The following is a 113,384-nucleotide window of genomic DNA, read 5'->3' on the forward strand; positions in this document are numbered from 1 at the left end:
AATTTTACATTTCAGACGGGCTTCACATGATAGGATGAGGAATTTCTTTTAATTCTGATGATTGCCTTGTAATGTTCACCAAGGGTATTCTGACAGGTCAAGCAAACTGTAGCAATCTACATACATAGAAATGTTATACATTTGTTATCAAAATATAATCAACCTGAAACATCTGTAGGACATAAAGGTCCCTATCTTAATATGAAATCAGAACTGGATGGGACTGGTTGGTATAAGACGGAATGGGACAGTACAGGACAAGGGTTGCCACGTACTAGTAACACTATTAACCCCTATCACTAAATGTTATAGTAGAGTGTATAAATAGACACAGTCCAATTTTCATCAAAAGAATCACAATCTTATAAGTGACATAGATAGTCATATTTTTACATTAGATTAATTAACATCCTACTAACAGCCAGGGTCAAGTTAGGATGGCCTGTGTGAAGTGCATGTTTTGGGAGACTGCAGTATGTTCGTGTTGTGTTTTCTTGTATAGTGATACTCTTGTTCTTTTTATAGTGCTATACTTTTGAAGCATGACACCAAGAAACACAGCCTTGCAGTTAGGGAATAAGAATTGTACCTGAATGATCGTAAAGGGCGAATAATTTTAGGATCTTATCTTTTCTCTTCTTCTTAAATGACTTTATTCTTTCTAACATCTCCCTGGATATTGTTGTGTCTATAATTAGCATCAGAGTACAGGGATATTGTTATGTGTGTCTATAATTAGCATTAGAATACAGGAATATAGTTTTGTGTCTATAATTAGCATTAGAATACAGGGATATAGTTTTGTGTCTATAATTAGCAATATAGTTTTGTGTCTATAATTAGCATTAGAATACAGGATATAGGTTATGTGTCTATAATTAGCATTAGAATACAGGGATATAGTTTTGTGTCTATAATTAGCAATATTAGAATACAGAATACAGGATATTGTTATGTGTCTATAATTAGCATTAGAATACAGGGATATTGTTATTGTGTCTTATAATTAGCATTAGAATACAGGGATATTGTTATGTGTCTATAATTAGCATTAGAATACAGGAATAAGGTTATTGTTATAGTGTATAATTAGCATTAGAATACAGGGATATAGTTTTGTGTCTATAATTAGCATTAGAATACAGCAATATAGTTTTGTGTCTATAATTAGCATTAGAATACAGGATATTGTTATGTGTCTATAATTAGCATTAGAATACAGGGATATTGTTTAATGTGTCTATAATTAGCATTAGAATACAGGAATATAGTTTTGTGTCTATAATTAGCATTAGAATACAGGTATATTGTTATGTGTCTATAATTAGCATTAGAATACAGGGATATAGTTTTGTGATATAGCATTAGAATACAGGGATATAGTTTTGTGTCTATAATTAGCATTAGAATACAGGGATATTGTTATGTGTCTATAATTAGCATTAGAATACAGGGAATATTGTTATGTGTCTATAATTAGCATTAGAATACAGGGAATAAGGTTATGTGTCTATAATTTAGCATCCAGAATACAGATATTACAGGTATGTGTCTATAATTAGCATTAGAATTGTTATGTGTCTATAATTAGCATTAGAATACAGGGATATAGTTTTGTGTCTATAATTAGCATTAGAATACAGGGATATAGTTTTGTGTCTATAATTAGCATTAGAATACAGGATATAAGGTTATGTGTCTATAATTAGCATCAGAATACAGGAATAAGGTTATGTGTCTATAATTAGCATTAGAATACAGGGAATATTGTTATGTGTCTATAATTAGCATTAGAACAGGTATATTGTTATGTGTCTATAATTAGCATTAGAAACAGGGATATGTTTTGTGTCTTAATTAGCATTAATACAGGTATATGTGTCTATAATTAGCATTAGAAATACAGGAATAAGGTTATGTGTCTATAATTAGCATCAGAATACAGGTATATTGTTATTGTTCTTATAATTAGCATTAGAATACAGGGATATTAGTTATGTGTCTATAATTAGCATTAGAATACAGGTATATTGTTATGTGTCTATAATTAGCATTAGAATACAGGGATATTGTTTTGTGTCTATAATTAGCATTAGAATACAGGGATAAGGTTATGTGTCTACAATTAGCATTAGAATACAGGGATATTGTTATGTTTCTATAATTAGCATTAGAATACAGGGATATAGTTTTGTGTCTATAATTAGCATTAGAATACAGGGATATGGTTTTGTGTCTATAATTAGCATTAGAATACAGGAATAAGGTTATGTGTCTATAATTAGCATCAGAGTACAGGGATATTGTTATGTTTCTACAATTAGCATCAGATTACAGGGATATTGTAATGCGACTTAGCGTAAGGTCAGAGTTGATACAGTTGACCAAGACATCGCAAAAGTTGAAAAATATGGTCGGACATTCGGTACTGTAAAGACTAAGCTGGACCAAACATTAGAGTGAATTTTTTAAGTAAAGATAACTTCCTGCTATTAGTATCAAGGCAGCTGTTTTCATGAATTTCTTATGCAGTTTACGTTTTGCTAGGTTCGGCACCTGCTTTAAACTTCAGAGATACAATTTCTACTGGCTTCCAGTACTCAATAATTGCCGGACGGTCGGTCTGTACCGGATTTTATAATAGGCGGTCCAAGTCAAATTTTGCTGGACATGTCCGTCGGACCAGCCAATTTTGCTGTGTCTGAGTTGACCACAGATTACCACTGGGACGTCCACAGGTGTCAGTGAGATATCTTAGGTATATTAATCCAATTATCCGTGTATGAAGAGCAGGTGTGCTTTGTGATATTAACAATAAACCTGAAACTCACAGTAATAAACTAATGGATAGGAACACCATACAGACAACAGGCCACATATGTCAAAGCTTTTGTTTACTTCAAAATATATATATATTTTTATCTAACCGATAATGACTTCTGTTAAAACCAATGCAATCCAACACTGTTAAAAGCCTTTGCAGACAGATATGGAATCAGAATCAGAAAGCAAGGCAATCAAACAAAACCAAAATATCAACATATAAACTAACCAATGATAAACACCCATCATATCACATTGTGTAATGTATGAAATATTTAAAATATCCATATATTTCATTACATTCCAGCACATCTACATGTGTTACCAACACCACTGTGGAGTTTCATTGAAATTGGTCCAGTAGTTTAGGAAGAGATTTGCAGACGACAGACAGACGTAAAAACAGGATTGTATAGGTAACAGAGACTATACATGAAGACTGTTGTATCTAAATGAGTGAAATGTAAAATCTTCCATCAAACTGAAAGAAAAATGAGAGAAAACACCATGATAAACGTCAATCAAAACAACAAAGTGGCAATAGGACCAAGATGTTCACAATTTTATAGTAGGTAGACATCCCAGAGGGATCTTGGCGCCTACCAAAGACTGATCTATGTCTAACAATTGACAAATGGATCTGTTCTCTACTTTTCAAGCTTCAATATCAAAATTCAAGACGGTGGCCTGTCCAAGGGGAACCTACCAATGAAATTTGAGACAAATCACTGCAGTACTTTCCGAGAAATAGCGGTAACAAACTCCAACTAGCGAAATCCAAGATGGGGCCTGGCGGCCATCTTGTTAACTGATCACTCCCAAGATGTAAAATGTCAGCTATGATATAGCCCCAGGAGAACCTACAAATGAAAAAAAAGTAGTAAAAAAATTTTTTTTATCAAAATCCAAGATTTCAGCCAATTTGTTGTCAGATCGATCCCAAAATGCAATATGCACAACTAGGGCCCAAGGGGCATAATACATTAAGAATTAAAGAACAATCCCTTCAGTTTTTTTCTGAGAATTAGCGGCAACAAACTTCAACTACCAAAATCCAAAATGGCCGCCATCTTGTTGACCGATTGCTCCCCAAAACACAATATGCACAACTTAAGGGCCCTACAGAAACCTACATATGAAATTTGAGAATGATTCCTTCAGTACTTTCTGATAAAAGCGATAACAAACTTTAACTATCAAAATTCAAGATGGCTGCCTAGCGGCCATCTTGTTGACTGATCCGTCCCAAAACGCAATATGCACAACTATATGGCCCTTGGGAAATCTAAATATGTAATTAGAGAATGAAACCTTCAGTACATTCTGAGAAATAGCGATAACAAACTTTAACTATCAAAATCCAAGATGGCTGCCTAACAGCCATCTTGTTGACCGATCACTCCTAAAACGCAATATCCATAACTATGGCCCTAGGGAAACCTACATATGAAATTTGAGAATGATTCCTTCAGTATATTCGGAGAAATAGTCATAACAAACTTTCAGTATCAAAAAATCAAGATGGCTGCCTGATGGCCATCTTGTTGACCGATCGGTCCCAAAACGCAACATGCACAACTATATGGTCCTCGGGAAATCTACATATGAAATTTGATATTGATACCTTCAGTACATTCTGAGAAATAGCGATAACAAGAATTGTTAACTGACAGATGGATGGACAGACAAAAAGCGATTTGAATAGCCCACAATCTGATGATCTTGGGCTGAAAACATAGGAATAAAAATATTCCATTTATGCACCACATGCTTTCCTGTTACCGTGGTATTTTGTCCCTGAATGTGTAAATGATGTGTGATACAGGTATCCAGAATCATGTGGGCTTGACATGCATCACTAAAACCTCCATTACTATCAAACCTCTGGTGGTAATCAAAATATCTAGGACATTTTCCTCGTGAAATGTCAAACCCATGTTAATGTGGAAATTTTCAAACATGTAATGTGGAAATAGATTGCCATGACAGTCACATACTAACCATATTAACATTTGTACAATAAATTAACAAACACAAAACCATCACAAACGCCAACACTATTGACAAATATCCCCATGGCATTACCAACCACTGCAGAACCACCACCACACCACCCCATAATAACCATCACCACTCTATAACAACCACCATCATCACAACATAAACAAACATCACCACCACCATAACACAACCACCATCACCATCACAACCACGCCCGACCCCACCATCACAACCACCCACCCTAACAACCACCAACACCACCGCCACATCAACCACCACACCACCTAAAACAACCACCATCGGCCACCGCCACAACACACCACCATCACCAACCGCCCCCACCACAACCACACCATCACCACCATAACAACAACCACCAATCACACACCTGCCACCAACAACAACCACCCATCACCACCACCATAACCCCACCACCATCCAAACAACCACCACCATCACCACCACCATACAACAACCCTATCACCACCACCATACAACAACCACCATCAACCACCCACCATACAACAACCCCCACCACCCCCACCCCACCAACCACCATCACCACCACCATAACAACAACCACCATCACCACCACCCACAACAACAACCACCATCACCACCACCATATACAACAACCACCATCCCACCACCATAACCCCACCCCCCCACCACCATGACAACCACCACCCTCACCACCACCATATACAACAACCCCCACCACCACCACCCCCACAACAACAACCATCACCACCCCACCATACAACAACCACCATCACCACCACCATACAACAACCACCATCACCACCACCATACACCACACCACCATCACACCACCACCACCAACAACCACCCCCACTAACACCACCACCACCAACAACAACCACCATCACGCACCACCATACACCAACCACCATCCCCCCCCCCAACAACCACCATTCACCACCACCATACAACAACCACCACTCACCACCACCACCATAACAACAACCCCCATAACCACCGCCACCACCAGTCACCACCACCATAACACCACCACCACAATCAACAACCACCATGACACCACCACCAAACCACACCACCACCACCACCAAAACAACAACCACCATCACCACATCACCACCATAACAACAACCCACCATCACCACCACCACAACAACAACCAGGCCATCACCACCCCAAACAACAACCACCATCATCACCACCACCATAAACAACATTGACGTGGACCACCCACCACCACCCACAACAACCACCATCACCACCACCCAACAACAACCTACCAACACCACCACCCACCAACAACCCAACACACCACCACCCACCGAACCACCAACACCTACCACCAACAACAACCACCATCACCACTGGACCATTAACAACCCCCACCAACATCCACCACCATAACCCCCACCACCAACACCCACCACCACTAACCAACAACCACCATGGGCACCACCACCATACCACCCCACCAACCCACCCAACAACCACCAGAGCACCAACCACCACTACAACAACCACCAACACCCCACCACCCACCCCCACCCCCATCCAACAACCCCAACAACAACCCCCACCACCATAACCACAACAACACAAACCAACCCCACCACCTCCCACCCAACAACCCCACCACCCCACCACCGAGCAACCACCAAACCCCCACCCGTTGCACCCAACCCCCACCCACCCCAACCCCACCATAACATCACCCCCACACCACCACCCTCCCCCCAACCCCCACCAAGTAACACCCCCATCACCACCACCATAAAAACCCCACCCAACCACCACCCACCACCAACCCTCCACCATAATATACAACCCCCCACCCCCACCCCAACACCATACCCCCACCACCCCACCCCCCCCCACCCACAACCACCCCCCCACCCCACCAACCACAAACCACCAACCAACCACCCCAAACCCACCCCACCCACCAACCACCACCCCAACCAAACCAAACCCCCCACCCCAAACAAACCACCCCCACCCCCCCCCCCCACCAACCACCAAACCACACCACCACCACCCACCCCACCCCAACCCCCAACACCAACCACCCCCACCCCACCACACACCAAACCCACACCACACCCCCACCCCAACACCCCACACCCCACCCACCCCACCACCCAAACAAACCCCAAACCACCACAACACCCACCACCCAAACAACACACCCCCACCACCACCACACCAACACCAACCCCCCACCCCACCCACCCAACACACACAACCCACCCCCCCACACCCCAACACCCACCAACCCCAACCCAACCCCCACCCCCCCCACCCCCACCCACACCCCCAACATCCCCCACCCCCCAATAACAACCACCAACCCACCACCACCACCACCCCAACCAACCATCCCCCCCACAACAACCACCACCACAACAACCACCCACACCACCACAACACACCACCACTACACCAACCCCCCCATAACGCAACAACCCCATCACCACCACATAACAGCCAACCACCACCCATCAACACACCAGAACAACCACCATCACCACCACCATAACAACACCCATCCACATCACCACCCACCATAACCCAACAACAACCACCCACCACCCACACACACCAACCCCAAACCACCATCACCACCACCTAACAACACCCATCAAACCGACCACCCCAGCCCCATAACAACAACCACCCACACCACCACCCATACCAGAAGCGAGATCAACCATCAACACCACCACCCATAACATCAACCACCACCATCACCACCCACCAACAAACAACAACCACACCACCACCATCAACAAACATCAACCATAACACTCACCACAAAACCATCAACCACACCACCACCATACCACAACCAACAACCAACACCAACCCGACACCCATAACCAACCAACACCACCCACATAAACAACACCACCAACACCACCACCATAACCAACCCCATCACCACCAAATTACCAACACCACCACCAAACATCCAACCATTAACACCATCCATAACAACAGCCACCATCACCACCACCATAACATCAAACCACATCCACCACCACCATAACAACAACCACCAACACCACCACCATAAACAACACCACCATCACCACCTACCGAAACATCAACCACCAACACCACCACCATCACACCAACATATCACCACACCACCATCACACAATATTATTCCACATCAATTATCCACCTCAACCATAACCATAACCACTTCTCCAACAACCTTTACTGCCACACCAATCCACAACTAACAAACATTCTTGAATTTTACCACCATATAAAGGACCAAATTGGTGATTTGAAACAATCCGTTAAAGTGGTGTAACTTTCATCAATCCATCACTCTCACCACCTCTAACTAATTTATATAAATATTTTTAGAAGATTAAAAAAAAACATTCTAAAGTTCATAATCAAGTATTAAAATTAGGAATTTATATCACCTATTTTTGAAAATGGAAAAGAAAGGAATCATCATGATGAAGTCCAACAAGAGGCCCATAGAGCTTGTTTTAGCACACCAGTTTGGTTATTTTTAAATAATCTGTAATTTAGTAATTAGTGATTAAAAAACTAATCCTAACCATATAATGGTGCTATACATACCATACGAATATGCTATCCAATACATAGTTTCAGAGAGGAAGTAATTTGTATGAAAATAGTAGCCTAATTAACCTTTATGGTCCCACGCCTAAGGCCCCAGGGGGTCAGCCCCATCATTTGTACAATTTTGAATCACCACCCTATAAGGATGTTACTATTGCATTATGAGTGCTATCCCATGCTTAGTTTCAGAGAAGAAGTCATTTATATGAAAACAGCCAAATTGATCCCTTTTTGCCCCGCCCATCAGGCCCCCAAGGGGTCAGACCCATCATTTGTACAATTTTGAATCCCCACCCTTAGAGGATGTTACCATTGCATTATGAGTGATCTCCCATGCTTTGTTGATAGAGAAGAAATTGTTTCTATAGAAATAGCCAAATTGACCCTTTTGGCCCCACCCCTCAGGCCCATCATTTGTACAATTTTCAGTTAGTAACCATTAAGGATACTACCATTGCATTATGAAAGCTATCAAAGGCTTAGTTTCACAGAAGAAGTCTTTATATAAAAATAGCCAAAGTGACCCCTTTTGACCCCACCCCTCAGGCCCTGGGGGGGGGGGGGGGGTCAGCCCCATCATTTGTACAATTTTGAATCCCCATCCTATAAGGATGCTTCCATTGCAATATGGGTGCTATCCCATGTTAAGTTTCACAGAAGAAGTCATTTATATGGAAATAGCCAAAGTGACCCCTTTTGACCCCACCTCTCAGGCCCCTGGAGGTCAGCCCGATCATTTGTACAATTTTGAATCCCCATCCTATAGGAATGCTTCCATTGCATTTTAAGTGCTATCCCATGCATAGTTTCAGAGAAGAAGTTGTTTATATGGAAATAGCCAAATTGACCCCTATTGACCCCGCCCCTCAGGCCCCCAGGGTGTAGCCCCATCATTTGTACAATTTTGAATCCCCATCCTATAAGAATGCTTCCATTGCATTATGGGTGCTATTCCATGTTTAATTTCAGAGAAGAAGTCATTTATATGGCAATAGCCAAATTGACCACTTTTGGCCCCGCCCCTCAGGCCCCTGGGGGTAAGCCATATCATTTGTACAATTTTCAGTTAGTAACCCATAAGGATACTACCAGTCAAATTTTGTTGAATTCCAAACAGCTAGCAGTTATGGAGAAGAAGTCGATTGTTTACAGACGGATGGACGGAAGGACGGAAGGACGCCACGGTATGGCATAAGCTCACCTTGGTCCTTCGAACCAGGTGAGCTAAAAATCAGTGACCAGGTAGCTTAATAATCCGGGTAGTGTTCGGAGGTTTTGGCTTTGAACCCTAGTCTGGCTGCTTCAGTTAATATGGAGAACTGAAGCTATCATATGAATGTCTGCTGCTAAGTGTGTGGTTCATGTGATTTATGTAACAAATCTCAGACAGATCACCTTGGTAAGTATATGTATCAAATCAATAGTTCCTCTAACTCCAGCCATCATGTTATGACATATAGTCTACAAATATGGACAAGAAGGTCGAGAAATCACACGGTCAATGTGAAGTATCCAGACCTCTTTGATTAAATGTCTAAAACAGTTATGGGTCTCCATGCCTATAGAGCAAACACTGCGGAATCATCGCTTCCCAACAACCCAAACATTACCTCGGCAGGACTGTTAGGTTTGAAATATCAATATGTCAAGTAATTCAATACCAAACAGTCACATTAAAATCATTATAATTTTAGATCTGAAATCTAAATCTGATCTGATCTAAAATATCAGGTAATTATGACAATTCTAAAATGATTCTTAGTTGACCATAACTACATAATCAAGCATATTGATAAAACTCACAATGCACGACTATCATGGAAACTAAAAAAACTTGAGGTTTTTCAATGTAAAACCAATTTTCATGATGTAATACTTACCATAACTTTAGTATGCAAATACGCTACCTACACCCATCTTTGTAGCCCCAACAAACATAAGATTTGAGAATCCCGTCTCCCTACCGTACCTCATCTCGTACTCGACGAGAGTAACATAGAGTGGTCTCCCTTCCTCAAAAACCCTTTATGGAGCCACAGGGGCAAAATGGCTGAGGAGGAAAGGGGAGGAAACAGAAGGGTGGGACTCCATAAAGTTATGGTAAGTATTACATCATGAAAATTGGTTTTACATTGAAAAACCTCAATTTCATTTCAGTAATACGTTACCATAACTTTAGTATGCGAATTCGTCTTACCGTAGTGGAGAGTCCGAAGCCAGGCAGCCCAATCAAACGTCAAATCCAGGAGACAAGCCCCAGTAGGGAGAATAAAAAGGGGTTCCAGGAACCCCCCGAAGGAAAGGGATAAAAAATGGAATACCTCCCAGAGAAAAGAGGAGTACCATCGTGATGCCTGCCCGCATACAGTTAAAACCAAAAATAAATACCATGTCTAGGGCGGAGGAACAGTCACAGACTGAGCCGCCACAACTGGACCCAAGGAAAACAGTCCCTCAGAATGAGAGGACAGGGACCGGAGGTAAAAGTCAGTGAAAGTAGACTGACCACGCCAAAAGGCAGCAGACATGATGTCCTGGAATGAGGACCCATTAAGGAGAGCCAAAGAAGCTGCAAGGGCTCTAACCTCATGAGCCCTCACCTTACATTTCGCCCGAGATAGATCATTAGATAGCTCATAAGCAATCTTGATCACCTGACATATCCATCTGGAAATGGATTGGGAGGAGATATCCTGCTGACCCTGTTTAATGGGCAAGAATAGACGAGATCGAGTACCTCGCCCCCCCCTAGTTTTATCAAGGTAAAACCTAAGTGCTCGACAGGGGCACAGCAACTGATCATTCTCCTCAGACTCAACAGAGACTGTCAAGGAAGGAATCCTAATGGGATCGGGCGAAAAACCAGGAACCTGATTCTTTGCCAAAAAGGCAGGATCAGTGAGAAGGGTAACGGCAGAGCTATCTCTGGCCCAACGAAGGCACGAAGAGTGAACAGACAAAGCATGGATATCACTCCTCCTACGGCCTGAGGCAAGGGCAAGCAGGAAGACAGTCTTAAAAGTTAAAAACTTTAGGGAGACAGACCCCAAAGGCTCATAAGGAGCCCCCTTCAGTGACTCTAACACAAGAGCTAGGTTCCACTGTGGAGCTAACTGCCGTACCCTAGGCCTGTCCAGACTGAAGCCCCTAATCAAAGCAGACAACGAGGTGGAAGAACCTACCTCTCGCCTATCATGAAAAGACAGTACACTGGCAATAGCCGTGCGGTATCCCGCAATAGTACCAGAGGCGAGATTCCGTTCCCTAAATAAATAGAGAAGGAAATCTGCAATCAGCTGGACAGAAGCCTTGATCGGATCAATCTTCCTGCCGATACACCAATCACAGAAGATCTTCCAGCGTGACTGGTAGACGGCAGAAGAGGAAGACCTAATTGATCGGGCGATGCGGGCTGACACGTCCGAAGAAAAGCCTGCCTGAGCGAGGCCTCCTGAGATAGCTTCCACGCGTGAAGGTGGAGGATCTCGGGACGTGAATGCATCGTCCGTGACCGAGGCTGGCGCAGGAGATTGGATCTGAGTGGAAGAACCAGAGGAACATCCACCAGAAACGACAATAGCTCCGGAAACCATGGTTGTCTCGGCCACAGGGGCGCTATCAGAAGGAGGGAGCAATGATGCGTCCGAAACTTCTGTAGAACCCTGCCCACCAGGTTGAATGGAGGGAATGCATAAGCCTGCATCCCCTCCCAATCCAGAGATAGCGCGTCCACAGCCCAAGCCAATTGGTCTGGCACCGGAGAGACAAAGGTTGGCAGCTGATTGTTCAGGGAAGTGGCGAAAAGGTCTATATGAGGCCTGTCCCACACCTGACAAATGCCCTCGAAGATCGAGGGATTTAGTTGCCATTCTGTCAGAACCGGCTGGCGGCGCCTGGAGAGAGTATCCGCCAGAACATTCAACCTGCCTGGAAGATGCTTGACTAGAATAGTCAACTGCATTTCCTGACAGAGAAGAAGAACACGGATAGCGAGGGCACAAAGGACGTGGGACCTTGTCCCCCCCTGTCTCTCCAGATACGCGACAACTGTAGAGTTGTCCGTAGCCACACAAACCACCTTGGAATGCAGAATCTTTCGAAAAGCCTGCAAAGCCAACAGAACAGCCCTCATCTCCAGCACATTGATGTGCTCGGAGAGCTGATCCCCAGACCATTCCCCCGACCGGCAATGGCCATCGAGGTAAGCCCCCCAACCTGTCATGGACGCGTCCGTGAACAAGGTCATGGTGGGAGCTGGCTTGGACAACGGAACCCCCTGTAGAACATTGTCTTTGAGAGTCCACCACCGTGCAAACTCCTTCACGGACTGGTTGAGAGGAAGCCAAGCCTCCCATTCCCTGCTGGCAGGAACCCAGTTCGCGAGGAGAAAACTGGAGATCTGGAGAGGGGGACTACATCTGCCAGGGAGTTGAGATAACCCAGAAAACTGAGAAACCAACGCACCTGGACGTGTGACCAACTGATGAAGGTCAGAGCAAGATCTCTGGCCTTCTTGAACTTCTCCAAAGGTGGAAGGGCAATGCCCTGAACCGTGTTGAAACGGTTTCCCAGGAAGACAAAGTCTCGAGAAGGGGAGACCTCGGACTTCTCTCTGGAAGGAATGAAGCCGACTTTGAGCAAAAGTTTCAGGACCAGACGGGTGTTCTGCACCAAAGATTCCCGCACTAGGTGGAGCATGAGGGAATCGTCGAAATAGATGTGAACATCTATTCCCCTGGAGTGGAGAAACCCCACGACAACCTGCAGCAGCTTGGTGAAAACCAAAGGAGCTGTCGTGAGCCCGAAAGGCATGGCCCGGAACTGAAAAACCTTCCCGTTGCAAGTGAAACGGAGGAATTTCCGTGCCGACTTCTTGATGGGAATGTGGAAGTAGGCATCCTTCAGATCTACTGAAGTAGCCCACATCCCCTCTCTCACCGAAGCTATGATGCTCCGTGGAGTCTCCATCTTGAAGTGAGGAGAATCTACGTGCCTGTTGAAGGCACTTAGATCTATGATGGGACGCCAAGCTCCGGACTTTTTCCGAACCAGAAACATTCTGGAATAAAAGCCTGGAGTGCATTCCACCATAGGCACCTCCTCGACCGCGCGCCCTTTAAAAGCATGGTCCTTACTTCCTCCTGGATGGCAAGTGCCTTTTCTGGATCCCCCGGAGGAGGGAAGAAGATAGGTCTTGATGCCAAGGGCGGATCCCGCAAGAGGGGAATGCCCAACCCCTCCTTGACCACAGACAAGGCCCATGTGTCCTCTGTGATTTCCTTCCACTCTGGGAGGAAGAAGGACAGACGACCTCCTACAGGAAGATCGGGACGAGGAAGATCGAGACCCTCCCAGGCGGGAGAATCGCTTCCTAACCCGAAACTGAATCCTGCGGGAGAAGGACCGGAATCTAAAACTGGAGGAGCGGAGTCCTCCAGAACAGACCCCTCGTCTGGAATGGCCAAGGAGGGGGAAAAAGTGTCAGGAACTCTTCTTCTTACCCCCAGGAGGGTTCTTGCCCTTCTTACCCTTCCCCTTGTTGCCCTTGAAGTAAGGCTTCGACTTCGGCTGTGCAGTAGACTGAGGAGCTGAAGTTCTAGCCTTCTTCTTGGGAGGCACGGACCCCTGCGAGGTACTGGCCTTCACGGTCTGCAATCTCTTCAAAAGAAGGGCAGAAGCGACCGAGTCCTCCTTCAAATCCTTCTGAACAGAAGGAAGAGTCCCTCCAAAAAGAGTGGACCCAGAGAAGGGGGCAGTCAACAATCGGGACCGGTAAGGTTCTTCGACCGGGCGGTTTTTCAACACAGAAAAACGCCTAGCCAACAAGACATTGGCGAGCAATGACACCTGTAAAGACGCCAAGGCTCTCAATGCCCTGTTCAGGGCAGAGGTAACTCTGTCCTGAATGTCGGCCTGCTCTGTCTCAGATATCCGACTCTCAGGCACATCGGATACCCTATATAGACTAACCGTCAGAAAGTCTATATAAGACAGAATTTGAATGGAAAGGGCGCAGCAGCCTCTCCATCTTGTGGTGCTCCTTGGAGCCGAACACCACCTGGTCCACTGACTTGCCGGGCCAAGCTGCCAATTCTCTAGACTCCAGCTTAGCTGGCTGAGAGGACAGCAGTCCATCGTGAATGGCATAATCAGAGGCCTGAACCTCTGATAAATCACCAACACTGAGCTGCAACCCGGCAAACCCAGGCGTGCGAGATGAAGAAGAATTCTTCTCCATAACTCGAGACTGGGCAGTGGCCAAAGCTGAAGACACAATAGTGCCTTCTGGCAGTGAGCGATCTGACTGAGCAGATGCCCGTGGAGCCACCAAAGAACCCAAAAGGGTGGTGGACTCCGGGATGGATGATGCGGAAGGTGGTGGGCAAACCTCCGCCCCGAGAATCCGAGATACATCGGCCCTAAGGGCCCGCATCCCAGACAAAACCTGCTGGGCATCCACCTCAGCAGCCTCGAGGTCACCCTCCTCCTGGAAATCTTCAACCTGAGGATCTGCATCCGACAAACTAGATTGGTCAATATCGGAGCAGCCAGGGGAGAGATGAACAACATCATCATCCTCTGCCGAACCCACGACCTCACAGTCCATATCCTCCTCGTTGCCTGGACCCGAGGTCCCAACGGGGAGAAAAGGGCCAGCAAAAGAGACAGACTCAGGAAAACTCTCCTGAGCAGGCTCCAACAAGTGGCGTTTAGGAGCCGAACTCCTAACCACAGAAGCTGAGGGCTTCGACCTAACGGTCGAAGCTCGACCCTTGGACTCGGAGACAAACGGGACTGCACGAGAAGCAGAAGTCCTAAAGGTCCGGCGAACCTTTCTAGGACCGGCACCCGAAGCAGCAGTAGGTTGGGGGGGAGCAACCGAACCGCTGACAGGTCTCCGCGAGGGAGAGACCAAACCCCAAGGGTTCCAAGAAGGAATAGCCATGGGGTTAAAACCGTATCCCTGAAAATACGGAAAAGGTCCCGTGGGTTGGGAGTGACCCCAGAACTGGCCAAACTGGCCTGCCTGAGACTGGGGCTGGCCAACCTGACCAAAGGACGAGGTTGGACCACCACTCCCTCCAAGTGGAAACCCGGACATGTATGGGCTAGGCCCATGACTGCCGGGATGCTGCTGAAACCCAAAACCATCCGCAGGCTGGTTTGGGGGGCCCAAGGATGGTTGCCCGCAGGCACCCGTATACCCTAAGCCAGGGGGAAAAGGAGGCCGAAAATCGGACACCTGACCAACAAACCCAGGACCCTGAGGATGACCCCCTGGGAAAACCGAGCCAGCACACTCAGGAGCGGACCTAATAGGACCGGGACCAGGTAACTGGACGGGAGGGAAAGTTGGACCAGAATTGATGCCGGGATTAGAGAGCTGCGCATCACTAATCCCAGTGGAAACGGACAAACCAGAAAGGAAGTCTGTAGTCCCTGAACCCAAACTCGGACGAATAGGTCCGGCATCAAGACCGCCCCCAACAGCAACACCACCTGGAATGCCGGAGCCGCTGACAACGTCAGAGACCGGCGGCTGGTAGTCCCTACCCGAAGGCAAGCATGGAAGCTTACGAGCATTCCCAGCCAATTCGACCCTAGACCGAGAAACGTCAGGGTCAGGCTGCCCCTCCCCTACTCCAGGAACATCCTGGACAGGAGGGACCACCCCCTGATCTCGAGAAGAACCTGTAGAGACAGGAACTACCGAGACAGGAACAGAAACAGAACTAGAAGCCTGCTTCCTTCTCCTCCCGTAAGATGAGGACGAATCCCTCTTATGGGAGGACGAAGATCGCCTTGGTGTAATGCCGGCCTGGCCAAGAGCCTCTCCAACTGGACAAAGTTCACAAGGAGAGGACTCATGACAAGGGCGACATAGGGGACATGCATCATGTGGGTCCCGTTCCTCATAGAAATGGGAACACCCATGAGCAGACCCCTGACGCTGACCCGGCATACCAGGCATTACAACGACAATTACGTAAACAAGGTAAGAAAATTACGTCAAAAACGTAAAATATAAGCAACACACGCTAAACACGTAAAAAACAGTGTTAGGTGACACAAATCTTACCTAATAACAACGGCAACGAAGCCTCAGCGACACGAAAAACCGAACAAAAAATAAACGTAAACAAACCGGAAACAGCGAGACGTCACCAGTAATGACGGATCGCACGGAACACCGGCAAGCACGTGGAACAGTCAAAAAACGACCGAAAAAGGCACAAAAAACAAATGACAGTACAAAAAGAAAACAACACAGGGCAGATGGGTAAACACACAACTGAATGTGTGAAAAAATTTGACTAAAACGTCAAATAAATGGACCTAACAGCGAAACGAAATAGACACAATGCAATTGCCGTCCGAGCTGTGTAGCGCCATAAAGGAAAGAGGAAGGGAGACCACTCTATGTTACTCTCGTCGAGTACGAGATGAGGTACGGTAGGGAGACGGGATTCTCAAATCTTATGTTTGTTGGGGCTACAAAGATGGGTGTAGGTAGCGTATTTGCATACTAAAGTTATGGTAACGTATTACTGAAATGAAAAATTATTAAATATCAGTGATTTTTCAGGGTATTTTGGGAAAAATGTTTTTGCAACAAATTAGGAATTTTTAATCGCAAAAAAGAGCAGTTATGGGAAACAGTTACAAATTACAGAACATGGAAACCACAGTTTCAGAGTAGTTTTTTTTTAGATTGAATGAGAGGAAAGATTTCTGGGATTTATTTGGTTTTCAGCAATTTGATTTGGGAATTTTTCATTGTAATTGGGAAAAAAATAGGGGGGTTTGGCATTGGTAATGGGGTCGTTTACCGACCCCAGTTATATAAGGAGAAAAATCACTAATTATTATAATGAATCCTTTGAACAGGCTGGCAGGAAATATTTGAATGTGTTCATAAGAGGTTACAAACAATGGCCATAAGTAAAAAGTATACTTACATTGACATATAGCAGCATGTTGCATGTACGTCTTACTATAGACACAGTCCAAATGGTTGTCCTGTAGCCGGCAGAGAACCACCTGAAAACCACACACATCAATCAGTCTCTCTAGCCACAGGCATCCATCTATCCAGCTGTGGTCACAGGCACCTGTACCCAGTTAGCTGACGGAGGTAACACATTGGCACCCATCATACTGTACCCAGCTAGCTGAAGAGTGAGGTTACATTGGCACCCAGCTAGCTGACGGAGGTAACACATTGGCACACATCATACTGTACCCAGCTAGCTGAAGACGGAGGTAACACAAGGTAGGCACACATCATACTGTACCCAGCTAGCTGAAGAGTGAGGTTACATTGGCACCCATCATACTGTACCCAGCTAGCACACATCATACTGTACCCAGCTAGCTGAGGTAACACACATTGGCAACCCATCATACTGTACCCAGCTAGCTGAAGAGTGAGGTAACACATTGGCACACCCATCATCACTGTAGCAGCTAGCTGAAGAGTGATAACACATTGGCACATTGGGACACACATCATACTGTACCCAGCTAGCTGAAGACGGAGGGTAACACATTGGCACCCATCATACTGTACCCAGCTAGCTGAAGAGTGAGGTTACATTGGCACACATCATACTGTACCCAGCTAGCTGAAGACGGAGGTAACACATTGGCACCCATCATACTGTACCCAGCTAGCTGACGGAGGTAACACATTGGCACCCATCATACTGTACCCAGCTAGCTGACGGAGGTAACACATTGGCACCCATCATACTGTACCCAGCTAGCTGAAGACGGAGGTAACACATTGGCACACATCATACTGTACCCAGCTAGCTGACGGAGGTAACACATTGGCACACATCATACTGTACCCAGTTAGCTGACAGAGGTAACACATTGGCACCATCATACTGTACCCAGCTAGCTGACCGGAGGGTAACACATAGGCACCCATCATACTGTACCCAGCTAGCTGACGGAGGTAACACATTGGCACACATCATACTGTACCCAGCTAGCTGAACGGAGGTAACACATTGGCACACATCATACTGTACCCAGCTAGCTGACGGAGGTAACACATTGGCACACATCATACTGTACCCAGCTACCCACCTTTAGCTGACGGAGGTAACACATAGGCACCCATCATACTGTACCCAGCTAGCTGAAGACGGAGGTTACAATTTGGCACACATTCATACTGTACCCAGCTAGCTGAAGACAGAAATAACACATTGGCACACATCATGCTGTACCCAGCTAGCTGAAGAGAGTGAGGTTACAATGGCACCTCACCCCAGCAGCTGACGGAGGTAACACATTGGCACACACCATGCTCTTACCCAGCTAGCTGAAGAGACGGAGGTTACACATTGGCACAATCATACTGTACCCAGCTAGCTGAAGACAGAGGTAACACATTGGCACACATCATGCTGTACCCAGCTAGCTGAAGAGTGAGGTTTATAATGGCACCCAGCTAGCTGACGGAGGTAAACACATTGGCACACATCATACTGTACCCAGCTAGCTGAAGAGTGAGGTTACAATTGGCACCCATCATAGCTGACGGAGCTAGCTGAAACAGGTAACACATTGGCACCCATTCATACTGTACCCAGCTAGCTGAAGAGTGAGGTTATAATGGCACCCAGCTAGCTGACGGAGGTAACACATTGGCACACATCATACTGTACCCAGCTAGCTGAAGAGTGAGGTTACAATGGCACCCAGCTAGCTGACGGAGGTAACACATTGGCACCCATTGGCACATTCAGTGTACCCAAAGACATAGGTTACATACCCAGCTAGCTGGTAAGAGCTGAAGACGGGGTTACATTGGCACACATCATACTGTACCCAGCTAGCTGAAGACGGAGGTTACATTGGCACCCATCATACTGTACCCAGCTAGCTGACGGAGGTAACACATAGGCACCCATCATACTGTACCCAGCTAGCTGAAGACGGAGGTTTACATTGGCACACATCATACTGTACCCAGCTAGCTGAAGACGGAGGTTATACATTGGCACACATCATACTGTACCCAGCTAGCTGAAGACGGAGGTTACATTGGCACACATCATGCTGTACCCAGCTAGCTGAAGAGTGAGGTTATAATGGCACCCAGTTAGCTGACGGAGGTAACACATTGGCACACATCATGCTGTACCCAGCTAGCTGAAGACAGGTAACACATTGGCACACATCATACTGTACCCAGCTAGCTGAAGAGTGAGGTTACACATGGCACCCAGCTAGCTGACAGAGGTAACACATATGGCAGCAGATGACATAAACACTTTGCTGTAATCCATGCTGTACCCAGCTAGCTGAAGAGTGAGGTTACAATGGCACCCAGCTAGCTGACGGAGATAACACATTGGCACACATCATACTGTACCCAGCTAGCTGAAGAGTGAGGTTACAATGGCACCCAGCTAGCTAGCTGACGGAGGTAACACATTGGCACACATCATACTGTACCCAGCTAGCTGAAGAGTGAGGTTACAATGGCACCCATCATCACGGACTAACACATACCCAGCTACTAGCTGACGGAGGTTAACACATTGGCACCCATCATACTGTACCCAGCTAACTGAGAACATATTGGCACCCATCATACTACAGCTAACTGTAGACATTACATTGTAACATCCCATACTGTTCCCAGCTAGCTGGAGACGGAGGTTACATTGGCACCCATCATACTGTACCCAGCTAGCTGAAGACAGGTAACACATTCACACATCATACCATCTTTCCTTTAAGGCCAAAGCTACTAATTCCCTCCCCAATATGTAGTGTCGGTAGAGTAAGAAGTAGGGTTTCATTACAACAAGAGCCCCAGAGGGTCTGTTCAACTCAACTGGATATTACATTGATTACAGAAAAACACTTAACTTCAACGTTGAAAGATATGTTTCAAATAATTTGCTTTTTTTTACACTAGGGTCATAAAGACCAACTTTTCAGGCTAGTTGAGTCCATATTATTCTCAATCAACATTTGATACAATATTGACTCCTCTTTATTCAAGGATAGCAAAGTAAAAGAACAAACGCTATTCTCAGATTGAGCCCTGTACCTCCTGCCCTTCAGACCATGGAAGTAAAACATTCTAAAATATATATATTCAAAGCACTGAGGGAATAGCAATATAGGAGATTTGATAGTTCTAGGTAGATTCCTTACAAGGTCGATGGTTCATGGTGTAACTAAAGACGAGCTCGGCAATGCAAGTGTGGTAAGGAATGATACTGAGACTGTTATACAATATATACAATATTTATTTTACAAAATATACATGATTATTTTTGGGTTCTTCCTAAGTAAAGCTAGATACACTTATTGCACAAATTACACATATGATACATTATTATACAGAAGTACCTATGAAAGCTAATTACATATAATACTCATGGAGTCTCTAAGATACGATCACTGGAGTTGCCGTGGTCTGTAATCCACAGTCTGGCTACCAGCTGCTATCTTGTGGTTCCGTCGATGCAACCTGGATGCAGCAACATAGTTACGGATCAAAGTCAAAAATCAAAGTTCATGACACGTCGCATCAGTATGAAATGTATGTATAAGTGTTCACATAGAACAAAGGCTAACACTCGGCTCACACAGAACCTACAGACGTCGCCTACACAGGACCGCTAATAAAAGCCTCGATGCAATCCTTGATGAAAACTGTACAACCATATACTCTTGGCTGAAGTGGTAGTAGTGCCATAACATATCCACCATCGTCAGGGTTTTAAGCTAAAATATACGTATGTCAGATTTACTATTTATACCTCTATATTGGATAATAAAATTAATAAAATATACTATTTAGCAATCTATACCTAACACCAAGTTACAAAATGACTGTGCATTCGGTCTTTATGGTTGGCGCAGGTGCGGTTCACTCAACCGTGACGGCTACACGATTATATATAGTGGCATTGTAAACGTTCAATAGTAGTAAAAAATTGACTAACTTACATTATAAATATTACTATTATAAAATAGTTTGCTATTTTACATCAATTTAATAGTTTAAATGTTCCCACGAAACTGATATACTATACAGAAATGACACTAGCATGTACATGTGCGCATATGTAAACAACATGCCGCATTATAATACACTACACAGGTGAGTTAATTAGGAGATACCTGGCTAAACTAATCACTTGTTAGATTCACAGATAGTAATACACAGGTATGGACATGATATAATATTGACAAATGGGTAAAAACTCACCACAATCTGTAGTTTGTGCTCTTGTTCACATATCTGCATGTGGAGTATATCATTCACGCATGGCTATCTACCTAGTTACACAGTTATAGCTAATAACAGACCCGAGAGCGGATAACTAAATTCCGTATTTACAATGCGCGAAGCAATAAAAACTGTAAAATGATTAAACTACACCTTTCGGGTTCTTGAGAAGAAGCTGTTTAAAGATTTTAGCCTATTTGAACCTTGTGACCTTCAATTAAGGTCAAGGTCATTCATTTGAACAAACTTAGTGGCCCTATATGCGAACACTGAGCCTTTCCGTTCTTGAAAAGAAGTCGTTGAAAGATTTTAATCTATATGACCCCTGTGACCTTAAATGAAGATCAAGGTAATTTTTTTTTTTAAATATGGTAGTCCTTCATCCTAGCATGTCACAGGCCCAATATCAGGTCTCTAGGCCTCTAAGTTAATCAAAAAAGATATTTCAAAATTTTAGCCTTTTTGACCCCTGTGACCTTGAATGAAGGTCAAGGTCATTCATTTGAACAAACATGGTAGCTCTTCATTCCAGCATGTCACAGGCCCAATATCAGGTCTGTAGGCCTCCTAGTTATTCTCAAGAAGTCGTTTAAGGATTTTAACCAATTTGACCCCTGTGACCCAATATCAGGTCATAACAAACTTAGTGGCCCTATATTCCGTCAAAAGAAGTCGTTGAAAGATTTTAATCGTGTTTAAATGAAGATTAATTAACCAATGTCACAGGCCCAATGACCCTCTGTGACAAAAAAGATATTTCAAAATTTTAGCCTTTGACAGTCAAGGTCATTCATTTGAACAAACATGGTAGCTCTTCATTTGTCACAGGCCCAATACAAATTGGTAGGCCTCTTTATTCTCAAGAAGTCCAAGCATTTGCTGTGGACCTTGAGACAGTCAAGGTCCAAACTTGGTAGCCCTTCATCCATGCTGGGCCAAATATCTTTTCGGTTCTTGAGAAGAAATTGTTTAAAGATTTAAGCCTATTTGACCCCTATGACATTGAATGAAGGTCAAGGTCATTCATTTGAACAAACTTGGTAGCCCTTCATCCCAGCATGTGGCAGGCACAATATGAGAACCCTGAGCCTTTCGGTTCTTGAAAAGAAGTAATTTAAAGATTTAGGCTTATTTAACCCCTGTGACCTTGAATGAAGGTCAAAGTCATTCATTTGAACAGACTTGGTAGCCCTTCATCCCAGCATGCTACATGCCTAATGCCAGTACACTGGGCCTTCTGGTCCTTGAGCAGAAGTTGTTTAAAGATTTTAGCTTTTTGACCCCTGTGACCTTGAATGAAGATAAAGGTCATTCATTTGAACAAACTTGATAGCTCTTTATCCCAGCATGCTACAGGCCCAATATCAGTACCCTGGGCCATCTGCTTCTTGAGAAGAAGCTGTTTAAAAATTTTAGCCTATTTGAACCCTGTGACCTTGAATGAAAATCAAGGTCATTCATTTAAACAAACTTTGTAGCCCTTCATCCTAGTATATTGCAGGCCTATATGAGAACCCTGAGCCTTTCCATTCTTGAAAATAAGTCGTTGAAATATTTTAGCCTTTTTGACCCCTGTGACCTTGAATGACGATCAAGGTCATTCATTTGAACAAACTTAATAGCCCTTCATCCCAGCATGACAGGGGTCCAATATCAGGTTTCTAGGCCTCTTAGTTATTCAAAAGAAGTTGTTTAAAGGATTTTAGCCTATTTGACCCCTGTGACCTTGAATGAAGGTCTAAGGTCATTCATTTGAACAATCATGGGTTATGCCCTTTCATCCAGAGCATGCTGAGCCAGCCCCATATCAATTACCCCTGCGCCTTCTGGGTGTCTTGATATGAAGTCTTTAAAATATGTTAGCCTATTTTTGAAGCCCCTGTGACTTGAATGATAGGTCTAAGTCCATTTATTTGAACAGACTTGGAAGCCCTTCATCACACATGCTACATATGCCAATACGCAGACAATCGGCCTCGGCCTGGAGCATAAGTTGTTAAAGATTTATTAGCTTTTTGACCCCTTGTCAGGACGAAAAATGATCTAGATAAATACCTAGAATGGGCCGGAGACGAAACAAACAGACGACGTCCATACAAGACGATTGCCGCTCACCTTATCCCTAGACTAATTTTTATTTTGGGATCTTTCGTTAGGTATATTGGACGATATTTGTTAGCATCTGACTATGAAATGACGACAGAGACCGTTGAGATACATTTAACATTTAATTAGATACTTATAACGAAACAATAGGGGTGTCGCGATGTTTTACACAATAACACTATAATTATACCAACAGGTCTATTGCCCGCCCGCGCTGTGACCCAATTTTTCCACACGGTGTGCACACAGCCGTCACGAAAGTTTCCACATGTATCTACAAACCGACATCACAGTTGATACACACGTTCATGACGTTAGGCAATCTCCTTGAGTTCATTTTTGAAGACACGTATCATACATACAGATTCATCGTTTACACCGCTCCTTGAGCCGTTGTCTCCGACGCGCGTTCACTGTCACTTTCCAACTAACGCTGCCCTCCTTCTGCAGCGTCAGCGCGTTCTTCTTTCATCTTTCACATCCGGTGAAGGGCGATAACTCCCGGTGCGGACACAATATAGGGACCTAGCACAACACCATCTTATATATGTCCATAGTGAGTGTATAGAAAAAATCACTAAAATTTATTCTGACAAACCCCTATTTCTGAAAATACTTAGCTTATATGTATTTTCATAAACACTTAGAATAAATGTATAGCATACAGGAAAATCCTATCTTAAACTCTAACATATCTCTAACAACATATAGTTTAGTAGGGAACAGAATGACAAAACAGAATATTGCCTACTGAGATAATCTGCTTTTGCTACATTTTCTGACGCCCCTTAATTGCCTTAATGCGAAACTTGTAGTTCTGTAAGAACAGGAGCCCATCGCATAAACTCTACTACTTCTATTTTGACTCTTTTGGATAAACACCATGGCCCTATATGATCTGTATAAAGTAATGAATTCGCGACCGTACAAGTACATTTTGGAACTTTCTTAATGGCGAACACAATAGCAAGACACTCTCGCTCAATTACTGAATAGTTTCGTTCCCTATCAAGTAGTTTTCTTACTTGCGTAGCGCGTCTGGATAAAAAATATACCATCAGTGTGTTCTTGTAGCAAGTAAAACACAACCTAAAACCAGTATCTGAGGCATCTGATTGCACGATGGAAAGTTTTGAAAGCGGGGGGGGAAGATAGGAAAAGATGGCAGCCTTAGAATCGGGGCCTCTGGTAGGTAAGGGAGGTCCTTGAGACACCCTGAAAGCCTCTAGACCTCTTGTGGTCCCCAATTCCACTTGATTCGGTCGGCCCTTTTTGGTGAGGGTCTGATAGAGGATTGTCGCGACATCGGCAAAATTTGGCACAAATTTCCGGGTAATACCCGGCGAGTCCTGAGGAAAGCTCGACATGCTTTTTCGTCTTTTTGGCTGTTTGAGCGTCTGCGGAGATCTTTTCGCAACTTATCATCCTCCATGGCGATTGTCCCCCTTCGCCCACAGTAGGTTTGTCCTACAAATCCTAATGTCCTGTAGCCGATCATACACTTGAAGGGCCTAACTGACTTAGATGACGCATCCCGAATCCTTGTAAAGAGATCCCGTAGATCCTCAATGTGTTCCTTCCAGGTTGTGGTTTGTGACCAAGTATTGTCATCTACGTAGTGGATCGGTGTTCTTGCTGCCGCGTCCAACATCTCTTCTCATCATACGGTTGATTTTGAATGTGGCTCCTTGAGTTTAACAAGACCAAATGGTAATCTTTCCGAAAATTGGTAACATCCTTTCCGAGGTCGAGAAGGCAGTCATGTGCCTCGAATTCTCCTCCACTGTATAGTCTGCCAGTAACCCTTGATCAAGTCAAATTTTGAGAAGTAATTGTCCTTGTTGGAGTCTTGTCATTATATCCTCAATGTCTCCCATTGGCTCAGGATCAAATCGCGTAATGGCGTTCAACATATGAAAGTCAATACAAACCCTGTTGGTTTGGTCCTTCTTCTTAACAATACAATCGGTGCAGTTGTAACGCCGACGTCGATGGTTCGACTATATACCCATTTCCACCATTTTCCTTACTTCTTCTTGACTTCTTTCCGCTTAGCATTAGGAAATGGGATACGGTTTGACTCTTATCGGATCATCACAGGTTGTCCTCGATCCGGTGTTCCTGTAAATGTGTCGATTTCCAGGTTATATCGTGAAAAAATATCCTGAAATTCCTCTAGAAGTGCAATCGCTTGTGATCGCTGCATCCTCCGTTAAGTCCTCACTTATCTGGACATCTTTGAAATTCTCTTTTCCGGAGAAGTTTCCCAAGCTCTAACAGATTTTTTTCGTCACCACTCTACTGCTCCGCAATCAACTGCACCTTCCTCCGGCCTCAATAAACAGCTATACATGACTGTGCTGCTGCTATCAACTCCTGCCTCGACCCTGCTTCATTATTTGTCTCACTCTTGTTCTTTGCTGTCCTTTCTTTCAACATAATGCTTTAGCAAGAGTCTCACATGGTACACTTCGAAATTTCCCCTTATACAAACACCGTGTGCCTCATAACTTTATAGTTCATTGTGACTATCACACAACTTCCACTATGTTTATGAATGGGCCCCTTCCACTGAAGCAAAAAGTTTGTTTGTTGTCAGTAGGTAGTAACACCAGTACATTCCTGTCCGACTCGACTTCAAGTTGCCCGATATCCTACTTTCTTTCTTGAACGTAGTGGTGTTTGTACTGATCCTTGTCTGATTGGCGTAAGCTCTCACGAGCTATCTTGCAGGTTTCCTTCTAACCTGTCTACTAATGTGGGTTGAGCAAACATATCTGTGAAAGTATTCCTCGTTTCAGACTTCTCGGTTAGCCTCATCTGTCCCAGATTCATTTTAACGCCTTGCATGGGCCCGCGAACTGTTTCTCTCCCATACAAAAGTTCGACTACTGTGAGAAATCCGGTACTCGCTTTGTGGACTTCCCGGTATGCGAGACAATACTGCAGGAATATATCGGCTCCCAATCCTTTGGTCGTTTCTTGACACATCTTCTTTAACATGTTCTTCAGAACTCCGGTCATACCTCTCACACCAGCCCATTACATTTGGGATTGTAAGGCGTTGTGAATAATTGTTTGACTGACACCAGTCTACACAACCTCCTCCCATGAGTTCCTGAGGTGAACTGCGTCCTCTGTGTCACTAAGTATCACTCCTCTTCGGTAAACCACAACTCATGCAAAATAATTTCCAGGAGCGCTTCTGCTATCCTCTCTGAGTCTCAATCATTCTTGGTAATGCCGTAGCCTCTAGAGTACTAGTGGCATATCCTCTACTGTAAGGTATGTAACGGTTTTTAGTCTCCGATGCCGGAAAATCGGACCAATCAAATCCACCGCTACCCGTTGGAATGGTTCCTCAATTAATGCGGCATTTCTAACTAACGTACAGGGGTAGTCCCTCCAAATTGGTCAAAACCTGCACTTCGGAGTCGTCGTTTGGCCATATAATCGCAAGATCGACAGTAGCGTGTTAACATCGCTGGGTCATAACCCGGCCAGTAGAAGACTTGTTGAAATCCTGTCGATAGTTCTTCTGTACATCCTAAATCTCCTCCGACACAATTGACTCATGGTGCGAAGTGACATGACTTGCTCTCTATATGTCTGTGGAACAAGCAATCTGTCATATCTCCCCAATCAGTTTTCCTCGCTCTCTTCTGTTTGTGGGGGACACCGATACAATATGTTGTTCTTTATCTCCATTCGGTACTTATTACCAGAGTTTTGTATCCCCTTGGTTTTCGCTATACTCTCGCCACCTGGTTTCAGTGGACTTGCCTCCCATCTGCCTTTTGCAGGGTGGCTTTCATCTATGGATCCTTCAAGTCCGACAAGCTTCAAATCTCCTTCACTTGGAACGTTATTCAATACGGCCTTATAGCTTGTTTCTCCTTCTTTGCTTCAGCCCTGGTCACTACAGCAGCTGACTTGCATTCCTCTGAATTTGCGTGCGGGCCTCCAATCAACATCCGCTGTAAAACTTTGGCCTCGTGCCACGTTAACGATCACGAGATCGTAGATTGGATCATTCATACACATTACTTCCAACTCTCCCTACATAGAAAGGGGGATATCACATCAAATCTTAGCCAGTCTGAAACTTCCGCTCTGTTCCATCAATCAGTATACATGTGAGAGTTCGCCATCAGTCATCTGGTCAGGCTTCACGAGTGCTTCCCTAAACAGCTGCGCTGCTACAAACCTGTGTTCCCTTAAAAACCTTCACCGGGTATCTCCCACGTATCCAAGCTGAACAGGCATTCCACTGTCCTTCCAGTCGTATATTGTCCCATTATCACTGTGCTTGAAATCTTTCTTACTGTGAATCTCACTCCTAATACAATCATCTGTTTACTGCCCTCTCCTTCTGTGTAGATTTACAAAGTGCTGCCTTGTTGGTGTCCTTACTCTGACCACCGTTTGTTAGGCCTTGATCCTATCTTGCCTCCATCTGCATGATCTCTCGCGATATGACCTTCACCTCCACAAATGAAACAGAGTCTGTCCTCTGACCTTTCACATTCTGTTGTCTTGTCATTCGCTTTCTGTTGCTGGGGAGTTATTATTACGTACTTGTTGGTTCGGCTTACTCGAGCTGTATGTGGCCTTGCTAGACATTCGCAAGATTTCCTCCATGGGTTCCTCCTCCATATATTGTTCAGCGAGTCGTGTTTGCTCCTGAGCATCCTTAGGTGCTCTCCCTCCTTGAGGAGAAGTGCCATGTCTGACGAACACGCTTGGATAAACTGCTCTCTTATTAGCAGTTCTGTTAATCCCTCAAACGATTTCGCAATCTCTGACATTTGAGTCCATCTCGTCAGATATCGAGTTAATCTCGCCACAAACTGAAACGCAGTTTCATCCTTTCTCAGGTTTTCCTTCTCTAAACTTCACACGGAATCCTTCCTCTGTTAGCTCATACCTTCTGAGGAGTGCCTTCTTCAACTCGTCATAATCGTTGATTCTTGTGTCGATGGCATGCTTGAATAGACTTGAAGTCCCTTTCGGTAAGTCAGAGGGCTAAGGCTCACAGCCCAGATGTACATTACTCCAATTCTGTGCCATAGCAAACTTCTCAAAAACGTTCAAGAAAAAGCATCCATGTCATCCTTTTGTTCGTCAAGCTTTGGTAGCTTGGGTCGCAATAACATTGATCTTGACTCCTCTGTATGTGACCTTGACCACTCTCTTTCCTTTCCTGTTCTGCCGTAAGTCTAGCCGTCTCTACCTCATTCTCCATTCTAAGCTTTTCGAGCTGAAAACTGTATCTCTCTCGGCTTCCTCAAGTTTCACGCTTGCGTAACTCCTCCTCCTTTTGTTTCTTCTCATTTTCACGTCTCCTTGCTCTTTCCTCCCGTTCTAAGTACTCCCTTTCCTTGGCTGCCACAAACTGCTGTAATTCAGCTTCTTTATAACCAAGCCTCTCCCCAATACTTAACCACTTTTCGTAAATCCATGGTATATTTCCAGTCGCTTACACCATGTAAGTATGGACAATAAACCACAAATAATCACCGTTATGATGATTCTACTCAAAAATATCCAAATTTCACAAATTCTGGAAATTTTGAACTCTAATAACGACAAACACTTTTGTGGCGCTAATCCTAATATGTCTAAAATATCTGTGGTTTATCACCCGACCTATTTCTACCTGTCTAGAATAACAGTAAATCCACAGTATTTTCTATAAATAGACATGTGTACTATGTACCCTGTCCAGTATGATAGCTTACAATAGCAACCAACCTACACTCAAGTGCAAAATAACAATAGAATAATAATATGCCCAACCTATCCTGACTCTCAGAATAATAGCATAATAAATATTTATACAATCCGACCTATTTTGACACTCTGTAATGGTTCTCTAATGCTATCAGCTAGTCTACAGCTACTACTGAGGGTTCATGTCTAACTTCTCGTAGAGAGGTGACATGATACGCCGACTATCTTACACCTACACAAATATATCACACTACATATTCTAATGCCATAGGTATATAAACATACAACACCTGTAGTCACTTTCATAGTCCAACAATTTACCCATGAAAAATACTCCGGAACGAGCCCCCAAGTTGTCAGGAGAAAAATGATCTAGATAAATACCTAGAATGGGGCGGAGACAAAAACAGGACAACGTCCAAAGATGATTCCGCTCACCTTATCCCTAGACTAATTTATTTTGGGATCTTTCGTTAGGTATATTGGACGATATTTGTTAGCTGGGGACTATGAAATGACGACAGAGACGTTGAGATACATTTAACATTTAATTAGACATAATAACGAAACAATAGGGGGTGTCGAGTTTACACAATAACACTATAGATTATACCAACAGTCTATTGCCGCCCGCGCTGTGACCCAATTTCCACACGGTGCACACACAGCCGTCACCACAGTTCAACACGTATTACACCGACATCACAGTTTGATACACACGTTCATGACGTTAACTAGGCAAACCTCCTTCAGTTCATTCGAAGACACGTATCATACATATAGTTCATGGTTTACACCGCTCCTTGAGCCGTTGTCTCCGACGCGCGTTTCTGTCACTCTCCAACTATAACACTGTCCTCCTTCTGAGTTCAGCGCTTCTCATTTCATCTTCCACATCCGGTGAAGGGCGATAAATCCCGGCGGACACAATTATAGGAGCATTGAAGATCTTATAAGTCCATAGTAGTGTATAGGACACAGAACTTGTTTATTTTGAACAAACTTAGTATCCCTTCATCCCAGCATCTAACAGCCTAATATCAGGTCTACTAGGCTTACTTAGTTTATCCACAAGAAGTTTGTTTAAAAAGAATTTAGCCTTTTATTTGACCCCTGTGACCGTTGGATGAAAGTACATGTCATTGTATTTGAACACAATTTGGTAGCCATCCATCTCGAGCATCCTACGTGGGCCCAATAGCAGGTACCCTGGCCTTCTGGTTTCTTGAGAGAAAGTCGTTTAAAGAATTTAAGTCCTTTTTTGACTCCCGTGACCTTGAATGAAACAAGGTCATGCATTTGGAACATACATTGGTATTATCCAATAATCATCCAGCATGCTGCAGGCCCAAAAATTAGAAATCCTAGGGTCACCACTGGTTTCCCGATGGAGAAAATTCGTTTAAAATTTTTTAGCCTATTTGAACCCCTTGACCATTGAAATGAAAAATCAAGGTCATTTCATATTGAACAAATATTGGTAGCCCTTCATCCCAGCATGTCACATTGCCCTATATAAACGTACCCTAGTCCATCTTAGTTTTCTTACAAGAAGTCGATTAAAAGATTTTAGCCTTTTTGACCCCGTTGACCTTGTATGAGGATCACTGATCATTCATCTTGAACAAACTTGGTAGGCCCCTTCATCCCCAAGCATGCTGCTCTCACAGGCCCAATATGACGTATCCTTGTGCCATCTTATTTCTTCAATAAGAAGTTCTTTGAAAGGATTTTTAGGACCTATTCACACCCTGTGACCTGAATGAAAGATCAAGGGTCATTCATTTGAACAAACTTACCATAGCCTTTCATCCCAGCATGAGTCAGGGGGTCCCAATATCAGGTTTCTAGGCCTCTTTAGTTATTCAACAAGAAGTTGTTTTAAAAGATTTTAGCCTATTTGACCCCCCTGTGACCTTGAATGAAGGTCTAAGGTCATTCATTTGAACAAAACTTGGTAGCCCTTCATCACCCAGCATGCTAAACAGGCCCAATATCAATTACCCTGCGGCCCTTCTGGTTCTTGAGAAGAAAGTTGTTTAAATATTTTAGCCTTTTTGACCCCTGTGACCTTGAATGAAGGTCAAGGGTCATTTATTTGAAACAAACTTCGGTAGCCCTCTCATCTTCCAAGCCATGCTACATGCCTAATATCAGTACACCTGGGCCTACTTTTGGTATCTTGAAAAGAAGTCGCGTTTAAAAAGATTTTAGCCTTTTTTGACCCCTGAGGACCTTGAATGAAGATCAAGGTCATTCATTTGAAATAATCTTGAATAGCCCTGTCCAAATACCCAGCACATGTACAAGTGCCTAATATCAGCTCTCTAGGCCTTCATTAGTTATTCACAAGAAATTGTTTTTTAACAGGGATTTTAGCCTATGTTTGAACCCCTGCGAACCTAATGAACATCAAGGTCCATTCATTTGAACAAAACGTGGTAGCCCATCATCCCGAAGCGATGCTACAGAGCGCCGAATAATCATTACCCTGGGCCAACTGGATTCTTGAGAATTGTTTAAACATTTTTAGCCTATTTGAACCCCCCCCAGACCTTGAATGAAAGTCATAGGTATTATGAACAACTATGGTAGCCCGTGCATACCCAGCAATATTGCAACAGGCCCTGATATGAGAAGCAGCTGAGCGCTTTCCGTTACTTGAAAAAAATTACGTATGGAACAGATTTTTAGCCATTATAGTAGACCCCCTGTGACATTGCCTTGAATTCAAGGATCATTTCAATACACTATGAACAAAAACTTGATGCGCACGTTCATCCCAAGCATAGTCAGACCTGTAACTGACCGCAATAATTAGATTTCTAGGCCTCCTAAGTAAGTTGCAGAATGATGTTGTTAAACGATTTTTAGCCTATTTGGACCACCGAGGTGACCTTTTTCATTGAAGTATCATGTGTACATTTATTTGAACAAACTTGAGTGAGGCCCTTCAAGACAAGCTGCCTACAGGCCCAAAATCATAAACTCTCAGTCCTTCATGTTCTTGAGAGAGAAGTCGTTGTACATATTTTAAGCCATTTTATGACCCCTTTACCTGAATAAGGTCCAAGGTCATTCATTTTGAACAAAACTTGGTAGCCACCTTCATCCCCTGACATGCTACAGGCACCAATTATATCTGGGCCTTTTGGTTAACGAGAAGAAGTTTGTTTGAATGAAAAGTTTATGCACGCTGACGGCGCAAGGCGCGCACAGCGCACAGCGCACGAAGATGTGCATGATGACAATAGGTCATCTGACCCTTCGGTCAGATGACCTAACATAACGGTGATATCTAGAAACAAACTTGTGGGTTCCTTTTTGTCATTAAAAATTAACGTTAATTTTACGTAAAACACATGTTTTACATGAATTTTATTCACCACAACTTGCGACACCTACCTGTTAAACAATAACATAAGGTGTACCCATATTGTTATTGATTTCACTGTGTACGCTTCACACACGGTCGTAACGTACACACGGCCATAGTGTGTGTAGCTGTTTACCTGTTCATTCGGCAGTCGAGCACTTTACGAAAACATGTGTCCCTATTAACAGAATTTGGCGATATTAACGAGGTCATTAGTGTTATTTTACTCATTTGTTCCACGAATGTGATGGCGGATGGCGGTAGGCGGGTTTGGCGGTATAACGGGTGCATTTGTATGGAGGGAAATCTGTTCTGAATAAATTCATGGCGATAAGCGGGTTTGGCGGTAAAACGGGTGGCGATGATGTGGAGTTTTAACTGTACAGTCGAACTTGGTTGATACGAACTCGGATAATACGACAACCCGGCTTAATACGAAGTACTTGGCCGGTCCCGGCCAAATTCCCTCTTTATCTATGTTAAAAAAACTCGGAAAATTCGAATTCGGAAAACTCGAAAAACTCGCTTGATACGAAGTATATGTTTGGTCCGAATGACAAAAATCCTACATAAAATGTTCGTATAATACGAAGTGAGATTTTTTTGTGAGTAAAAGATTGCCGAAAATGCCGATTTAAAAAAACGACAATTAAAAAAGCCGTTTTCAACTACGTAAACACGGAGATAACTGTTAAATGTTTAGCAATATCGTTAATTCTTTGTATCAACAATAATCAGTGATCATCAAATTTAAAATTGGGCCACATGTACGCTGCACTTACGTAAACATTATCCCGACTGGTACAGCGATATGATACAAAACATGTGGTCCCGGCCGCCTGTCACTAGTGTGATCACTCAAGCAGAACTAAGCTCTACCACCTGGCACCGTGTTAAAATCACAACCTGGAGCCGGTACACGCTTACTGTTTTTACAGGTGTATACGTTAGTTATTATCGTGTCAGAGTCGGAAAATATGAAAGACGCAATGGTGTAATTAGTCCCGAGGTACTCATTAAGAGTAGCTCAGTAACTGAGGAGGTGTCATGTACGTGTATAATAAATTCACTGCAGTTTCACAGCAAATATCATACCCGTTTCGGAAATGTCGAAGTCAACTGAGCAATCCAACGAAGGACCCGGTACAACTCAGACAAAGATAGCAGACTATTTCAGTGACTTTGTGTGTGAACGCGAGACAGATGTTTAAAATTTTACTCAAAGACTTTATTCTTGTGAAACCGAATAGTGCGATTACAATTGTATCAATGTTAGTGCTTTGAACGTGTTACTCAGCAAAATAGACTTTGCGCTGTTCACCATCCACCATAGTGATAAAACACTGATATGTTAAGCTGACATGCGTAGATTTACTTCCTGTACATTGTAACTTCCTGTCAACACATGTGTCTCGGTAAACGTAAGTTTTCTGCTATTTATATGATTCTGTTACATTCTTTTTGTATGTTTGAATAATTTGTTGTGATTTCATTAAAAAATATTAAGATATATTTCTGTTTTATAGTTATAACTTTGCGACCCAGTGGAACCCACTTATATTGAAATCGATTACCGGTGAATTCAATATTGAAATACTGTTTATTCCATATTCACAATATTCCATCGTCTTTGGTTTATATTGAAATCTCAATAATTTTGAAAATATTCCCCATTCCCCAAGGACTTCAATATTAGCGGTTTCCACTGTACATATAAGATTTTGACACCGTCCTTGCTTACGACGTGAGACTAGTACATGTGTGTATACTTAGTGAAGAGATTGACAGTTTGACTTGAGAACTCGCTTAATTCGAACACTCGGATAACTCGAAGTTTTTCGATATAATGGGGTTTTACTGTATATAGTAAAACACGGTTATTACAAACCTGTTGTGACCAACAGAATCACTTTGTTACAAGCATACTTCGCTATAAACACATTACAATGTATAGGAACCTTAATGGGGAATGAGTTTTATGTAAGTGTGTTTTTACTGTACGGTACTTACCCTATCTTCATATCCATTGTTGGTAACAGTAACAGGAGGCTTGCCTGGACTCTCATAGATCAAGAAATCCTTCCTTGATTTAAAATCATGAAACACAAATATATTAAAACAAGTGGAATATCCATCCCCCGCTTTCAGGACATATTGTAGGTAAACATTATTGAGGATAGGTTTAACCTTGGTTGAAACATAAAAAAATAAACTGAAGTATTATTCGGAAATAAGATGTGTAAAATAATGTCCGCTGAAATTTACTATTAAACTTGAGCTCTTAAGGCATTAACTTTGATACTAACTTTTAAGAAAATCGGTTTACTTTTGTTACAATTATTGCTCAGGGAATGGCAGAAAATGACGTTTTTAGTACATCAAAGGGCCATAACTCTACTACATAATGTCGGCCAAAAGTAGCAATCGAACTTGGCCAAGCCCTTATGGCATTTGACCTTGTTACCAAGTTTGAAGAAAATCAATATTTATTAGAGTTATTGCAGGGAAATGGCAGAAAATGACTTTTTTAATTAAATTAAAGGGACATAACTCTGATAAATAACATCCGCTGAAAGAGTTGATCGAACCTGGCAAGGCACTTAAGGCATTCAACCTTGTTATTAAGTTTGTAATACATATCAGTAATGCTGTACATATAACAGTACTGCTGTAAATAACAGTACTGCTGTACATAACAGTACTGCTGAACATATCAGTACTGTAGTACATAACAGTACTGCTGTACATAACTACTATTCGTTAACCAAGGACAAGATAGTTTTTGGGCTCTAGGTACATGTATGGTGATAAAATTGTCAAAGTTGATTTATTCCTCAACATACATTGTACCACAAAACTTTTAACATTGGCTACACTCTGTTTCATTCAAAACTTCTGACAGTTACTTCACAACTTCCAACTGCTTTGGACCATTTTTCAATGTTTTTCACAGTTATGACAAGCAAACATGCTCTGATAGCATTTAGATTGCACTAAATCACAGTGTATCACATTCTTCTATGGTCTTGTATATGGTATTTATAGTAGAGGAGAACAAATATTAAAGCAGAAGCCTGGTGGGAGCTGTGTGGCAATTATTCCTCGAAAGGTTATTAGGCCAATACCAATATGGCACAAAGCGAAGAAGACAATATGTAATCACAACTGTACTTTGCAAACAACAATGTTCTTGGTACTCACTTGTGTAAAGATCAATTCATGTGTAATTATACACATGGTAAGTAAAGAATTATACTTTAAACAATATTGTCTTAAAACTGATTAAAATGTGTATATCAATACATTTTTTAATAATATTTCTAAGACTAAACATTGTTTAAAGTATAATTCTCAAAATGTTGTCATGCTTTCCCTCTATACTTTTCTTCCAGTAAATTAACTATATAGTATCACTATTCAGTGAAACATACCATAGCAACCACCTCTATATAAAGATCACCTCTGTATAAAGACCATCTCTGTAAAAAGACCACCTTTTTAATAAGATCACTCTAATAGGGGGTCCAAATGAACAATTTCAACACAATTTGATCAATTTGATAACATTGCCATCAAGACCACATTTCCTTGTCTTCGGAAGGTCCATCTTTTTCTTTGTCCCTTGGGAGGTCCATCTTTTTCTTTGTCCTTGGAAGACCTATCTTTTCTTTGTCCTTGGGAGGTCCATCTTTTCTTTGTCCCTTGAGAGGTCCATCTTTTCTTTGTTCTTGGGAGGTCCATCTTTTCTTTGTCCTTGGGAGGCCTATCTTCTCTTTGTCCTTGGGAGGTCCATATTTTTGTTGTCCCTTGGGAGGTCCATCTTTTCTTAATCCTTTGAGAGGTCCATCTTTTCTTTGCCCTTTGAGAGGTCCATCTTTTTGTTGTCCTAGGGAGGCCTATCTTTTCTTTGTCCCTTCAGAGGTCCATCTTTTCTTTGTCATTCAGAGGACCATGTTTTCTTTGTCCCTTGGGAGGTCCATCTTTTCTTTGTTCTTGGAAGGTATATGTTGTTTTTTTGTCCCTTGGGAGGTCCATGATTTCTTTGCTCTTGGAAGGTACATCTTTTCTTTGTCCTTTGGGAGGCCTATCTTCTCTTTGTCCTTGAGAGGTCCATCTTTTCTTTGTCCCTTGAGAGGTCCACCTTTTTTTGTCCCGTTGGAGGTCCATCTTTTCTTTCCAGTTGGAGGTTCATCTTATTTTTGTCCCTTGAGAGGTCCATCTTTTCTTTGTCCCTTGAGAGGTCCATCTTTTCTTTGTCCCTTGAGGGGTCTCTCTTTTATTTGTCCCTTGACAGGCCCATTATTTTGTTCTCCCTTGTGTGGTCTTCATATAGAAAGGTTTCTCCATGATATATCTTTTAGTATTACCGTCCACAATGTCCTTTAACTTATTACAACAAGAGGCCCATGGGCCTTAACGGTCATCTGACTCATTGCACAAAACAACAAAGTCACAGTATAAAGTATTGTTTAACGATTAATATAAACAATACAAGGAACTCCTTAGTTGAATATGTAAGTTTCTGAAATAAATAAATGTCATTCGTTGAACAAACTTGGTAGCCCTTCATCCATATATGGTTGTAACCCATTTACGGATTCTAAAGCCAAATTTCAGCAAAGCTTCCAATTTGGACATCCGCCATACTATCCCCATGGGTCTTAGCTCGGTCCTTTATAAAATATGATTGTCCTCACCTAAAGTTCCCCTTCAGAATCAATTAAAACCCCTATAGACCAATTTTCCTTGAGATTGGAGACCGAAATCTGAAAACAGGAAGTGGGCCAGCTAAATTTAAGAAAATTTGCCCTTTTGGGGCCCCACACCTCAGCCCCTAGGGGTCGGACCAGGCTCATTTATATAAAATACGATTGTCCTTCCCCAATGATGTTTCACACCAAATATGGATGAAATCCATCAAAGGATGAAGGACTAGTAGCATTTTAAAGCTTAAATTAAGAAAATTTCCCCTTTTTAGGCCCCGTCCCTCTGCTCCTAGGGGTCGGACCGGGCTCATTTATATAAAATATGATTGTCCTTCCCCAATGATGTTTCACACCAAATATGGATGAAATCCATCCAAGGATGAAGGAGGAGTAGGATCTAGCTTAAATTAAGAAAATTTGACCTTTTGGAGCCCCGTCCCTCTGCCCATAGTGGTCGATCTATTTCATTTATATAAAATATGATTGTCCTTCCCCACTGATATTTCACACCAAATGTGGATGAAATCCATTCAAGGATGAAGGAGGAGTAGGATTTTAAAGCTTAAATTAAGAAAATTTCCCCTTTTGGAGCCCCGCCCCTCTGCCCCTAGGGGTCGGACCAGGCTCATTTATATAAAATATGATTGTCCTTCCCCAATGATGTTACACACCAAATATGGATGAAATCCATTCAAGGATGAAGGAGAAGTAGGATTTTAAAGCTTAAATTAAGAAAATTTCCTCTTTTGGAGCCCCGCCCCTCTGCCCCTAGGGGTCACCAGGCTCATTTATATAAAATATGATTGTCCTTCCCCAACGATGTTTCACACCAAATATGGATGAAATCCATCCAAGGATGAAGGAGAAGTAGGATTTTAAAGCTAAAATTAAGAAAATTTGCCTTTTCGGGGCCCCACCCCTCAGCCCCTAGGGTTCGGACCAGGCTCATTTATATAAAATATGAATGTTCTTCCCTAATGATATTTCACACCAAATATGGATGAAATCCATCCAAGGATGAAAGAGGAGTAGGATTTTAAAGCTTAAATTAAGAAAATTTGCCCTTTTGGGGCCCCACCCCTCAGCCTCTAGGGGTCGGACAAGGCTCATTTATATAAAATATGATTGTCCATCCCCAATGATGTTACACACCAAATATGGATGAAATCCATCCAAGGATGAAGGAGGAGTAGGATTTTAAAGCTAAAATTAAGAAAATTTGCCCTTTTGGGGCCCCACCCCTCAGCCCCAAGGGGTCGGACCAGGCTCATTTATATAAAATATGATTGTCCTTCCCCAACGATGTTTTACACCAAATATAGATGAAATCCATTCAAGGATGAAGGAGGAGTAGGATTTTAAAGCTTAAATTAAGAAAATTTGCCCTTTTTTGGGCCCCATCCCTCAGCCCCTAGGGGTCGGACCAGACTCATTTATATAAAATATGAATGTCCTTCCCCAATGATGTTTCACACCAAATATGGATGAAATCCATCCAAGGATGAAAGAGGAGTAGGATTTTAAAGCTTAAATTAAGAAAATTTGCTCTTTTGGGGCCCCACCCCTCAGCCCCTAGGGGTCGGACAAGGCTCATTTATATAAAATATGATTGTCCATCCCCAATGATGTTTCACACCAAATATGGATGAAATCCATTTAAGGATGAAGGAGGAGTAGGATTTTAAAGCTAAAATTAAGAAAATTTGCCCTTTTGGGGCCCCACCCCTCAGCCCCAAGGGGTTGGACCAGGCTCATTTATATAAAAAATGATTGTCCTTCCCCAATGATGTTTCACACCAAATATGGATGTAATCCGCTTAAGGGTTAAGGAGGAGTAGGCTTTTGTATAAATAGTCTTACGCACGACGCACGGCGCACGGCGCACGGCGCACGGCGGACGGCGGACGGCAGACGGCGCACGGCGCACGACGACGGACGAAACATGATGACAATAGGTCATCCTGACCTTCGGTCAGATGACCTAAAAGAGGCCCAGAGGGCCTGTATCGCTCACCTGGTTTGTAATGCCAGGTAATGTTCTGAATACAGGTTCATTGTTTCTTTTCTGAAGGAATTTGAATATTTACCTTTATTTTCCCTATTGGGCCCCACTCTTTCTGCTCCAGGGAGTCACAGCCAAAATTTATACGAATTCTGTTAACCCCAGGTTAAGCGATTTATAGGATTTACCGCTATATCCCATATTGGGCCCTGCCCCTCCTACCCCAAGGTGTCAGAGCCAAAATTTATACAAACTCTATTCCCCTTCCCCCAAGGATGTTTCTGGCCAAATTTGGTTACAATCCATGCAGAACTCTAGGACAAGTAGCAATTTTAGGATTATCTCGATTTCCCTTATTGAGCCCGCCCCTCCTGCCCCTATGGGGTCAGACCCCCCCAAGGATGTTTCTGGCCAAATTTGGTTACAATCCATGCAGAACTCTGGGACAAGTAGCAATTTGTAGGATTTACCTCTACTTCCCCTATTGGACCCTGCCCCTCCTGCCGCTCGGGGTTCAGAGCCAAAAGTTATACAAGTTCTGTTCCCCTTCCCCCCAAGATGTTTCTGGCCAAATTTGGTTAAAATCCATGCAGAACTCTATGAAAAGTAGCGATTTAAAGGAAATGTTGATGGACGGACGACGGAGGCTTGACGACGGACGACAGATCCCACGCCATGTCATAGGCTCACTGGCCCTTTAGGCCAGGTGAGTTAAAAAAAACAAAAACAAAAAAAAACAAGAGGCACAAGTGCCTTAACGGTCATCTGACTTCCGTGGCAAAAGTAATAAAGAACAAGAGCTGTTGGAGAACAGCAAAGCTCGCCTATTCAGAAGAAATTAATGTTCAAGATTTCACTATTTAAACATGGAAATATGATAAATTAACAGACTCAAAACAAGAGGCCCAGAGGGCCTGTATTGCTCACCTGGTTTGTAATGCCAAGTAATTTTCTGAATACAGGTTCATTGTTTCTTTTCTGAAGGAATCTTAATATTAACCTCTAAATCCCCTATTGGGCCCCACCCCTCCTGCCCCCAGGGGGTCAGAGCCAAAATTTATACAAGTTCTGTTCCCCTTCCCCCAAGGATGTTTATGGCCAAATTTGGTCACAATCCAAGCAAAACTCTAGGACAAGTAGCGATTTATAGGATTTACCTCTATTTCCCCTATTGGGCCCCACCCGTTCTGCCCCGAGGGGCCAGAGCCGAAATTTATACAAGTTCTGTTCCCCTTCCCCCAAGGATATTTGTGGCCAAATTTGGTTACAATCCATGTAGAACTCTATGACTAGTAGCGATTTAAATGATTTACCTCTATTTCCCCTATAGGGCCCTGCCCCTCCTGCCCCCGGGGGGTCAGAGCCAAAATTTATACAAGTTCTGTTCCCCTTCCAAAAAAGATGTTTGTGGCCAAATTTGGTTACATACCATGCCGAACTCTAGGACAAGTACCGATTTATAGGAATTACCTATAATTCCCCTATTGGGCCCCGCCCCTCCTACCCCCCCGGAACCAGAGCCAAAATTTATACAAACACAGTTCTTATTCTCCCAAGGATGTTTCTGGCCAAATTTGGTTACATTCCATGCAGAAATCTAAGACTAGTAGCGATTTAAAGGATTTACCTCTATTTCCACTATTGGGCCCCACCCCTCCAGCCCCGAGGGGCCAGAGCCAAAATTTATACAAGTTCTGTTCCCCTTCCAAAAAAGATGTTTGTGGCCAAATTTGGTTACATTCCATGCCGAACTCTAGGACAAGTACCGATTTATAGGAATTACCTATAATTCCCCTATTGGGCCCCGCCCCTCCTACCCCCCCCGGAACCAGAGCCAAAATTTATACAAACACAGTTTTTATTCTCCCAAGGATGTTTCTGGCCAAATTTGGTTACATTCCATGCAGAACTCTAAGACTAGTAGCATTTTAAAGGATTCACCTCTATTCTATTTGGCACCCTCCCCCCCCACCTCTCCTGCCCCCGGAGGGTCAGAGCCAAAATTTATACAAGTTCTGTTCTCCTACCCCAAAGGATGTTTCTGACCAAATTTGGTTACAATCCATGCAGAACTCTAGGACAAGTACCGATTTATAGGAATTACCTATAATTCCCCTATTGGGCCCCACCCCTCCTGCCCCCTGGAACCAGAGCCAAACTTTATACAAACACAGTTCTTATACCCCAAGGATGTTTCTGGCCAAATTTGGTTACATTCCATGCAGAACTCTAAGACTAATAGCGATTTAAAGGATTTACCTCTATTTCCACTATTGGGCACCACCCCTCCAGCCCCCGAGGGGCCAGAGCCGAAATTAATACAAGTTCTGTTCCCCTTCCCCCAAGGATATTTGTGGCCAAATTTGGTTACAATCCATGTAGAACTCTATGACAAGTAGCGATTTAAATGATTTACCTCTATTTCCCCTATAGGGCCCTGCCCCTCCTGCCCCCGGGGGGTCAGAGCCAAAATTTATACAAGTTCTGTTCCCCTTCCCACAAGGATGTTTGTGGCCAAATTTAGTTACAATCCATGCAGAACTCTAGGACAAGTACCGATTTATAGGAATTACCTATAATTCCCCTATTGGGCCCCACCCCTCCTGCCCCCTGGAACCAGAGCCAAAATTTATACAAACACAGTTCTTATACCCCAAGGATGTTTCTGGCCCATTTTTGGTTACATTCCATGCAGAACTCTAAGACTAATAGCGATTTAAAGGATTTACCTCTATTTCCACTATTGGGCACCACCCCTCCAGCCCCCGAGGGGCCAGAGCCGAAATTTATACAAATTCTGTTCCCCTTCCCCCAAGGATATTTGTGGCCAAATTTGGTTACAATCCATGTAGAACTCTATGACTAGTAGCGATTTAAATGATTTACCTCTATTTCCCCTATAGGGCCCTCCCCTCCTGCCCCCGGGGGGTCAGAGCCAAAATTTATACAAGTTCTGTTCCCCTTCCCACAAGGATGTTTGTGGCCAAATTTGGTTACATTCCATTCAAAACTCTATGACTAGTAGCGATTTAAAGGATTTATCTCTATTTCCCCTATTGGGCCCCGCCCCTCTTGCCCCTGGGGGATCAGAGCCAAAATTTATACAAGTTCTGTTCCCCTTCCCCAAAGGATGTTTGTGGCTAATTTTGGTTACAATCCATGCAGAACTCTAGGACAAGTAGTGTTTTAAAGGATTTACCTCTATTTCCCCTATTGGGCCCCGCCCCTCCTACCCCCAGGAGGTCAGAGCCAAAATTTATACAAGTTCTGTTCCCCCTCCCCCAAGGATGCTTGTGGCCAAATTTGGTTACAATCCATGCAGAACTCTAGGACAAGTAGCGATTTATAGGATTTACCTCTATTTCCCCTATTGGGCCCCGCCCCTCCTGCCCCCTGGGGGTCAGAGCCAAAATTTATACAAGTTCTGTTCCCCCTCCCCCAAGGATGCTTGTGGCCAAATTTGGTTACAATCCATGCAGAACTCTACGACTAGTAGCATTTTAAAGGATTGACCTCTATTTCCCCTATTGGGCCCCGCCCCTCCTACCCCCAGGGGGTCAGAGCCAAAATTTATACAAGTTCTGTTCCCCTTCCCCCAAGGATGCTTGTGGCCAAATTTGGTTACAATCCATGCAGAACTCTAGGACAAGTAGCGATTTATAGGATTTACCTCTATTTCCCCTATTGGGCCCCGCCCCTCCTGCCCCCTGGGGGTCAGAGCCAAAATTTATACAAGTTCTGTTCCCCCTCCCCCAAGGATGCTTGTGGCCAAATTTGGTTACAATCCATGCAGAACTCTAGGACAAGTAGCGTTTTAAAGGATTTACCTCTATTTCCCCTATTGGGCCCCGCCCCTCCTACCCCATGGGGTCAGAGCCAAAATTTATACAAGTTCTGTTCCCCTTCCCCAAAGGATGTTTGTGGCTAATTTTGGTTACAATCCATGCAGAACTCTAGGACAAGTACCGATTTATAGGATTTACCTCTATTTCCCCTATTGGGCCCCGCCCCTCCTGCCCCCTGGAGGTCAGAGCCAAAATTTATAAAAGTTCTGTTCCCCCTCCCCCAAGGATGCTTGTGGCCAAATTTGGTTACAATCCATGCAGAACTCTAGGACAAGTAGCGATTTATAGGATTTACCTCTATTTCCCCTATTGGGCCCCGCCCCTCCTGCCCCCAGGAGGTCAGAGCCAAAATTTATACAAGTTCTGTTCCCCTTCCCCCAAGGATGTTTGTGGCCAAATTTGGTTACAATCCATGCAGAACTCTAGGACAAGTAGCGATTTATAGGATTTACCTCTATTTCCCCTATTGGGCCCCGCCCCTCCTGCCCCCGGGGGGTCAGAGCCAAAATTTATACAAGTTCTGTTCCCCCTCCCCCAAGGATGTTTGTGGCCAAATTTGGTTACAATCCATGCAGAACTCTACGACTAGTAGCGATTTAAAGGATTTACCTCTATTTCCCCTATTGGGCCCCGCCCCTCCTGCCCCCAGGGGGTCAGAGCCAAAATTTATACAAGTTCTGTTCCCCTTCCCCCAAGGATGTTTGTGGCCAAATTTGGTTACAATCCATGCAGAACTCTAGGACAAGTAGCGATTTATAGGATTTACCTCTATTTCCCCTATTGGGCCCCGCCCCTCCTGCCCCCGGGGGGTCAGAGCCAAAATTTATACAAGTTCTGTTCCCCTTCCCCCAAGGATGTTTGTGGCCAAATTTGGTTACAATCCATGCAGAACTCTAGGACAAGTAGCGATTTATAGGATTTACCTCTATTTCCCCTATTGGGCCCCGCCCCTCCTGCCCCCAGGGGGTCAGAGCCAAAATTTATACAAGTTCTGTTCCCCTTCCCCCAAGGATGTTTGTGGCCAAATTTGGTTACAATCCATGCAGAACTCTAGGACAAGTACCGATTTATAGGATTTACCTCTATTTCCCCTATTGGGCCCCGCCCCTCCTGCCCCCGGGGGGTCAGAGCCAAAATTTATACAAGTTCTGTTCCCCTTCCCCCAAGGATGTTTGTGGCCAAATTTGGTTACAATCCATGCAGAACTCTAGGACAAGTAGCGATTTATAGGATTTACCTCTATTTCCCCTATTGGGCCCCGCCCCTCCTGCCCCCGGGGGGTCAGAGCCAAAATTTATACAAGTTCTGTTCCCCTTCCCCCAAGGATGTTTGTGGCCAAATTTGGTTACAATCCATGCAGAACTCTAGGACAAGTAGCGATTTATAGGATTTACCTCTATTTCCCCTATTGGGCCCCGCCCCTCCTGCCCCCTGGGGGTCAGAGCCAAAATTTATACAAGTTCTGTTCCCCTTCCCCCAAGGATGCTTGTGGCCAAATTTGGTTACAATCCATGCAGAACTCTAGGACAAGTAGCGATTTATAGGATTTACCTCTATTTCCCCTATTGGGCCCCGCCCCTCCTGCCCCCTGGGGGTCAGAGCCAAAATTTATACAAGTTCTGTTCCCCTTCCCCCAAGGATGCTTGTGGCCAAATTTGGTTACAATCCATGCAGAACTCTAGGACAAGTAGCGATTTATAGGATTTACCTCTATTTCCCCTATTGGGCCCCGCCCCTCCTGCCCCCTGGGGGTCAGAGCCAAAATTTATACAAGTTCTGTTCCCCTTCCCCCAAGGATGCTTGTGGCCAAATTTGGTTACAATCCATGCAGAACTCTATGACTAGTAGCGATTTAAAGGAAATGTTGACGGACAGACGGACGGACGGACGACGGACGGACGACGGACGACGGATGCCGCGCCTTGACATAAGCTCACCGGCCCTTCGGGCCAGGTGAGCTAAAAACCCAAAAGGGCCCCAAATTGGTTGTATTATCACGTTCAGCATCCGTACACATTAGGAAAATAAAATCATAAACATTTATGATGACTTATGCTTAAACAATTGACAAAATAGAAACTTGCTCAAAAACTTTAACATGGAAATATGACAAATTAACAGACTCAAAAAAAACCTAAAGGGCCCCAAATTGGTTGTATTATCACGTTCAGCATCCATACACATTAGGAAAATAAAATCATAAACATTTATGATGACTTAACCTTAAACAATTGACGAAACAGAAACTTGCTCAAAAACTTTAACTTGAAATGGGACGCCAACGCTGACGCCGACGCCGACGCCGACGCCGGGGTGACAACATTAGCTCCCCCTATTCTTCGAATAGGCGAGCTAAAAAATATTAATTAAATATGGTGTCATGGAAGCCGTTTTCAATTTGAGATCATTCACCAACCAGAGATGTAACAACAATTTGTCAAGATCATTTCAGGCAAATTTCAGCAAAAACGCACTGGTATAGTGAAGAAGTTCAAAATGTGTTTTCAAGATAGCGGCTGTGGTGGCCATCATGGATTTCGGATTGACCCGAAAAATAACAATTAACACTTAGTTGGGACCATATCAGGATCATTTCTTGCAATTTTTAGCTAAATTGCACTGCTATGACTTGAGTAGAAGGACAAAACATGATGACTACATGCATTGAAGTTGCAAGCACTGGTATCATAATTTTGGTAAGCAGAATCTGCAAGTGGTTTTCTTATGGTAATAACAATTTCCTGATAAACAGAGAAATCAGTTTACATTACAAGATAGAATTTGCCAAGATACACACAATGTATTGACATGGATTGATCAGCAGTTTTTTTGTTTAAATGAGGAACATTGTATTTTTAACCAACCTGCATCTTTTGTGATGACATGGGCAATATAAAATAACGTAGCATTTTCTGTCACTACTAAAGCTTGTTAATCTGTTGAAGCAATTAACATTGTTGGCTTTGCTTCCATCCCTTTATAATGTGTCCCTTTGGTAATAATAGCTGTCTGTTCAAATTTTCTTTAAGAAATAATAAAAATATTAATTCAACCTAAATATTAAAACACATTTCCGGGCAGAGATCCCAGAGGAATCTTGTCACCCACCAAAGGAGGCATCATTTCCATTTTTCTCTTCTTTTCTCTCTTCCTTTGTTATATTGTATATAGTTTAACATAGCTAGTTTTAAACTTCTCGGCCAAAACACACTTCAAATTCAATATGGTCACTGTATGCCATGTTGTTCTTGGGATTTGCTCCAAGACAAGAGGCCCAGAGGGCCTGTATCGCTCACCTGGTTTTTTGTTAGTAATTATCACAAGAATCTGACAATTAGAAAAATAAGCAAAATTGACTCCCAAAGTTTAATTTTGAATCACAACCATACAATGATGCTATTGATACCATACAAATATGCTATCCAATACATAGGTTCAGAGACAAAGTAATTTATATGAAAATAGTAGCCTAATTGACCTTTTTGACCTCGCATCTATTGCCGTTTAAGGCCCCGGGGTCAGCCCTATCATTTGTACAATTTCAAATCCCAACCCTATAAGGATGCTACCATTGCATTATAAGTGCTCTTCCATTCTTAGTTGCAGAGAAGAAGTCGTTTATATGGAAATAGCTAAATTGACCCCTTTTGACCCCACCCTTCAGGCTCCTGGGGGGGTCAGCCCCATCATTTGCAAAATTTTGAATCCAAACCCTTTAAGGATGTAACCATTGCATTATGAGCGCAATCCCATGTTAAGTTGCAGAGAAAAAGTCATTTATATGGAAATTGACCATTTTTGACCCCGCCCCTCAGGCCCCCGGGGGTCAGCCCTATCATTTGCACAATTTTGAATCCCCACACTATAAGGATGCTACCATTGCATAATGGGTGCTATACCATGCTTAGTTGCAGAGAAGAAGTCATTTATATGGAAATAGCCAAATTGACCCCTTTTGACCCCGCCCCTCAGGCCCCCGGGGGGTCAGCCCTATCATTTGCACAATTTTGAATCCCCACCCTATAAGGATGCTACCATTGCATTATGGGTGCTATACCATACTTAGTTTCAGAGAAGAAGTCGTTTATATGGAAATAGCCAAATTGGCCCCTTTTGACCCCGCCTCTCAGGCCCCCGGGGGGTCAGCCCCATTATTTGTACAATTTTGAATCCCCACCCTATAAGGATGATATCATTGCATTATGGGTGCTATCCCATGCTTGGTTTCAGAGAAGAAGTCGTTTATATGGAAATAGCCAAATTGAGCCCTTTTGACCCCGCCCCTCAGCCCCCCCGGGAGTCAGCCCCATCATTTGTACAATTTTGAATCCCCACCCTATAACGATACTACAATTGCATTATGAGTGCTATCTCATGCTTAGTTTCAGAGAAGAAGTCGTTTATATGGAAATAGCCAAATTGACCCCATTTGACCCCGCCCCTCAGGCCCCCGGGGGGTCAGCCCCATCATTTGTACAATTTTGAATCCCCACCCTATAAGGATGCTACCATTGCATTATGGGTGCTATCCCATGCTTGGTTTCAGAGAAGAAGTCGTTTATATGGAAATAGCCAAATTGACCCCTTTTTGCCCCGCCCCTCAGGCCCCCGGGGGGTCAGCCCCATCATTTGTACAATTTTCAGTTAGTAGCCCATAAGGATGCTACCAGTCAAATTTTATTGAAATCCGACCAGCGGTTATGGAGAAGAAGTCGATTGTTGACGGACGACGGACGACGGACGCCGGACGCTGCGGTATCCCATAAGCTCACCTCGGTCCTTTGGACCAGGTGAGCTAATAAATACCAGGCAGAACTCAGATTACAATGAGCAAAACCTGTTCAGTACTTTTTGAGAAAGTGACAAAATCCAAGATTAAATGTTATTTCCTTTTCATTAAATAGAGACAAAGAAGAATCTATACATACGGAATTCTGAGAGATCCCTTCAGTACTTTCTGCGCAATGCCGCGCAGTAACAAACCTCAACTATCAAAATGCAAGATGGCTGCTTGTTGGCCATCTTGTTGATGGATTGGTCCCAAATGCATTAGTACATCACATAATTATTACTAGGAATACGATTGGATAACAGCCATGGCCTATTTTGCAACAGGTACCTGGTCCTTCTTGACTACGGGAGACAATACAGTATTTGCATATTACAGAGTTATTTACCCTTGCGGGTAGGTATCGATTGCGACGTCACATGTTTGTGAGCGTAACGTCATGTATTTTGGAGAAAACAACGTTAATTGCGCTCACAAAATAATGACGTAACAATCAATACCTACCCATAAGCTGGGCTTACACTAACTTTCCAGTTTGCTTTAAGCAAAAGTTTCGAAAGTTATTTTATCTCTTTAGCAAATAAGAATTTCATTTAGCAAATTATGAAAAACATTAAATTACTAAGGAGCATCAAATAATGTTTTTAATGCATCAAGTGAAAAGAACACACTTACAAAAGATCCTGATCATTCATTAAACCATACTCCGTCGTGCGTATTAATTGTTACTTTACATCCCTTCAACATTAATATATATATGGTACAGTAACTGATTAATTTATCAACTGTTTTAGACTTGCTATGAAAGTAATGTGACTGAAAAAACTATGTTTGAAGCTTGTGTCCGCATGACTGGATATCAGGTGTGTGAAGAAAAACTTTAGCTTTTTTTGCGAATAAGAATGAATTTTTTTTAGCATTTAGACAGATTGATTCGTTATTAACGAAAATGCAAATAGGTAGCGCGAGCCCAGCGTAAGGGAGTTAACTCTGTAATTTGAAAGACAGAATACCTGACTACGGAAACTATACCAAAGTATATTTCCCCGAGAATGAGCACATGACCAAATATATGACCTCATAATGAATGTCATGTGATGTTCTAAATCTATTATGGACCCTTTCCCTCTGGAACAGTTCTCTTATAGTGGTTTCTCGTTGACCTCGCCAGACAACACTATAGGAGAACAGCTCCTTCTGGAAAGGGCCATAACAGAATAATATGTTGTTGACTGATCAGTCCCAAAATGTGCTGTGGACAAGTAGAATCCTAGGGAAACATACATAGGGAATTTGACAAATCCTTGTTTTGTACTATCTGAGTAACAACCAGCGTTATTAAAAGAAATGCCAGATTTTGAAGGTGGCGGAACGTTAACAACTTTCGTAAGATACAATTGTTAACATAAATTTGTGAGAGTTCAGACACAAATTCAAATGTTTTGCCAATAATTGTTTAAAACTTTAAATATAAAACATACCTACTGTCGGTACCCATTTCCCATGTGGTTTTCAAACTCAACTCAGAGGTGAAGCGACCCCTTATAATTACATTAAACAACTCATTAATCTGCTTTCATAATCCTCCCAGTGGATTAAGCCTATTGTTATTTATAAAGCTGAATCATGATAATTTCAGTTATATGTTTGATTGTAGCAAAGCCAACTAAGTTATGTGTAAGCCCTGAGCATATTTATTTAATCAAAGATATTAGTTGGCTCCGTATAAACGGTATAATGACATGGAAAACACCAATATTCTCAGCAGTTAAAGTAAACATCTTTTATCAAAGTGATTTTGATTAATAACAGTTCCTTTGACATAGCAGACAATATAGAACAATAAACCTGCATTAATGCACCGACGCTGCATCGCTTTGATGGGTAAAATTAAACTATAAAACTTTCCAGTTGTAACAATTAGGAATACATTAGCTTTTTATAAAATAAAACTACCACATAATTTGTAGCGACTCCTGTAAAATAAATAAGGTTTATTGAATAAAATGATCCAAGCCTCCATGTAAATAACCAAATAAAAGTGGGATAACCAGCACCACCGTCTTCGCTATGATATAATTTTATGTAAATCTCGGATCAATGAAACAGGAAATCTCCTCTAGGTTTTTGAAGGTGAATTCTATAAAATGACATCCTGGTAGTTATACAGCCTCCATCATCCACATGCTGAACGAGTGTCTGATCACAGGAAATATTGACCAGGGACCGCATTCATCGCTTGTCAACGTGTGTTTACCGAGACAGGAAGTTTAAACGCCAGACAAAATTCAATACACTACTTCTCTTTTCTCTAATGAGATGAGCATTTGCTCTGTAGCATTGAAAATGAGAATCTGCTGATATGGTCTTATTAGTAAAATGAGAAATATCTAAATGATATAAAAGCCTTGTATGCCTCCATCTTATACAGTGTGGGGTTCAAGGCCATGGCAAACAGGCTCCCTTCAGGTTAGAAAATGTGCTGTAACAAACGTTTTACAGAACCGAATGTTTTTGCTATTTGGTCACTGTACCAGGCTAAACATCTGATACATTTCTATATGATGATTTCATTTATGATATAGTATGTGTAGTGTTTGGACTTTGATACCATGGATCAAAGTAGATATATATTTAACTGTATGAATTGTTAATTTTGACACGAAAGTTACACTTCTATATAAGGTATTCACAGAACTGAGGTTGGATAAAAAACAACTCTGTTTTAAAAAACAAACAAATTAATTTGAATATAAAGAATGCTATTGCAAGTATGGTGCACCAAACTAGGAAACAATCAAAACAGCAACACGTTAATTACAACTCATTTTCTTACCTGAAGTGAGTCTGAAATTTACCATGTAGAATATCTTTTAATTTTGATCATATAGCTTCCTCATTATACTGTACATTATTAGAATAGGATGAAATGTGACACGAGACGAATTGGAAGCTGACCTCGATTGACAGGAGTTAGTCTCATGATTTCATGACAGATCAACTTATCTGAAGTTTTGAAAAAAATACATATGTAGACTACCAGTTCCTTCTTGATTTTCTTGATAGTAGGGAGAGTAACAAAATAATAATGCAAAGAAAATGTCTGCCTAGAGTGTATTTGGTTAAATGGATATACAGGATATTAAATAGAAGTTAAAGCCTCTGTATAAAGTATGGGAATGTCTTGCCATTATTTCAAGTATTTCCAATCTTTATGACAGTAGGATCCTATTTCTCCTATAATACCTAAAATTAATGGTCTAAGCTTTTACCTGCCTCGTAAAACTTCTGGTTTTAATGAGCGCTAGACGGGTGGGTTTATCGAGAGCGATCTTTGTACAGTGTTATAGGGGCTAAGGAAACAAGACACGATCAACATTACTCCATTATTTACATGTACTCCCGTCAATATTTATAATTATAACATAAACAAAATGGATCATAAAATATGCATAAACTGTTACAGAGTGTGAAAACAGGGAGGTAACTCATCGTCACTAAGAGAATGCATTGTCATTGTAATGACGCACTGTTTTTTTTAGATAAATCACAAATTCAAGTTTAAATACATCTATTAACAGCGTTACAAAAACTGTAACTCTATTTTTAATCTTATTTTACGAGTCTTATCATAGGGAGACATCACAATTTCCTAAAGGTTTACTTATATCTTACGCTGATGTATCATAGCATTGTACACTTTTTATACGATAGCCATCATTTGTTATCTATAGTTTTTTTGATAGGTGTCATGTCTGACTATAAACAAGTAGACATGAAGACAATGTTTCATGTTTTATGTGAAATTGAATACGAGTGTCTATATCTTGTCATTGGTGAATGTCTGCTTTCTGTTCATCAGCCTGAAGAAACAGTGAAAATTAAGACAATGAATATTTAATGTTGTTGATGTATGGCCCTGTCGAAGGCTGTACGTACATCGATAGACTACCTGTATCATACTCGTAGTGTCCGAAACTTAACTACGTCAAATCATCATGAAAAACAATAAGCGGTGTTGGTCACATGACTTCCATCCATGACCTCTAGCCAAAGTGAAGGTCAAATATAACAACATTACAATGTTTTATAACAAACAATAACAAATATCCCCCTGGGTCACTGATTGGCTTTCTTCTAATGAAATTTAAGACAAACACTTTTGCCCTTTAGCTGTGATCTTGAATCCATATAATTATCATGACATGTAAACACCTGGTTCAGGGTAATTTTATTTGCCATCTATTATGCGATGCTTGGTCTCTTTGATGGATTTTATTTATTTTTAAAATAAATGGTGTCCAGTGTCCCCAAAAAAAACCACTGCACATATATTACTGTACTTTTCAATAAATGCTCAATTTCGACCCTGTTTTGTATTAAAATTTATACTTCTGTTGCACATGCATATTCATATTATCAGCGTATTACGTACAAGTTTAAAAATAATAGGGCTTTTGGTGTTTAGGCGAATGTCTGGATGGAGGGATAGAGTGATTATAGGGCTGTTCTATCTCGGGGTGTTGTAGAGATACGAAGCTCTAATTACTATAACTGAACATAATCAGTTACAATAAAACATACAGTTTTCACTACAACATATGACAATCTGGTTATTTATTAATGCTACTGTCCTAGTTCTGTATGTGATTGTTGTCCAATAGTCAGGGCAAACTCAGCTGATTTATCCACATCTTTGTTATATTACAGGTGTTGTCCTATTAACAGCAATGTGTGATTCCACATTGAGGCCTCATTAAGACAAGAAAACCAGAGTTCCCTGAGAAAGTTCACCGACCTGTGACTAGTACTGGATACTACCCTATGCAGACTAGCATGTTGTGATCGCAAGCAGAAGTGTGAACTGTAGAACATCAGACACCAAAAACCATAGCAGGGAAATGACTCCTTTTATTTCCATAAAAGGGAAATTACTCTGTATCAACATTAAGTAGCCAATAGGACGTTATAATCGACCAACCAACGGAGATGTGTAATACCTTCTCAATCAGGAACAATTCAAAGACATGTATTAAGAGGCAAAGTAAAATTTACCACAAGTTCCACCTTATTCTGGATCAGTTGCCACTTAGGATTTTTGTCCAGAATTTTAAAATTTCATTCATAACTAAAACTTAAATATCATATAAGTTAACGTGCTAGAAAACAAAATTGAGCTAGATCATGCAGAATTGTTTAATAACTTCAGAGTATCAGAGGTCTATTAAATCAGAAATTAAAACCAGTGGAATAAAACAACAGGTTTTAATTGCTTGCTAATGGATTAGCACATAGCAGGTATCCTTGAGTTATATTTATTTATTACCCTGGATCTGTACTGTATATGTAGCTGTTGGTCAGTGTCTGGTCAGATTCTGTCCAGTAACTAGGCCTGGCAGACTCTACTATACCTACTGATGACCGAAGTTCATCTGTACCTATATCTAACATTAGATTGGTCATTTGTAGATGAAGATGACCAGGCTACCTCCTGTGGTCAATCTTAAGGTCAGTCTGGCGGTATGCTTATCCATAATTATAGTATAGTCATTTTACTACACTTAATGCTACAACTACCTGACATTGTAACCTTTCATCGCCACACCTTCCTCAACTTTGACAAATCATAGGGAAATGTCTAAAATCATAGAGAAATGACTAAAATCATAGAGAAATGACTAAAATCATAGAGAAATGACTAAAATCATAGGGAAATGACTAAAATCAAAGGAAAAGGACTCCTATTAAGCAGTAGAAATGAAAATTAAAAACAAGAAAGTTGTAGTCACAAAATATAATTGCAATTGTTGAAGCCAAGTTGTAAAATGACAAGAAAACATAGCCCCTTTGAAGTGTTTAGATAGGTGACCACTCCATTGTGTATGGATGGGTGACCACTCCATTGTGTATGGATGGGTGACCACTCCATTGTGTATAGATGAGTGACCACTCTATTATGTATGGATGGGTGACCACTCCATTGTGTATGGATGGGTGACCACTCCATTGTGTATGGATGGGTGACCACTCCATTGTGTATGGATGGGTGACCACTCCATTGTGTATGGATGGGTGACCACTCCATTATGTTTGGATAGGTGACCACTCCATTGTGTATGGATGGGTGACCACTCCATTGTGTATGGATGGGTGACCACTCCATTGTGTATAGATGGGTGACCACTCCATTGTGTATGGATGGGTGACCACTCCATTATGTTTGGATAGGTGACCACTCCATTGTGTATGGATGGGTGACCACTCCATTGTGTATGGATGGGTGACCACTCCAGTTTGTATGGATGGGTGACCACTCAATTATGTGTTGATGGGTGACCAACCCAGTGTTTTAATCAGGGACCACTATAGTATTCCAGCTGAGTATGAGAAGCATGACATTCCTCTGGAAGCCAGTATTGGTGTCTGCTTGGTAAAGCTACATTAAGAGTGGTCACCTAATTGTTTCTTGTTGACTGTCAGCCTGGTAAAGCTACATTAAGGGTGGTCAATTAATTGTTTCTTGTTGACTGTCAGCTTGGTAAAGCTACATTAAGGGTAGTTAATTAATTGTTTCTTGTTGACTGTCAGCCTGGTAAAGCTACATTAAGGGTGGTCACCTAATTGTTTCTTGTTGGCAGTCAGCCTGGTAAAGCTACATTAAGGGTGGTCACCTAATTGTTTCTTGTTGACTGTCAGCCTGGTAAAGCTACATTAAGGGTGGTCACCTAATTGTTTCTTGTTGGCAGTCAGCCTGGTAAAGCTACATTAAGGGTGGTAACCTTATTGTTTCTTGTTGACTGTCAGCCTGGTAAAGCTACATTAAGGGTGGTCAATTAATTGTTTCTTGTTGACTGTCAGCCTGGTAAAGCTACATTAAGGGTGGTCAATTAATTGTTTCTTGTTGACTGTCAGCCTGGTAAAGCTACATTAAGGGTGGTCAATTAATTGTTTCTTGTTGACTGTCAGCCTGGTAAAGCTACATTAAGGGTGGTCAATTAATTGTTTCTTGTTGACTGTCAGCCTTGTAAAGCTACATTAAGAGTGGTCACCTAATTGTTTCTTGTTGACTGTCAGCCTTGTAAAGCTACATTAAGAGTGGTCACCTAATTGTTTCTTGTTGGCAGTCAGCCTGGTAAAGCTACATTAAGGGTGGTCACCTAATTGTTTCTTGTTGGCAGTCAGCCTTGTAAAGCTACATTAAGGGTAGTCACCTAATTGTTTCTTGTTGGCAGTCAGCCTGGTAAAGCTACATTAAGAGTGGTCACCTAATTGTTTCTTGTTGACTGTCAGCCTTGTAAAGCTACATTAAGGGTGGTAACCTAATTGTTTCTTGTTGACTGTCAGCCTTGTAAAGCTACATTAAGGGTAGTCACCTAATTGTTTCTTGTTGACTGTCAGCCTGGTAAAGCTACATTAAGGGTGGTCACCTAATTGTTTCTTGTTGGCAGTCAGCCTGGTAAAGCTACATTAAGGGTGGTAACCTTATTGTTTCTTGTTGACTGTCAGCCTGGTAAAGCTACATTAAGGGTGGTCAATTAATTGTTTCTTGTTGACTGTCAGCCTGGTAAAGCTACATTAAGGGTGGTCAATTAATTGTTTCTTGTTGACTGTCAGCCTGGTAAAGCTACATTAAGGGTGGTCAATTAATTGTTTCTTGTTGACTGTCAGCCTGGTAAAGCTACATTAAGGGTGGTCAATTAATTGTTTCTTGTTGACTGTCAGCCTTGTAAAGCTACATTAAGGGTGGTCACCTTATTGTTTCTTGTTGGCAGTCAGCCTGGTAAAGCTACATTAAGAGTGGTCACCTAATTGTTTCTTGTTGACTGTCAGCTTGGTAAAGCTACATTAAGGGTGGTCACCTAATTGTTTCTTGTTGGCAGTCAGCCTGGTAAAGCTACATTAAGGGTGGTCACCTAATTGTTTCTTGTTGACTGTCAGCCTGGTAAAGCTACATTAAGAGTGGTCACCTAATTGTTTCTTGTTGACTGTCAGCCTGGTAAAGCTACATTAAGGGTGGTCAATTAATTGTTTCTTGTTGACTGTCAGCCTGGTAAAGCTACATTAAGGGTGGTCACCTAATTGTTTCTTGTTGACTGTCAGCCTGGTAAAGCTACATTAAGGGTGGTCACCTAATTGTTTCTTGTTGGCTGTCAGCCTGGTAAAGCTACATTAAGAGTGGTCACATAATTGTTTCTTGTTGACTGTCAGCCTTGTAAAGCTACATTAAGGGTGGTCACCTAATTGTTTCTTGTTGGCAGTCAGCCTTGTAAAGCTACATTAAGGGTGGTCACCTAATTGTTTCTTGTTGACTGTCAGCCTTGTAAAGCTACATTAAGAGTGGTCACCTTATTGTTTCTTGTTGACTGTCAGCCTGGTAAAGCTACATTAAGGGTGGTCCACCTAATTGTTTCTTGTTGACTGTCAGCCTGGTAAAGCTACATTAAGGGTGGTCACCTAATTGTTTCTTGTTGACTGTCAGCCTTGTAAAGCTACATTAAGAGTGGTCACCTTATTGTTTCTTGTTGACTGTCAGCCTGGTAAAGCTACATTAAGGGTAGTCAATTAATTGTTTCTTGTTGGCAGTCAGCCTGGTAAAGCTACATTAAGGGTAGTCACCTAATTGTTTCTTGTTGGCAGTCAGCCTGGTAAAGCTACATTAAGGGTGGTAACCTTATTGTTTCTTGTTGACTGTCAGCCTGGTAAAGCTACATTAAGGGTGGTCAATTAATTGTTTCTTGTTGACTGTCAGCCTGGTAAAGCTACATTAAGGGTGGTCAATTAATTGTTTCTTGTTGGCAGTCAGCCTGGTAAAGCTACATTAAGGGTGGTCAATTAATTGTTTCTTGTTGACTGTTAGCCTGGTAAAGCTACATTAAGGGTGGTCAATTAATTGTTTCTTGTTGACTGTCAGCCTGGTAAAGCTACATTAAGGGTGGTCAATTAATTGTTTCTTGTTGACTGTCAGCCTGGTAAAGCTACATTAAGGGTGGTCAATTAATTGTTTTCTTGTTGACTGTCAGCTACATTAAGAGTGGTCACCTAATTGTTTCTTGTTGACTGTCAGCCTTGTAAAGCTACATTAAGGGTGGTCACCTAATTGTTTCTTGTTGGCAGTCAGCCTGGTAAAGCTACATTAAGGGTGGTCACCTAATTGTTTCTTGTTGACTGTCAGCCTGGTAAAGCTACATTAAGGGTGGTCACCTAATTGTTTCTTGTTGACTGTCAGCCTGGTAAAGCTACATTAAGGGTGGTCAATTAATTGTTTCGTGTTGACTGTCAGCCTTGTAAAGCTACATTAAGAGTGGTCACCTAATTGTTTCTTGTTGACTGTCAGCCTGGTAAAGCTACATTAAGGGTGGTCAATTAATTGTTTCTTGTTGACTGTCAGCCTGGTAAAGCTACATTAAGAGTGGTCACCTAATTGTTTCTTGTTGACTGTCAGCCTTGTAAAGCTACATTAAGGGTGGTCACCTAATTGTTTCTTGTTGACTGTCAGCTTGGTAAAGCTACATTAAGGGTGGTCACCTAATTGTTTCTTGTTGACTGTCAGCCTGGTAAAGCTACATTAAGGGTGGTTACCTAATTGTTTCTTGTTGGCTGTCAGCCTTGTAAAGCTACATTAAGGGTGGTCACCTAATTGTTTCTTGTTGGCAGTCAGCCTTGTAAAGCTACATTAAGGGTAGTCACCTAATTGTTTCTTGTTGACTGTCAGCCTGGTAAAGCTACATTAAGGGTGGTCACCTAATTGTTTCTTGTTGACTGTCAGCCTTGTAAAGCTACATTAAGGGTGGTCACCTAATTGTTTCTTGTTGGCAGTCAGCCTGGTAAAGCTACATTAAGGGTGGTCACCTAATTGTTTCTTGTTGACTGTCAGCCTTGTAAAGCTACATTAAGGGTGGTCACCTAATTGTTTCTTGTTGGCAGTCAGCCTGGTAAAGCTACATTAAGAGTGGTCACCTAATTGTTTCTTGTTGACTGTCAGCCTGGTAAAGCTACATTAAGGGTGGTCACCTAATTGTTTCTTGTTGGCAGTCAGCCTGGTAAAGCTACATTAAGAGTGGTCACCTAATTGTTTCTTGTTGACTGTCAGCCTTGTAAAGCTACATTAAGGGTAGTCACCTAATTGTTTCTTGTTGACTGTCAGCCTTGTAAAGCTACATTAAGGGTAGTCACCTAATTGTTTCTTGTTGGCTGTCAGCCTTGTAAAGCTACATTAAGGGTAGTCACCTAATTGTTTCTTGTTGACTGTCAGCCTGGTAAAGCTACATTAAGAGTGGTCACCTAATTGTTTCTTGTTGACTGTCAGCCTGGTAAAGCTACATTAAGGGTAGTCAATTAATTGTTTCTTGTTGACAGTCAGCCTGGTAAAGCTACATTAAGGGTAGTCAATTAATTGTTTCTTGTTGACAGTCAGCCTGGTAAAGCTACATTAAGGGTGTTCACCTAATTGTTTCTTGTTGACTGTCAGCCTGGTAAAGCTACATTAAGGGTAGTCAATTAATTGTTTCTTGTTGACAGTCAGCCTGGTAAAGCTACATTAAGGGTAGTCAATTAATTGTTTCTTGTTGACAGTCAGCCTGGTAAAGCTACATTAAGGGTGGTCACCTAATTGTTTCTTGTTGACTGTCAGCCTGGTAAAGCTACATTAAGGGTGGTCACCTAATTGTTTCTTGTTGACTGTCAGCCTTGTAAAGCTACATTAAGAGTGGTCACCTAATTGTTTCTTGTTGACTGTCAGCCTGGTAAAGCTACATTAAGGGTAGTCAATTAATTGTTTCTTGTTGACTGTCTGCCTGGTAAAGCTACATTAAGAGTGGTCACCTAATTGTTTCTTGTTGACTGTCAGCCTTGTAAAGCTACATTAAGGGTGGTCACCTAATTGTTTCTTGTTGACTGTCAGCCTGGTAAAGCTACATTAAGGGTGGTCACCTAATTGTTTTTTGTTGACTGTCAGCCTGGTAAAGCTACATTAAGAGTGGTCACCTAATTGTTTCTTGTTGACTGTCAGCCTGGTAAAGCTACATTAAGGGTGGTCACCTAATTGTTTCTTGTTGACTGTCAGCCTGGTAAAGCTACATTAAGGGTGGTCACCTAATTGTTTCTTGTTGACTGTCAGCCTTGTAAAGCTACATTAAGGGTAGTCACCTAATTGTTTCTTGTTGACTGTCAGCCTGGTAAAGCTACATTAAGGGTGGTCACCTAATTGTTTCTTGTTGACTTTCAGCCTGGTAAAGCTACATTAAGGGTGGTCACCTAATTGTTTCTTGTTGACTGTCAGCCTTGTAAAGCTACATTAAGGGTGGTCACCTAATTGTTTCTTGTTGACTGTCAGCCTTGTAAAGCTACATTAAGGGTGGTCACCTAATTGTTTCTTGTTGGCAGTCAGCCTTGTAAAGCTACATTAAGGGTGGTCACCTAATTGTTTCTTGTTGACTGTCAGCCTGGTAAAGCTACATTTAGGGTAGTCAATTAATTGTTTCTTGTTGACTGTCAGCCTGGTAAAGCTACATTAAGGGTAGTCAATTAATTGTTTCTTGTTGACTGTCAGCTTGGTAAAGCTACATTAAGAGTGGTCACATAATTGTTTCTTGTTGACTGTCAGCCTGGTAAAGCTACATTAAGGGTGGTCACCTAATTGTTTCTTGTTGACTGTCAGCCTTGTAAAGCTACATTAAGGGTAGTCACCTAATTGTTTCTTGTTGACTGTCAGCCTGGTAAAGCTACATTAAGGGTGGTCAACTTATTGTTTCTTGTTGACTGTCAGCCTTGTAAAGCTACATTAAGGGTGGTCACCTAATTGTTTCTTGTTGGCAGTCAGCCTTGTAAAGCTACATTAAGGGTGGTCACCTAATTGTTTCTTGTTGACTGTCAGCTTGGTAAAGCTACATTAAGGGTGTTCACCTAATTGTTTCTTGTTGACTGTCAGCCTGGTAAAGCTACATTAAGGGTAGTCAATTAATTGTTTCTTGTTGACTGTCAGCCTGGTAAAGCTACATTAAGGGTAGTCAATTAATTGTTTCTTGTTGACTGTCAGCTTGGTAAAGCTACATTAAGGGTAGTCACCTAATTGTTTCTTGTTGACTGTCAGCCTGGTAAAGCTACATTAAGGGTGGTCAATTAATTGTTTCTTGTTGACTGTCAGCCTGGTAAAGCTACATTAAGGGTGGTCACCTAATTGTAAGTGACACCTGTTACATTTCCACGTGTATACCAACATAAGGTCAAACTTGTTTGTATCTACACACAAGGTCACAGTTGTTTTTGACAACAATGAGCATCATTAATGGTTTACACTTATCACAAAGTACAATTGTCTGGGATTTTACACCAATCTAGGAATCTGATAGATAGATATACAGGGATGCTTGGTGAGATGGCCAGACTAAAACATGATTGATGTACCACAGAACCAATGGAGCAGCGTCAAGTGTTGATCTGTATGATTTAGACACACATAGATATAGTATAAGACATGTATTGGTTCATAAAACAAGGAGAGATAATTTTAGTGGCCATTAACATGTTTTACTGTGTCTACATGTCGATACCTCTCTTAAACCAATGTCCAACTCCGCCGTCTGTCAGACAGTGGGCACAAAAAACATGAAATGAATAAAGAAATCAACTGCAATCTGGCAGTTTGAAACATCATCAACTCTGTTACATCATCAACTTTGTCCGATACATGCTCATCTTTTTCTGTTACATCATCAACTCTGTCTGTTACATCATTAACTTTGTCCGATACATGCTCATCTTTTTCTGTTACATCATCAACATTGTTACATCATCAACTCTGTTTGTTACATCATCAACCCTGTCTGTTACATCATCAACATTGTCTGTCACATCATCAACATTGTCTGTTACATCATCAACTCTGTCTGTTACATCATCAACATTGTCTGTTACATCATCAACATATCACCAACTCTGTCTGTAACATCATCAATTTTGTCTGTTACATCATCAATTCTGTCTGTTACATCATCAACTCTGTCTGTTACATCATCAATTTTGTCTGTTACATCATCAACCCTGTCTGTTACATCATCAACATTGTCTGTCACATCATCAACATTGTCTGTTACATCATCAACATTGTCTGTTACATCATCAACATATCACCAACTCTGTCTGTAACATCATCAATTTTGTCTGTTACATCATCAATTCTGTCTTTTACATCATCAACTCTGTCTGTTACATCATCAATTTTGTCTGTTACATCATCAATTCTGTCTGTTACATCACCAACTCTGTCTGTTACATCACCAACTTTGTCTGTTACATTACCAACATTGTCTGTTACATCATCTATTCTGTCTGTAACATTACCAACTGTGTCTGTTAAATCATCAACTCTGTCTGTTACATCACCAACTCTGTCTGTTACATCAATAACTCTATCTGTTACATCATCAACTCTGTCTGTTACATCATCAACCCTGTCTGTTACATCATCAACATTGTCTGTTACATCATTAACTCTGTCTGTTACATCATCAACTCTGTCTGTTACATCATCAACTCTGTCTGTTACATCAATAACTCTGTCTGTTACATCAATAACTCTGTCTGTTACATCACCAACTCTGTCTGTTACATCACCAACTTTGTCTGTTACATTACCAACATTGTCTGTTACATCATCTATTCTGTCTGTAACATTACCAACTGTGTCTGTTAAATCATCAACTCTGTCTGTTACATCACCAACTCTGTCTGTTACATCATCAACTCTGTCTGTTACATCATCAACCCTGTCTGTTACATCATCAACATTGTCTGTTACATCATTAACTCTGTCTGTTACATCACCAACTCTGTCTGTTACATCACCAACTTTGTCTGTTACATTACCAACATTGTCTGTTACATCATCTATTCTGTCTGTAACATTACCAACTGTGTCTGTTAAATCATCAACTCTGTCTGTTACATCACCAACTCTGTCTGTTACATCAATAACTCTGTCTGTTACATCATCAACATTGTCTGTTACATCATTAACTCTGTCTGTTACATCATCAACTCTGTCTGTTACATCATCAACTCTGTCTGTTACATCATCAATACTGTCTTTTACATCATCAACGCTGTCTGTTACATCATCAACTCTGTCTGTTACATCATCAATACTGTCTTTTACATCACCAACTTTGTCTTTTACATCATCAATACTGTCTTTTACATCACCAACTCTGTCTGTTACATCATCAATACTGTCTTTTACATCATCAACGCTGTCTGTTACATCATCAACTCTGTCTGTTACATCATCAATACTGTCTTTTACATCACCAACTTTGTCTTTTACATCATCAATACTGTCTTTTACATCACCAACTCTGTCTGTTACATCATCAATACTGTCTTTTACATCATCAACGCTGTCTGTTACATCATCAACTCTGTCTGTTACATCATCAATACTGTCTTTTACATCACCAACTTTGTCTTTTACATCATCAATACTGTCTTTTACATCACCAACTCTGTCTGTTACATCATCAACTCTGTCTGTTACATCATCACTTCTGTTTGTTACACCATCAACACTGTCTACTAAAAAAAGTTTTTTGCTCTACTATAAAACTTAGTTGGTAACATCTATAAAGTTGGCCTTGATATCATTACAACAACTACATAATGACACACAAAGCCTGTGTCATCTTTATCTTTTGACACACAAAGCCTGTGTCATCTTTATCTTTGTCTGAAGTGCTTGTCTTCCATTTTGCTGTGCGATACATGTGACTAATGTACATCCATTACATGTAGAATTTGCATGCACTCTTTATAACTGCAGTCATATCAAAGACAGGCCTTAAGGAAAATCAATGCCAATGAAAAATGCAGTTGCTTAAATCATGAGAAAACCTCTCTTCAATTTAAATTTGAAAGTGGCATGCAGAAAGAACACGAGGCAAGGGAATTCAATTTTACATTTCAGACGGGCTTCACATGATAGGATGAGGAATTTCTTTTAATTCTGATGATTGCCTTGTAATGTTCACCAAGGGTATTCTGACAGGTCAAGCAAACTGAAGCAATCTACATACATAGAAATGTTATACATTTGTATCAAAATATAATCAACCTGAAACATCTGTAGGACATAAAGGTCCCTATCTTAATATGAAATCAGAACTGGATGGGACTGGTTGGTATAAGACGGAATGGGACAGTACAGGACAAGGGTGCCACGTACTAGTAACACTATTAACCCCTATCACTAAATGTTATAGTAGAGTGTATAAATAGACACAGTCCAATTTTCATCAAAAGAATCACAATCTTATAAGTGACATAGATAGTCATATTTTTACATTAGATTAATTAACATCCTACTAACAGCCAGGGTCAAGTTAGGATGGCCTGTGTGAAGTGCATGTTTTGGGAGACTGCAGTATGTTCGTGTTGTGTTTTCTTGTATAGTGATACTCTTGTTCTTTTTATAGTGCTATACTTTTGAAGCATGACACCAAGAAACACAGCCTTGCAGTTAGGGAATAAGAATTGTACCTGAATGATCGTAAAGGGTGAATAATTTTAGGATCTTATCTTTTCTCTTCTTCTTAAATGACTTTATTCTTTCTAACATCTCCCTGGATATTGTTGTGTCTATAATTAGCATATCAGAATAGAGGGATAAGGTTATGTGTCTATAATTAGCATCAGAGTACAGGGATATTGTTATGTTTCTATAATTAGCATCAGAGTACAGGGATATTGTTATGTTTCTATAATTAGCATTAGAATACAGGGATATAGTTTTGTGTCTATAATTAGCATTAGAATACAGGAATAAGGTTATGTGTCTATAATTAGCATCAGATTACAGGGATATTGTAATGCGACTTAGCGTAAGGTCAGAGTTGATACAGTTGACCAAGACATCGCAAAAGTTGAAAAATATGGTCGGACATTCGGTACGGTAAGGACTAAGCTGGACCAAACATTAGAGTGAATTTTTTAAGTAAAGATAACTTCCTGCTATTAGTATCCAGGCAGCTGTTTTCATGAATTTCTTATGCAGTTTACGTTTTGCTTGATTCGGCACCTGCTTTAAACTTCAGAGATACAATTTCTACTGGCTTCCAGTACTCAATAATTGCCGGACGGTCGGTCTGTACCGGATTTTATAATAGGCGGTCCAAGTCAAATTTTGCTGGACATGTCCGTCGGACCAGCCAATTTTGCTGTGTCTGAGTTGACCACAGATTACCACTGGGACGTCCACAGGTGTCAGTGAAATATCTTAGGTATATTAATCCAATTATCCATGTATGAAGAGCAGGTGTGCTTTGTGATATTAACAATAAACCTGAAACTCACAGTAATAAACTAATGGATAGGAACACCATACAGACAACAGGCCACATATGTCAAAGCTTTTGTTTACTTCAAAATATATATATATTTTTATCTAACCGATAATGACTTCTGTTAAAACCAATGCAATCCAACACTGTTAAAAGCCTTTGCAGACAGATATGGAATCAGAATCAGAAAGCAAGGCAATCAAACAAAACCAAATATAAACATATAAACTAACCAATGATAAACACCATCATATCACATTGTGTAATGTATGAAATATTTAAAACATCCATATATTTCATTACATTCCAGCACATCTACATGTGTTACCAACACCACTGTGGAGTTTCATTGAAATTGGTCCAGTAGTTTAGGAAGAGATTTGCAGACGACAGACAGACGTAAAAACAGGATTGTATAGGTAACAGAGACTATACATGAAGACTGTTGTATCTAAATGAGTGAAATGTAAAATCTTCCATCAAACTGAAAGAAAAAATGAGAGAAAACACCATGATAAACGTCAATCAAAACAACAAAGTGGCAATAGGACCAAGATGTTCACAATTTTATAGTAGGTAGACATCCCAGAGGGATCTTGGCGCCTACCAAAGACTGATCTATGTCTAACAATTGACAAATGGATCTGTTCTCTACTTTTCAAGCTTCAATATCAAAATTCAAGACGGTGGCCTGTCCAAGGGGAACCTACCAATGAAATTTGAGACAAATCACTGCAGTACTTTCCGAGAAATAGCGGTAACAAACTCCAACTAGCGAAATCCAAGATGGGGCCTGGCGGCCATCTTGTTAACTGATCACTCCCAAGATGTAAAATGTCAGCTATGATATAGCCCCAGGAGAACCTACAAATGAAAAAAAAGTAGTAAAAAAATTTTTTTTATCAAAATCCAAGATTTCAGCCAATTTGTTGTCAGATCGATCCCAAAATGCAATATGCACAACTAGGGCCCAAGGGGCATAATACATTTAGAATTAAAGAACAATCCCTTCAGTTTTTTTCTGAGAATTAGCGGCAACAAACTTCAACTACCAAAATCCAAAATGGCCGCCATCTTGTTGACCGATTGCTCCCCAAAACACAATATGCACAACTTAAGGGCCCTACAGAAACCTACATATGAAATTTGAGAATGATTCCTTCAGTACTTTCTGATAAAAGCGATAACAAACTTTAACTATCAAAATTCAAGATGGCTGCCTAGCGGCCATCTTGTTGACTGATCCGTCCCAAAACGCAATATGCACAACTATATGGCCCTTGGGAAATCTAAATATGTAATTAGAGAATGAAACCTTCAGTACATTCTGAGAAATAGCGATAACAAACTTTAACTATCAAAATCCAAGATGGCTGCCTAACAGCCATCTTGTTGACCGATCACTCCTAAAACGCAATATCCATAACTATGGCCCTAGGGAAACCTACATATGAAATTTGAGAATGATTCCTTCAGTATATTCGGAGAAATAGTCATAACAAACTTTCAGTATCAAAAAAACAAGATGGCTGCCTGATGGCCATCTTGTTGACCGATCGGTCCCAAAACGCAACATGCACAACTATATGGTCCTCGGGAAATCTACATATGAAATTTGATATTGATACCTTCAGTACATTCTGAGAAATAGCGATAACAAGAATTGTTAACTGACAGATGGATGGACAGACAAAAAGCGATTTGAATAGCCCACAATCTGATGATCTTGGGCTGAAAACATAGGAATAAAAATATTCCATTTATGCACCACATGCTTTCCTGTTACCGTAGTATTTTGTCCCTGAATGTGTAAATGATGTGTGATACAGGTATCCAGAATCATGTGGGCTTGACATGCATCACTAAAACCTCCATTACTATCAAACCTCTGGTGGTAATCAAAATATCTAGGACATTTTCCTCGTGAAATGTCAAACCCATTTTCAAACATGTAATGTGTGGAAATAGATTGATAATGCTTGATGTGTTACACCAGGGATGAGACTTGACTACCATCACCAACTCAAATAACAACCACCACCATCACAACAATAACATCAACATCACCACCACCATAACAACAACCACCATAACAACCATCACCATAACAACCACTGCCATAACAACGACCACCATCACCACCACCATAACATCACCAACCACAAACACCACCACCATAAGACAACAACCACCACCAACAACAATAACATCAACATCACCACCACCATAACAACAACCACCATAACAACCAACAATCACAACCACGCCATAAACAACACCACAACACCACCACCAACAACAACCAACCACCATCACCACCTACCATAACAACAACCACCATCACCACATACCAAAACAACAACCACCACAACCACTACCATAACAACAACCACCATCACCACACCATAACACAACCACCATCACCACCTACCATAACAACAACCACCATCACCACTACCATAACAACAACCACCATCACCACATCACCATAACAACAACCACCATCACCACTACCATAACAACAACCACCATCACCACCTACCATAACAACCAACCACCATACAACACCCACCATCACCACTACCAAACAACCACCATCGCCATACCCTAACAACAACCACCATCACCACCACCATAACAACAACCACCATACAACAACCACCATCACCACCACCATAACAACAACCACAATAACAACACCACCATCACCACATACAAACAACAAAACACCACCACCATAACAACAACCACCCCACCACCACCACCACAACAACCACCCCATTCACCACCACCATAACAACAACCACCATCACACCTACCATAACAACAACCACCACACCACCACCATGAACAACAACCACCATCACCACCAACCAAACAACACCAACCACCATAACAACAACCACCATCACCACCAACCATCAACCAACCACCCCACCACCCATAACAACAACCACCAACACCACCACACCCATAAACATCAACCACCATCACCACCACCCAAAACATCAACCACAACACCACCATAACAACAACCACCACAACACCACCACCATAACAACAACCACCATCACCGACCACCATAACAACAACCAACCATCACCACCACCACAACAACAACCACCATCACCACCACCACAACAACAACCACACAGTTCACCACCACCACAACAACAACCACCATCACCACCACCATAACAACAACCACCATCACCACCACCACTAACTTAACAACTACCACCACCACCACCACAACAACAACCACCAACACCACCCATCACCATAACAACAACCACCATCACCACCACCATAACAACCAACCACCATCACCACCACCATAACAACCACCACCATCACCACCACCATAACAACAACCACCATCACCACCACCATAACAACAACCACCATCACCACCACCATAACACAACCACATCACCACCCACCATAACAACCACCACCATCACCACCACCATAACAACCACCACCATCACCATCCACCATAACAACCACCACCATCACCACCACCATAACACCACCACCATCACCACACCACCATAACAACAACCACCATCACCACCACCATAACACCAACCACCATCACCACCACCATAACAACCACCACCATCACCACCACCATAACAACCACCACCACACCACCACCATAACAACACACCACCATCACCACCACCATAACAACAACCACCATCACCACCACCATAACAACAACCACCATCACCACCACCAACAACCACCATCACCACCACCATACACACCAACCAACATTCACCACCACCAACCCCCCACCATAACAACCAACACCACCACCCATAACAACAACCACCATCACCACCCCCATAACAACAACCACCATCACCACAACCATAACAACAACCACTATCACCACCAATAACAACAACCACCATCACCACCACCATAACAACAACCAACATCGCCACCACCATAACAACAACCACCATCACCACCACCATAACAACAACCACCATCACCACCACCATAACAACAACCACCATCACCACCATAACAACAACCATCCATCACCACCACCATACAACAACCAACATCGCCACCACCATAACAACAACCAGCCATCCCACCACCATCACCACCACCACCACAACAACCACCATGCACCACCCACCACAACAACAACTACCAACACCACCACCACCACAACAACAACCACCATAACCAACACCACCACCACAACAAACAACCACCATCACCACCACCATAACAACAACCCATCACCACCACAACAACCAAAACTACAACCAACATCACCACCACCACAACAACCTACCAACACCACCACCACCAACAACCACCAACACCCCACCAAACACCAACCACACTCACCCACCCCAACCCCCACCACACCACCACCATAACACAACCACATCACCACCCACCCCACCAACAACCACCATCACCCCCACCATAACAACAACCAACAACACCACCACCACAACAACACCACCAACACCACCACCACAACAACAACCACCCACCACCACCTCCCATACCACCACAACCCCCATCACCACCACCATAACAACAACCACCATCACACCACCAACATCACCCCCAACAACAACCACTACATCACCACCCCAACCACCATCACCACCACCATAACAACAACCCACCACCACCACCACCACCAACAACCTCCACCACCAAACAACAACCAACATCACCACCACCATCACCTCCCACCATAACGAACCACTAACACCACCACCACCTAATATCAACCACCATCACCACCACCAGAAACACCAACCATCACCACCATCACACCACCATCACCACACCATAACAACAACCACAACATCACCACCACACATCAACAACCACATCAACCACACAACCAACAACAACCATCACCCCTACCACAACAACCACACACCACCACCATAACAACAACCACCATCACACCACCACCACCAACAACCACCAACCCCCATAACAACAACCACCATCACCACCATAACAACAACCACCATCACCACACCAACAACAACCACTATCACCACCATAACAACCACCATCCACCACCACAACAACCACCTATCACCACCAAACAACATCGACCCACCACCACACCACAACCACAACACCCACCATCACCACCCACACCACCATCACCATCACCAACACACACCCCCCACCCCCCCCCCACCCCCCCCACACAACCACCCCCCACACAACCCCCCCCCCACACCCACAACCCACCACACCCACCCCACCCACCCCAACCCCACCCACCACCCCCCCACCCCCCACCCCAAACCACCACACCCCACAACCCACCCCCACCCCACCACCCACACCCACAACCACCCCAACACCACACCACCACACACCCCCCCCACACCACCACACCACCCCCACCCCCACCCCCACACCCCCCACCACACCCCCCACCCCCAACACCACCCACCCCCCCCCCCACCACCACCACCCACCCACCACCAAACCCACCCCCCCCACCACCCCAAACACAACACAACCACCACACACCCCCACCACCACCCACCCCACCACCCCCCCCACCCACCACCCCCCCCACCCCCACCCCCACCCCACAACCACCATCACCACCACCATAACAACCCAATCAACCACCAACACCACCACCATAACAACCACACCCACCAACACCACCACCATACACAACAACAACCACCATCATCACCACCAACACCACACAACCACTAACACCAACCACCATAACAACCACACACCACCACCATCACAACCAACAAACACACCACCATAACAACACCACCCACCACCATAACCATCACACCACCACCACATCACCACCACCATAACAACAACCATCACCACCACCATAACAACCACCATCACCACCAACCATAACAACAACCACCCAACACCACACACCACCCACCACCACCATCACAACCACCACCACAACCACTACCAACCACCACCACCACCATAACAACAACCACCATCACCACCACCAACCACCACACCACCATCACAACCATCACCACCACCATAACAACAACACCAACACCACCACCATAACATCAACCACCATCACCACCATAACAATTACCAACACCACCACCATAACATCAACCACAACACCACCATAACAACAACCACCAACACCACCACCATAACAACAACCACCATCACCACCACCGTAACATCAACCACCAACATCACCACCATCACAACCACTATCACCACCACCATCACAAATATTTTCCACATCAATTATCACCTCAACCATAACCATTACCACTTCCATCAACCTTTTCTGCCACCATCACAACTAACAAACATTCTTGAATTTACCACATATAAAGGACAAAATGTGATTTGAACAATCCGTTAAAGTGGTGTAACTTCATCAATCATCAGCTCTCACCACCTCTAACTATTTATATAAATATTTTAGAAGAGAAAAAAAACATTCTAAAGTTCATAATCAGTATTAAATTTAGGAATTTATATCACCTATTTTGTAAATGGAAAAGAAAGGAATCATCATGATGAGAGTCAACAAGAGGCCCATAGAGCTTGTTTAGCTCACCTGTTTTGTTATTTTTAAATAAATCTGTAATTTAGTAATTAGTGATTAAAAAATCACAAAGCTAAATTGACCCCACGATTTGTTTAATTTTGAATCCTAACCATATAATGGTGCTATACATACCATACGAATATGCTATCCAATACATAGTTTCAGAGAGGAAGTAATTTGTATGAAAATAGTAGCCTAATTAACCTTTATGGTCCCACGCCTAAGGCCCCAGGGGGTCAGCCCCATCATTTGTACAATTTTGAATCACCACCCTATAAGGATGTTACTATTGCATTATGAGTGCTATCCCATGCTTAGTTTCAGAGAAGAAGTCATTTATATGAAAACAGCCAAATTGATCCCTTTTTGCCCCGCCCATCAGGCCCCCGAGGGGTCAGACCCATCATTTGTACAATTTTGAATCCCCACCCTTAGAGGATGTTACCATTGCATTATGAGTGATCTCCCATGCTCCGTTGTAGAGAAGAAATTGTTTCTATAGAAATAGCCAAATTGACCCTTTTGGCCCCACCCCTCAGGCCCATCATTTGTACAATTTTCAGTTAGTAACCATTAAGGATACTACCATTGCGTTATGAAAGCTATCAAAGGCTTAGTTTCACAGAAGAGTCTTTATATAAAAATAGCCAAAGTGACCCCTTTTGACCCCACCCCTCAGGCCCTTGGGGGGGGGGGGGGGGTCAGCCCCATCATTTGTACAATTTTGAATCCCCATCCTATAAGGATGCTTCCATTGCAATATGGGTGCTATCCCATGTTAAGTTTCACAGAAGAAGTCATTTATATGGAAATAGCCAAAGTGACCCCTTTTGACCCCACCTCTCAGGCCCCTGGAGGTCAGCCCGATCATTAGTACAATTTTGAACCCCCATCCTATAGGAATGCTTCCATTGCATTTTAAGTGCTATCCCATGCATAGTTTCAGAGAAGAAGTTGTTTATATGGAAATAGCCAAATTGACCCCTATTGACCCCGCCCCTCAGGCCCCCGGGGTTTAGCCCCATCATTTGTACAATTTTGAATCCCCATCCTATAAGAATGCTTCCATTGCATTATGGGTGCTATTCCATGTTTAATTTCAGAGAAGAAGTCATTTATATGGCAATAGCCAAATTGACCACTTTTGGCCCCGCCCCTCAGGCCCCTGGGGGTAAGCCATATCATTTGTACAATTTTCAGTTAGTAACCCATAAGGATACTACCAGTCAAATTTTGTTGAATTCCAAACAGCAGTTATGGAGAAGAAGTCTATTGTTTACAGACGGATGGACGGAAGGACGGAAGGACGCCACGGTATGGCATAAGCTCACATTGGTCCTTCGAACCAGGTGAGCTAAAAATCAGTGACCAGGTAGCTTAATAATCCGGGTAGTGTTCGGAGGTTTTGGCTTTGAACCCTAGTCTGGCTGCTTCAGTTAATATGGAGAACTGAAGCTATCATATGAATGTCTGCTGCTTGTGTGGTTCATGTGATTTATGTAACAAATCTCAGACAGATCACCTTGGTAAGTATATGTATCAAATCAATAGTTCCTCTAACTCCAGCCATCATGTTATGACATATAGTCTACAAATATGGACAAGAAGGTCGAGAAATCACACGGTCAATGTGAAGTATCCAGACCTCTTTGATTAAATGTCTAAAACAGTTATGGGTTTCCATGCCTATAGAGCAAATACTGCGGAATCATCGCTTCCCAACAACCCAAACATTACCTCGGCAGGACTATTAGGTTTGAAATATCAATATGTCAAGTAATTCAATACCAAACAGTCACATTAAAATCATTATAATTTTAGATCTGAAATCTAAATCTGATCTGATCTAAAATATCAGGCAATTATGACAATTCTAAAATGATTCTTAGTTGACCATAACTACATAATCAAGCATATTGATAAAACTCACAATGCACGACTATCATGGAAACTTAAAAAACATTTTACTGTGATCATGCAGAATTTACTATTCCATCAGGCCTAGAGGTTACCATACAGTTAAATCAAAACTCAGTGATAAGTGGAGGAGAGTACAAAAGTATACAATATGCTTATCTAGGTCCCTAGGGGAACCTACAAAATTTGAGACAGGTGCTTCAGTACTTTCTGAGAAATAGCCATAACAAACTTTGACTATCAAAATCCAAGATGGCTGCCTGGCGGCCATTTTGTTGACGGATTGGTCCCCAAATGCAATATGCACAACTAGGGCCCTAGGGAAACCTACGTATGATTCAAACTTGAGACTCAAAGGTGGAGGGTTTGTAGTAATATGTCAGGACATCTTACCCACTCAGCCACTGCAGCCCATAGAAAGAGTAAGAGACAACCTCAAAATGCCCGTGCATACAATGTTCAGAGGTCCCAGGTTTAAGTCCCAGTTTGGAAATTATTCTAATAGGGTGAGAGTAGTATGCCACCAGCAAGGCTCGAACCCTGACATACTGGTCCTCGATCCGCTCTACTGACTGAGTCAAAGGTAAATGCCCCCTAGCGCGAAGCTAGAACACCTGTACCACTATTGTAACCCAGGTGAATACTAGCCACAATATACCGCTCGGCTAAAGAGAACTACTCTTTAACTCGATCAGTTGAGCGTCAGACTAGTAACTCAGAGGTCCCGAGTTTGAACCCTGGCAGAGGCAGTGATTTAATTTATCATGAAATCATGTGCTCTGCACTGGCACCCATGTAGGGACTCGAGAAAATACTAAGCATTGCCCACAGGTATCACTGTTAACTCCTGGAAACTCGAGGATGAGTTTTTTCTTGAGATATTATGTAACCCTGGTGAATACTTATGCCACAATATACTGCTCGGCTAGAGAGAACTTCACGTTAGCTCGATCGGTTAAGCATCAGACTAGTAACCCTGAGGTCCCAAGTTGGAAACCTGCTTAACTATATTTTCTCTTCTGTTACATTGTTGGCGAGTTTGCCAACCCATTTCATTTTGAGTACTCTTGGGTGGTTATATGCAAATATGCGTCTTCATGGGCAGACTTGGAGAAAGGAAGGAATAATGTAGAGGAATTGGACTCAGGCTCAATCATCTGTGACCAGGTAGCTCAATCAGTTACTATATGCCATCCAGCTAGTGACAAGTGTTCAGATGTCCCAGGTTCAAGCCCTGGTCTGACCTACATTTTAACCTCTCCCATTAGATGAGCTTTTTAATTGGACTTATTATATAATTTTAAAAGGTTGTTTTTTTTAAATTAAAATATGTGTAATTTTTGCAACGATTGTGAAAGCATTGAACATGTAAGAGTCCAGTAGTGCTAGACTTTATCTAGACAACCAAGTATGGTAATGTCAGCGCCTTGACCTTTCTTTGGTAAATGTCTCTCTCTAGTTTTACTTAAAAGTCCATGACCTGACTTTTATTGTCTCATTTTATCAGTCCCTATATGGCTTAATCCAACCTTACATACACATGTACATGGCTCCTGTACCATCACAATGAAATCTTAGTTTTTGCTTTCTTTAAATGTATCATCTCAAGTACGAGAAATATTGCTTTGGTATATTTTATATTATACAAGATATCTTGACACCATGTTCTATACACACGTATGAAATATCTTTCAAAAGGGTCTGCTCTACCAAAAGGGGTTGTTTTTTTTCATTATAAAGACATAGCAGCATTTGTAAAAAATACTTCAATACTTTTGTAGATAAACTTGAGAAAATATTCTGAACAGATGTTAAAACTGTGGAGTGATTCAACATCAAGTCCTATTGGACGATACATCGCAGATTTCATTATAGCAGACAACCTTTTAACTGATCGTTAAACCAATGAAACATGCTAAAAACAGCATAAAGAACTTGTGAGGTTCATTAGTGATTCTGATCAGCGTTAATCTGTCTCTTCAGTGTACTTATAGCTTTAACCAATCACGAGGAATAAAGTTTACCTTCTTGTGAAGAGATAAAATTATCAAAGTGGTATTTGTATCAGCCAGCCCAGCGTAATGTTTACACCATCCAGCGCACCAGCTGTACCCCACAATTAAATTATACATGTGTCTTTAGGATGTGGAGATCTCAGATTGGGATCAGCCTGGTCCATATATAGACATTTTGTATGTACAAACATTGATTTCTTCTAGGAGTTCTATAACAGATCATGATATAATGATCGGGTGGTATACTCTGATCAGCTGAGTGATGAATCCCCATGATTATATAGATGGTATATAACAGATTGGCCCTGCAGGTAGGGCGTAAGAATTGTACATGCTGCCCCTTTAGCATGATCGTAAGAGGTGACTAAATTTAGGATCTTATCTTTTCTATTCTTCCTAACTTACTTAAGCTTTCCCTTGGCAATGCCTCACTTTTGCCCTTGAGTTGAGCATTCGCCCCTGTAAGGTAGGCTCTGGATTCTGTCCCTTGGCCGAGACCCATCAAAGTCTATAAAAGTGGTAGTTTCTGCTCCTGCTTAGCGCTCAGCATACAGGGAGTTGGATGACTGGTTCGCCCATTGTCAGTATAATGTGACTGGATGGGGTGTGTGGCATGTTTCAGTGATATAGCACTATAACAAGAGATCCCAGAGGGATTTTGGCACCCACCAAAGAATGATCTATGTCTGACAATGAAAAGAGGGACCTTTTTCCTACTTTTCGAACTTTTTTCAAACATAATACATATAAAATTTAAGACAGATCACTTCATTACTTTCTGAAAAACAGCGGTAAAATCTAAGATGACGGTCGGTAATGGCCATCATGTTGACCGATCAGTCCCAAAAAGTACTATGCACAACTATGGCCAATGGGGAATTTATGCATGGAATTTTAGAAATATCCCTTCAGTAATTTCTGACAAAGAGCGATTACTATCAAAATTCAAGATGGCTGCCAGTCAGCCATTTTGTTGACCAACTATAAACAAAATGCAATGTGCACAACTAGGACCCTAGGGACACCTACTTATGGTATTTGAGACAGATCCCTTCAGTACTTTCTGAGAAATAGCAATAACAAACTTTGAATATCAAAATTCAAGATGGCTGCCAGTCAGCCATTTTGTTGACCAACCATAAACAAAATACAATGTGCACAACTAGGACCCTAGGGACACCTACTTATGGTATTTGAGACAGATCCCTTCAATACTTTCTGAGAAATAGCGATAACAAACTTTAACAATCAAAATCCAAGATGGCTGCCTAGATCAGATCATGATATAATGATCGGGTGGTATACTCTGATCAGCTAAGTGATGAATCCCCATCATTATATAGATGGTATATAACAGATCATGATGTAATGATCGGGTGGTATACTCTGATCAGCTGAGTGATGAATCCCCATCATTATATAGATGGTATATAACAGATCATGATGTAATGATCGGGTGGTATACTCTGATCAGCTGAGTGATGAATCCCCATCATTATATAGATGGTATATAACAGATCATGATATAATGATCGGGTGGTATACTCTGATCAGCTGAGTGATGAATCCCCATCATTATATAGATGGTATATATCAGATCATGATGTAATGATCAGGTGGTATACTCTGATCAGCTGAGTGATGAATCCCCATCATTATATAGATGGTATAAAACAGATCATGATATAATGATCGGGTGGTATACTCTGATCAGCTGAGTGATGAATCCCCATCATTATATAGATGGTATATAACAGATCATGATGTAATGATCGGGTGGTATACTCTGATCAGCTAAGTGATGAATCCCCATCATTATATACATGGTATAAAAACAGATCATGATGATAATGAGTGGTATACTCTACTCTGATCAGCTGAGTGATGAATCCCATCATTATATAGATGGTATATAACAGATCATGATGTAATGATCGGGTGGTATACTTGATCAGCTGAGTGATGAATCCCAATCATTATATAGATGGTATATAACAGATCATGATATAATGATGGTGGTATACTCTGATCAGCTGAGTGATGATCCCCATCATTATATAGATGGTATAAAACAGATCATGATATAATGATCGGGTGGTATACTCTGATCAGCTGAGTGATGAATCCCCATCATTATATAATGGTATATAACAGATCATGATGTAATGATCGGGTGGTATACTCTGATCAGCTGAGTGATGAATCCCCATCATTATATAGATGGTATAAAACAGATCATGATATAATGATCGGGTGGTATACTCTGATCAGCTGAGTGATGAATCCCCATCATTATATAGATGGTATATATCAGATCATGATGTAATGATCAGGTGGTATACTCTGATCAGCTGAGTGATGAATCCCCATCATTATATAGATGGTATAAAACAGATCATGATATAATGATCGGGTGGTATACTCTGATCAGCTGAGTGATGAATCCCCATCATTATATAGATGGTATAAAACAGATCATGATATAATGATCGGGTGGTATACTCTGATCAGCTGAGTGATGAATCCCCATCATTATATAGATGGTATAAAACAGATCATGATATAATGATCGGGTGGTATACTCTGATCAGCTGAGTGATGAATCCCCATCATTATATAGATGGTATATAACAGATCATGATATAATGATCGGGTGGTATACTCTGATCAGCTGAGTGATGAATCCCCATCATTATATAGATGGTATATAACAGATCATGATATAATGATGGGTGGTATACTCTGATCAGCTGAGTGATGAATCCCCATCATTATATAGATGGTATAAAACAGATCATGATATAATGATCGGGTGGTATACTCTGATCAGCTGAGTGATGAATCCCCATCATTATATAGATGGTAATATATCAGATCATGATATAATGATCGGGTGGTATACTCTGATCAGCTGAGTGATGAATCCCCATCATTATATAGATGGTATATAACAGATCATGATATAATGATCGGGTGGTATACTCTGATCAGCTGAGTGATGAATCCCCATCATTATATAGATGGTATATAACAGATCATGATATAATGATCGGGTGGTATACTCTGATCAGCTGAGTGATGAATCCCCATCATTATATAGATGGTAAAACAGATCATGATATAATGATCGGGTGGTATACTCTGATCAGCTGAGTGATGAATCCCCCATCATTATATAGATGGTATAAACAGATCATGATATAATGATCGGGTGGTATACTCTGATCAGCTGAGTGATGAATCCCCATCATTATATAGATGGTATAAAACAGATCATGATATAATGATCGGGTGGTATACTCTGATCAGCTGAGTGATGAATCCCCATCATTATATAGATGGTATAAAACAGATCATGATATAATGATCGGGTGGTATACTCTGATCAGCTGAGTGATGAATCCCCATCATTATATAGATGGTATATAACAGATCATGATATAATGATCGGGTGGTATACTCTGATCAGCTGAGTGATGAATCCCCATCATTATATAGATGGTATATAACAGATCATGATATAATGATCGGGTGGTATACTCTGATCAGCTGAGTGATGAATCCCCATCATTATATAGATGGTATAAAACAGATCATGATATAATGATCGGGTGGTATACTCTGATCAGCTGAGTGATGAATCCCCATCATTATATAGATGGTATAAAAAATAGATGTAATGATCAGGTGGTATACTCTGATCAGCTGAGTGATGAATCCCCATCATTATACAGATGGTATACAACAGATCATGATATAATGATCAGGTGGTATACTCTGATCAGCTGAGTGATGAATCCCCATCATTATATAGATGGTATAAAACAGATCATGATATAATGATCGGGTGGTATACTCTGATCAGCTGAGTGATGAATCCCCATCATTATATAGATGGTATATAACAGATCATGATATAATGATCGGGTGGTATACTCTGATCAGCTGAGTGATGAATCCCCATCATTATATAGATGGTATATAACAGATCATGATATAATGATCGGGTGGTATACTCTGATCAGCTGAGTGATGAATCCCCATCATTATATAGATGGTATACAAATAATCAAGATATAATAATGATCAGGTGGTATACTCTGATCAGCTGAGTGATGAATCCCCATCATTATATAGATGGTATATATCAGATCATGATGTAATGATCAGGTGGTATACTCTGATCAGCTGAGTGATGAATCCCCATCATTATATAGATGGTATAACAGATCATGATGTAATGATCGGGTGGTATACTCTGATCAGCTGAGTGATGAATCCCCATCATTATATAGATGGTATATAACAGATCATGATATAATGATCGGGTGGTATACTCTGATCAGCTGAGTGATGAATCCCCATCATTATATAGATGGTATAAAACAGATCATGATATAATGATCGGGTGGTATACTCTGATCAGCTGAGTGATGAATCCCCATCATTATATAGATGGTATGAAAACAGATCATGATGTAATGATCGGGTGGTATACTCTGATCAGCTGAGTGATGAATCCCCATCATTATATAGATGGTATATAACAGATCATGATGTAATGATCGGGTGGTATACTCTGATCAGCTGAGTGATGAATCCCCATCATTATATAGATGGTATATAACAGATCATGATATAATGATCGGGTGGTATACTCTGATCAGCTGAGTGATGAATCCCCATCATTATATAGATGGTATATAACAGATCATGATGTAATGATCGGGTGGTATACTCTGATCAGCTAAGTGATGAATCCCCATCATTATATAGATGGTATATAACAGATCATGATATAATGATCGGGTGGTATACTCTGATCAGCTAAGTGATGAATCCCCATCATTATATAGATGGTATATAACAGATCATGATATAATGATCGGGTGGTATACTCTGATCAGCTGAGTGATGAATCCCCATCATTATATAGATGGTATAAAACAGATCATGATATAATGATCGGGTGGTATACTCTGATCAGCTAAGTGATGAATCCCCATCATTATATAGATGGTATAAAACAGATCATGATGTAATGATCGGGTGGTATACTCTGATCAGCTAAGTGATGAATCCCCATCATTATATAGATGGTATAAAACAGATCATGATATAATGATCGGGTGGTATACTCTGATCAGCTAAGTGATGAATCCCCATCATTATATAGATGGTATATAACAGATCATGATATAATGATCGGGTGGTATACTCTGATCAGCTAAGTGATGAATCCCCATCATTATATAGATGGTATAAAACAGATCATGATATAATGATCGGGTGGTATACTCTGATCAGCTAAGTGATGAATCCCCATCATTATATAGATGGTATATAACAGATCATGATGTAATGATCGGGTGGTATACTCTGATCAGCTAAGTGATGAATCCCCATCATTATATAGATGGTATATAAAACCCATCATTATTTAGATGGTATCGGGTGGTATACTCTGATCAGCTGAGTGATGAATCCCCATCATTATATAGATGGTATATAACAGATCATGATATAAAGATCGGGTGGTATACTCTGATCAGCTGAGTGATGAATCCCCATCATTATATAGATGGTATATAAACAGATCATGATATAATGATCGGGTGGTATACTCTGATCAGCTAAATGATGAATCCCAATCATTTTATAGATGGTATACAAATAATCAAGATATAATAATCCGGTGGTATTCTCTGAAATAACAAGTAACAAGTAAAAATGTTAACAATCTTTGACTATCAAAAGTCAAGATAGCTGCCTGGCAGCCTGGCAGCCATCTTGTTGACTAATCGGTCCCAAAATGCAATATGCAGTACTACTACAAATTGGAGGTGGAGTTAACTGTTAATTTAGAAATAATTAATTATATATATATACATGTACCTGGCATTAAGATTTTTATTACCATTTCTATTAGACAAAAGAGAATGCATAGTTATATAGTTCTTCTCTGCAACATCAGTTACACAACCGAATGATTTTGCTTAATGTTCTATCTTAAAGATTCTCCACCGCTGACAAATGGTGTTTTTTCACTATCAAAAACGGGATCAGACGATTTGATATTTTTCTTCAGTTACAAAAATTACTTACTTTACACCAATACCACCATTGAAAAGATTGAAGTTCTAATTATACTTCAAGTTCAAAATACAAAAAATAATTATTTGCATCCCGAAAAAATTCCATGGCACTATATCCTATATGGAATGAAGTATTGATTGCGCATGCACCAAAGGCAAAAGAAATTATTTGATATTATTTTTTGTGTTAATTAGATATATATACAAGATTAAACACCAATTATTGTTCAAATGAAGAATACCATTTATGCTCTGTCGGCGGTGGAGCATCTTTAAGATAATTATTGTAATTAACAGCTATAGGTAAAGAAACATTTACTATTGATTAAATCTTTATTCATCTACAATATGTCTAGGCATTAGGGTATTTATGGTGATTTTCTCTTACCACAGGATTTATCACTTGTACTCTTAATTTTTACAGCATTTCAAAATATGGCAACATGTTATCTACAAATGTAAAGATGTCTCCTTACTTAGTTTATTAAGACCAATTTTGTTTGCCTTCAGCCATTACACAATGTCCTTATAAACAGACGTCATCACCTCACCATCTTCACATCCTCCATAAAAAACAATCAATCGACTAAATGTTGCAAAGCCAGATTTCCGTTGCTCTTCCTGTCTTAGCTTTAAAGAACAAATGAGGTTATCAGAAAAATGTAGTTTCCTCACTGTGTTACTAGGGAGGAAACTCTAACAGGCGTGTACAGATTTACTCAGCTGTCAGGAAATAATGCCTAGAAAGATGTTAAGTTTTGTATACTTGATCAATTTTGAACATCAGCTATAGAAATTCACCTAATTATTCGGCTGTCATCAAATTAGTGGCTTGCCTGCTGTCAATCAAATCAGCCATGCAGATACTGCGCGTGAATTTGTATTTTGTTTTGTGTAGATCCGAGATGTGCGCTGGTGAGCATTGGTGTGTGACTAGAGAGTATACCAGGGTGTGGCTAGATAGTATACCAGGGTGTGACTAAATAGTATACTAGGGTGTGGCTAGAGAGTATACCAGGGTATGACTAGAGAGTATACCAGGGTGTGGCTAGATAGTATACCAGGGTGTAGGTAGAGAGTATACCAGGGTGTGACTAGAGAGTATACCAGGGTGTGACTAGAGAGTATACCAGGGTGTGGCTAGAGAGTATACCAGGGTGTGACTAGAGAGTATACCAGGGTGTGACTAGATAGTATACCAGGGTGTGACTAGATAGTATACCAGGGTGTGGATAGATAGCTATATAACCAGTGTGTGACTAGAGAGTATACCAGGGTGTGACTAGAGAGTATACCAGGGTGTGTGACTAGAGAGTATACCAGGGTTTGACTAGAGAGTATACCAGGGTGTGACTAAATAGTATACCAGGGTGTGGCTAGATAGTATTAACCAGGGTGTGACTAGAGAGTATACCAGGGTGTGACTAGAGAGTATACCAGGGTGTGGCTAGAGAGTATACCAGGGTGTGACTAGAGAGTATACCAGGGTGTGACTAGATAGTATTAACCAGTGTGTGACTAGAGAGTATACCAGGGTGTGACTAGAGAGTATACCAGGGTGTGACTAGATAGTATACCAGGGTGTGACTAGAGAGTATACCAGGGTGTGACTAGAGAGTATACCAGGGTGTGACTAGATAGTATACCAGGGTGTGGCTAGAGAGTATACCAGGGTATGACTAGAGAGTATACCAGGGTGTGACTAGATAGTATACCAGGGTGTGGCTAGAGAGTATACCAGGGTGTGACTAGAGAGTATACCAGGGTGTGGCTAGAGAGTATACCAGGGTGTGGCTAGAGAGTATACCAGGGTTTGGCTTGAGAGTATACCAGGGTGTTGCTAGATAGTATACCAGGGTGTGGCTAGAGAGTATACCAGGGTGTGACTAGAGAGTATACAAGGGTGTGACTAGATAGTATACCAGGGTGTGGCTAGAGAGTGTACCAGGGTGTGACTAGAGAGTATACCAGGGTGTGGCTAGAGAGTATACCAGGGTGTAGGTAGAGAGTATACCAGGGTGTGACTAGAGAGTATACCAGGGTGTGACTAGAGAGTATACCAAGGTGTGGCTAGATAGTATACCAGGGTGTGACTTGAGAATATACCAGGGTGTGACTAGAGAGTATACCAGGGTAGAGTAGTGACTAGAGAGTATACCAAGGTGTGACTAGAGAGTATACCAAGGTGTGGCTAGATAGTATACCATCTGGTGATCGTGTAGTCAGAAACAAGGCTTCAGATTTTTTCTACAATATCTTGGATTTTTTACTTTTGGTCGCGATATCTTGATCTTAATAAGGTGTACATAATAAAGAGAATTTTTTCCAATTTTGATAGCTTATTGTTGTCGTTTAATGAGTGAGTGGAGAAGAAGATTTTTGAAATTTGATACTTCAGTTTTACCCCTTTTAGCCCCTGCCACAGCCCCCTGGGGGTGGGGGTTAATAATTCACAATTTATTTTGGTCTTATGCCTTAAAAGATTTGTGCAAATTTTCATTGAAATTGCTTCAGTGGTTTGGAGAAGAAGTCGAAAATGTAAAAAGTTTATTGTCGCACGTCGGACGACAACAGACAAAAGGCAATTAGAATAGGTCACCATGAGACTTCGTCTCAGGTGAAATAAAAATACTTAATTGTTACATGTAAATTAAAGTTCCTAATGTCTGTGACTATACTTTAAGTCTGGGAGGAGTTATGGCTGAAGATTTGAAGTTTATCAATGTTATCAGCAAGTGGTGAATATTTGCACCAGCCTGCTATGGCTGATCATTGATACTCCAACGAACCAACAATGTTTAAGTCAACAGAGCTACTAGTACAGGGATTTAGATTTAGGTTCACTCGCTTGTCGTGCGATCATCAAAAAACAGTTAATCCTAGTTGATTGGACGAGCACAAAAATACCCGATCATTTTGCATCAGGACATTAGGCCTGTAACAGAAGTACAAGTAAATAAGTGCACGGAACTAATGAACTGGTGCAGACTACATGACAACTATGCTAATATTAATAAATGGCGAGCAGAAACAAATCAAGAAACACATATATCCTCATTATCGAAAACAAATTATTTATTTCTCGAGAACCCTTTCACAAATTGGATTCAGATCTTAAAGATCAATTTCATTTTGTACATGTTTTAAGCTGAAGTACAAACAGAATTTGTGAAGCATCTTAGCTGTGCTGCCAGATTGTATAAAAATTAAATTGGGTTTACGTTCTACGGGAACATACAACCATCTGAAATCTATAAACTCAAAAGCTTTAACAAGGACAAATATAGAACCAGCCAGCTTAATCAAGTTACCTTTGTATACCACATCACCACCAGAATAAAGCCATACTCCAGTGGAAATGGTTTCAGGCGTAAAAAAAACCATCAGAATCCATAAATTGACATTGTCTGAACACCAAATGTTTTTTTGTTTACGTTATATCAGTTTTTACTGAGCAGTGATTTTATCTTTAATATGAGAAAATTGCTGTTGAACATGAATTTTTAAAACTATTTTTTGTTGTTGACTCCAGAGTTTGAAGATCTTTCCACATTTTAGAAAGAAATTTCTCTCAGCTATTGTTGACCTACAATTTACAGAATTTTTTTCTCGGTCTTTGACCTAGATTTTAGAAAACTTCTCTTTGTTGCCAATGTCCTACATTTATGGGATCTATTCTATTCTCTTGGTTGTCATCGACATACATTTTGGGATCTATTTTCTTGGATGTCATTGACCTACATTTTGGGATCTATTTTCTTGGTTGTCATTGACCTACATTTTGGGATCTATTTTCTTGGATGTCATTGACATACATTTTGGGATCTATTTTCTTGGTTGTCATTGACCTACAATTTATAGATCTATTCTCTTGGATGTCATTGACATACATTTTGGGATCTATTTTCTTGGTTGTCATTGACCTACTACATTTTGGGATCTATTTTCTTGGTTGTCATTGACCTACAATTTATAGATCTATTCTCTTGGATGTCATTGACCTACATTTTGGGATCTATTTTCTTGGTTGTCATTGACCTACAATTTTGGGATCTATTCTCTTGGTTGTCATTGACATACATTTTGGGATCTATTTTCTTGGTTGTCATTGACCTACAATTTATAGATCTATTTTCTTGGTTGTCATTGACCTACAATTTATAGATCTATTCTCTTGGATGTCATTGACATACATTTTGGGATCTATTTTCTTGGTTGTCATTGACCTACAATTTATAGATCTATTCTCTTGGATGTCATTGACCTACATTTTGGGATCTATTCTCTTGGTTGTCATTGACCTACATTTTGGGATCTATTCTCTTGGTTGTCATTGACCTACATTTTGGGATATATTTTCTTGGTTGTCATTGACCTACAATTTATAGATCTATTCTCTTGGTTGTCATTGACCTACATTTTGGGATATATTCTCTTGGATGTCATTGACATACATTTTTGGATCTATTTTCTTGGTTGTCATTGACCTACATTTTGGGGATCTATTCTCTTGGTTGTCATTGACCTACATTTTGGGGATCTATTCTCTTGGTTGTCATTGACCTACATTTTGGGATCTATTTTCTTGGTTGTCATTGACCTACAATTTATAGATCTATTCTCTTGGATGTCATTGACCTATATTTTGGGATCTATTCTCTTGGTTGTCATTGACCTATATTTTGGGATCTATTTTCTTGGTTATTATTGACCTACATTTTGGGGATCTGTTCTCTTGGTTGTCATTGACCTACATTTTGGGGATCTGTTCTCTTGGTTGTCATCGACCTACATTTTTGGATCTATTCTCCTGGTTGCCATTGATCTACATTTTGGGGATCTATTCTCCTGGATGCCATTGACCTACATTTTTGGGATCTATTTTCTTGGTTATCATTGATCTAGTTTTTGAGGATCTTTTAAATCCAATGGATATTATACATGTAGGTTGACTATTTATTTGAAGCATATTTCACAAGTTCTAGTGGAGCTATAGATTTTATTCTGTATGCATTTTTTGCTGACCTTGACCTTGAAGTTCTATCAATTCTATTTGACCTAGATTTAAAGTTCTTTAGGTTCTTGTTGACCAAGATTTTAAACTTATAATGGTCTTATTGACCTAGACATTAGCGCTCTGTTCATTATATTGTTGTTTGTCTTGGTACACATTTAGTCCTTATGACAGTCATTTTAGAGCTAGACTGTTTCTATTGTGTCTTTTAAGGTTTAAAAATCAATTAAGAAAAAAACTCTTAAGTTTTGTATAGATGTTTCTTTTCTAAATTGTTTTTACCGAAAAAGTTGACAGATTATGAAGAAATACAATGGCGTTATTGCCATTATGTAATTAGCTTCCCGGCAAAAGCGTTAAAATGAACTTTAAAATACAAGATATTGACAAATTTTCAGTTTTGTAAGATTTTCACTAAAAGCCTGAAACTGATCAGAACTGTGACAGTTAACTACATCTCCAACTTAATTAAACAAGAATACCCAGCAATTAACAGGAAAACATGACAATGGATAGAATTCTGAACTGCTCTGAATGAAAATTAGATATATGACGCGAGTAAATCCAGTGCATCCCATCAGTAGATAATTACAACGGTGCTAATTATTTCTGTGCAGTGTTTAAGAAAAGATATTTGAGTGTTGTAGGTTTTCCTGGAGATAATTACCAGCATCTCTGTGACTAATTAGTATTTAGAGGTGCTAAGCCTATTTTTGGCCTGAAACTGTGTAGAACAAACAACCTGTGTGCCGTCTGCCCGTGATTCAATATTCTTTTCTCTCTTCCGTCATTGAATATTGAGTAATGTTTCCGTATTTTCAAAAGTTATTGCAAAGATGATTTACTTTCATTTTCCTCATATTTTCAAAATATTAACATAACACCTTTTTCTGACTTTTTTTAAAATCAAAATACACCACAATAACAAAAAGCACATTGCATAAGATGATATTTGCATGACTTGGGGAAATGACCATTGACTGAATTAAACTTAAACTTGGGTAAATATATATTGTCAATTTGACCAAACAAAATTTCTTCCAATCTGAATCCATTGCATAATCACTTTTCAACATTTTGATCTAGTTTTCATTTGTGAAGCTGTCTTTGAACTGCAGCATATGATAGCAGACAATAAACAAGAGGCCCAGTATCGCTCACCTGGTTTGTAATGTCAAGTGCTGTTGTGAATACAGGTTCATTGTTTCTTAATTTTCTGAAGGAATTTGAATATTTACCTCTAATTCCATTATTAGGCCCCGCCCCTCCTACCCCCGGAAGGTCAGAGCCAAAATTTATACAAGTTCTGTTCCCCTTCTCCCAAGGATGTTTGTGGCCAAATTTGGTTACAATCCATGCAGAACTCTAGGACAAGTAGCGATTTATAGGATTTACCTTAATTTCCTCTATTGGGCTCCGCCCCTCCTGCCCCAAGGGGAGTCAGAGCCAAAATTTATGCAAGTTCTGTTCCCCTTCCCCCTAGGATGTTTGTTGCCAAATTTGGTTACAATGCATGCAGAACTGTAGGACAAGTAGCGATTTATAGGATTTACCTCTATTTCCCATATTGGGCCCCGTCCCTCCTGCCCCCGGGGGGTCAGAGTCAAAAGTTATACAAGTTCTGTTCCCCATCCCCCAAGGATGTTTGTGGCCAAATTTGGTTACAATGCATGCAGAACTGTAGGACAAGTAGCGATTTATAAGATTTAGCTCTATTTCCCATATTAGGCCCCGCCCCTCTTGCCCCCAGTGGGGTCAGAGCCAAAATTTATACAAGTTCTGTTCCCCTTCCCCCTGAGATGTTTGTGGCCAAATTTGGTTACAACCATGCAGAACTCTAGGACAAGTAGCGATTTATAGGATTTACCTCTATTTCCCCTATTGCGCCCCGCCCCTCCTGCCCCAAGGAGATTAGTCAGAGCCAAAATTTATGCAAGTTCTGTTCCCCTTCCCCCTAGGATGTTTGTGGCCAAATTTGGTTACAATCCATGCAGAACTCTAGGAAAAGTAGCGATTTATAGGATTTACCTCTATTTCCCCTATTGGGCCCCGTCCCTCCTGCCCCCGGGGGGTCAGAGTCAAAATTTATAAAAGTTCTGTTCCCCATCCCCCTAGGATGTTTGTGGCCAAATTTGGTTACAATGCATGCAGAACTGTAGGACAAGTAGCGATTTATAAGATTTAGCTCTATTTCCCATATTAGGCCCCGCCCCTCCTGCCCCCAGTGGGGTCAGAGCCAAAATTTATACAAGTTCTGTTCCCCTCCCCTGAGATGTTTGTGGCCAAATTTGGTTACAATCCATGCAGAACTCTAGGACAAGTAGCGATTTATAGGATTTACCTCTATTTCCCCTATTGCCTCCGCCCCTCCTGCCCCAAGGAGATTAGTCAGAGCCAAAATTTATGCAAGTTCTGTTCCCCTTCCCCCTAGGATGTTTGTGGCCAAATTTGGTTACAATCCATGCAGAACTCTAGAAAAGTAGCGATTTATAGGATTTACCTCTATTTCCCCTATTGGGCCCGTCCCTCCTGCCCCGGGTTCAGAGTCAAAATTTATACAAGTTCTGTTCCCTATCCCCCAAGGATGTTTGTGGCCAAATTTGGTTACAATCCATGCAGAACTCTAGGACAAGTAGCGATTTATAGGATTTAGTTCTTATTTCCCCTATTAGGCCCGCCCTTCTTCCCCCCGGGGGGCCAGAGCCAAAATTTATACAAGTTCGGTTCCCCTTCACCCAAGGATGCTTATGACCAAATATGGTTACAATCCATGCAGAACTCTACGACAAGTAGTGATTTATAGGATTTACCTCTATTTCTCCTATTGGGCCCCGCCCCTCCTGCCCACAGGGGTTAAAGTCAAAATTTATACAAGTTCTCTTCCTCTTCCCCCAAGGAGGTTTGTGGCCAAATTTGGTTACAATCCATGCAGAACTCTATGACTAGTAACGATTCAAAGGAAATGTTGACGGACGGACGACGGACGCCGCGCCATGACATTAAAGCTCACTGGCCCTTCGGGCCAGCTGAGCTAAAAACGATTGGAAAGGTCAACTGAAACTTCTTCTCTGCAGGGTAACCTAATCACTTCATTAGAAATTTTAAGACACCAAAGACCATGCAATCTAAATATTAATGATCTAACTGTAACAAATTGACCTCTATAAAACTCCAACATGGATTCAGATTACATCATTTTTGTTCTATCTGCAGGAAAGTAAATGTTCCATAACAACCATTACGTTATCACTGGATATATCCAAAATACCAAGTGTTGAAATCATTTACAAGAAATGGACAAAACTCACTATGCCATTTTGTTGTCTTTGACAAGGAGGACAGACTATAAGAATACAGGTTTATTTCATGTACGTTTGATGTGTTCACACAGACAGGTCTAGAGGATTGCCGCACCAGTCAGAAACAATTGATTATTATATGACAATGTCATGGTCACTGTGACTAAAACGTCTGAATAAAGCTGTTGTCTTAATATCAGACAGAGCAACCAAATGGCATACATGTCAAGTGTTTAATCTATTATAAGTAAGTGACATCAATAAATGCAACTGTGTGTTACAATGGTTTTCCAATATCAATGCTTCCAAATATCCCTAATGTTATTCACTGCTTTAAAAGCTTTTACATTATGACATATTTTTAACCATTCAGAGATTTTGGCAACCATCTTGGCTACTAGTGAAGCAGAATTGAGTGATTCAATCATCGTGATCAGGTGTCTTAGCTCTATTGTATAGCATTCAGAGGTCTCAGGTTTGACCCCAATGGTCCACCTGATACATGGTCTCCTCTCTTGTTACAAAATTCTCAAGCTTACCACCCCTAATTTCAAACATTGGTAAAACACCAAGCAGAGGGACATGCAAACTTGTGAGTTGTTGTCTTCCGAGGTGAAGACTTGGTGAAAGGAGGAAGGAGTTTAGTGGAATTGGACTGGGTCGATCATCACTGACCAGGTTGCTCAATCAGTAGAGCATCTTGCTAAGTGTCCCGAGGTCTCTGGTTCAATCCCTGGTCTACCTGCTACATTTTCTCCTCTCCTATATAGATCCAGGAGATCAAACAGTCAGCCAGCAAGACATCAAGCATTATTACAACTGGCTGGAAACATTAATATCATAAGTATTATTACATTTTCATGGAAAAGCTGAAAATGATGACAGGATGTTGGCGAGTACATTAGAAATGCTGTGGCATGTTTCAACTAAAGCTGTTAGAGTACACTACACTCAATATGTAAATGTACATAAGTGGTAATTGATCACAAGAGACATCAATTAAAGTCATAGAGCATTCTTATTCTTCATATTTAATTGAGCATCAAACTTATTTTTGCAGGCAATTGTTACTAGGAACAGAGGTTAGAAAAAGCACTAGTTCAAACAAGTACAACACTGAATGTAGGCTATCTTAATTTCACAGCTTATCAAGCATTTTTATGTCTCAACAAATTTATCAATATGTTGTCTTTATATTTCATTGACTGGATATGGCACCTGAACATGGAAAATCCATTAAAATCTACTAATCTCTGTCAAAAACACAAAGAGGTCTGAAAGAGCATGAAAGCATTGACATGATAGCACGTCACAGTTGTCTGATACCACTGATATACCAACGATAAAACCAATGATTGAACATAACTTATCTATCATAATCAATCAAAATTTGTTTGAATCAAATGATAAAGCCTATTTCTATACTGATAAAATGGTATAATATCAAAATCAGTCATTCAGCATTATCCTTTTCAATCACCATTAGTTGTCCTACTTTATTCTAAAGAAACATTCCATTAAAACTGAATAAAGGCTTTCTGGAGTCTGTTTCCACATCATGTGTTCTGGTCTAAGTAACTACAGGTTTTATAGATCAATAACATTACCTGTGATTACCTGGACACTGCAAATAGATTTTACAATTGTGTGCAATAAAGGTATAAAAATAAAAGTGATATAAAGTAATTACATGTTATATCAATTTCACTTATATATCAAGCCAAAATTGATTAAAAATTAAGGCAAATTTTAGTTAGAGAAAACGATCATCAAGTTTCTCAATATGTTTGCAATATCTTTTTAATATGTACCCAGGGGTACTAGGATCAGATGTACACTACAATTGAATTTGATGTTTTTGTCTCAGTTATGTTACACGGCAATCATAAGATCTCTGAGAAGAAAGGTCAAGAAGACAAAATGCCAATATCTTTGTATATCCAAAAGTGCTATGTAATCAGAATCCAGTTGTGACAAAGCAGGAGACAATGGGACACAACACACTATGTGTCATACAGTCACTATATATATTAGGATTGAGGCATTAAAAGCATATTCCATTTTCTACACATATTTCTTCTATAAGTACAGTATTGAGTAAAACCTACTTTAGTGACCAACTCTGTATAAAGATCACCTGCTTAATATTACTGCTTTTCTAGGGTCCCAAATGACCAATTTCAACACCTGTGTACCATGAGTCCCTCTCCGTCCCTTGGGTGGTCTTTATAGACAGGTTTGACCATATCAATGCATTGCAGACATATGTAGTTATTTTGTTCCAGGGTTATTTATGAAAACTATCAATAGATAATATATATATGCAACAATCATCACTATTTCATGGTGTCTGCCTGACCTCTCATCAATAATTCCTCACGATTTATTTCCTTATCTTCACCATGTACCAGTATTTATAATTTGTGCACCCATGGTAGGAAAATCGTGGTGTATAAATAACCATAGCATAACTGTCATAAGTAATCATTTCAAATTCTTTTCAAAAGAAATGGCTTGTTTTCCTGTCCACTTAATCATTTTTGGCCTTTGTTTGCGGAGACATTGGATGCCAGTATGTTAACAAATATTTACTGCTTTATGCAATTTTTTCCAAGGACCTCGGCAGACGTGCCCATCCTAGGCAGCAGACTTAAAGAGAAAACCGCTACATTAATCAACTTTAATATTCTAGTACATGCAATAAAGAACTCAGATCTTAACCATATAGAGACATTGTCGTATCAAAAATTCAATAAGAGAGATAAATGACTTTGTTTTTATTAATAGCAAACATGAATAAATGAAAGAAAGAGTCGTCTAGTATGGCAAAATCCCCAGCATCTGGCAGAAGTTTATATAAACAATATTCTGAGGTAGAACTTGTGCATGTTAGTTTGAAGAGTTGCCTATTTAGATAAAGATTGGTATCTTACTGATCAGATTTGAATTAAATGTTTCCATGGTAACAGAATTATTTTTAAATCACTGTTAACATTCAGCCACAATTGAAGTTTTAAATGCCATGAGAAATAGGGCAATATATCAAAGTAAGTTGTCATTTTAGACAATATTACTAAGCTATAGATCTAGATGAATGACCTTGACCTTGAAGCTGACTAATGTGGACTTCGACCTTTGACCTCCTGATTTAAAAAATATTCCCAAATATGCATTTGCTGTCAATAACATGGCACTTAGATGTATCATTCATTTTAGACTTCTGATTGTGGGGTGGGGTGGGGGTGGGTAGGGGGGTTGTTAAGAAATAAGAGCTTATAATACTCCAGATATGAACAAAACCACCATAGCTGACATTATAGTACAGGCTGTAATCACCAAGAGTTTAAAACTACAGACCACCAAACACTAGCCAATAATGCAATATATGATTGGGCTAGACGCTACCCTACTAAACAATCATATGGCTCAAAGCTTTTTCAAATATGATTTGTAGATCGACATACAGTAAAGTCCCTTGATAATGAAGCGAATATTAAAGTCCGATAGTACAGACCATACACACCCATCTATATAAACAAATTAATGCCAATTGGAAAGAATTTATTTCAATATGCATGCAAACAGGCAGCAACTGGTCGTTATATCCGCCAGCGTTGTTTTATTATAAGGGTAGTTAAATGTCAGCATGCAATCTCCCAATCACATAACAAAATGACAACAGCGAAGTTCATTGATTTGGCATACACAGTCACACAAACATCCATTTTTTTCTCTCTCGAACTGAAATAGCGAGCCACGATTACGTCATTCTTGATTTCAGATGCACAGTTTCCAGGATGTTTCATGTATCATTGTGTTATCAAAGGTTTCATCATGAATTACTGGTAACATCCTTTTTATATATATTTCATAATGCAAAACATAAATAAGTAGACAGCTAGGAGAGGGGAAATGTACAATGTAGCGACCTGACCTGGATTTGAACCCAGGACCTCCAATCGCTAGTGGAATGCTCTACCGACTGAGCTACCTGGTCACCATTGATGGACCCAATCCAATCCTGCTACATTCAACTACAAGAACAAAAGATCATTTTGTATTTGAACTTTTGAATGAAGTCGCCATTGAAATAAGTTGATCTACAGGCAACTAAGATAAACTGGGTACTTCAATGTCTAAAGAACAAAAAATCGCTAGGTTCAGCCATAGGATAGACATTTCTTTCAATATCATTGAAATTGATGATCTCATTTCAAATTGATATATGGCATGATTCAATTTCTTATCAACTGTATATGTTTGCAACACATGTAATTACATATGTAGGAGCTGGGCAGCCTGTTATAGCAAACAGTGAGAATACAGAATATCTCCAAGGAGATATCTGCATGAAAATAGAATCCTTATCTTAACATGCATAATTTTTCATATTCCATAATTTGAGGTGGCAGAAATAAATAAAAGTTCATTACAATTTCTGTTAATCATAACTTTTTGTTCTAGCTGTCAGGCTATCCAGTGCTGTCTTCTCCTTACACTTACATTTTGTAGATATTCAAACCAAACATTTATAGTGATGACAACCACTATCAACATCAAGATGGTGTAGATATTTTTATGTTTCCCTGGCGTGACAGACAGACATAGAAAACCCATCACCCAACACTAAATATAGCACATATTTAAAGCTCCTCCCATATTCTCTTTCCTTGCATTTTTCTGCATACGTCAATTTAAACATCTGTCATAAAAAACAAAGTGATGGGGTATATGCTTCTAGTATGGCACTTTGAACTTGAAATGGGGCTTACCATCAGTGATACTCCAGGGGTTGCTATCACTGTAGTTATATCTCCACTGGACTCCATGTCATAGCACAACTAATAGCAGGTCTACAGAGCCTTTCTAACAAGATTTCAGAGAAAAATGCTCAATTTCAAAATTACACAGTCAACCACGGTACACTGTGGTTGACTGTGTAACTTTGAAATTAACACAGTCAACCACAGTACACTGTTATTTGATTCTTTTGATGTATATCAATGAACCAAACTATACCTGCTCATCTGTTTAAACACACAGAGCCTTCAGATTTGCTATGACATTATTTCCAGGAGTGGATATGAAGACAGTGATAGTAATTCCTGAATATCAAGGATAAAATTGAAGTGAACTTGAGATAAAGGTATCCTGATATACAAGGCATTACATGGGGAAAAACAATGAATTTCCTAATGTTAAGTTCCATGAATAGACTCCATATTACTGAATGAACTCATTGATTCAATACTGCTTTATATGTAAATGAGAAGTCAGCAAAATGAATCAATGATACAAATCATCATATATACAATGTACCAGGCCTAAATGGAATAGTATTGTCCACTTCGTAAGAGGCTTAAATAGCCAGGGCTCACTCAGATATAGAACTTATCAAGGACCAAGGATCCAAAATGGTCAGCAGATGAAAACCAGACTATTGGTAAAGATTCATATGTTGATCATTCTAAACAAGTTTGGGGTCTCAATGGGGTAGTTGTCAAAGGTACTGCAGTATTTTTGAGACACTCATTCAAGTTTTCTACTGCTGACAGAACTGGGAATATTTTGAACATCTTTAACTGTAACTATAGTTCTTTAAAAATCTAACTGAATCAGTAAAAAAAACAAAAGGTCATGTGCACCAAGATGATTACCAGTACTTCCCTCAGAGTTTCTATATTGATCCTCGTGGCTTGGTGTTATGAGACAAGATTACTACATTAGTCCCAATATTGGTCAATTCTACACCCCCCACAGGCTCCCACTGTATGGAAATTCCATAGGAAGCCATATTAATATAATTTACAGACAAAAGTGCTGGGAAATATAGGCCAGTAATTAGCATGTCCAAATATAGCTGAAGAAATAGAAGTGTGGAGAGAGTATTGGCAATCACCACTAAGTAATAGTCTGGGAAATTATGGACATTTTAGGTCATTGCCATGGATACCAACTAATACACCATAAATTTGAACACAAGCTATGTCATCGCCATGGATACTGAAAATTTGTGCTCTCAATACTCAATATGCATGATTATATTTATTTATCATTACCTAAAACTGTTTTTGGAGTTTAAAGTTCAACAAGTACAGAAGACCAGAAGTCCTGCTGAACATGAAATAAAACTTGTAAAGTGCAAAGATAAGTGTATAATATATATGCAAGAATCTATTGTCAAAAGAACAAAAGGCCACAAAACAATTAGCATAGCAAGAGACTAAAATTCTTTTTTATTTACTAGGTCAAATGTCCAAATATAGGTCAAGGTCAAGAATAAATTTCAGTCATAGAGATCAATCATGGGACAGATTAATAAAATCTGTTACCAGTAAGTGATCGAGATCGGGTTATCTCAGTCGAGGGCTAAGATTTTGTAACATAATCCCAACCGAAGCGTTAGCCGAGGTTGGGATGTTACAAAATCTTAGCCCGAGACTGAGATAACCTGATCTCGATCACTTACAGGTAATAGATTATTTTTCTCGCCCCTCAAAGATGTAATAAAACCCATTTATATATGTTTTCAGAGGGTAAAATTATCCCGTCGTGGGACTCCTAGTTCAAAGCCGATTGACCATTTCATCTGCGCTTCGAATTTAGTCATTCCGCGTAAAACTATAGTTCGGTTATATCAAAGAAAAACGATGATCAGTTGGTAACTACTGTTTTTTATAATTAAAAACAACAACCAAACAATGCATGATAAATGAATAAATGTACATATTTCTAATAATATTGATTTTCTGAAGTGTGGGACGTCACCGATTCGAGAGTATGACGTCACATTCAGCCAAAAATCGCATAAAGGTACCAGACAGATCGGACGAGATAGAAAAATCTAGCACTGGGTATCATGTGAGATTTCCCTGTCCGAAGTGCGAGAAAAAGTGTTCAATAACATTCATATTTGACAGCATGAAAATACTATAACTATCTGCTTGTAAATATGGATTTCTCTGTTTCCTTTTTACAATAAAAGATGTGAAGGTTCTTTTTGCTTGAAGATCAAAATGATTTTGATATATATCTTGTTTTTTACTTTTTATAAACTATAAATTCTGTTGGGTTTTTTTTCAAACAGAAAAGAACGTACAGTACACAAAAAGACTATATGAATTGAAGGATGTAGTACAGATTTAAATCATATGGACATAAGATTATGGAATGCTAACATTTAAGGAGTGAGATGTTGCGAAAATGAGTTGAAAGATGGAGAACGAAATTTTCGAGAATAGAAAGACAAAGAAAGGAATTGAAGAATTCAAAATAAGAATGGAAGGATGAACAAGGACCAAATAGATAGAGTAAGAACTGAAAAAGAAGACAATAAAAGGAATGGAAAGATGGGTAAAGGAATGGAATTCATTTTCATTCTGGATGAACAAAATATTGCGAAACAATCAACAAGTAACAGAATGGAAGAATGTTCAAAGAAAAGAATAAAGAATTTAAAAGATGGGCAATTAAATCAATGAAAAGAGAAAAATGGAAGGATGGAAAAAAGTTTGGAATAGTTAATAAAGAAAGGAATGAAAAAAAATGATGGAAGGATCTGAAACTGAGAGATGAACAATGAAATGGAAGAATGAGGGAAAGGTACCATGGATGGACAAAGGAATGGAAGGTTACACAGACCCAACACAGATTCAGTTTCTGGTTGATGGCTATAAAAACTTTCAAGGTCAGTAAGGAAATAGAGCTAGTGTTGATGGGGTGTTATTTATAGTTAATACCTGTTTGCTACCTCATTTTATAAATTATATTTATCTCTATATCACCTAATATATCCAGTGAAGTAACATTACCTTTACTTTTGGTACGTGGGCAACATAACGACACCCAAAAATAGGACCTTCCAATAGGACTTCTCATAAAACGGCAATTTCCTTTGGTCGACAATAACATCTGTGGATATTGTCATTAAGTATTTTACTATCTCAGTCATATATTTCAGATAAATGGTGAGGACATAACACTTCATTAGCTCATCAGACCAACACGATCTATAATTAAATTCTGTAGAATGCTCCCCGAAAATTAGATGAGAATGACGTATATGTTTTAAATTGGATGAAAATTTCATCAAAATGAACATAAAATGTGTATAGCAGCCATTCATATCGACAACTGTTTTTCTGCATTATTGATAAAACTGTAAAATTGCAAAAGTGGAGGCAACACCATAAAGAAATCACATCAACTAAAACAAATGTCAAGGTCAATCATGGAAGGGGCCATTAGTTATGTCAAGGTCGAATGTATGTACATCTTTCATCAACGTTCCTTATTTTTTTCACTTGAACTTCTCAAAAGGAAAAGCAATATAAAAGTCATCCTTGACCCCAATTTCTCCAAACAAACAGAAATGGATCAGCATAAGTAAACAAATATGAAAATATTTAAGTGATTTCAGCTTTTTACTTGGGTTAACGCTTTTTTGTTTTGAGAAATACAGGCCTTGTCATTTTAAAATTCTACTATTGGTGTACAATCACACTTAATGTAGATAAACATGGAAATCATCGCTGCTGTGTTAGAATGACTAGCTGTGAAGGGGACTTTGAGGACCATATCTAAGCTATTGAACATTTCGCACATGATTGATGCCAAATGTTGAAGTGTAAAGATGCATGGCTGACTCCCTATCTATTTCCAAACTTTAACTCTGGCAATGATTAAAAGGCTAGAGAATGGCTTTTTCTATGTCAGGTTTCTACCGATCCAAACAGAGGTTTTGCATGACTGCAACACATTACATTTCCACTGTTTCTCTGGAGACATTATCCTATAAATCTTCCGCAATACATTAAAGGCATTGATCGAAGTTTACCCGAAGAGAAGAAAATAAGCACCTCCGTCATTGGAAAGCTATAAACTACTGATGTCCCTAAGAGATAGATCTGAGTCAAATGTACATAATTTACCAGCCAAAGCTTGCATTAGCAGGCGAGAATGACTGTCCTTTATAACCACTGATACCAGTTTCTCCCAAAAGTCATTTCTATGGCCAAAATGATACCTACACTATTCGTTTGGGCCACTTCAAAGCCTTGAAGCCCTTGGCTGGTGTAGTGAACTGGCAAATGGCAGACATACTGGTGTTCTACCAAAATTGGATTCCTTAATAACGGATTTACTATTGAGAAACTTCATTATAAAGCATTGATAAGAATGAAGGATGCCAACAAGCTTTAACGAGTTTTGAATGATGTGAAATAATAAATCAGTCATTATCTGTAAGCCATCAACTTATTTTCCCCTGAAAATAAAAACATATAAACTTGAATTCAAATGACTGGAACAGTTCATTATAAAATTGTATGGGTTTTTGACTTAATCATATAATTAACTTATATTTTTCATAAAATAAACATATAACCATATTTTTTGTATTATTTATCTAAACCTTATCTTTATAATGTAATTATTAAGTCACATTATTAATATTCACAACACAGGAAACATAAAATCTGTTCACAATTGTTCTATCCCATGGTTCTCATGTGCTGTGTTTATTTTTGTTAGTTCAATATTTCTCCCCCTAAGTACATCTGCATTTTCATGTTTAGCTGAAAAAAGGTGTAACAAAAGAAGAAAAATTCTATAATGAACCATCATCATTTTCATCATCATCATCATCATCATCATCATCATCATCATTATATCATCATCATTATCATCATCATCATCATCATCAGATTCAGACAAGAATGTCCAAAACTCTTATAATCTTGACAACAGTACTATCTAACTACTTAATTCGGCTAAGTCCAACTTCCACTATTATAAACCAAGCACTCTTGTCTCACTTCTACTTCAATCCTGTTAGCCCGGTCAAAGTCCCACTTCAGATCAATTATTCCAGTCCAAAACCAGGCCATTTCAGGCCATTAAGTCAAAAACTAGTTCCAAAACCAACCAATAAGTCTAAAACCAGTTCCATATCAATAAGTCTATAAAAAATTCAAATCAGACCAATAATTATATAATTCCTAAACCAGTCCCAAATCAGACTAATAAGTCTAGAAGCAGTTCAACCTCAGACCAATTAAAAAGTCCATCCCTTGTTTCACTTCAGACCAATAAGTCTAGAACCGATTCCAAATAAGACTAATATGTCCAAAACTAGTTCCAAATCAAACCAATAAGTCTAAAAGCAGTTCCAAATAAGATCAATAAGTCTAGAATCAGTCTTAGTTCAGACCATTTGGAACAGTCTCTGTTCCACTTCAGACCAATAAGTCTAGAACCTATTCCAAACAAGACTAATATGTCCAAAACTAGTTCCAAATCAAACCAATAAGTCTAAAAGCAGTTCCAAATAAGATCAATAAGTCTAGAATCAGTCTTAGTTCAGACCATTTGGAACAGTCTCTGTTCCACTTCAGACCAATAAGTCTAGAACCTATTCCAAACAAGACTAATATGTCTAAAACCAGTTCTAAATCAGATTAATAATCTAGACCCAGTCTTAGTTCAGACCATCTAGAACAGTCTAATATGTCTGAAACCAGTTCTAAATCAGACCAATAAGACTAGAAGAAGTTCCAAATAAGACCAATAAGTCTAAAACCAATTCCAAACAAGACTAATGTGTCCAAAACCAGTTCCAAATCAGACCAATAAGTCAACAAGAAGTTCTAAATGAAGACCAATAAGTCTAGAGCCAGCTCAATTTCAGACCAATAAGTTCAGGCAATCGATTATTTCATTTGAACCCTTTGATACCAGGATGTTCTCTGTAAATACCATTTTACAGCTTGATCGAGGTTTGCAAATCTCAATATATGTGCACGACCACCTTATACCTATACCTCTCTATCTGTCTGTGATCTGCCCTATGTTTTATTTAATCAGTAAATGTACAGACCGATGGGTGCTTTGGTTGACAGCCTTGTGTGGTGACCGCGGTACTAAGGTCTGGATACCTAAAACCTCTACCAATATAGATCAGTCCACCACAAGTACATATCAACTACAGTAATACTATGTATAATTCTGCTGCTTAATTAAAGTCATTTTGAAACAATAATCTTGCATATTAACAAAAATCAATGTCTAAACTTTACTCCAAATAGTCAGTGTATATTCTGGTGACAAAGGTAATTTAATTAATGCCGATGGTATTCAGATCACATGGTTCACATGGTATATACCTACCTAGCAGGGAGGGCGCTATAGAATTGTACCTGCTGTACATATTGCAAGATAGTAAATGCAACTAAATTATGTATATTACTTTTTGTTCCAAATTTTACAGCCAAATCTCAATTGTGGTAGAACTTTAAAAAATTTAAATGCATTTTCAAGATGGTGGTCATCTTGGATTTTAGATCTTCCAGAAAAATAACAACACTTTGATGGGACTATACCAGGTTTATTTCATGCAAGTTTCAGCTAAATTGTACTGATAGAACTTGAGAAGAAGTTCAAAATGTGAAAAGTTTACACTCGGCGCACAGTGAACGGCGCACAACAACGGTAAAAAGGCGGTGTACCAAAGGTGAAAGAGTGAAAACTCAGATTTTCATTGTTTAAGTTCTATCTAATTAAATATTAGAATAAAAATAATAATTTTTGCAGTTTTTGCAAGTAAATCTAGGGTTTGTAAAGTTTTTTCAAGAAAATTGATGAAAAATTCAAAACATAGGTCACAGTGACCTAGTTAAGTATTTTTTCTATTTTAGCATAAAAAACTTTATATTATATTTTTGCTGAAAACTAAGATTTTTCAACCATTTGATAGGTTGGGATTGATGTCTAGTACTGCATATGAATCTTGACATGACCTAATTAAGATGATTACATCCTGGGGTCACATTGGCTAGGTCACGTGCATAAATTAAGTCATATTCAATGAATGGTATCATCTGTCCACTTAGCACAGAGATTGTTGATTAACAAGCCGGATACACATGATGTTTACAATGGTAATGACTAGAATGAAGGATGTTTTCAAAAACAGTGAAAATATGGAAACATTCATCCATTAGCTTATTGAAATTGAATTATTATTCAGTTTCTTTTAAATATATTGCTCAAAATGTGAAAATTTGACCGGGAAAAGGCAACGTCAGTATTCACCGGTGCTGGTCCATCCATTACCAAAGATGACAAAGAGGTCCAATATCCTTGTTTTAGAATACATGTATTTAGAAATCCACAACAACAGTTTCAAACCTTTGGCTTCAAGATGTAAAATTAAGGGGTTTTTTAAAATTATAAAGTGTTTCACCCCGAACCCCCATCAGCACTTCAAAGCGGTGATTCAAACTGGCGGCGTGTTTACATGGCCCATACCGATGTCTGATGAAACAAGCGAAGTCGTGGAATTTCCATCCCCCACTTTCAGAACATATTGTAGGTAAACATTATTGAGGTTTAACCTTTGGTTGAAACATGAAAAAATATACTGAAGTCTTATTTGGAAGAAAGATGTGTAAAATAATGTCCGCTGAAGTGACATTTAAATTTGGCTGAGCTCTGAAGGCATTAAACTTCGAAACTAAGAAAATCGGTTTACATTTCTTACAATTATTGCACAGGGAATGTCAGAAAATGACGTTTTGAGTACATCAAAGGGCCATAACTCCACTATATAATGTCGGTCAAAAGTTGCAATTAAACATGGCCAAGCCCTTAAGGCATTTGACCTTGTTATTAAGATTGAAGAAAATTGGTTAATATTTATTAGTTATTGCAGGAAAAAGGCAGAAAATGACTTTTTTTAAGAATCAAAGGGCCATAACTCTGCTAATTAAGATCTGCCAAAAGATACAGTCCAACTTAGCTAGGCCCTAATGAATTTAACTTTGTAACCAAGTTGCACAAAAACTGCAGAAAAATGACATTTGTAGTAAATTAAAGGGCCATCATCCGCCGAAAGAGTTCATCGAACCTGACCAGGCACTTAAGGCATTCAACCTTGTTACCAAATTTGAAGAGTTTGGGGGATAACAAGCAACATGCTCACTAATTATGTTGCTATTATTAGGTCATCTGATGACCTTATGTCATCATGCATCGTCTGTTGTAATGCTCTGTTCGTGAACTTTTCATTCAAACAACTTCTTCTCAATAACTTTAAGGCCTGGAGTACTGATATTTGGCCTGTAGTATGCGGGGATAAAGGGCTACCAAGTTTCAAATGAATGATCTTGACCTTCATTTAAGGTCACAGGGGTCAAAAAGGCTAAAATCTTTCAACAACTTTTTCTCATTAACTTGAAGGCCCAGGGTACTGATATTGGGCCTGTAGCATGCTGGGATGAAGGGCTATCAAGTTTGTTCAATTGAATTACCTTGACCTTCATTCAAGGTCACAGGGGTCAAAAATGCTAAAATCTTTAAACAACTTCTTATCATTAACCAAAAGGCCCTTGGGTCAGAGCCAAAATTTATAAAAAAAAAACCTCTATTTCCCTTTGCTCAAGGATGTTTCTGACCAAATTTGGTTACAATCCAAGCAGAACTCAATGACTAGTAGCAATTCAAAGAATTTACCCCTATTGGACCCCATCCTTCTGCCACCAGAGGGTCAGAGCAAAACTTTCTACACACACTGTTCTTCTTCCCCTAAGCACGGTTCTGGCCAAATTTAGTTATAATCCATGTAGAACTCTATGACTAGTAGTGATTTAAAGGAAATGTTGACAGATGAACGGACAAGGGACAGATGACGGACGCCGCGCCTTTGGGCCAGGTGAGCTCAAAACAAACAATAATTAACAATTTGGAATTTTTTCAATTAGTTGCTGAAACTGTGAAAGCGTAAGAAGACCATATAGCAAAGCATGCCAAAAATATTAAGGCTTTGTTCACAGAATCGCAGAAAAGTGTCCTAGTCAACATTTCTTGTGATTTTTCAATGAACTTGCAGCAACTGTTTGACACATTAACTTAATACCTTTACCTTTGCATTAAACTTTACGAACACACAGATTTGTTTAAGATATTTTCCTGTTGTTTGGTTATAGATCTAGATCTATCTATAACCAAACAACAGCAATACACATTCAGTAGGTTAAAGGCTTACACAATCCTGTATCATAATGTAGCAAGAGCTTAAAGTATGCTATATGATGAAATCTCCTAGTACAAAACTAGAAGACCACCGTATCTTTAAGCAATCAAACAATCTTAATGATAAGCATAACTACAGTTCCAACATTTAAATCTCCTGTGTTCTATACACACAAAGAAATCATAAAACCCAAACTAACAGAGTTCAACAGTCTTTGCTATAACGTTAAAGTAATCATCAGATATCTTTGTTTCTTACTTGGACACAGACATTTTGTCGATTTTAAAAAATTGGTGTTATAGACTGCCCTACTGTCGATAAGGTGTGGGAATTTTTCAGCTGTTTTCACCTCCAATGGTTATTTTAGGTGTGTAGTTCCTTATTGTGTAAGCTGTGATCACCTGGTGCTTCTGGTTATCAGACCACTGACCAGGAAGTAAACTAGCCAGACATCATGGTCAGTGGCTGTACTCATAGTGGCCTGTCTCATTTTCTCTGATTTATGGGGAAACGGATGGTACCAGGTGGGGAGACAGAGGCACTATATACTCCACCCATATGTTCTAACACGGATGGTACCAGATGGGGAGACAGTGTCACTGTGTACACCACCCATATGTTCTCACACGGATGGTACCAGGTGGGGAGACAGTGTCGCTGTATACACCACCCATATGATCTCACACGGATGGTACCAGGTGGGGAGACAGTGTCACTGTGTACACCACCCATATGTTCTCACACAGATGGTACCAGGTGGGGAGACAGTGTCGCTGTATACACCACCCATATGATCTCACACGGATGATACCAGGTGGGGAGACAGTGTCACTGTGTACACCACCCATATGTTCTCACACGGATGGTACCAGGTGGGGAGACAGTGTCACTGTGTACACCACCCATATGATCTCACACGGATGGTACCAGGTGGGGAGACAGTGTCACTGTGTACACCACCCATATGTTCTCACATTGATGGTACCAGGTGGGGAGACAGTGTCACTGTGTACACCACCCATATGTTCTCACACGGATGGTACCAGGTGGGGTGACAGTGTCACTGTGTACACCACCCATATGTTCTCACACGGATGGTACCAGGTGGGGAGACAGTGTCGCTGTATACACCACCCATATGTTCTCACACAGATGGTACCAGGTTGGGAGACAGTGTCACTGTGTACACCACCCATATGTTCTCACACAGATGGTACCAGGTGGGGAGACAGTGTCACTGTGTACACCACCCATATGTTCTCACACGGATGGTACCAGGTGGGGAGACAGTGTCACTGTGTACACCACCCATATGTTCTCACACAGATGGTACCAGGTTGGGAGACAGTGTCACTGTGTACACCACCCATATGTTCTCACACGGATGGTACCAGGTGGGGAGACAGTGTCGCTGTATACACCACCCATATGTTCTCACACGGATGGTACCAGGTTGGGTGACAGTGTCACTGTGTACACCACCCATATGTTCTCACACGATGGTACCAGGTGGGGACATGTCACTGTAACACCCAGTCTCACACGATGGTACCAGGTGGGGAGACAGTGTCGCTGTTACACACCCATATGTCTCACACGGATGGTACCAGGTGGGAGACAGTGTCACTGTGTACACCACCCATATGTTCTCACACGGATGGTACCAGGTGGGGAGACAGTGTCACTGTGTACACCACCCATCCATATGTTCTCACACGGATGGTACCAGGTTGGGAGACAGTGTCCCTGTGTACACCACCCATATGTTCTCACACGGATGGTACCAGGTGGGGAGACAGTGTCACTGTGTATACACTACCCATATGATCTCACACGGATGGTACCAGGTGGGGAGACAGTGTCACTGTGTACACCACCCATATGTTCTCACACGGATGGTACCAGGTGGGGGACAGTGTCACTGTGTACACCACCCATATGATCTCACACGGATGGTACCAGGTGGGGAGACAGTGTCACTGTGTACACCACCCATATGTTCTCACACGGATGGTACCAGGTGGGGAGACAGTGTCACTGTGTACACCACCCATATGTTCTCACATTGATGGTACCAGGTGGGGAGACAGTGTCACTGTGTACACCACCCATATGTCTCTCACACGGATGGTACCAGGTGGGGAGACAGTGTCACATGCGGTGATACATACACCACCCATATGATCTCACACGGATGGTACCAGGTGGGGAGACAGTGTCGCTGTGTACACCACCCATATGATCTCACACGGATGGTACCAGGTGGGGAGACAGTGTCGCTGTATACACCACCCATATGTTCTCACACGGAATGGTACCAGGTACCAGGTGGGAGACAGTGTCACTGTATACACCACCCATATGTTCTCACACACGGATGGTACCAGGTGGGGAGACAGTGACAGTGTCTGTTACACCACCCATATGTCTCACACGGATGGTACCAGGTGGGGAGACAGTGTCGCTGTATACACCACCCATATGATCTCACACGGATGGTACCAGGTGGGGAGACAGTGTCACTGTGTACACCACCCATATGTTCTCACACGGATGGTACCAGGTGGGGAGACAGTGTCACTGTGTACACCACCCATATGTTCTCACACGGATGGTACCAGGTGGGGAGACAGTGTCGCTGTGTACACCACCCATATGTTCTCACACGGATGGTACCAGGTGGGGAGACAGTGTCGCTGTATACACCACCCATATGATCTCACACGGATGGTACCAGGTGGGGAGACAGTGTCACTGTGTACACCACCCATATGATCTCACACGGATGGTACCAGGTGGGGAGACAGTGTCACTGTGTACACCACCCATATGTTCTCACACGGATGGTACCAGGTGGGGAGACAGTGTCGCTGTGTACACCATCCATATGTTCTCACATTGATGGTACCAGGTGGGGAGACAGTGTCGCTGTATACACCACCCATATGTTCTCACACGGATGGTACCAGGTGGGGAGACAGTGTCGCTGTATACACCACCCATATGATCTCACACGGATGGTACCAGGTGGGGAGACAGTGTCACTGTGTACACCACCCATATGTTCTCACACGGATGGTACCAGGTGGGGAGACAGTGTCACTGTGTACACCACCCATATGTTCTCACACGGATGGTACCAGGTGGGGAGACAGTGTCGCTGTATACACCACCCATATGTTCTCACACGGATGGTACCAGGTGGGGAGACAGTGTCACTGTGTACACCACCCATATGTTCTCACACGGATGGTACCAGGTGGGGAGACAGTGTCGCTGTATACACCACCCATATGATCTCACACGGATGGTACCAGGTGGGGAGACAGTGTCACTGTGTACACCACCCATATGTTCTCACACGGATGGTACCAGGTGGGGAGACAGTGTCACTGTGTACACCACCCATATGTTCTCACACGGATGGTACCAGGTGGGGAGGACAGTGTCACTGTGTACACCACCCATATGTTCTCACACGGATGGTACCAGGTGGGGAGACAGTGTCACTGTGTACACCACCCATATGATCTCACACGGATGGTACCAGGTGGGGAGACAGTGTCACTGTGTACACCACCCATATGTTCTCACACGGATGGTACCAGGTGGGGAGACAGTGTCGCTGTATACACCACCCATATGATCTCACACGGATGGTACCAGGTGGGGAGACAGTGTCACTGTGTACACCACCCATATGTTCTCACACGGATGGTACCAGGTGGGGAGACAGTGTCACTGTGTACACCACCCATATGTTCTCACACGGATGGTACCAGGTGGGGAGACAGTGTCACTGTGTACACCACCCATATGTTCTCACACGGATGGTACCAGGTGGGGAGACAGTGTCACTGTGTACACCACCCATATGTTCTCACATTGATGGTACCAGGTGGGGAGACAGTGTCACTGTGTACACCACCCATATGTTCTCACACGGATGGTACCAGGTGGGGAGACAGTGTCGCTGTGTACACCACCCATATGTTCTCACACGGATGGTACCAGGTGGGGAGACAGTGTCGCTGTGTACACCACCCATATGTTCTCACACGGATGGTACCAGGTGGGGAGACAGTGTCACTGTATACACCACCCATATGATCTCACACGGATGGTACCAGGTGGGGTGACAGTGTCACTGTGTACACCACCCATATGTTCTCACACGGATGGTACCAGGTGGGGAGACAGTGTCACTGTGTACACCACCCATATGTTCTCACCGGATGTTACCCAGGATGGTACCAGTGGGGAGACAGTGTCACTGTGTACACCACCCATATGTTCTCACACGATGGACATGAGGGACCATGTTTACCAGGTGGGGAGACAGTGTCACTGTGTACACCACCCATATGTTCTCACATTGATGGTACCAGGTGGGGAGACAGTGTCACTGTGTACACCACCCATATGTTCTCACACGGATGGTACCAGGTGGGGTGACAGTGTCACTGTGTACACCACCCATATGTTCTCACACGGATGGTACCAGGTGGGGAGACAGTGTCGCTGTGTACACCACCCATATGTTCTCACACGGATGGTACCAGGTGGGGAGACAGTGTCACTGTGTACACCACCCATATGTTCTCACACGGATGGTACCAGGTGGGGAGACAGTGTCACTGTGTACACCACCCATATGTTCTCACACGGATGGTACCAGGTGGGGAGACAGTGTCACTGTGTACACCACCCATATGTTCTCACACGGATGGTACCAGGTGGGGAGACAGTGTCGCTGTGTACACCACCCATATGTTCTCACACGGATGGTACCAGGTGGGGAGACAGTGTCGCTGTATACACCACCCATATGATCTCACACGGATGGTACCAGGTGGGGAGACAGTGTCACTGTGTACACCACCCATATGTTCTCACACGGATGGTACCAGGTGGGGAGACAGTGTCGCTGTGTACACCACCCATATGTTCTCACACGGATGGTACCAGGTGGGGAGACAGTGTCACTGTGTACACCACCCGTATGTTCTCACACGGATGGTACCAGGTGGGGAGACAGTGTCACTGTATACACTACCCATATGATCTCACACGGATGGTACCAGGTGGGGTGACAGTGTCACTGTGTACACCACCTGTATGTCCTCACCAATCTAAAATATATCCGTATTTTCAAAAGGTGACAGTGTCACTGTGTACACCACCTGTATGTCCTCACCAATCTAAAATATATCCGTATTTTCAAAAGGTAATACTACAAGACATCTGCAGAATCTTCAGATTTCTTAAGGAATATAATTATGAATGGCAGTGAAAAAAATAAAAACTGACACAACCCGTATGTCCTCACCAATCTAAAATATATCCGTGTAATTTTCAAAAGGTACTACTAAGTAATACTACAAGACATCTGCAGAATCTTCAGATTTCTTAAGGAATATAATTATGAATGGCAGTGAAAAAAATAAAAACTGACACAATTATTTATCTCCAAAATCGACTCTAGCTGTCATCTTAACTCATATTACAACAAGGAAAAAAATGGTCATCATCAGACCATAAAGTATTCTGAAATGAAAAAGCGTTTTGGTCATTTTGGGTTTTTTTATACATAAGATTTTAAGATATGTACACATACTAGTTTGACCTTGGTTTCCTTCAAAGTTGAAAGTTTAGCCCATTTAGGGCCTAATGCAACTATTATTGATTTCCAGGCCTCCTCAAAACTAAAGAATGCACTACAAACTAAACAATACAAATCTTAAAGACATTGCTAAAGTACGGTATATTAAATAAACATTTTACACAATGTTGATTCCAATGCCTGAACCAGCAGTACAATGAACTGTAAATCTACTGACAGTAGACTGAGGATGAAAAAAGTTATTATCACAGATCAGAATCTTCACCAAAACAGCTAGACTCCGTCCCAAGTGACCCCGTCTCCAAATGATCGTCAGATGTCAAACAAGGGCTGACAAAGTAGAGGAGGCTATTGACACTCATTGCCAGGTTTCCCTCTAAAAGACCGATGACCTTGGCAAGGTCACATCTCCATTGACAGCTTGTAATGGCTGATAATCGGAGCTGGAGGTTGGCTAACAGATCTATAGCTATATACTGGAGTGTCTATACTGTTCATCAATGTAACAACTTAAGGTGTCTCCTGCTATCAATTTTTTATCAGAAGATTTTCTTGAGAATCGTTTGGACTACAGAGACATGCAAAGTAAATAGTTTTCTTATAACTGAAAATCTAAAGCTAACTTTTAAAAGCGTTACCCCTTGGAAAAATTCACTCAAAACTTGAACTACTGGAATTTTTATTTCTAGTAGCATTGTATGGATATTCTGCATTTTCCAGAAAAAAATGTTCCGTAGTATCAATGAAACTCTGATGACAATTTAATCCACTGACACTGGAAATTCCTAATATTTCCAATTTTAGTCTACACACGAAGTTTCATGAAGTTGAATACATATTTATTCAATTTATCATATTCACAAGGTCCAATAATAATTATTAGTGCAAAGGGAAATATCTCTGTAAATTATTGTTAGACCTTGGAATTCGACAAAGTGTATCATATTCGGCATTTCAACATTCTCTTCGTAGTTTTAGAGATACTCAAATACCCATTTACTTTCTCATTGGTGATAGAAAACATAACATCTTGCATGCCAGATTAAGAAACAAATCCAGCACTCTTAATAATGACTTATTTCAAGCTAATTTAATTAATTACAAACACTGTCAATGCGGACATCCTATCGAAGATGCACATCATTTCTTTTTCGTATGCCACAATTATACTAATCAACGCCTAAAATTATTTCGTGAGCTAAATGATTTCATCCCGTTAGACCTGCACCTACTTCTATTCGGTAATTCTATTTTATCCAAGTAAGATAACGAAACTATTTGCCAATCCACCCAGCAGTTTATTAAAGATACTAATAGATTTAAATAGAATATTGCTTTGTTTGTTTTAATATATTACATCATTCTGGTCTTTCCCGGCTCGGGTGACAAAAATGTTTGTGATAAGATTTTATAGAAGGATCAGCGAACGAAAAGGAGAAAGACATGGAAGGCACAGTATGTGATAGGCATTAGATAGTTTGAATGGCATGAACAGTGGAATATAGTTTAACACCGGTGATTGTCACCTGAGCCGGGATGGACCATCTACTTTATTAAATATATATATATATGTTATATATGCTAATAAGTCTCTCCCCCCCCCTCTCTCTCTCTCTCTCTCTCTCTCTCTCTCTCTGTATATATATTTGTATATAGTTAAGGTCATCTGTTTGTTGTTGTATATAATAGATAATAATTGGAGCGGGCTTAATATAAGTTTGTGAACTTGTGCCCAATCCTTTTTGTGTATGAATTTACAAATAAACTATGTTTAAATCAAAAATATCGTTGGGTCAACCTGATTTTCGAACTCATTTGAGATATTTCTAATGTTAGTCTACATACAAAGTTTGATTAAGCTCAATTTATATTTGCTCAAGTTATCGTGTTCCCAAGGTCAAATAATAATTATAAGTGCAAAGGGCAATAACTCCGTAAATTACTGTTAAATCAAGCTGATTTTCAAACTCGTCCCAGATCTTTCCAATGTTAGTATACATACAAAGTTTCAGTAAGCTTAAAGCTTGGTTCATATTTACTCAAGTTATCGCATTCACAAGGGTCAATAATAATTATTAGTGCAAAGAGCAATAACTCCGTAAATTAAAGTGGAATCAAGCTGATTTTCAAAGTAACTTTAGATCTTTCTAATGTTAGTCTACATACAAAGTTTCATTAAGATCAGTTCATATTTATTCAGTTATTGCATTCACAAGAAAATGTTAACGGACAACGCACAACGGACGAAGCACGACGATGGACAAAAAACTATCTCAACAGGTCACCATAAACTATGGTCAGGTGACCTAATTAAAATTATATGATTTTATAAAGGCTTTTTGGATTTTTTCATATGCATATGACATGTAAATTATTTTTTTGCAAAACAAGCTGCAACACAATGCCAAGAGAGACAACTCTCGAACTCTCAAAACATAATTGAAACATATTTGATTGGGATAGCTAACCCTGATATTATGAATGACAGTGAAGTTCCTGAGACTTCCATGCAGGTGTTCAGGTGCGTAGGGTAAGGCCTGAGAAGGCGTGAGAAGGTTAAGAGAGGGTCCCGGGAGGGTCTACATTTCAGTGACAATTTTTATTATATTTTCTTTTATCATTTTACTTGTTAAATATAACAATATACACTTTCTGGAAAACATTTACAATGTGTCAAATATTGTAATCGTTAACATTTTTTCTGGTAAAGAGGCAAAAAATTATTTCGGCCTATGAGATTATAACTTTTGTTTCTCAATGTTACATCACGGCAAATATGAATGTCCGTGGCAAATGACCAACGATATGCCTCCTTTGTCGATTTGATTTGAAACATTCTCCTGCAAGGATTTCCCATTCAAAAGGTGTTGTAAACGAATTCCCGCTTGAAAGTTGAAAAAAACAATATTCATAACCTAAGATATCATTTGGAGTCAAGTTGTTATGTCTTAGCAATGCTCTTTTTAAACGATGATTAAACAATCTCATCGAATATTTATATCTATTACATATAGATCTATTTGACAATTTTCTGACAGGGTGTACACCACGTGGGTTTCAAGTTAGCGGCGTGGAAGAGGATGGACAACCCGGAGGCTGGTGGGGTCGTGTAATAAAGCTATTTTGTCTGTGTTACGAAATGATTGACACTATTTAAGATAAATTTAACACTCAGCAATAAATTTCATCATTTGTATAGAATGTTTATTGAGGACATTATAAGATTGCATAAAAATATCACTTTTTCTAACAATATTCAAGAATTAATGAAAACACAGTAATCCATCATGGGTTCCATGTTACGTCTTTGTGTCAGAAAATGCGACTGCATCATGATTGAATATAAATCCATGTGATGTAGTCTCAATATATTCTTTAATTACACAAGAAAAGCATGAATATTAAGCTAAACTGTCTAGAATTATCAAGGTCTTTACTATTAAAGAAAACTGAACAAAGACGTAACCAGTAATCGATCTCGCTTCTTGTTGCATCTGTTCTGACACTTTCAAATTTGTCATCATTTTCATGTTTTTCTACGTTGAACCGTCAGAGGATATTGATAAATTATGCAAACTACTATATATCAGTATATACAATAAAATAGCAGACTTTCAAATACCGGTGTATATTGATAAGTGTTATGTATTGAGTTTGCTATGATCCGGATTTATATAGTTTGGTTCCAGTCATTAGTTACGCCCTGCGTAAGAATACAACCTGTCTGTCTGTTAGTCAATAAAAAGTAGTTCTATAATGGCGAACACGTGTTGTTGATGTTTGTCATCAGCCCCAGACGTAACACATTTCTGGCGACGAGGATTGTGGTACAACCTACTACAATGGGTGAAAACGCACCACAACGTCACACTCGATCTATTGGTAAGATCGGACAATTTGATGACTCAATCGAGTCATGGGAAACATATGTTGAACGGGCAGAACTCTATTTCACCGCAAACAACATTGACGGTGATGTTAAGGTGGCTTCGTTTCTCACAGTAATTGGTGCAAAAACTTACGGGTTATTAAAAAACCTATGTGCTCCAGACAAGCCTGCTGATAAAACTTTTGATGATATCATTGTTATATTGAAGAACCACCTATGCCCCAAGCCGTCAGAGATCGCCGAGCGTTTTCGTTTTCATAAACGGGATCAGCGTTCGGACGAGAGCGCCATGTCATATATCGCAGAATTGCGGAAACTTTCAATACACTGTAATT

General features: G+C 40.8%; 2 protein-coding genes across 2 annotated transcripts; both read right to left on the minus strand.

The window, feature by feature from the left end:
- Window positions 1-10,820: 10,820 nt before the first annotated feature.
- LOC138326464 (uncharacterized) lies at window positions 10,821-12,602 on the minus strand. The gene has a single exon (XM_069272565.1). It carries the CDS (start codon window positions 12,600-12,602, stop codon window positions 10,821-10,823), a length of 1,782 nt encoding a protein of 593 aa, XP_069128666.1.
- Window positions 12,603-28,666: 16,064 nt separating this feature from the next.
- Window positions 28,667-98,608, minus strand: LOC138326465 (coiled-coil domain-containing protein 1-like). The gene is made up of 4 exons (XM_069272566.1): window positions 98,538-98,608; window positions 61,367-62,794; window positions 34,923-34,995; window positions 28,667-28,828 (listed from the first exon to the last, which is right to left on the minus strand). The coding sequence occupies exons 1-4, from the start codon at window positions 98,606-98,608 to the stop codon at window positions 28,667-28,669; spliced, it is 1,734 nt and encodes a 577-aa protein (XP_069128667.1).
- Window positions 98,609-113,384: the final 14,776 nt, after the last annotated feature.

This window comes from Argopecten irradians, chromosome 6 (assembly GCF_041381155.1).
Source record: "Argopecten irradians isolate NY chromosome 6, Ai_NY, whole genome shotgun sequence".
Classification (NCBI taxonomy): Eukaryota; Metazoa; Mollusca; class Bivalvia; order Pectinida; family Pectinidae; genus Argopecten; species Argopecten irradians.

What these genes read in the sequence shown, in the direction of transcription:
- LOC138326465 (XM_069272566.1), bottom strand. Translation starts at nt 98,608, where the DNA reads ATGTCTGCCATTTGCCAGTTCACTACACCAGCCAAGGGCTTCAAGGCT. An exon ending in GTTGGTGATATGTTGATGAT is followed by an intron (nt 34,996 to 61,366) that starts GTAACAGACAAT and finishes TTTTAAATCAAG; the next exon opens with GAAGGATTTCTTGATCTATG. An exon ending in ACAATGGATATGAAGATAGG is followed by an intron (nt 28,829 to 34,922) that starts GTAAGTACCGTA and finishes TGTGAGCCTTAG; the next exon opens with CCCTCTGACTTACCGAAAGG.
- LOC138326464 (XM_069272565.1), bottom strand. Translation starts at nt 12,602, where the DNA reads ATGGTCTGGGGATCAGCTCTCCGAGCACATCAATGTGCTGGAGATGAG.